This window comes from Peromyscus maniculatus, chromosome 9 (genome assembly GCF_049852395.1).
Source record: "Peromyscus maniculatus bairdii isolate BWxNUB_F1_BW_parent chromosome 9, HU_Pman_BW_mat_3.1, whole genome shotgun sequence".
Taxonomy (NCBI): Eukaryota; Metazoa; Chordata; class Mammalia; order Rodentia; family Cricetidae; genus Peromyscus; species Peromyscus maniculatus.
The window spans coordinates 33716879-33860249 of record NC_134860.1 but is presented as its reverse complement, the minus strand read 5'-3'; the positions used below and the strand labels follow the sequence as shown (position 1 = coordinate 33860249).

The 143371-nt window shown below is 46.9% G+C and overlaps 2 protein-coding genes across 4 annotated transcripts; one reads left to right on the top strand and one right to left on the bottom strand.

Annotated features, from left to right (window-relative positions):
- The first annotated feature begins 54299 nt into the window (after positions 1-54299).
- Anxa11 (annexin A11) lies at positions 54300-98516 on the top strand. 3 transcript variants are annotated; one of them, XM_042284582.2, is made up of 16 exons: positions 54325-54483; positions 55395-55476; positions 80393-80455; positions 81563-81675; positions 84007-84393; positions 85866-85953; positions 86254-86348; positions 86807-86920; positions 88647-88737; positions 89192-89271; positions 89433-89489; positions 91231-91324; positions 94398-94493; positions 95481-95539; positions 95698-95820; positions 97760-98516. In XM_042284582.2, exons 3-16 carry the CDS (start codon positions 80401-80403, stop codon positions 97817-97819), a joined length of 1512 nt encoding a protein of 503 aa, XP_042140516.1. In that variant the 5' UTR covers positions 54325-54483; positions 55395-55476; positions 80393-80400; the 3' UTR covers positions 97820-98516. The 3 variants fall into 3 exon arrangements, with proteins under 3 accessions (XP_006991691.1, XP_042140516.1, XP_076400685.1); XM_006991629.4 differs by lacking the exon at positions 55395-55476 and having other exon boundaries at positions 54300-54483; XM_076544570.1 differs by lacking the exons at positions 54325-54483; positions 55395-55476 and adding an exon at positions 65986-66136.
- On the bottom strand, positions 98175-124302 carry Plac9 (placenta associated 9). The gene is made up of 4 exons (XM_006991630.4): positions 124108-124302; positions 102785-102873; positions 100651-100774; positions 98175-100291 (listed from the first exon to the last, which is right to left on the bottom strand). The coding sequence occupies exons 1-4, from the start codon at positions 124202-124204 to the stop codon at positions 100281-100283; spliced, it is 321 nt and encodes a 106-aa protein (XP_006991692.1). The 5' UTR covers positions 124205-124302; the 3' UTR covers positions 98175-100280.
- Positions 124303-143371: the final 19069 nt, after the last annotated feature.

Genomic DNA, 143371 nt, shown 5'->3' with positions numbered 1-143371 from the left:
ACCGTGTACTACATTGTATTTTCTTTTTTGTATATGTATATGTTCAAGATGTGCAGGGGCAGGGGGGCAGGGAGGGGGGGAGCAAAGGTTGACACATTAATCTCTTCCGGAATCAATTTCCACCTTTATATGTTGGACCAGGATATCTTACTTGTCTCTTCAGAGTGAGAAAATCCTGCTAGTCTAGCTAGACAGCTTGTTCTGGAAACTCCCTGTCTCTGCTTCCTGAGCACTGGGATCTAGGGCAGGCGGCCACATCTGCTGGTACTGAAATGGGTGCTGGAGATCCAGAGTCTGGCCCTATGCTTGGACAGAAAGTACTTCACTCACTGTGTGGTCATCTCCCCCAGTCCCTACACTGTATTTTCCTTAAAAAATTATTTATTTAGGGGTGTGTGTGTGTGTGTTATGTGCACATGAGTGAAGGTGCCTGATGAAGCCAGAAGAGGGCATCAGATCCCCTAGAGATGGAGTTACAGGAGGTTGTAAGCTACCAGATATCCGGGTTAGGAACCAAATTCAGGCCCTCTGGAAGAGCAGGAGACACTCTGAACTGCTGAGCCGTCTCTCCATCCCCCGCCCCCACTACATTTCCTTAAACCAGGAAATGTCGTACATGTTCATGTTGAGGAACTTGTTTCTTGAGCAAACCTCACCATCCGTCATTTCACTTCTGCCAGATCATTTATTCTGATCATTTGTAGTTTTGCTTATTTGGGCAGTTGGTCTCCATCAATCTGAATATAACACTTGTGGATTCAATTCCTCAGGGGGTGGAGTGCAGGTCCACCTGCCTGTGTGTGAGCATGGGGAGGACAAAGGCTGACATGTGGACGTCTTCCTCAGTTGTTTCTACACCTTATTTTTTGAGGCAGGGTCTCTCACTGAACGTGGAGTTGGCCATTTCCGTCACACTGGCTGGCTCAGAAGCTTCTGAGATCCACCTGTCTCCTCATCCCGTGCTGAGGTCACAGACACATATCACCACGACTGGTTTCTGTGTTGAGGAAGATCCAAGCCCTCATGCCTGCAAGCACTTTGCCCACCAAGTTGGCTCCCCAACTAGATCCAGTCCTTGATTTGCCAGTTTCAGGAAGCGAAAGTGAGAATTTAGCTCATATAAATGCCTTTCCCTTCTCCTCTGTGTTCCATCACGTGCTCCATCACATCCTCCATCACCTATATGTCTGTCTCTTCTACACTATCAGCTGTGTTTGGACAGCTTGACAATATACTTGTATTTCTATTTACTTTTTTTAAAATTATTATCTCTTGTCTGTATCTCAAAAACCCCTAATGAGAATTAGGTTATTAATTCCTTTGCCTTTTCTTTTTTGCTTTTAAGATTTATTTATTTAGCCAGGTAGTGGGAATGTGGGGGTGGGGGCACACACACCTTTAATCCCAGTACTCCAGAGACCAAAGCAGGCAGATCTCTGTGAGTTTGAGGCCAGCCTCGTCTACAGAGTGAGTTCCAGGACAGCTAGGGTTACACAAAGAAACCCTGTCTCAAAAAACAAAACAAACAAGCAAAAAGTTTTATTTATTTTATTTTTGTGTGTGCATGTGTGCACAAGTGTGTGTGTGTGTGTGTGTGTGTGTGTGTGTGTGTGTGTGTGTGCCCATGCATGCATGTGCAGAGGCCAGAAAAGGGCATGACTGTCTTCCTTTATCACTCTCTGTCTATTAACTTGAGGCAGGGTCTCTCCTGAGCCTGGGATTTGGGTTTTGGTTAGGCAGTAGACCAGCAAGCTTCAACAATCCTCTGGTGTTCTGCCTGTCTGGAGCTGGGATTACAGGCATGCACAGGATGCCTAACTTGTGACAGAGGTGCTGGGACCCAAACTCTGGTCCTCAAGTCCTCACAGTTACACAACAAGTGCTCTTCACCACTGAACCATCTCCCCCAGTTTCTTTCTTTCTTTCTTTCTTTCTTTCTTTCTTTCTTTCTTTCTTTCTTTCTTTCTTTCTTTCTTTCTTTCTTTCTCTCTTTCTTTTTCTCTTTCTTTCTTTCTTTTCTTTTCTTTCTTTCTCTCTTTCTCTCTCTTTCTTTCTTCCTTCCTTTCTTTTCTTCCTTTCTTTTTTTTTATCTAATAAGTTATTTTATTATTGCCAGGCAGTGGTGGTACATGCCTTTAATCCCAGCACTTGGGAGGCAGAGCCAAGCAGATCTCTGTGAGTTTAAGGCCAACTTGGTTTACAGAGTGAGATCCAATACAGGCACCAAAAAACTACACAAAGAATCTCTGTTTCAAAAATATATATATATTATTATAGTCATATATAATATAGTTATATAATTATAATATGATATATATTATATAATTGTTATAGTGATATAATTATAAGTTATATAATTGTAACTATATTTTATTTTATTTTTTTGGTTTTTTTGAGACAGGGTTTCTCTGTGTAGCTTTGCGCCTTTCCTGGATCTCGCTCTGTAGACCGCCTGCCTCTGCCTCCCGAGTGCTGGTATTAAAGGCGTGCACCACCACCACCCAGCCTGTAACTATATTAACAATAAATTGTTCTATTAACAATTAATAATTGATAAAAATTCTATTATTATTAGAATAAATTATTCTGTTATGGTCATTTAGTTATATAATATATTATGGTTATATATTATTATAATTATAATATATTACATATTATATTAGAATTACTATTATAGTTAAAAATTATAACTATATTTTATGCTTGAATATCCTATTAGCTATACACTTAGCTGTTATGTTATTAAGATCATTAACATTTATATTTGATTCTTTAATCCTTACTAAGAAAACTAAGCATCTATGCTTGTCTATATGTTGCTTCAAAACATAGAAAACAGTTGGGCATGGTGGTGCACATGTGTGATCACAGTACTTGGGATGATGAAGCAGGAGGGTCTCAAGTTCAAGGTCAGCCTAGACTACATAGCAAGACTTTGTCACACACAAAAATTAATAGTAATATTACATTCTTATGTTTGTGTAAATATTATTTATAATGTAATTAATACAAATACTAAAATTAAATTTCCTTTATCATTTTTCTTGTAGTTTATAATTTCTCCCATGTTATCTTATTCCACTTTATTCCTAAACTCGTCTATTTTTTAAGGATAATATAAAAAAATCTATGAAATTTCTATATCTTAGAACTACTTCTTTAATTTATTTTTTTAGTTTTTCAAGACAGGGTTTCTCTGTGTAACAGCCCTGGCTGTCTTGGAACTCACTTTGTAGACCAGGCTGGTCTCAAACTCACAGAGATTCACCTACCTCTGCCTCCAGAGTACTGGAATTAAAGGCGAGTGCCACCACCACCACCTGGCCCAGAACTACATTTTTCTGGGGACATTTTGTCTTTTTTCTTCACAGGTGTATGTGCTTAATGTGCTGCCTTCCATTTGTAATCAGAATAATTCTTTATCTTCCAAGACTGTTTTGAAACTCAGTTATACCCAAAACAACCAATTAAATGTCAAGCACGTTACACTTAAAATTATTGTTTTCATTTTTATTTAAATATTGTAAGTCTTTCAATACTAATGACTATCCAACCTCTGTCCAGTGCTCAGATGCTCACTGCTTCCTATTTTCAAGCATCTCAGAACCCTAAAACTGTCTTCCTCTCTGTGTCCACTCCCTACTGGCCCTTCTAAAGTCTCAGAAGAGCAAGCAGTCCACTGCATCATCACAGGCTGTTCCTTCAAACCATGAAGATTTCGTGATGACCGTCAGACTCATCTGTGCAGAGGATAGTCCTCACTCTTCCTGCTGTGGCAACACCATTTGAAGGTAATGCCTACAGCTGTCCAAAGGTTCCAGGCCATCCAACCCTGAGGTTCTTAGAACTCCTCATCCTTGAACCAGCACGAGGATCCAGTAGACAGGATAACACCCACAGAACTGCCCTTTCATTTCAAACGTCAGGTCTCGGGGCGAGAGAGATGATGGCTCAGTGGTTAAGAGCACACGCTGCTCTTGCAGAGGACCCGAGTTCGGATCCCAGCCCTCAGGACCTGGTTATGACTCCAGTTCCAAGGGATTCTGATGCCTCTGAGCTCTGCAGGCACTTTTACTCAGGTACACACACACACACACACACACACACACACACACACACACACTTACTCAGAGAGAGACATACTTTCAAAAAATGCAATCAAATAAAATCTTCATATGACACAAAATGCTTAGAAAAGTCCAGAACTAGCCATCTGTCTTGCATCACATCATAACACTGTCCCCAGGTGGACCTGTACCACAGCAAGTATACACATCTCTTCATTCTCAAGCCCGGGCCCAACGATACAAGCTGGTGTGATGAGGTTTTCACTTGCTTACACAGAGTTTTTTTTACCTCAGAGGTTTTTTTTAATGATGATAATATAGCAAACTTTGCACCATTGAATTTATTAGAGAGCTTTTCTTCTTTTCTAAAATGCTGTTGCTTTTACATATTTTAATAATTAAATAAAAACATTTCTCATTACTTTTTTTTCTTAAAATTATTTGACACAATGGTAGGTGATTCTTTTTTTTTTTTTTTCTTTTTCGAGACAGGGTTTCTCTGTGTAGCTTTGCGCCTTTCCTGGAACTCGCTTTGGAGACCAGGCTGGCCTAAACTCACAGAGATCCACCTGCCTCTGCCTCCCGAGTGCTGGGATTAAAGGCGTGCGCCACCACCGCCCGGCCAGGTAGGTGATTCTTACTCAAAGACCCCAAGAGCCACACTTTGGGAGAACTGGAGTGCAGATCAAATAATATACTAAAGAGCAAATTAGCCAATAAAAAATTTAAACTGTGGGCCAGAGGTAAGAGTCACCAGCTAAAGGTGCATGCGACAGAAGCACAGATCCTGGAACAGATCCTTAGATCCCATAGTGGAATGAGAGAATCAATGCCCAAAAAATTGTTCTCTGACTTCCACGAGCATGCTCACACTCACACACACAGCATACTCGTACACACACACATCACACACTAATAATATACACATTGCACACACATCACACACTCATCCATATACATCATACATATTGCACAGTCAGATGCACACATCACACACATGCACACACATTGTGTACACACATACAATAATAATGATAGAAGTGAAATTTTTAAAATAAAAAGTTAAGGCTGAGGCGGTGGTAGTGCACACCTTTAATCCCAGCACTGGGGAGGTGGAGACAGGTGAATCTCTGTGAGTTCGAGGCCAGTGTGGGCTACAGAGTGAGATCCAGGACAGGCACCAAAGCTACACAGAGAAACTCTGTCTCGAAAAATCTAAATAAATAAATAAGTAAGTAAGTAAATAAATAAATAAACAAACACATAAATAAAAAGTTAAGAGCCTTATTGTGCACTTCATATGGGCCAGATATACCATGAGCTTGCAGGCTGATGTGGTCTGTTTTCTGTTACTATAATGGAACACCAAACAAGTTCATTTGTTAAAGTTATTTATTATTCATTTAGGTATTAAAGAGCACAGTCCTGAAACCTGGTGGGGTCTCGGTGGTGAGCGCCCCCACGGCAGAGCACCACGGTGAGGCAGCCCCCCCCTCCCCGTGCTGGCTTCGGCTCTCTTCCTCTCAGTATAAACTTGAATGCCGTCCTGAGGCCTCACCCTCGTGATCTCATCTAATCCTAATTACTTGCTGAATGTCCCACCTCCAAACACCATGATCATGTGACTGAGGGTTGAATTTCTGACACAGGAACTTTCAAAGGACACATCCCAGCCGCTGGAACTACCGGGCTGGCTGATGGTAAATGGAGATCCAGGGGACCCTGACTTCGGGGGGGCGGCAGCCTTCAGTTCCCTCTGAGCCTCTAGTGTTCATTTTGCTGCTGTGGAGATGGTCCTAAGACAGTGGCTAGCAAGCCTGTGCTCTGCCGTAGACAGGGTTGATGAACGAGATGAACCACCAGATGAACCGGGGGTGGGGTGGGGGTGGGGGCTGGGAGAGAAGGCCCACCTACTGGGGACTGAACTAGTGGGCTGGACTATCGGGAGACAGAATGAGCCATGTCCGTTTATTCCTTGGAGGGCCTCTTTGAGGGGGCGAGGTGGGGTGAGGGGGTGGGAGGGGGGTGGCGCTGGTGCTTTTGCTGCACACCAAGGGAGAGGAGAGAGTAGGCCCCTTAACTGAGATGGCTGGAAATGGAACATCAAAAGCCACCAAAAGTCACCAAAAGTGACATGTAGGGGAGCGCTGTCTGAAGCTGGAGCCCCAAGAAGACCCAGGTTAGGTGTACTGCTGAGGTCTGGGATGCCTTCTTGAGGGAGCTGAGCAGTGCCTGATGATGGGGAACTATGAGGGGAACCCTGAAGTCAGAGCTGAAGGTGGTCACTAGTGTCTCACTCTGTTGAGTGAGGTGTAAGGTGTTAACATGAGGAGATTCCTTTGCTTGTCAAATAATTTGGGGAAATACTAGGCTTACCTGTCTGATGCAGGCTTCTTGACTACAGGGCGTTTAACCCTGATGTGAGCCAGGGATTGCTAGAAATCACCCAAATGGCAGACCCTTTACTTACCATGCATATGAGAAAGAGGGTAGAGCGGTACCAAAGCTGAGATCACGGACAGCCTCGCTCTGAGGTTGTCAGGCTATCCTGTCAGGAGACACACAAACTCTGTTAAATATGCAGATTTCTTTGCAAGAGCCCTAGAGGCCACGCCCTGAGACAGTTCCAGGGAGGAGAGGTGGAGGACGCAGTTCCGACAGCCCTTTTGGACAAGAGCCTCCTAGAGTGTGGGGAGACCTGAGCTGAGAACCCAGAACCCTGCCGTCCCCTGCGGCTCAAATGGACCTAAGAGAGGGGGCTAACCCCTCCCCCCCCCGCGTCTGCCCAGCTAAGTGACCCCAGCATAGTCACTGGTCCTCCCCTACTGTCCAAAGCCGGTACTGCAGGCCAAGCTCACCGACCTGCAGTGACTGGAGAACCCTCTTGTAGGAGAGATAAGCAAGAGCTGTGCTCAGCCTGCCTCCTCCCAAAACTTCCTTAAGTCCTGCCCTTCCTCTGTGCTTCCTCGGCCCCCTTTTTTTTTTTTTTTTTGTTTTGTTTTGTTTTTTGTTTGGCCCACCACACCACAGCTCTTCATGTCTCCCAAATGGTCATCTTCAAGTCTATGGGGAGAGTCGGGGTATGGACAGAAGTGAAAAGAGTCCAGGGACACTGTCCACATTTGCAAGCAGAGAAGTCTGCCGAGTGACAAGAAGCAAACAGTAGTGACGGGGTGGCCTGGTTGGGGAGGGGAGACCTCCCATCAGAATCTGCCACAAACACAGCAGTTGGCTGCAGACAGGCTCTTGCAGAAAGGCTCCATTTAAATGGCCAAAGTGCAGGGGTGTGAATTGGATCCATAGCTGTCAGGGAAGATAAGCTAAGAAAGGTGGCCGGTTTGCAGTTGTCTGGAACGCGGGGAGAGAGGGACATGTGGGGATGAGGTGGGTGAGGGGTGAAAGGCCGCGTAGAGAAGATCCCAACCTTATCAGGCCATGGGGCAGCAGCGTAGAAAAGTTAGTGGCCTTGGCCAGCATGCACATTTCTCCTTGCCCTGCCTTGCCCTAGCTGCTGACTAATGTCTTAGGGATGTGAGAGGCTGAGGGAGGGATGCTGCCAAGGATTCTGGGAGGGGCAGGTCACAGGATCTGCGCTAGAGAGGGGAACAACAAGAAGGACAATGGGCTTGCAGAGGGCTTATCAGGTGTCAGGCACCGTTCGAGCATTTTCATATTATCTCATTTACGCTGGATTTCTCACTCCCACATTATGGGAAAGAGGGAAGAGCCAAAAGCTGGTAAATAACCTTCACATGACAACGGCTATTAGGAAAGAACTCGGCTCTCCCTCCCACTCCCTGCCTCTCTACACCTGAGGCAGGTGGGAGAACTGGCCCTGCCCCTCACCAGCTGCAGCATTCCGAAAAGTGGCCCCTATACCTTACCTAGGCAACATAGTAGAGCTGGCCCTGAAGACGTAGGTGTGGGAGAGCCGACCCTGAGGACGAGAAAGCAGCAGAACTGGCCCCATCCCTTGCTCATCGCTGCAAGGGGTGAACTAGCCCGGAAAATGCTGGAGAGCTCACCCTGGTGGTGTAGATGGGGGAGAGATGACCAGATGACCAACACTGCAACTACCCAGGCCCAGAACCAGAGTTTATGAGTTGACTCACCCCAACATCCACCCCATCTGTGATCTGTGGGACCACATGAAGGGACCGGCCCTGCAGACCCAAAGCTGCAGAATCTCCATAACACAAGACAGCAACAGGATCTCCAAGAGGAGTCCCAGTGAGGGCCCAGCATCGCAATACATAGCAGAAACCAAAGGCCTCGAACCAGACCAATGACTCTTTGCAAGGAGCACTTGCAAGTAAAGATGTATGGATAGAAAGGCTTACTGTGTGACTCACTGTGTCACACTACAGCTTCCATGAAGAGCTTTTCCTCCCCCCTCCTTTCTTTCTCTTTTTTTCCTCTTAATTTTTTTTTTATTTTGTTTTATTTTGGGAGGGAGATTCCAAGGGCAGAGGGCAGATACAAAGGGACAGGAAATGAATGGGATTAAGATGCATGATGTAAAAGACACAAAGAATAGATAAAAAGAAAGTTTAATTAAAGAAAAGAAAGAACAGGGTCTGAGCATAAGTACATCTAACTGTCAAGCCCTCAGTCTGACTGTCTCAGTGACTGTGAGAACATTCTAGTATCTGCCTGTGATGCACCCACCTGCCTACATGCTTCTGTTGATAGACACTGCTGGGAAGATGATGCTGAAATGTGCCTCCCCCCCACCCCGCCATCCTTTCCTTTGCCTCTGTGGTAGTCATTGCTGCTGTCCATCAGACGTTCCCATCTGCTCCTGGGCAGTGGCAAGGTGTGTGTGTGTGGGGGTGTGCTTATGTTTACCATCAAGTTAGATATTTCCCTGGGTGTGGCTTTGGTAAGTGATAATGACCTTTGGCACTATTGGGAGGTGGTGGAATCTTTAATAGATGAGGCCTAGTTGAAAGTCCCATTGGGGTATGTGGTGTTTTGAATGAAAATGGATCCCAACAGACTCATAGGGAGTCGTATTATTGGAGGTGTAGCCTTGTTGGAGGAAATGTGTCCCTGGGGGTGAGCTCTGAGGTTTCAGAAGCTCAAGCCAGGCCCAGTGTCACTCTCTCTTCCTGCTGCCTGCTGATTCAAATGTGAAGCTCTCAGCTCCTTCTCTAGCACCATGTCTGCCTGCATGCTGCCATGCTTCCTGTCATGATGACAACTGACTAAACCTCTGACCCATAAGCAAGCTCCAATTAAGTGCTTTGATTTATAAGAGTTGCTGTGGTCATGGTGTCTCTTCACAGCAACAGAAACCCTCCCTAATACAGGGCATGACCTTGAAGGAGGCATTTGGACCCTGGTCCTTCCTCCCAGCTGACATGAGGTGAGGACTATGCTCTTCTTCAGCATACTTCTGCCATGATGCAACCTCAACCCTGGCCCCAAAGCAATGATGCCAACCAACCATAAGCCAAAATAAAACTGTTTTTCAAGTTGGTTATATCAGATGTCTTTCCAATGAATGAAAGCTGGATAACACACTGTGTGGCTTCCTTTAACCAATGAAAGGTGAATGGAAATTTTAAAAGTCAGTGTGCAGGTTTTTTGGTTTTTTGTTTTTTTTTTTTTTATCTCTGCCAAAGTTTGGCAACTGCATCTGGATGAAACTTAACTTGGCCGGGATCCATGAGCTAGCAGGATGCACAGCCCACCCCAGCACTGACCTGTGCTGAATGAGTAGCAGGAACAGGAAACAGTTGCCTGAGCTAATGGGAATTGTTTATTATTGCAGCAAAACCTAACCTATCCTAACTAAACTGGGTCCCACAGTGCAAGTCAGTCTGCTCCAGGCCAGCAACAACCCATCTTCCTCAAAGACTTCTCTAAGCCAAATTGCCTCTGCTATTTTTTTTCAGCTGATTTGCTACCTGTTAACTTCTCAACTGATCTCTTCTCCCAGATCTGTTGCACAGCAAGAACTGGACAGGGTCATCCAGTCATCCAGTTACCTCTGCAAAGCCTCTCTTCTCAGCATGCCACCTCAGCGATGCAGCCAGGGTCACCGGAGGCTCTCAGTCAGCAAACAGGATAATTTGCTACCTTCTTCTGGTTCTTTGAATTCCAGATGGACTTGAAGATGCAGGCATAGACTGGTTTTAACTCAGATTTTTATCTTGGCACTTCCACTGGGTTACTCTGGGCAAGTTCCTTAACCTCTCTGATCCTGTCTTCTAAATGAAGGCAACAAATAATGATGGCCTTGAGAGAGTTTGAAGAATGAGGTAAAGTGCCCAAGATGCCCTTGTGTCTGGCGGGCTACACAAGTGCCACGTTCCTCCTCCTTTCTTCCCGTCCCAACTCCTTCAGGCCCATAAGCAAGGCGAAGGGGAAGGGCTCTCTGGAATGAGGCCAGACAGCTCCGATGCCATTGTTGGGCCCGTCTCTGAGGCCCAGGCTCTGAGACAGCTGTCACTGCCTCCTTCACCCCCATGGATCTGGGAGATAGGGAAGCCGACTCCAGCCTGCAGATGTCCAGGGCTCAGGGAAGGCTGCTGAGCTAACTGGGACTTCTGGGGAGGCTGGGCTCGCGCTCAGCAGTCGTCTTTCTCCTGCCTGAGGCAGGCTGTGGCTAGGCTCAGATTTCCCAGGCCCTCAGCCCAGGAACAGCTGTTGGCGTCCCCTCTCAGCTCCCCCTCCACACCTCCGACTTTCCTCTGTCCCCCTAACAGGAGTATCAGAGGCAGCAGAACAGGCCCAGGAGGGGGTCTGGGAAGAATCCAGAGGCTGTAGCCATTCAACCCGAGTTTGTTGTGAAACCTGGGGTCTCAGATACCTGGGGTTCCACAGGCCTTTCAGGCTGCAGGCCTCTCCCACTGCTTGTCACTCAGCCAAAAACCGTGGACCCAGCTTTGATTTGTGGTCCTCTGCCAACTCCATGCTCCCTTGGCGGACTGGGCCTCCCAGGACAGCTTCTGTCCAGTATGGTAACAGCAAGACCTGGCTCTGAGGTGGGAACCTATTGGTGTAAGCAGATAAGCTTTCTCTTCTCACAGATCCCAAGTGTCCCTCTGGTCTGTCTCCCAAGGGACTGGCATCTGACTGTCCTTTCCTTGTTCCGATCACACTCCCACAGCAGAGGGATGTGTGGTGTGTGTGTGTGTGTGTGTGTGTGTGTGTGTGTGTGTGTGGTATAGTGTGTGTCTGTGTGGTGTAGTGTGTGTGTGTGTGTGTGTCTGTGTGGTGTAGTGTGTATGGTGTGTATGTGTGGTCTGTGTGTCTGTGTGTGTGATGTAATGTGTCTGTGTGGTGTAGTGTGTGTCTGTGTGTGTCTGTGTGTCTGTGTGGTGTAGTGTGTGTGGTGTGTCTGTGTGGTGTAGTGTGTGTCTGTGTGTGTCTGTGTGTCTGTGTGGTGTAGTGTGTGTGGTGTGTCTGTGTGGTGTGTGTGTCTGTGTGGTGTAGTGTGTGTGGTGTGTGTATCTGTATGTCTGTGTGTGGTGTAGTGTGTGTGGTGTGTGTCTGTGTGTGTGGTGTAGTGTGTGTCTGTGTGTGTGTGTGTGTGTCTGTGTGTGTCTGTGGTGTGGTGTTACATGCTCACATTCTCTTGCACTCAGTACTGTGTCCTGAATGCCTGTGACATAAAATGTATTTTGTTCATCCTTAAGCACCTTGTTCTCCATTTACAAACAGGGACCTGACAAGCAGGCAACGACTTACACAGGGAGTCAGGACAAAGTTTAGTCAAAGCCACGACAGGCACACTACCTGGGTGACCTCCGAGTCTGTGTTCTTTCTCCACTCACCAACCACTCAGAAGCAGGTGGGCTTCTGTGCAATTCCCACCTGAACCAGTGTGCACCAGAGCCATGAGCCACATCAGGAGAGACAGAGACAGAGATGAACACAGAGGGAGGGACAGTATGAACATGACAGCTGGTACCAGGACATCTACCCACTAGTGGCTCCAGCTTTCCTCTGCTCTGTATGAACAAGTTTCTACATACAACATAAGACTGTGGTATCCAGCTTCTCCCACTGAGTGGATGTTCCCAAGTCCACTTAGTTTCATCATGTATCTGTACCTTACCCTTTTTAGGGCTGTAAAACATTCCATTGTGCATATTGACCACATCTTCGAAAGAAACTTTTTTTACATTTACTTGTTTACTGGCGGCTGGGCATGCATGCCCCAGCCTGTGTATAGAGGTGAGGAGATAACTTGTGGGAGTGTGTTCTCTCCTTCCACCATGTGGGATCCAGGGATCAAACTCGGCTGTCAGTTTACCTGACACTTTACCCTCCGAGCCAGTTCACTAGCCCTAGGTCATACCTTGTTCCTGAACTCAGGCTGATGAACATTAGGGTTGGCCCTGTTTTGAAGAGAAAGTCTGAGACTCTAGAATATATTTTTGTTCAACCCTTGAACAGAATCCCCTAACCACGAATCGCCAGGCCTCTGATGGGACCTGCTACGGCTGCCATGGTGTTTACTGGAGCCGCTGCTCGGCAGTAACCTTGAAGAGCCTCTGGGCTGTCTTCTATTCTGCCTCGAAGGCCCAGGACAGAAGAGAAGGAAAAGGGCAAGCAGAGGAAGGAGGAGAGCAAGCTCCCCACAGAAGCTCCTGGAAGTTCCTGACTGATGGTAGACGCTGATAGTGAACAAAACTTAGTCATGCTCAAGGCTCTGAGTGCCATCAGCTGGACAGGCTTGTCTAGATGGGGAAACTGAGTCCCAAAGAACAGTGGTGGTTTGCTCAATATGCAACAGAGTGGGGAATCAAACCTGGTACTCTGGTCCCAGCATGGATTCTCTTTTTTTCCTGAAATCAACATGGGCCTGGGGGCAGCTCAAAGAGGCTGTCTGACTCTTTGGTGGCCTCATCAATCCTTCTACAGGAAGTAGACTCCCATCAGGTATCTGGGGAGTGTGAGGAAAGAGCTGGTGCTGGCCCTGGGCCCCGGCTTCCACCTGGGTGCCAACAGCTGCTCCCGCAGGTCTTTCTGCCTCCCTCTCTTCTGCTATAAAACGCTCACCTGTGTTGCCCAACAGGTGATGATAGCCAACATGAGATCATCCCTGAAAGGAGCTTGCAGGCTGTGGCACTCTACACTGAAGGAAAATGAACACACCAACCCCTTTGGCTCCTTGAGTCCAATTAGATGACTCTAGCTCTTTCCCTCTCCTTAAAACAAAGTTGTTCAGTCCAGGGACATGTTTACTTCCACCCACTCCGGGCCTGGCCTAGGCCCCTTTGGCCAGCAATACACTTGAGCCAAATCCTGGCTCCCAGCTTCTCCAGAGAAAAGGGCTGCACCTGATTTGCATTAATCTGCCCTGGCCTTGCCAGACTTAGGCTAAATTAAGTGCATCCCTGGCCAGCAGCTCTGTCCCCCACAAACTGCACATTCTTCCACGCTCTGTCCCTCGTACCCACAGGGGTGTCTTCTCATCAGGCAGTGGAAAGTTGACAGGACCTCCCAGCCTCGGTCACCTATGCTTTCCCTGGCTCTGACTGGCCTTTAGGCAGTAAGGAAAGACAGGGTCCCTGGGCCTGTGGGCATCTGGTGCTAAGCCCCTCCTGTCCCTGCATACAGTTTCTAGCCCCTTCTAGGCACATGGAGAGGGGAGAGAACCGTCTGCCTTCCTGGAGTCTGAGCTCTAGAGAAACGTGACATGTGCAAAGGAGATGGAGCCTACAGAATGCTGGATGGTGAATAGTGCTATAAAGGAGAGAAAAGAGAGCCCGTGAGGTGGCTCAGTGGGCAAAGGCACTTGCAGCCAAGCCCGACTACCAGTGTTCAATCCCCAGCCTCCACAAGGTGGCAGGAGAGAACTGACTCCCAGGAGCTGTTACACCCTCCACCGACATGGTACTCTCCTACACTCACAAATAAACAGATAAAATGTTTAAAGGAGGCTGAGGCTATAGCGGGTGTGTGTGTGTGTGTGTGTGTGTGTGTGTGTGTGTGTGTGTGTGTGTGTGTGTGTGCTTGTCTAGCGCGTGTGAGACTTTGGTCTGAGTAAAACAACAAATCCCAGGAGAACAGTGTGGGGTCCCAGGAGTATGATGGGCAGAGAGGAAACAGGAAAGCGTGGGTCCAGACAGGCATCTCTAAAAGAATGGCAGCTGGGGAAACCTCCAGAGCTCCCTCACACAAGGACTGGCATTCTTAGAGCGCTGGTACTCCGTATTCCTTTCCGCTTTTTCAGAAGCTAGGGAAGACACCAAACTGTTGGCAGGGCTCCCTGGAAGCAGGCGAGGAGATGGTGCCCTTTCTCCTCCGTGGGAAGAGGCTCTTCTGTGAGTGGAAATCCTGTCAGGACTCAGGGCTTTGTGTGGCTTTGAAGGGTTTAGCAGCTAGGGACTGGGTAATGTGAAGCCAAGCCTTTGACCCTCGATAGCCAAAGATGTCTCAGCTGGTCAATGGAAACGGCCTCCACCAGAGAGAAGCTACCCAAGGCAGGGCTCATGGGTCCCTGTTTGCCTCACCTGGGGAGCATGATGTGTGCTTTGTGGAGGAGCTTGGGCCACAAGTGTGGCAAGATGTCCTGTCCTATCTCCCTCAGTCCCAGAGCTACATATGTGTACACACACACACACACACACACACACACACACACACACACACTATCCTACACAGACTCACCTGTCACTCATCCACCTGTTCACACCACAACACACCCTCATGACTCAGAAGGATTCCCAGGCACACGCAGACATGAGTCATCTTGAATCACACATACACTCACACTACATACTACACAGACTCTTTGCACACTCACATACACAGTGCACCACATCCCAGAACGTGCTCAAACACACATAAGCATGTAAAACATACAATCACACACACACACACACACACACAAAAAAAAAAAAAAAAAAAAAAAACATCACAAACACTCATCATTATCACATACAGCACACAAACTTATACATGGTAAAATGCCAGGCTGCCAAATCTGACTGAGCTCTCCAGACCTGCCTCTGTGACCCCACAGAGTTGGGTGAGTCTTCCTATGAGATCCTTTGCTGACAGCTCTGTTCCCAGAGAGGGAGAAGAAAGGACATTAGAATTTCCTAAGAATTAAGGAATCTTTGTTCCCATCCATCCTGCATAACAATTAAGGTACCTTCATGCTACATTCAACGAAGAAACTGTGGGTTTGGAGTGTTATCTGCTTCTAGAAGACGAAGATTTAAAAGTGCATTCTTGCCGGGCGGTGGTGGCACATGCCTTTAATCCCAGCACTTGGGAGGCAGAGGCAGGAGGATCTCTGTGAGTTCAAGGCCAGCCTGGTCTACAGAGCGAGATCCAGGAAAGGCGCAAAGCTGCACAGAGAAACCCTGTCTCAGGAAAAAAAAAAAAAAAGTGCATTCATTATAGGTTCACGCACACACACACCCCAAAATCCTTAATAACAACAAAAACAAATAAGGCGTAGAAGACACAGTTCCAACAGAAGCCTTAAAATAATAATGTGAACAAACAAAAGAATGGATTTGAGACGCTGATGAGTATTATGCAATCCTGCCTACAGATAGTTTTAATGTGTGCATGTATTGTCTATAGAGGCCAGAAGAGGGCGCCAGATTCCCGGAACTGGAGTTGCAGATGGCAAAAATCTCATGCTCAGGAAGAGCAGACAGTGCTCTTAATAGCTGAGCCCTTTCGGGGCTGGAGAGATGGCTCAGAGGTTAAGAGCACTGACTGCTCGTCCAGAGGTCCTGAGTTCAATTCCCAGCACCCATATGGTGGTTCACAACCATCAGTAATGAGATCTGGCACCCTCTTCTGTATACATAATAAATAAAAAAAAAAAAAAAAAAAATAGCTGAGCCCTTTCTCCAGTCCCTTTCCACCTAGCATTTTTTTTAAATCCTTCTAAATAATCCATTTCCCAGAGTAGTTTAGGGTGAAGTAGTTGTGCAGACCTCGGGGGAAAAAACAGAACCAGTACACCATTCATCAGTGTGTCCAATACCCCATTAGTGGGTACCTCTATTCATTCATCCAGTCCAGAACCATAAGCCCTGTGTGAGTCAAGGCACAGTGAAGTTGCTGTAACAAAGATGCGCCACATTATAAGTGTATTGTTGCTTTTCTTGTTGTTGTAACAAAACACCCGAGGAGAGCAACTAAGAAAGGGAGGATTCTTTTGTCTCCCAGTCTGTCATTGTGAGGGAAGGCAGGGTGACAGGAATGTGAAATGGCTGGTCACATGGTGTGCACCCTTAGGAAACAGAAAAGGATAGATGCTGTTGCTTGTCTGGATTTGACCTCCCTACCTTTTCATTCCTTCCAGGACTCCAATCCATGGAATGGTCTCACGCATGTTCAGAGTGGATTGTCCCACTTCAATGAACCCAATCTAGAAGGTTCTTTACAGACACACCCAGAGTGTTGTGTCCTAGGTAATTCCAGCTCTCGTAAGGGTGACAATCAGTGTTCATTATCATAATGTCCTTTGTATATTGTGTGATTTGCCAGCTTTTCTCATATCCGATGTGATAATTCCCATTATAGATGGTAGTCCTTGGGGTATAAAAGCATTACATTTCTATTTATTCCTATTTGTTTGTTTTTCTTTGGCTGACTTACTTTTGGTGTTCTATCATTTATGTTGCTCTATCATTACCTTTACGGTTTTACCAGATCCCAACCCCTACTCATGAAGGTTCTACCTCTGTGTTGTCTTCTGTGAATTCTAAGTTTTGTCTTTGCATTTTAAGAATGACATTGATTTCAGGTCAGGGTCTCTAGATGGTGTGAGGAAGAGTCAGTGTTCACTGTGTACGCAGCTAACTAGTTATACAAATGTCATTTGTTGAAAAGTCAGCTCTTTTCTCATTGAATTTTCTTGATCCCCTTATCAAAAATGGATTGCATCCATGAGCAGGTCCTGCTGTCCTGATTTCTGTGTCTGTCTTTACATCCACATCATATGGTCCTGCTTCCTGCGGCTTTGTACTTTGACAATGGACAGGGTGACTCCTCTGGCTTTGTTCTTTTGCAAGCCTGGTGTGGCTGTGCTGAGCACCTTGACTTGCAGGAGGGATTTTAGGATGTATTTGTGGATCCCTGGAAAGAACAATGTTCATGAGACTTTGGTAGTGACTGCATTCAATCTGCAGGTCTTGTTAGGAGGACTGACCTCCTGACCATGTTAAATCTCCCATGTCTGGCACACAGGGAGTCTTTTCAGTTACTAAATGTAACTCTAAGTATTAGCTTCTCTTTGGTGTCATTGTAAGTTAAATTGTGTGTGTGTGTTCATGTGTGTGTGTTCATGTGTTTGTTTGTGTGTTCATATGTGTTTGTGTGTGTGTTCATATGTATTGGTGAAATTATTAAGGCCACTCCATGTAGTTAAAAGGAAAGTTTATTAGTAGTACAACTTACAAATGAAGGGATAGGTAGGTCGCAGGGTCTGGGGAAGGTGTATCACAGTCCAGCAGTGTTCTCTGGAGCTCTGCTCAGTCAACATCCACTGTCCAGGGTCCAGGAACAGAGAGTGCTGTGCGTCCGGTCTTCAGTGCCCTCCCTTGGCCCCGTCTTGTAGGTGTGATAGTTACTGCCGAAGCCTCGATGGGGGTTGGAACTTCCAGACCAAAGCTGGAATGGCTACCCACTACACATGTGTGTTTGTGTGTGTTCATGTGTGTTTGTGTGTGTATTCATGTGTGTGTGTTCATGTGTTTGTGTATATGTGTTTATGTGTGTGTGTTTGTATGTGTTTATTTGTGTGTGTTCATGTGTGTGTGTGCATGTGTGTAGAACAGAAAACAACCTCAGGTGTCATCCCTTAGGCATGGTCTACCTTGTTTTTTTGTTTGGTTGAGATCATGTCTCTCCCTATCCTGGAACTTGCCAAGAATGTTAGTCTGGCTAGCCAGCAGCCCCAGGGATGCGCCTGCTTCTGTCTCTGAAGCACTGGGATTATAAGTGTGCGCCGCCATGCCTGGCATGTCACATGGGCCTGGAGAATGAACTCAGATCCTCATGTTTAAAGAGCAAACACTTTACCTACTGAGCTATTTCCCCAGCCCCTGAAGGGGTGTGTGTGTGTGTGTGTGTGTGTGTGTGTGTGTGTGTGTGTGTGTGTATGCATACACATTGTATGTACCAATGCCATTCTTGCATGGAGTCTACTGTCAGTGGGGCAGACTTGGGCTGTGAAATAAGAAGAGCCTTGCAACTGCCAAGTGGTGCTGGTCTGAAATAACTCAGCTGCACAGCCCTGTGTCATAGGGAGGGGGCTCCAGCTGTCCTGGAACACAGCTCTGCCCTCCTCCTCAGAGAACTCAGGACAAGTATCTAGAGGAAGAAGAACTTGCCTCCTTCACTGACAAGTGAAACTTCAAGCGAAGCACATCACCTGTCAATAGATACTCTAGGGGCTGGAGAGAGGACTCTGCAGCTAAGGGTTTCCTGAGGCCAGGCACGGTAGCACACGCCTTTCATCTCAGCACTTCTGGAGGCAAAGGCAGGCAGGCCTCTAGGACTTGGACGACAGTCTGGTCTACACAGCGAGTCCCAAGGCAGTCCAGAAGTAGCACCTGGGAAGGAAATCAGTCTGTTCCCTATTTAAAGGCGTAAAACCTTAGCAGAAACTGGAGAGAAAAGCCACTAATTATGGGACTGGAGAGATGATGAGTCAGCACTTAAAAGCACCGGCTGCTCTCACTGAGGACCCAGATTTGGTTCCCAGCACCCACAGGGCAGCTCACAACTGTCTGTAACTCTAATTCCAAGGGATCTCTCACCCTCTTCTGGCCTCTGTAGCCACTGCATACATGTGTTGCACAGACATACACACAGCAAAACACCCATGCACCTAAAGTAAAAATAGATGCGTTTTTAAATTGCTAAATATGTTTAAAAAAAACAGTCAATGAATTAAAAAGTATTCTTAGGAAGGTTCTCAGTTGAGCATAATAAGGAAAGTAATTATTTTAATGTTTCAGTTTAGCTGTGAGTGACATTTAGAGAGTTCACACAAAATGTAAATCTGGAAAAAGAGTGGGTATCAATATAATGGGAGAATATATGAACTGTGCTCTGGGATGTTCTGTATGGCAAATGTGTTGCTCTGATTGGTTAGTAAATAAAACACTGAATGGCCAGAAGTCAGGCAGGAGGAAGTATAGGCGGGACAAGGAGGAGAATTCTGGGAAGTGGAAGGCTGAGTCAGAGACATTGCCAGCCGCCACTATGACAAGCCTCATGTGAAGATGCCAGTAAGCCACGAGCCACGTGGCAAGGTATAGATTTAAGGAAATGGGTTAATTTAAGATATATGAACAGTTAGCAAGAAGCCTGCCATGGCCATACAGTTTGTAAGCAATATAAGTCTCTGTGTTTACTTGGTTGGGTCTGAGCAGCTGTGGGACTGGTGGGTGAGAGAGATTTGTCCTGACTGTGGGCCAGGCAGGAAAACTCTAGCTACAGGACCGTCTCGAACTTGTGGACGGGCGAAGTAGGGGGGAAGCCTTAATCCTTGTAGTTCAGAGTTGAGTAGCAGGGAGAGCATGTTGTTTAAAATCCTGAGTAGATGACAAGAAACACCTAAGGAGTTACGTCTGGGGAGATGGGGGGACAATGAGAAGACTAGGAGAGCAAAAAGCTTTTTGTGCAAGCCGGATGATCTGGGTTTGAGTCCCGGATCCCATTTTGGATTGTCATTTGATTTCTACACGTGTGGTAGCACATACCTGTGTCCGAACTTGCATACATACATCATACACACATTTACGCACAAGAATAATAAAAATGTTTAAATGTATCTTAGTGTCTTTTTGCTTTTAACTTCTCTCTGCTGTTAAAATTGATTAAAGTCATCTCTGCTGTTTATTCTAATTAAAAAAAAGTTTTCTTTCAGTAAGACGACAGATGGCCTCTTCAGAAACCTGGTAGATCTAGCAGCTTTTTAAAGATAGACTTGTGGTGGTTTGGATGACGTATTCCCCCGTAGTCTTGGGCATTTGAACACTTGGTCCCCCATGGGTGATACTTGGGTAGGTTCAGGAGGTGTGGCTTTGCTGGAAGAAGTATGTCCCCTGGAGCAGGCTCTGGGAGCTTTAAGACTCGCCAGTTTGGTTTGCTGTCCCTGCTTTACGCCTGTAGTTCCAGATGTGAACCTTCAGCTTCTTGGCGCCGTGCCTGCCATGTGTTACCATGCCTTTGCTCTGCCACGCTGGGCTCTAACCCCTCTGGAACCGTAAGCCCCAAACAAACCATCTCTTCTATAAAATGCCTTGGTCACAGTGTTTCATCACAGCAGGAGAAAAGTAACTAATACAATACTGAACTTCAATAAAAAGAAAGCAATGGCTAACTTCGAATTGATTCTGCTTCTACCATACCTGGGATAACAGCACTCAGGAGGTAGAGGCAGGAGCTTCAAAAGTTCAAGGACATCCTCAGCTATATAGTGAGATTGAGACCAGCCTGGGCTGTATGAGATCAAAACACAAAGAAGGAAAGAAGGAGGAGGAGGAGGAGGAGGAGGAGGAGGAGGAGAAGAAGAAGAAGAAGAACCTGGCACCAAGGGGTGGAGCTTAGTGGAAGAGAGGTGGCCTGACATTTGTGAACTCTTCTGAAATTCTGCCTGCACAGCTTCCTGAAGCATGGGCTACATCAGCTGTGTGTACATGGGATAGGAGGACGAAAAGCCAAAGCATGAGTGTGAAGAAGCTGAACAGAAAAGCAGACGTCCTAGCAATTGGAGCTCAGGATCTACCTGTATTCGTTATTTTCTGGCTGCTCTGACAAAATGCTGTGACCAAAAGCAAGTCACAGAAGTTCCTTGTGGCTTTCAGTTCTGAGGCCTAGATGTCCATATTGGGGGGGGGGGGGAGTGGATCGATCACATCTCAGCCACACACAGGAAGCAGAGAGATTAAGAACAGGAAATGGGGCAGGACTATCACCCCTCAAAGCCCACCCCCCAATGACCCAATGAGGGACATTCCTCCAGTGAGGCTCCATGCCCTTCCCAAACAGCGCTACCCTGGGGTCCAAGTACTCAGATGCCCGTGACTGTGAGGGGCCGTTTCTCACTCAACAGACTACCTACCACCTAAAAAGAGAGTTCCTGAAAACTACTTCAGACATTTATCTAAAAATATAAAATGGTTTCACTGTGTGAGAAGCGAAACAGCGATGGTAAAATAGAAGGCAGATTCAGGCAGATCCCTGGAAGCTCGGAGCAGCCAGCCTGGCCCACATGGTAAAGTTCAGGCCTGTGAAAAACCCTGTCTCACAGACACACATGCAGGCAAAACACCAGTGCACATGAAATAAAAATAAATCATTTTTAAGATACATAGTTAGGCTGGGCAGTGGCAGCGCATGCCTTTAATCCCAGCACTCGGGATGCAGAGCCAGGTGGATCTCTGTGAGTTCGAGGCCAGCCTGGGCTACCAAGTGAGTCCCAGGAAAGGCGCAAAGCTACACAGAGAAACCCTGTCTCGAAAAACCAAAAAAAAAAAAAAAAAAAAAAAAAAAAAGATACATAGTTAGAAAAACTGCATCTTTGACAGAATGTGAAAGGGACCTGAGGACTAACTCCCAAGGTGGTCCTCTAACTTCTGACCTCCACACGTGACGTGCAAGTGCACACCAGCGCTTGTGTCTGCACCCCAAACACATGAAGTGAGTGTGCACACACACACTTGTTAAAAAGTGTGGCACCGGGCCTATAGTGAAAGAGAAAATGGGTCTGGAGATGCAGGCGGCAGCCAAGGGGGCGTTGCGGAAAGTCACTCACACCATGCAGACACGCACCCACGTGGAAAGTTTTATTGGGGGGAATGGAGAAAGGAAAAGAGAGAGAACGGGAAGGGTCTGAGGAGAGGAGAAGAAGAGAAAGAGAAGGGAAGAAAAGGAAGGGAGGAGGTGCATGCTACATCATGGACAAGAGAGGAAAGAAGAGAGAGAAGGGAGAGGGGTTTTGTTTTAAAGAGGACTTCACGTAAAATGATGTTGTCAGGACACTGGGCGGGTCCCCAAGGGGCCGTCTGAATGCTGAATGCTAACATGAATCATGTGCCTGCAGTTCCTGGGGAGGGCAAAAGAGGACCCTGAGACTGGGGTTACAGATGGCTGTGTGCTGCCATGTGGGTGAAAAGGACCCAACCTGGTTCTTCTGCAAGAGCTTCAGGTGCTCTTAAGCAATGGACCATCTCCCTAGCCATCATAGATGCACTTTTTTGTTTATTGTTTTTTTTGTTTTGTTTTGTTTTTCAAGACAGGGTTTCTATGTGTAACGGGGTCTTGGCTGTCCTGGAACTCGCTTTGTAGACCAGGCTGGCATCGAACTCAAAAAGATCCTCCTGTGTCTGCCTCCCGAGTGCTGGGATTAAAGGCATGCACCACCACCATCCGGCTCACAGATGCATGTTTACTCGACAGCATCACACCCCAGTTAACCCATCTGATGCAGCCTCGTCATACATAGAGGAGTAGCTGTTTGGGAAATTGAAAAGGCAGGCTACAGAAGGAAAAAAATTACAATGCACAGAAATGATAAAGTGTGTGTGTCGAGCCAGGCGTGGTGATGCTCATCTTTAGTCCCAACACTCCAGAGGCAGAGGCAGAAAAATCTCTGTGAGTTCAAGGCCAGCCTGGTCTACAAAGTGAGTTCCAGGATAGCCAGGTCTGTTACGGGGGGAGGTGGGGGAGAAAGTAGAATATATTTTAACATCTCCTGCAATCATAGGAAAGACAAAACAATAGAAAACAGACCAAAAATAAACATGTTTTACAGGACAAATTAAAGATACTAACAAACGAATGAAAACATGTTGGTGAATGCGTTAAAAAAATAAAATGCTTCATGGGAACAAGGCGAAGCTGCGAAGCTGGAGCGGAGAAATTGCCTGAGTTTAAACAAGATGTGAACTATGTAAGATGCTGCTATATGGAACATGATCAGCAGAGGGCAGCATTTAGCTTCCCCGGCTCCTGGCTCCTCTCCACTGCAGGCTTTGGCAGGAGAGAAGTAGGAGTCTGCCACAGGGAAGCCTCTGCTGAAAACACTAAGCATGGGAAGGCGCCCCAGTTTTAGACGGCAGACCTTAGTATTAAAGAACTTGGTAAAACCTGCCACCTGTCCTTAATAAACCAATGAAAAGAGCCCAATTAGGGTGTGGCAAGACCACTGAGCTGTTAAAATAAAAGTGCACTTCTCTTTCAGAGGACTGGAGGTTGCTACCCAGCACCCGTATTAGGCAACTCGCAACCTCCCGTATCTCCAGTTCCAAGAGGATCCAATGCGTCAGACCTCTGTGGACCCCACAGTATTTGTGACACACACACATACACAATGTAATAAAGTTTTTAAAAAGAACCATCTTAATGGAAAACAGAAAAAGACTTGCTCAGTGTGGCACCAAGGGGCAAAGCGATCCAGCAACGTCCCTACCAGTCCATCTTCCAGGCAAGAGATAACTCGGCAGTCCCACCAAGGTGTGGTCCAGGCCACCCTTGACCAATCATCGTTCGGGATCCAGTCTCACCCGGTAAGGTAGACTGACAAATTGTAATCCCTTTCTGAGACATTCCTGGGAAACTGCCATTTGTCTGAGGTCCACTCTTTCAATGGTCTGATCCTCAGATTGAAAGTTGCGAGCGTCTCTTGGGAATATCTTCATTCCTGGCAAGACAGTTACGTGAAAAAAATGTGGTATAAATGATGGATCAGCATCAGTGTAGCCTGGGTGGGCTTCTTCCTCACCTCTCCCTCTAGCTCCAGGCCTATGACAGACATTATTAATCAACTATAGAACTCTTGGGCTTTAGCTCAGCCTTCCTGGAATTCACATCATCGCTATACCATGTACCCTTTAACAAGCAAAAGGAGACCTGGTGGGACCTTATGCATGCTTCCCACCTTGCATTATCTCTCTGGTAGTCATAACTTGGTGCCCAGGGCTATGTTGAGTGCTTTCTATGTCTTTCATTTAACTCACTAGACAATAAGTTCCCAGATGTTGGTGTTATTCTGGCTTCATACATAAGATAAACTGAGGCTGAGAGGGTGTTGGGCCCTCACAGTGGCAGAACCAAAATCTCAGCCCAAACTTGTCCACAGTCAGCCTCTGAAAGTGCTCGATGGTCGGTGTACTGGCTGGCTTTGTGTGTCAACTTGGCCCAAGCTAGAGTCACCAGGGAGGAAGGAGCCTCAGCTGAGGAAATGTCTCCATGAGACCCAGCTGCAAGGCATTTTCTCAAGTAATGATCAATGGGGGAAAGGCCTAGCCTATGGTGCCTGGGGCTACCTCTGGGCTCCTGGTTATGGGTTCTATAAGAAAGCAGGTTGAAGACGGGCCCGGTGGCGGCGTCGGCGGCAGCCGGCAGAGACATTCAGGCCCAGCGGTAGCCCACAGAGGTAGACAGGCCCAATGGAGGAGACAAGCAGATGCAGGTAGGCCTGCGGTGGTGGCACAGCGACGGCCCACAGAGGTAGACAGGCCCAGCGGTGGAGACAAGTAGACGCAGTTAGGCCTGCGGCAGCGGCGGCCCAGGGAGGTAGACGGGCCCAGTGGCGGCCTGCAGAAGTAAACGGGCCCGGCGGCAGCCGACAAGGACATTCAGGCCCAGTGGCGGCCCACACAGGTAGACAGGCCCGGCGGCGGTGGAGACAAGCAGACTCAGGGAGGCCTGCGGCGGCCCATGGAGGTGGCCCACGGAGGTAGACGGGCCCGGCAGCGGTCGACAGGGACATTCAGGTCCGGTGGCGGCCCACAGAGGTAGACAGGCCACGCGGCAGAGACAAACAGACGAAGGTAGGTCCACAGCGGCGGCCCGCAGAGGTAGACGGGCCCGGCGGCAGCAGCCAACAGGGACATACAGGCCTGGCAGTAGCCAGCAGAGAAATACAGGCCTGGTGGTGGCCCACAGAGGTAGATGGGCCCGGCAGCAGTGACAAGCAGAGGTAGGTAGGCCCGCAGCGGCAGACGGCAGAGACATACAGGCCCAGCGGTTGACCGCAGAGGTAGACAGGCCCAGGGACGGAGACAAGCAGACGCAGCTTGGAACAGGGACGCCTCTAACCCCAACACCTGGGGAAGAAGCTATCTCCATGGGTCGGAACCAGAACGAATCTGAACACTCCGTCTGAGGACAACCCAGGGCCCAGCTGCTGATCCTGTGAAACCCAACAACTTGGAGGTGTTGGTGAGACTACCCTGCTCAGCTGAAACCCATCTGGGAGAGGATTCAGATGCCTACAGTTTAAAGTCTGAAGAAACAAGACCAGCTGAGGAGTTGACAAATGAACAAAACGTGACCTGGGAACACAGAAGAAGGCGCTACCCAGCCACCAAATCAGATCACCAGGATCATAAGTATATAATTCACCGACTGAAATCAGATGCCCCTGAATAAATAGCCCAATAGCACCAATTTAACCAAGAACCCCTACTAAACCAAGACTAAAAATTAGAACAAGAGAGGCACTCTCAGACACAGACACCACCTGCACCGCACAGAGGAAGAGATGAGTAGACGCCAGTGCAAAAATACAGGCAACAACATAAAGACCTATATGGCAACATCAGAACCTAGTGATTCTACACCTGCAAGACCTAAACATACCATGACAGAAGAAACAGAAGAAATCAACCCTAAAAATGACTTTAAGAAGATGATAGAGGCCCTTAAAGAAGAAATAAAACATTCCCTCAAAGAGGAAATAAAAACTTTCCTTAAAGAGGAAATGAAAAATTACCTTAAAGAGGAAATAAAAAATTTCCTTAAAGAGGAAATGAAAAATTCCCTTAAAGAGGAAATAAAAACTTCCCTTAAAGAGGAAATGAAAAACTCCATTAAAGAGGAAATAAAAAACTCCCTTAAAGAAATGGAAGAAAAAACGAACAAAAAATGGGAAGAAATCAAATCAAGCCAAGAAAAAGCAATTAAACAGATGAAAGAAACATTCCAAGATCTGAAAAATGAATTTGAGACAATAAAGAAAACACATGCTGAGGGAATGCTGGAAATAGAAATCCTGACAAAACGAACAGGAACTACAGAAACAAGCATAACCAACTGATTGCAAGAGATGGAACAGAGAATCTCTGACACTGAAGACACGATAGAGAAAATAGATTCGTCAGTCAAAGAAAACACTAAAGACAAAAAAGTCGTAATATAAAACGTCCAGGAAATTTGGGACACCATGAAAAGACCAAACCTAAGAATAATAGGGATAGAAGAAGGAGAAGAATACCAACTCAAAGGCACAGAAAATATATTCAACAAAATCATAGAAGAAAACTTTCCTAACCTAAAGAAAGAAATACCTATGAAGATACAAGAAGCTTACAGAACACCAAATAGGCTGGATCCAAAAAAAAAAAAAAAGTTCCCTCGCCACATAATAATCAAAACACTAAACACACAGAACAAAGAAAAAATATTAAGAGCCGCAAAAGAAAAAGACCAAGTAACATATAAAGGTAAACTCATCAGAATAACATCAGACTACTCAATAGAGACTATGAAAGCTAGAAGATCATGGACAAATCTCATGCAGACACTAAGAGACCACGGATGCCAACCCAGACTATTATACCCAGCAAAACTCTCAATCACCATAGGCGGAGTAAACAAAATATTCCAGGATAAAACCAGATTTAATCAATACCTGTCCACAAACCCAGCCCTACAGAAAGCACTAGAAGGGAAAATCCAACCCAAAGAAGCTAAACACATCCATGAAAAATCAAGCAATAGATAATCTCACACCAACATACATCACAGAAGGACAACACAACAAAACCACAAAAAATAACAGGAATTAACAATCACTGGTCATTAATATCCATCAATATCAATGGTCTCAACTCACCTATAAAAAGACACAGGCTAACAGAACGGATAAGAAAACAGGACCCATCCATCTGCTGCATACAAGAAACACACCTTAACTTCAAAGACAGACACTACCTCCGAGTAAAGGCCTGGGAAAAGGCTTTTCAAGCAAATGGACCTAAGAAACAAGCTGGTGTAGCTATCCTAATATCTAATAAAATAGACTTCAAACTAAAATCAATCAAAAGAGATCAGGATGGACATTACATATTTATCACGGGAAAAATCCACCAAGATGAAGTCTCGATTCTAAACATTTATGCTCCAAATACAAAAGCACCCACATTCATAAAAGAAACACTACTAAAGTTTAAAACGCACATCAAACCCCACACATTAGTAGTGGGAGATTTTAACACACCACTCTCACCAAAAGACAGATCTACCAGACTGAAACTTAACAAAGAAATAAAGGACCTAACAGATGTTATGACTCAAATGGACCTAATAGATATCTACAGAATATTCCATCCTAACACAAAAGAAGATACCTTCTTCTCAGCACCCCATGGAACCTTCTCAAAAATTGACCACATGCTTGGACACAAAACAAATCTCAACAGATACAAAAAAATTGGAATAACCTCCTGTATCTTGTCAGACCACCATGCCTTAAAGTTAGAACTCAACAACAACAAAAATTATAGAAAACCCTATAAACTCATGGAAACTGAATAATGCCCACCTGAAACATTAATGGGTCAAGGAATAAATAAAGAAAGAAATTAAAGATTTCCTAGAATTCAATGAAAATGAAAATACAACATACCCAAACTTATGGGACACTATGAAAGCAGTGCTAAGAGGAGAATTCATAGCTCTAAATGCACACATAAAGAAGATGGAGCAATCCCATACCAATGAATTAACAGCACAACTGAAAGCTCTAGAACAAAAAGAAACAAACTCACCCAGGAGAAATAGACGCCAGGAAATAATCAAATTGAGGGCTGAAATCAACAAAATAGAAAACAAGAGAACAATACAAAAAATCAGTGAAACAAAGAGTTGGTTCTTTGAAAAAATCAACAAGATAGACAAACCCCTAGCCAAATTAACCAAAAGGCAAAGAGAGAGCACCCAAATTCACAAAATCAGAAATGAAAAGGGAGACATAACAACAGACAATGAGGAAATCCAGAGAATCATCAGATCATACTTCAAAAACCTGTACTCCACAAAAATGGAAAACCAGGAAGAAATGGACAATTTTCTGGATAAATACCACATACCAAAATTAAATCAAGACCAGATAAACCATTTAAATAGACCAATGACCCCTAAAGAAATAGAAACAGTCATCAAAAGTCTCCCAACCAAAAAAAGCCCAGGACCAGATGGTTTCAGTGCAGAATTCTACCAGACTTTCAAAGAACTAATACCAATACTCTTCAAAGTGTTCCACACAATAGAAACAGAAGGAACACTACCAAACTCTTTTTATAAGGCTACAGTTACCCTGATACCCAAACCACACAAAGATGCAACAAAGAAAGAGAACTACAGACCAATCTCCCTCATGAACTTTGATGCAAAAATACTCAACAAAATATTGGCAAACCGAATCCAAGAATACATCAAAACAATCATCCATCATGACCAAGTAGGATTCATCCCAGGGATGCAAGGATGGTTCAACATATGAAAATCAGTCAATGTAATATACCATATAAACAAACTGAAAGAAAAAAACCACATGATCATCTCCTTAGATGCTGAAAAAGCCTTTGACAAAATCCAACACCCCTTCATGATAAAGGTCTTAGAAAGATCAGGAAAACAAGGAACATTTCTAAACATAATAAAAGCAATTTATAGCAAGCCAACAGCAAATATCAAATTAAATGGAGAGATACCACTAATTCAGGAACAAGACAAGGCTGGGCACTCTCCCCATATTTATTCAATATAGTACTAGAAGTTCTAGCTAGAGCAATAAGACAACAAAAGGAGATCAAAGGGATTCAAATTGGCAAGGAAGAAGTCAAACTTTCACTATTTGCAGATGATATGATAGTATACATAAGTGACCCCAAAAACTCTACCAGGGAACTCCTATAGCTGATAAACTCCTTCAGTAAAGTGGCAGGATACAAGATCAACTCAAAAAAATCAGTAGCCCTCCTATACACAAATGATAAAAGGGCTGAGAAAGAAGTCAGAGAAACATCACCCTTTACAATAGCCACAAATAATATAAAATACCTTGGGATAACACTAACTAAGCAAGTGAAGGGCCTTTTTGATAAGAACTTTAAATCTCTAAGGAAAGAAATTGAAGAAGATATCAGAAAATGGAAGGATCTCCCATGCTCATGGATAGGTAGGATTAACATAGTAAAATTGGCAATCTTACCAAAAGCAATCTATAGATTCAATGCAATCCCCATCAAAATCCCAACACAATTCTTCACAGACTTGGAAAGAAAAATTGTAGCTGGAGGGCTTCTCTCCAGGTTCCCCAAGCCCCGCAGTCCCACAATCCAGTTACAAAATAATCACTCAGACGCTTATATCACTTATAAACTGTATGGCCGTGGCAGGCTTCTTGCTAACTGTTCTTTTATCTTAAATTAACCCATTTTTATAAATCTATACCTTGCCACGTGGCTGGTGGCTTCCCAGCATCTTCACATGCTGCTTGTCCTGGCGGTGGCTGCCGTGTCTCTCCTCCTTCTTCCTGTTTCCCCAATTCTCCTCTCTCTTTGTCCCGCCTATACTTCCTGCCTGGTCACAGGCCATCAGTGTTTTATTTATATAGAACGATATCCACAGCAAAAAATACTCAACTTTATATGGAAAAACAAAAGACCCAGGATAGCTAAAAGAATCCTATACGATAAAGCAACCCTTGGAGGCATCACCATCCCTGACTTCAAACTCTACTATAGAGCTATAGTAATAAAAACAGCTTGGTACTGGTATAAAAACCGACATACGGACCAATGGAATCAAATTGAAGACCCTGACATTAATCCATGCACATATGAACACCTGGTTTTTGACAAAGGAGCCAAAACTATACAATGGAACAAAGAAAGTATCTTCAACAAATGGTGCTGGCATAACTGGATGTCAATATGTAAAAGATTACAAATAGATCCATATCTGTCACCATCCACAAAACTCAAGTCCAAGTGGATCAAAGACCTAAACATAAATCCAGTTACACTAAACTTAATAGAAAAGAAAGTAGGAAGCACTCTTGAACGCATTGGCACCAGAGACCATTTCCTAAATAAAACACCAACAGCACAGACCCTGAGCACAACAATTAATAAATGGGACCTCTCGAAACTGAGAAGCTTTTGCAGGGCAAAAGACACAGTCAGTAAGACAAAAAGACAGCCAACAGAATGAAAAAGATCTTCACCAACCCCACATCTGACAGAGGATTGATCTCCACAATATATAAAGAACTCAAGAAACTAGACATCAAAGTACTGAATAGTCCAATTAAAAAATGGGCTAAAGAGCTAAACAGAGAATTCACAAAACAAGAACTACAAATGGCTGAAAGACATTTAAAGAAATGCTCAACATCCTTAATCATCAGAGAAATGCAAATCAAAATGACTCTGAGATACCACCTTACACCTGTCAGAATGGCTACGATCAAAAACACCAATGACAACCAATGTTGGAGAGGATGTGGAGCAAAGGGAACACTCCTCCACTGTTGGCGGGAATGTAAACTTGTACAACCACTGTGGAAATCAGTATGGTGGTTTCTCAGAAAATTAGGAATCGAACTACCTCAAGACCCAGCCATCCCACTCTTGGGCATATACCCAAGGAATGCTGATTCATACCATAAAGATACATGCTCAGCTATGTTCATAGCAGCACTATTTGTAATAGCCAGAACCTGGAAACAACCTAGATGCCCGTCAACGGAAGAATGGATGAAAAAAATGTGGTACATATACACAATGGAGTACTACTCAGCAGAGAAAAACAATGAAAGCATGAAATTTGCAGGCAAATGGATGGAACTAGAAAAAAATCATCCTGAGTGAGGTAACCCAAACCCAGAAAGACAGTTAGGGTATGTACTCACTCATAGGTGGAGTCTAGATATAAAATAAAGAACAATCAGACCACAACCCATAGAACCATAGAGACTATATATATAGCATGGAGGTCCCTAGGACGACTGTGGCTTATAATAAATTTCAGTTTTACTCAATTATTGAAAAAAAATAACCAAATGAATGGAAATACATGAACTATGAAACAAAGGCTGAGGAGCCCCCAGCTGGATCAGCCCCTCTGAATAGGTGAGACAGTTGATTGGCTTGATCAGTTTGGGAGGCAACTAGGCAGTAGGACCAAGTCCTGTGCTCATTGTATGAGTTGGCTGTTTGAAACCTGGAGCTTATGCAGGGACACTTGGCTCAGTCCAGGAGGAAGGGACTGGACCTCCCTGGACTGAGTCTACCAGGTTGATCGCAGTCCTCGGGGGAGGACTTGTCCTGGAGGAGGTGGGAATGCGGGGTGGGCTGGGGATAAGAGGAGGGTGTGGGAGGGGGGAGAATAGGGGAACCCATGGCTGATATGTAGAACTGAATGGTATTGTAAAATTATATATATATATATATATATATATATATATATATATATATATATTAATAAAAAAAAAAGAAAGCAGGTTGAACAAGCCACGGGGAGCAAGCCAGTAAGCAGCACCCCTCCATGGCCTCTGCATCAGCTCCTGCCTCCAGGATCCTGTTCTGACTTCCTTGAATGATGAACAGTGATACGGAGGTGTAAACCAAATAAACCCCTTCCTCTCCAACTTGCTATTTGGTCATGGTGTTTCACAGCAGCAATAGAAACCCTAAGACAGCTGGATACGCCATTTTGGGAGAAGGCAGTGAGACCTGGTTTACGCCTGGAGATGGTAACAAGGCCAACGTGCAGGGAAGTCTGGTACAAGAGTAGATAGAAGTCGCTAAGATCTGTTTGTTCTTTGTTTCCTTACCACGGTACCTTGTTGATAGTGGGAGTGCACTGGAAAGCAAAAGACAAACCCTTCTGTTATGGAGTCCGTACTGAAGGAAAAAAACCCACCCAAGAGGCCTGAAGAAGTCAAATTATATGGAGCCTTTATTCACTCCAGGTGGGGCTGTCCCAGGCAGAGTGGAAAGCATCCCCAACCTCCAATTTGTTCAAGTTTTAAAGGGAAAAAAAAAAAAACACAGTTAGAATATATATAGAAAAGCCACCCTGGTGGCAGTGGTGGTACACACCTTAATCCCAACACTCAGGAGGCAGAAGCAGGCGGATCTCTGTGAGTTGGAGGCCAGCCTGGTCTACAAAGAGAGTTCCAGCCAAGGTTACATGGAGAAACTCTGTTTTGGAAAAACCCAAAAAAACAAAACAAACAAACAAAAAGGAAGAAGAAAGAAAGGCAGCTGTGGGTATCTGTACCAAACAAGTGTTTGCAGAAGCAGAAAGATAGCAGTTAAGTAGTCACGCAGTTCTCGTGACCTTGAGGTCAGGGACACATTGCATAGGAATTTATGGCTAGTCTACATGACCAGTGAATTTATGGCCAGTCTACGTGACTAGAGACCAGTTTACCCAAGATAGTTTCAGCACTTAAAGTAGTGTTTGTTTGTTTGTTTGTTTGTTTGTTTTAGACAGGGTTTTTCTGTGTAGTTTTGGCGCCTGTCCTGGATCTCGCTCTGTAGACCAGGCTGGCCTCGAACTCATAGAGATCTGCCTGCCTCTGCCTCCCAAGTGCTGGGATTAAAAGTGTGCACCATCATCACCTGGCTGAAGTACAGAGCACACCTTTAATTCCAGTACTTGGGAGGCAGAGGCAGGCAGATCTCTATGAGTTTGAGGCTAGCCTAGTCTACAGAGAGAGTTCCAGGACAGGTTCCAAAACTACACAGAGACCTCCTGTCTTTTTTTTTTGGTTTTTTTTTTTTTTTTTTTTTTTGGTTTTTCAAGAAAGGGTTTCTTTGTGTAGTTTTGCACCTTTCCTGGAACTCACTTTGTGGACCAGGCTGGCCTCGAACTCACAGAGATCCTCCTGCCTCTGCCTCCCGAGTGCTGGGATTAAAGGTGTGTGCCACCACCGCCCGGCAGAGACCCCCTGTCTTGAAAACAAACAAACACAAAGAATAGCTGTACTTCAGTAGCCTACTGCACTACAGTATAAAATGACACTCCTACCCCATGCTATGGTTAAGGGGAAGAATTTGTTTGTCTATTTGTTTGTGTTTTTTGAGACAGGGTTTCTCTGTGTAGCCCTAGCTGTCCTGAAATTCGCTTTGTAAACCAGGCTGGCCTGGAAATCACAGAGATCCACCTGCTTCTGCATCCCGAGCACTGAGATTAAAGGCGTGCGCCACCACTGCTCAGCTAAGGGGAAGGTTTTTGTTGTAGATGCGAGAGAGAGAACAGCCAGAGGCATTTGGAAGAGTCCAGAGCAGGGAGAAAAAGGAGTAGTCTGAACATGGCCGGCAGAGTGAACTTGGCCAGGAGAGAAGTAGGAGCAAAACGGGGAGAGGGGGGTGGGGGTGGAGGGTGGAGATGGGGGGGGAAGCACAGGAGAGCAAGAGAATGAGAAAGGGATGAGAGAGGGAGAGAGGGAGACAGAGTGAGGGAGAAAAGGAGAAAAAAAAGGAACTCCAAAACTGGAGGGAGTGTAGGGCAGGGCAGGGGGTGAGAAGACCAGGATTCTAGCTATCTATTATGGTCTTTGAAACGTGTAACAAAGGGTACTTGTGATACTGAGGGAGCCTGGAGGCCAGCATGGGCTTTGGTTTGCTAATAGGCACCGCAGGTAACCATTTGTTCTCTCTGCCTTTTGGAATGTGGAAAAATGGAGCTTCCTTTGGACCCGGCATTCCAACCAGCCTTTTATTGATTATAAGGGGTCCAGGACATAATCCCTTCTGTAACTGCTTCTCAGCTGAAATTAGGATGTCCTTCTCAGGGCCCAGGAAGGCGGGAATGCCGGTCAAAGGCTCAGAGTCGGGGAAGGCAGTCAGGCAACAGCAGGAACCTCTGCTGCAACAGAACTACCTGAGGCTAGGGAAGTGCTGGACGCTTGGAGCAGTCTGAAATGCTAGTCCAAAGCCGGGTAGAAGCCTGAGGAGATTCCATCAGACGCATCTGGTTTACCAACTGTTGGGTAATTTTGTCAGTTCTTCCTGAAAGGACCTAAAGAGACAGGGGGTAGTCATTATTACAAAGAGTATGGAAATCAGAGGGTCAGGGAGATATAAGAGCTAAGGCCTCAAGGGAGACCCAAATAAGAATTCTGCAAAAGAGTTGGCTCCTGGAGGCTGCAGAGTTTTTGCCAGCTCATGTAAGTCTTTAACATTTTCTTCCTGATAGGAATTCCAGCCACGCCCCCCAAAATTGTGCATGACCCGACGGGATACTTAGTCATTTCCACCTAGTCATTTCCGGGTCAGACATCCTATGTAGCCCCATGCGCTGCGTGGTCACGTAAATCACGTGGACCATATGAGCTATGTGCATGCATGGAGTAGCCACATGGGCCTGTGTGCGCATGCTTGGAATGGTCCTTAAAAGACCCCATGTCATCGTGTGTCGTCGTCCCCCCCCCCCCCCCCCCCCGTCCCTGCCCCTTCCCTCACATGTCCTTTCAGCAGGCCTGATCATTCCTATCCCTTTTCCCTTCTTTAATAAAACTCTTGTTAGTGGATTCTGTCGTGTTTCGTAACTTTTCCTGGCAGGGTAAAAGCGCCACTAAAAACCGTCACTTCCACCTGGCCAGACTGATTTACATAGTAACAGCATTCTTCTGTAAGAAAGAGGTAAGTGCCTCCCCTCTCAGCATTTAGCAGGTTGAGGGCCCTTTGATTTTGTAGGACTACTGAGGCCAGAAACGTGAGCTGGTTTTGAAGTAATTGTAGAGTCATAGTTGATGACAGGAAGGAGTCACTGAAAAGCAAGTTCTTCTAAATAAAGGAATAGTAAAAAGTAAACTTTTTGGTTAGTAATAGCATCATGGCTTGAGTTTTTTATATTGAAACCTGTTTTGTGAGCTTAAACCTGTCTGTGAGTCTGCCTTTCTCAGCAGGAGACCTAGTAGCTTTAGAAAAGACAAGGCCTGATTTTTATGTATGAAATGGGCTGAGGCAGCTGCCTTGTGGGATGAGCTGGCTATGGTCAGCTTATTGCTGCTAAACTGATAAAACTATGATTAGCCACCAAGACCATCAGAGATCTGAGAATGACAAATGGGAGCAGGAAGTATAAACCTTTAAGCTGGTTTCTATTAACTGAAGAGACTTGTATAACCTTAGAAATTTATAAACCTCAATCAAATATACATTATTCATCAAATATATGTTGTCAGTAAATCCTATTTTCAAAAACAAGAGTTGAATACAAGTTACCTACAAGCATGCTATAGAAAATTAAGATTACCTATGTATAGAATTTTTTTTAAACTATCAACCTCTTTGTTACAGTTTTTTTTTTTAAGTTTTATTTATTTGTTATGTATATTGTGCTCTGTCTGCATGTATGCTGCATGCCAGAAGAGGGCACCAGATCTCATTATAGATGGCTGTGAGCCACCATGTGGTTGCTGGGAATTGAACTCAGGACCTCTGGAAGAGCAGCTAGTGCTCTTAATCACTAAGCGAACTCTCCAGCCCCTTGTTATAAGTTTTAGGCTTGGGGAAGGGTTTTTGTTTTTGTCTTTCGGGAGAATGAAGGCTAAGGAATCTGAAGAACTCTGGACAAATGAGACATCTGAAGAAAAAGGACAAATCATCCAGAAAAAATGTCCCAAGAAAAAAAGTAAATTGGCCTATTGGTATATCACATATAAAATTTCGTAAGTCTTCCTAAATGTTTGTTTCTGCTTTTCTCTACGACACTTAACACAAACGGTCTTTATGTAGTCCCAGTTCAGTTAAAAATTAAAGCTGGCTTTGGATTTGGAGAATGGCTGTCTCCTTCTCTAAACCCAAGCATGCTTGTTAAAAGAAAATATGGCCAGACAGTGGTGGCACACGCCTTTAATCCCAGCACTTGGGAGGCAGAGGCAGGCCTGGTCTACAGAGAGAGATCCAGGAAAGGCACAAAGCTACACAGAGAAACCCTGTCTGAAAAAAAAAAGAAAGAAAGAAAAGAAAAGAAAATACAAAATCTCTGTATCGTGTCAGAAAAGCCATCTGATATGGGACAGAAAAAAAAAAAACAACCAAAATTAAGGGACTATTTATTGCCATTAATCTCATAATTCTTTGGTTCTATTTTGATTCTTTAAACTTTAAACTTTTTTTTTTTTTTTGGTTTTTTTTGAGACAAGGTTTCTCTGTGTAGCTTTGTGCCTTTCCTGGAACTCACTCTGTAGCCCATAAACTTTTGTTAAGGTATGAATTTTATATCAAAATTTATAAGATTAATATATATATATTTTAAACTTTTGTTATGATATTAATGGTCATATAGAGTACTAACTAGTCCTAGAAAAAGGCTTCATTTAGCTGCCTATACATGTCTTTGTGTTGGAGTCTGTATCAGTTTTCTGCAGGGAATCATGACCAAGACTAACAGCAAATTTAAAGTCTCCAGAAAGATGATGGCGCCCCACAACGATGATTCCACATGGACAATAATAATACCCCTAAGCTGACAAACATCACCCATAGATCAGCTTTGGACTACAAACTGCTCAGGATAATTTTGAAATGGCTAGCTGAGATGACCCAGCCTCACAGACTACTGCAACAAGGACTTGAGATAAGCCCTGCACTTTTGCATTATGCAGAGACTAGATGATGATACAGCTACCTCTCCCAGGATTTGACAATTAACAAAATTTTTCTTTTCAGGATCCCCTAAAGATGTCTTTGCCCCTAAACAGCAGGAAGCAATTTTAAGAACATGATGTCCACATTCCCAAGAGGTGGGGTGGGTGGTTTTTGGTCTTTCAATAGGTTTTAGATCATTGTCATTGTTTAGGATGGTTGGTTACAAGTTGTTATCGTTAATGGTTCTGAAAGGCTAAACAAAGGAGATTAGATTTAAGGTTCTTGTTTGAAGAAAAAAAAAAAGCAGGGGAGGATACAGATAAGAGGTAGATTATTGAATCTACTATGAAAAAAATATAGAAATGATAGAATAAAGGGTAGATTATTGAATCTACTCTTAAAAGAAAAAAGAGAGGATATAGATATGATCTAGAAAAAAGGTAGATTATTGAATCTACTTTTAAAAGGCAACTACTTGTTTTTAATATTTTACATTGAATTGGATTTTTGTATATCGTGTACAAATTATGTATATTGATACCAATTTGAGATTGATATATTGTACATATATTTTTAATCTTGTTCAAAATATTGTACCTATACAGTTCATTTAACAATGTAATGCAAACTGCTAATCCTTGAAAGTTATTATTACCAACTATTAGGATATAAAGAAATGTAAGTTAGTGGTTATTACAGTCCAACTTGTAGTCATATTAGGTATGTTTTCAAGGTCAAGCAGAGATATATTTTAGATAGGCAGGTCACCTTCAAACCCTTCAGAGATCTACAGAATATGGCATTTAAGATGTTTTAATAACATAGATTTTTTTTTTTATGACTATGAGACATGTCTGCTTCTGGAAGCACCAATCTTCTTCAGAGAAGATATGGGCATTGAAGAACCTCCACATGGAGTTAACTTTCACTGTGGCAAAAGTTAGCCACTGGGCAAGAAAGTGTCCTCGCATTGACTGCTGACAGTATGCTGTCTAAAATGGGCAAGCAGGACACAAAACAAAGGACTACAAGTGTGGCTGCAGTTTGGCAACAGGCGTCCTCTGAGGCCAGGGCAATATGGCACCATCACTGAAGTGGTTTTGCAATCAGGAAAAGGTACAGTACGCCTTCCTTTGAAGGCAGCTGAGCAGACAGTGGACCGATGACTCCTTGTGTGCAGTGGAACAGCAGCTGAAACAGTTATTCTTGAAGGAGTAACTAGGCTGATGGAGTCTAATTCTCAATGGTAGACTGGCATTTAATAAAGGAGATGAAGCCACCCACAAGCCAAGAAGAATGGGAAGCTGAATTCCAAGAACACTAGCAATTTCCAGAGTTAAAATCCTGAATTGTGACAGGACACTGGTGGAATTCAAGTTTATCTGGTACATGGAATACTTGCACTGAATGTGGGCTTGAGCTGTAGGCCTTGTGTACATCCTCCTTCACAAATGAGTCTGTCAGATATGCTAAGCCTGTAGGCTGAAGATGATGTCCCAACATTGCAGAGAAACCTCGGGTGACTGGCCCAGGCAGCTGGCTGTTTCGTCATAACTCACATTTTTGAAAGTCACTTGTTTGCACTTCCTGTTTTACTAGGTAATATTATTTCCTTCTCAGGTCTCTGAGGGAGTTGAAGATTAGATAGTTATAGTTACAGTTTTCCTTGTTAAGAAATTCAGAAAAAAGCCGGGTGGTGGCGCACGCCTTTAATCCCAGCACTCGGGAGGCAGAGCCAGGTGGATCTCTGTAAGTTCGAGGCCAGCCTGGGCTACCAAGTGAGTCCCAGGAAAGGCGCAAGCTACACAGAGAAACCCTGTCTCGAAAAACCAAAAAAAAAAAAAAAAAGAAAAAGAAATTCAGAAAAAGAAACCCACTAAGAGGTGTAAAGTGTATAAATTAAAAGACATCAAAGATAGTTTTCTGTTGGTAATACAAGATAGGATAGAAAGTGAATCAGATGCATTTTAGACTCACCAAAATAGGATAGATAATGGAATATTTTCTCTGAATTTGTCAAATGCAAATGGACTAGACATTGTTGATGTATTTATTGTTTGTATATATTGTATATAGTTATTGTACTTATCATATATAGTTTTTCTTATATTAGTTATAATTTTTATTTTAGACAAAAAAGGGGGAATGTGGTGATATATTGTATCCCCCAATATACTGTGTCCCCCAGTAAAATTTATCTGAGGATCAGAGAAAAAAAGTCAGCCACTATAAGTAAATATAAAAGTCAAGCAATGGTAGCACATGACTTTAACCCTATCACTTGGGAAGCAGGGATTTGTCTGGATCTCTGTGAGTTCAAGGCCACACTGGGGAACAGAACCAAGTATGGTGACACACGCCTTTAATTCCAGTACTACCCATAGAGATCTGGAGGTCTGTACAGACAGATAGGAAGTGACAGAGCTGGGCAAGAAGAGAAAGTGATGTAGCTGGGCTGAGAGAGCCAATGAGAGAAAAGAACAGAAAGGTGTATAGGCGTGAATATATAGGAAGTAGGTCTCTCTCTTGAGACTGAGGTGTTGGTGAGGTAAGATTAGCTTGTGGCTTTTCCTAGTTCCCTGATCTCTCAGGTTTTCATTCTTGTATCTGGCTCTGGGTTTTTAATTAATAAGACTTTGTAGAAATTCGTCTACATTAAACCTTCAGCTTCTAGGCCCCTATCCTTCTGTGGCATATGTAAGATGGAGGCTGAGTCCCACTGTTCTGAAATCATCCATTTGATCAATGAACACTTGAGGGAATCACCAGCATTCCTCAGGAGTCGCTGACGACTGCCAGTATCTTTCTAGCACTGTGTGCTCCGTGGCTCTGGTCCTTACCAGAGACCTGACTCTTTCCACATGACCGTGCACCTGTCCTGTGATCACAGCTCAAGTATGCCCTGAAGGCATGTTTCCAGCTCGGCCAGTGATTGCAGACCAGCTTTAGTCCAGGCATTCCAGCACATCTCTCTGCCATTTTAGATGGTTCAGCAATCACGTCCTCCAACAGTCTGGCCCTCTGGCCTAGGAAGGAGGCCCCATCTTACGGCTCTCTTTACTAGGATGATCCTTTTCAGGTGTAGGAGGGCAGCCCTATAGGGTTCTTTTTACACAATGTGTTTAGACTTTTGTCAGAATTTAACCATTCCTGGGGCCATCGAGAGGGCTCAGCAGGTAAAGACACCTCATGCCAAGCCTGACACCCTGAGTTCAGTTCTGAGAATCCACACATTAGAAAGAAAGACTCGACTCCTGAAACTTTAGAGTCTGACCGCCACACACAAACTATGCTTGCCTACATATACACGCACACAAAATACATGACGATGTAAGTAAGATTTTCTGTGATATAGCTTCTCTTTGTTGGACCCAGACTGGAAAAACAAACAAACAAACAAAAACACCTTGTAGATCACAAATATTGAGAGCCACCTCGCCTAGTCCCAGGTAAAATGTGAACGTGAAACCACTTAGCTCATTGTCTAGCGAGGCAGTGAACGGTAAACGTGAGCAGTTCCACTGCTGCAGGCTGGAGACAGAGAACAGGGCCTTCCCTAGGCATGGCTCTGCTTCTTACCAGAGCTGGAGTGTTGGAGTTGCCTTCTCTCCTGGGATAGCTATGGTTCAGGAGTGTCAAGGTGTCTCTGAGAGACACAGGGTCTTCCTCAATTCCTGTTGTGTTAGCTTGAGAGGTGGCAAATGGTGGAGCTAGGGCTGAACAATCAACCCTCTGACTCCAGAGCCCACTTTAAATTCTTTGGCTCACAGTGGTAGTTTGAAATGAAATGGCCCCCAAAGAGAGTGGATCGATTAGGAGTGGGTGTGGCTTTGTTGGAGGAAATGCGTCACTGTGGAGGCAGGCTTTGAGGTCTTATATATGCTCAAGCCACACCAGTGTCTCAGACCACTTCCTGTTGCCTGTAAATCAAGATGTAGGACTCTCAGCTCCTTCTCTAGCACCATGTCTACTTGCATGCTGCCTCGCTTCCCACCATAATAATAATAATGGACTAAACCTCTGAACTGTAAGTGAGCCATCCCAATCAAATGTTTTCCTTCATATGAGTTGCCATGGTCATGGTGTCTCTTCACAGCACCAGAAACCCTAACTAAGACACTCACATAATATAAATGAACTTTGGGGTAAGACTGTTCCTAGATCTGGGGACCAGGAGTGAAACAGTGGAAACATACAGGATTTGCTTCACCTACAGTCCCTGCTGTTCCTAGTGATGTGGTCCAGGTGTGTTAATAAGAAAGTAAACTGGTGAGGAAGAAGGAAGAAGGGAGAAGACCATGTTTGACTCTAGGATTCTTGTGTCAATCTGGTTTTTTCCTGCTATAACAAAATGCTTGGGGCTGGGTACCTCATGAAGAAAAGAGGCTCATTTAGCTCACAGCTTTAGAGCTGAAAATTCAAACAACATGGCTTTGTCTCCAGCAAGACCCCCCTAGCTGATTCACTAGATGGTAAATGGCATTATTAAGGGAGCACAGGGTGTGAGAGATTATACAGGAAGACAAGACGACAAGACACCAAAGACGAGAGGGTCCTGTCTTGCCCCTTTATTACAGTTTACTCTCAGGAACTGACTGAGGTCCCATGAGAATGGAGTCAATTCATTCTGATGGCAGTGCCCACATCATGTTATAAACTAGGCTTCTCCGCTTAAAGGTTTTATCCTTTCCATTGCCCCAAACGGAAGATGGAGGGCTGACCTTCGGTCCCCTGCCCAAGACTCATTTGTAGGATCTGTTTTTGTTCAACTCTAACCCTCAGAGGAGATTCCCAGGTACTCAACATCTGCCCACCCATAGCAAGCTAAACCTTTAGAGCAGTGGTTCTTAACATGTGGGTTGACCCTCTTTGGGGAGGGGGTGTCGCATATCAGATTATCCAGCATATCAGAAATGCACATCACAATTCGTAACAGTAGCAAAATTATAGTTATGAAGAAGCAATGAAAATAATTTTATGGCTGGGGGTCACCACAACATGAGGAACTGTATTAAGGGGTCGCAGCATCAGGAAGGTTGAGAACCACAGCCCTAGAGCATCTTGCCAATGACACATACCCGTGTCCTGTACCCTCTAACTGTCCAGACCTGAACCATCAGTCCTGTGTCTGTGGTCCTTTCCAGGTTAGCTCTCAGCAGCTGCCGGGGAGAGAGAAATAGGGCCCGTTGCAGGGCGCTGAGTATTTGGAGGCTGCCTGCCCCATCGGCTGAGAAAGAGCACGTTCTTCTGGAGCCTTGGAGAGGGTCCCCGTCCTCAGCAGCACCCCTACAACAGAGAGGGGGCTCAAGTTCAAACACCACATTTTTAGTGTTTAGTTTTTGGGGGTTCAGTGCTCCTCCACGTGGGCTGAGGGCTGCCAGTTAAAACGCAGACATGTTAGTAAATTCCTCAAGGACTGGGATGGGAGGCAGGCAAGCACACAGCTGGGTTGTTCTGCCGAGACACCCTGTATTTGAGAACACGAGCCTGGAGGCAGGGAGCGCTCTGAAGGCACTTGTCCATAGAGAACTTTTTTTTGCCCAGCTTTTCAAAGGCACAGTGTGGTGGTGAGGTTGACTCTCCTCGGAGTGGTACTTTCCATTGCCAGTTAAAGGATGCATCATACTTTAAAAATAGGCTGAGTTGGGGCTTCACTTAGACACACTCTTATGAAAACTCAAGCATCAGGAAGAGCCTGCAGCTGTGAGAAGGTCAAGGACGCTCTCACAGGCAGAGCTGGGCTTCTCTGCAGGAGGAACTAACTTTGAGAGCCCTTCAACATATGATGAGTGGGTCGTCGTCGTCGTCGTCGTCGTTGTCGTCGTCGTTGTCGTCGAGGCCTCACAGTACCAAATCCTAACAGAAAGATTCTTCAGTTGTCGCTGGATGGTCATGTGGTTTGTCTCCTTCCCTCACTTCCTCCTTCCTTTTCTCCTGCCTTCCTATCTTCCAGTACTGGGGATCGAACCCAGAGCCTTATACAGGCTAAGCCAGTGTCTGTTCACTGAGCTACATCCCAGCTCCTTTTTTTTTTTCCCACCTTTTTGTTTTTGAGACAAGGTCTCATTATACAGTCCAGGTTAGCCTTGAATTTGCTATGTAGCACAGGTTAACCTGAAACTCTCAGTCTTCTCCAGTGATGGGATTACAGACACGTGTGTTGCCACATCCTGCAATAGTTAGCTATTTTAACTGAAAATGCACTCATTTTTTTTGCTTATGTTTTGAAAAGACTCTCTACACAGCTCATGGGGGCCTCCAACTCTTGACCCTCATGGCTCACCCCCTTAGTTGTTGCGACTATAAGCCTGGGCTACCCTTGTGTTTTTTAACATGAAAAATTTTAATGATAACTGTTAATGTTATTTCTATACAATTTCTTGCATCAACTGTAATATCATGGGACATTGACGTTTTCCTGTTCAGTGTCTTCTAGGGGTCTGATAAAATGCTGAAAGAAGACCTCAGACAAATAGTATGCAAACACAAAGAGTGTTTATTACCAGCATGTGGGGTCAAACAGCTGTACAAAATAGCAACAGCCCTGAGAGGAACGTGCAGGCTCCTTTTAAGCACAGCTGGGGGAATTTCAGCAACAGTTTGGTCAATCCAAACATAATCGGTCAAGCAAGCAGCAGTTACACTAGTTACTAGTTCTTTTTTTTTTTTTTCCAGAGCTGAGGACCGAACCCAGGGCCTTGCGCTTGCTAGGCAAGTGCTCTACCACTGAGCTAAGTCCCCCAACCCCAACTAGTTACTAGTACTTTTAAATGGCTGAGGTTCAGTTTTATCATTTTTGAACATACTTGAACAAGTTTGGGCAAGCCCGGACATGACTCAGAAGGGAAGTTGCAGGATTTGTCCTTGGGACATTGTGGGGCTGACTCGGGCCTTGTACATGCTCTTTCCCTTGTCCCTGAATAAGGGTGCTTTTGATTAATGGCCTGTTGTTTCGAGAGACACCTGTTTTGTCCCTCTCAGAGAACTGAAACCTTAATTCAGTTGTTATAGTGGGAAAGTTTAACAGCAGTGAAGCCTGCGTGGGACTGGACTAGGCCCTCTGCATAAGTGAGACAGTTGTGTAGCTTGATCTGCTTAAGGGGTCCCCTGGCAGTAGGATCAGAATCCGTTCCTGGTGCATGAGCAGGCTTTTTTGAACCCACTACCTATGGTGGGACACCTTGCAAAGCCTTGAGGCAGTGGGAGGGGCTTGGACCTGCCTCTAATAAATGTACCTCCCCATGGGAGGCCTTATCTTCTTGTAGGAGGGAATGGGGTGGGGTGGGGGGGTGGGATAGGGAGGCTGGAGGTGCAGGAGGAAGGAAGAGGGGGGATATTTGATTGTTATGTAAAATTAACAAAAATTTTTTCTTAAAAAAAGTAGGAAAGTTTATTTCAGTCTAATCTTGTATTTGTTGGATGTTCTTACTGGGGTGGTGGGTCAAGGTCTTTGTTATCCTTGTAGACATGTTTTCTACCAAGCTATCATTAAGTTTAATCTTTTGTTTGTTTGTTTGTTTTGTTTTGTTTTTTGTTTTTTTCCAGACAGGTTTTCTCTGTGTAGCTGTGTAGACAGGTTTCTCTGTCCTGGAACTCACTCTGTAGCCCAGGCTGGTCTCAAAATCACAGAGATCTGACTGCCTCTGCCTCCCGAGTGCTGGGATTAAAGGCGTGCGCACCGCCCGGCAAGTTTAATCTTTTTTTAGTGAATATAGAATTTCAGAAAAAATAGGTCAGATAAACCAAGATTCAGTGGATATGGGGATATTGTGTAGCTCTTTTTCTCTAACTGAAACATTCCCTCATAAAGGCCAAGTAAGACTCAAGAAGTAACTTTAATTTACAAGCTCAGAAAGGAAAGGAAACTCAGAAGCCTCAGGAAACTCCTGAAATTACAAGATTCACACTTGGCCCTCATTCTGAGGTTCTATACCCAGTAACAATTGCAGGGGTGGAGGAGACTCTCCAGCCTGCCCTGCTCTAGCTGTCTTGGCCATTCCTGCTCCTGAAGTAACCCCTCACCCACACTCCTGTGAGTAACCCCAAATAAACTCCCTGTCTCACTAAGCTAGACTGGGGTAGAATCATTGATTTGTCATTGGTGTCCCATCTAGGATGACCATAATTTGTTTCTATATCTCCAGGAAAAGTCACACACTAGGAAGAAGCATAAGACTCCATTTTACGCCGGGCTGTGGTGGTACTCACCTTTAATCCCAGCACTTGGGAGGCAGAGGCAGGCGGATCTCTGTGAGTTCGAGGCCAGCCTGGGCTACAGAGTGAGTTTCAGGAAAGATGCAAAGCTACACAGAGAAACACTGTCTCAAAAAAAAAAATTCCATTTTACACACAAGTATGTTTCTAGTCACAGTAGTCTAATAGTTTGTGGCTTACTGTGTAGAAATTCTAATAAGATGCATTTCTTAAAGTTGCTTTTTTAAAAGTATTTGTATTTGTTTGATATAATTTTATATGTTGCTTTTGTTGAGCTCAATCCCCACAGGAAAGAATTTCCATTTTAAATAAGTAGGGATGAGCACAGTGTCTCATGCTTACAACTTTATACCCAGGGTGCTAGGAAGAGTCCCCGTAGCTTCATTTTTTTGGCTCACTGTATGTCAAATCTTATTCCTTCTCTATGCAGACACATTCCTGAACAAGTATCGTTGAGATACCATCTTTGATCCTGCTTGCTGAGTCAGAATAGCATCCCTGGGAGGGGTATGTGGCAACTGCACCTTGAACTGACTGTAAATCAGTCATTTCAAGTGAAAACCACCATCATTTTCTATTTCTGACCAGATCTTCTATGGACACTGCAGTGTGTGGGACATGACAAAAGAGATGCAGAGGAAGCCAGCGTGGGAGGGTCAGACATCTTAAACCATGTGGACATTAGTTCATTTTTGTAAATTCTGCAATAAAGACAAGGTAAAACATGGCTGAGCCTCTCCCACCACAACCTTGTAAAGAATTCAGCAAGGGAGGGGCCCTCTAGCTTCTAGATGAATTTATCCTTATTGACAGGACATGAAAAGTGATTCTGGCTAGGGGAATCCAGATGTTGTCAAATCGCTGGCTGGAATGGCATATCAGGAAGTGGTGTGCCCCTAAGATTCAGAACCCAGCCGGAAAAGCAGGGCTGAGGGGAGAGATGGCAACTTTGTTTTCTGGCATGATAAATTAGACTCTCCTAGTGTCTTGGGGAGGCCAGGCTAGCCTCAAAGGTGCTATGTAATCAAGATGACTTTGAACTTCTGATTCTTCTGCCTTCGCTTCCCAAGTGCTGGGGTTCCAAGTGTGTGTCACCATGTGTGGTTTACAGAGAGCGACAGGGTGTTGAGCAAGGGCTTTGTACATGCTAGGCAAGCGCTCCAGCTCCTGAGCTTCATAACCAGCTCCAAGAACTTATTTAGGTATTTATTTTCATGTAGTCAAGATTCATTTCAGGGACTAAGAAGCATCTAGAATAATCAAAATAGAAGTAGTGTGATTTCTTATTGTCAGATTCAAAGGAAACTCCAATTCCCCAAACTCTAAATATCCAGAAATGAGCTCAACCTGAACTATGGGAGGATTTCTGGTGATTAGATAAAAGTCACTCCTCAGGAACCTGTGAAACTGGTTCCCCTCTGGCAAAAGGAGTCAGTTCTCTCACCTCTGGCCGAAGGGACAAATGGCTGCCTGTGGTGTCTATTGAGTATCAAAGCCCTTGCTGGCCTCCAGGCTCCCTCAGTATTGCAAGTATCTGTTACACACTTCAAAGTCCATGCTAGCACTCCAGCCCTTCTCACCCCCTCCCCTACCCATAACTCCCTCTCCCTCTTCTCTCTCTCTCTCTCTCTCTCTCTCTCTCTCTCTCTCTCTCTCTCTCTCTCTCTCTCTCTCTCTCGTGCTTCCCTTACTATGTTTTCTCTATTCTTTATCTTTATCTTCATCCCATCCTATTCTCCCCTCTCTCGCAGGTAGCCTGCCCATGTCCACCCTGCTGCCCACGTTCAGTCTACTTATTTCTCTCCCTGCTCTGGACTCTTCCAGATGCCTCTGGCTGTTCCCTATCTCCTATCTACAATAAAAACCTTCCCCTTAGCCATACCATGGCTTACAACAAATGAACACTTAACATAAACTTTTGAAAGCACAGATACCTGGGCCGGGGAGCTGGTTCAGCAGGTAAAGACACTTGCTGCCCAACCTAATGACCCGAGTTTGATGCCTGGGACTCAGATGGTGGAAGGAGAGAACCAGTAGTTCCTGACCTCCACATGAAGGCATCTACATGCTTATCACACACCATACGCAGATAAATGTAAGAATAAGTTAAACACAGATAATTACGGAAGTCTTAAATAGCACAGTGTGTTTTCCAAAAGCAATGGCTATTTATTAATGAATCTTCAGATATTGATATCCTCATTAGCAGCTATTCACACTAAATAAACACAACTCTGTTTTTACACTTCACATAATGGTTTTAGCCTTCTTCATAAAGACATTGATAATTGAGGCTTCTTTCAAATACATGAATTCTAACACGAACGATCATGCTGGGCGGTGGTGGCACACGCCTTTAATCCCAGTACTCAGGAGGCAGAGGCAGGTGGATCTCTGTGAGTTCGAAGCTAGCCTGGTCTACACAGCGAGTTCCAGAACAGCCCTGGCTACACAGAGAAACCCTGTCTCAAAAAACAAAAACAAAACAAACTTACATTTTAGGGCCAATGAGATGGCTCAGAGGGTAAAGGTGCTTACTGTTAAGCCTCATTAGTTGAGTTTGATGTCCTGAAAACCACAAGTTCTCACATAGGGTCCTGGAGGGTCTTCCCCGTGTCAGGGGAAGCCTGGTGAGGGGAATGGAGGGAGCAGAGCTTTGAAGGTCTTAGGGCAGCAGCTGTCTATCAGTGAAGATGGAAGAATTCCAGCATGCATGAATTCACAGGACTACAACAATCAGTTCTAGGCGAGCATATGGTATCTCCCACATAGAGGGCAGAAACAAATCCAAATATTTTTGTGCATCATTATCAATATGAACCGATTAAACACATTACCTAAAGGTAGAAACTCAGATGAATTTTTAAAACCTTATGAACAGTGATGTTATTTCCAAGAAGCAAACTGGGAGAAGAAAGAATATAAACTAGATGAACGCTGCTGTTGGATAGCAGTCAAAGTGGGAAATGTCAATTTACCATCTTAGACATCAATAGAGTGAACAGGAAACAAAGGAAAATGTTAGATGAGAGGCCTAAATAGCCCGCCCAGTAAGTTCACAGGAAGAGTTCCAAGGGGACCTTTGCATGCACAGTGAAGCCACACCCACAAAAACTGGGACCGCCAAAAATGAGGACACCAAGGAACATGGTCTTCTAAAAGGAGTGCGTTTTTGTATCTCCAAGCACTGAAGGTAGAAATCAATGAAAAGATTGTTTGATTTCTTAAAAAAAAAAAGCCATAAATTTGTAAATAAAAATTGAAAACGTGCTTCTAATGCATGGATTAAGGATACAATTCTACCCACACCCCCCAAGTATTTATTTATAACTGAGAGGTGACAGAGAGTGCTGAGGGTTTAAACTTGGGATGCAGCTATGGCAGGGTTAGAGGGAGATTTATAATTAGACACATTTACTAGAAAACAGCTGAAGACTTTGAAAACACTCCATCCTGAGGTTGAACTCTAGAAACCAGAACCCCAACATAAGCCGAAGGGAAGCAACCACAAAGATAAAAGCAGAAATCCGAGCAAAAAGTTACTTCAAAAAAATTAACATAATTAAAGTAACTAGAAGATGGTGTATGTGCAGCATATACGTGTGATTTGTGTGGAGGTCAGTGACAGCATCAGGAGTCTGCCTCTGCCACTTTCTATCTTATTGTTGGAGACAAGGTCTCTCTCACTGAGCCTGGAGCTCACTGATTGGTCAGACTGTCTGGCTGGAAGCCTCAGGAATCTTTCTGTCTGCCCCCAGCTGTGCTGTGGAAACAGCTGTGATTCTGTGGCCAGCTTTTTTTTTGTGGGAGCTGGTGCTGGGCTTCAGTAAACTTTCTGGATATATCTCACCTACTCCTAGGGTTTATCCTAGCCGATCATTATCACATGTGGCATTGATGATGTATTTACTTTTCCATTAAGCTTAGCTGTGCTAAGAAAGCAAGAATTCCCCTTCCCTCCACTGAAAATTACTAAGTAGTCTAGACTGCCTCCAAGTGGCATCAGCAGTTTGCTTGCTTCCAGAGGGCTGGGATAGCAGCCACGAGCCAACATACCCAGCCATAGGAACTGTTGGGTGACAGCCTCAGGTCATGAGGAGTTAAGTCAGGATGTAGTGGGCAGCAGCCGCCAGCCATAAAGAATGACAGCCTCAGCCTGACCATTTCATTCCACTTGCAGAAACAATATGCCCAGGTATCAAAAACAACCCACCCTGCTTCCAGTCAAACCCCAAAAGAATAGCTGTAATTTCCTGTTAGCTACCTTCATGTATGTGTGTGTGTATGTATGTATGTATGAATGTACACATGCTCAGCCTTCATTTTGCAGATGATGTTTCCAATTAAACAGTCTCAGCCGTTGGGGATCCATTCTGTCTGCTTCTCTGCTTTCTCTCTCTCTCTCTTCTCTCTCTCTCTCTCTGGTTTTTCTTTTTTTTTAAAATTTTTTAATTTTATGTGTATGGTTATTTTGACTGCAAGTAGTCTGTGAACCACATACATGCTATGGAGGCTAGAAAAGGGCATTAGGTCCCCCGTGATTGGTGGTACAGATGGTTATTAACCATCATGCAGAACTGGGAATTGAACCCAGGTCCTCTGCAAGAGCAACACGTGCTCTTAACCCCCAGCCAACTCTCCAGCCCTCTTTTTGTTTTTTTCGAGACAGGGTTTCTTGTGTAACAGCCCTGGCTGTCCTGGAACTCACTTTGTAGCCCAGTATGGCCTTGGACTCACAGAGATCCACCTGCCTCTGCCTCCTGAGTGTGCATCAGCTTTGCCTTATTTTTCTTAAAGAAAAGTTCAGTGATCCCTGTGCCCTGGGCCCCAAGTCCTGGGACAGTCACTTCAGCTATACTCAACCATTATGTATTGAATAGCTTGATATAAGAAAGCAAATGGGGGCTGGAGAGATGGCTCAGAGGTTATGAGCACCAACTGTTCTTCCAGAGGTCCTGAGTTCAATTCCCAGCAACCATATGGTGGCTCACAACCATCTGTAATGAGATCTGGCGCCCTCTTCTGTATACATAATAAATCAATCTTTAAAAAAAAAAAAAGAAAGAAAATGGATAATACCATGCTATTCCTGAGCTCTATGCAGGGACCTTTCTTTATAAGGCACTTCAGGTTCTTTTGTGTCTACGTCATTCTTGAGCACAGCAAAGTTGGGCCATCCTATGGAAGACTTTATAGGCAAGAGTGCCAAAGCTGGCAGCATGCATCTGTGGTGGCTTGAACAAGAACAGCTCTCATAGACTCATATTTGAATGCTTAGGGAGTGGCATTAGGAGGTGTGGTCTTATTGGAGGAAGTATGTCCCTGGGAGTGGCATTTAGGGTTTCAAGTGCTCAAGCCAGGCCCAGAGGTGTTTTCTCTCTTCCTGCTGCCTGTGGATCCAGATGTAGAACTCTCAAGCTCCTTCTCCAGCACCAGGTCTGCCTGCACACTGCCATGCTTCCTGCCATGATGATATTGGACTAAACCTCTGAAACAGTAAGCCAGCCCCCATTGAATGTTTTCCTTTATAAGAGTTGCCATGGTCATGGAGTCTTTTTATAATAGGACACTAATTAAGACAGCATCACAAGTAAATGTCAGATTGAGGTTAAAACACCAAGTTTCACACCTTTTCACCCATCCAGTGTTCTCTGGGTGACTCCTGCCACTGCCCTTCACGTTGGTATTCTGTAAGCCCTTGGTAGTGCCTCCTTAACACCTTACTGACTGTGAGCTAGGGCTCCAACAGGTTTGTTGAAAATAGAAGGGTGAGGCTGGGAATATAGCTCAGTTGGTAGAGTGCTCATTTAGCATGCAGGAAGACCCAGGCGTAATGCTCACACCTGTAACATCTGTGCTTGGGAGTTGGAGACAGGAGGATCAGGAGTCGGATGCCATCCTCACTTGCATTGATGGAAAAACCACAGCTCTCATTTTAAGGAATAAGAGATAGCTTGTCCTGGAGCCATTTTGGGTGACCATGGCTCATGAACAAAGATTTAGGTTTCCCCAAGTTCCATGTTCCAATGGGGGAAACAGTTTCAGGAAGTCGCTATAACTTTACAGAACCAGGGAAGTAATAAACCAAGGCAAGTTTAAAATACATTGATGGGGGCTGGAGAGATGGCTCAGAGGTTAAGAGTGCTGAATGCTCTTCCAGAGGTCCTGAGTTCAATTCCCAGCACCCACATGGTGGCTCACAACCATCTGCAATGAGATCTGGTACCCTCTTCTGTATACATATAAATAAATAAATAAATAAATAAATAAATAAATAAATAAATAAATAAATAAATAAATAAATAAATCTTTAAAAAATACATTGGTGGGTACACCAGAGGCAGTGATGAGCCCCCCTGCCTGATTTTAGGCTTGAAAGCCATCTTACAGTAAAGATGAGATAGACTCATCCTGTTTATAATTAAATCTCTGTTTCTCAAAGATTGCGCTATGCCCCACCTACAATCTTAACTACAGATGGTTCTGTACTGCCTGTTCCAGGAAAGGGCAACCATGTCTTGGTTTCAAAAAGTTATTGTGACTGGGCAGTGGTGATGCATGCCTTTAATACCAGTTCTGGTGGCAGAGGCAGGTGGATCTCTGTGAGTTCCAGGACAGCTATGGTGGTGTTCCACAGAGAAACCCTGCCCCAACAAACAAACAAACAAACAAACAAACAAACAAAAAGTTATTATGACCACCTTGTTATGACCACGTTGTTCTAACTATTGTATGACCGCCTTGCAATCATGTCTTTGTTTCAGGAGGTTGTTATGACCAACTTGTTATACTTTGTTCTGCTCCTGTAACCCCGCCTATTTGCCTGCCAAATCCCCCATTTGGAAACCTTCTATCCCTAAGCTATAAAAGTCCTTATCTTCCCCTTGTCCAAGGCTGACCTCTTGAACCCCACCTTAGGGGGATGAAGCCCACGTACACAAATAAAAAAAAAAGCTTGCTTTAATTAATTGCTTGTTTTAATTAATTTGGCCATGATGATTTGGTTTGGGGGGTCTTTCTCCTCACATCTTTGGGATTAACAGGAGGACAATGAGATAGGGAGGTAGTCACAGGCCCATGATGTTACCTGATGGCGTTTTTTAGCTCTGGGGTCTGTGGAAACTAACTTAATAGTTCTAAGGTTTTTATTTATTGTCACAAGATGTTAATTCTAAGTTAGCAGCTTCTAAGAGGTTTTTTATTTATTATCATGAGGTGTTAGTTCCCATACTGAGTGAAAGTTCTGGAAGGCTAAAACTAGCCTAAGATAAGATAATTAGCCTCTGACCCTGCAGAATTCTAATCTTTCCACAGTGCTGAACTTTCGGTCGGCCATCAGTCTCTGCAGACACAGAAGAAACTCCTTCCAGTTTTTTGTTCTCAGCCAGACAGCTTCTTTTCAGGAATTTTTGTTCACATCTGCACAACTAGTTCCATGCCAGCCTGAGACTGTCTGAAAAAAAATTAAATTATAGAAGGTAGCTTATTTGACATTCAGGGTTTGAAGAGCTCTGAAGCAGAAAGTTGTGTGTCACAGAAAGCAGTTTCACCCTAAACCAGTGGCTCTCAGCCTTCCTAATGCTGTGACCCCTTGATGTTCCTCATGTTGTGGTGACCACACACACACACCATAAAATTATTTTCATTGCTACGTCATAACGGTAATTTTGCTGCTGTTATGAATCTGATGTAAATGTAATAAGATGTGAATGTAAGTAAGACCAGATGGTTGTAGGTAACCCCTGTAAAAGGGTCATTGGACTCCCCTAAGGGGTCGCAACCCCTAGGTTGAGAACCTCTGCCCCAAACGATTTATTTTTACATGTCATATTCCAAGAAGCATTGGCTCCACCTGAGAGAAAATGGGCCATCAGAAACCCACCCTTGTGGGCAGACCAGCGTTGAGCAGGAAAGGGACAGAGGAGCTGGGTCGCAGCCAGGTGACATTCCCTCAAGAATCTCCCTGCCCCAGAGACTGTGACAATAGCTCCCTGGATTCCAGAAAGGCTTGGAGTTGTTTGGTGGCGGACTTTACATGAGTCCAATGTCCCCACAAGGGTAATAGTCAGTTCCTGTTCTTTCTGTCCCTGCGCTCCTCTTTTGTTCAGGAGGTGCTTTTCTGATGGCCCACTGATTCCTGTCCGAAGCACACTATCCGATTTGAAAGGAGTGGTGCCTGCAGGTGTATGTGTTAGAGCCACCATACACGGTGATGGCAGCTCCAGAGAGCTGGCTCTCTGTGTGGCAGTAGCCGGGAAGTCCCGCTAGGCTCCTGCCTGCACCTGGACCCCTCTCAGCTCAGGGCAGACAACAGCAAAGCACCTGCCTACCAGGTGCCTTCAGGCTCTTACTGTTCACTGGGCTCCTGAAATGCAAATGACTAATGACTTATTTGCAAGTCAAAAGTGGGCAGTGAAGGAAGTGTACACCGGGTGGGAGTTAGAAAGTTAAGAATTGCGACTCCGTAAGGGGTTGGAAGAATACTGTGTAATCCTTAGGAAGAATCTGGTTGATTCAGAAGCGCTAATTGAAAAGACTCCAACATACAGTGAGGAAAATATACTGCAATCTGGTTTTATAAACAACAGGTTTACTTAAGCAAAGTAAGCAATGCACACATAGTGCTAGACAGACACATGGAAGGAGGTGTCTAAAAGTGAGCTGGGGGATAAATCAAAAAGACGACTCTCAATTTTTACTTTTTGAATATGTTACACAATCATATTTACTGCATGACCCTTTTCTAAAAACAAACAAACAAACAAGCAAACAAAATAACCCCAAACACAATTTCTAGAGTAGTTTTAGATTTACAGAAAGGATTAGGAAGGTAAGACATGTTTACCATAAATATGGGTTTTCTCCTGTAATTAACATACTAGTGTTTTTGCTATAATGAACCAATATTGATATTGTGTTCAAATGTCATTTTTTTAAACCTAAATGCCCTTTTCCCAGGATCCCATTCAAGATGTCACATAATTTAGTTTTCATATCTTGATGTGACAGCTTCTCAGGCTTCCCTTGCTTTGATGACCTTGACAGTTTTGGACAGTCGTGAGTTCCTCAATTGGGGCTTGTCTGATGGTTTTGCACGATTACACTGGATCATGTGTCACTGAGAGGAAGACACCATACAACAGAAGAGCAATATAATTCGTCACTGCTAATGTTGGCCCTGATCACCCGGCTGAGGCAGTTGGTTTTCCATTATGAAGTTTCTTCCTGTCGTACATGTGGTTTGACCTTTTAAAAGTTTTCTTCACGGTCAGATCTCTAAAAACATATAGCCGAGTAAATCCCACTCCCTAGGGATCTAGAGCGGCTCTGAGCTGCGAGCAGGACCCACGCAGGAGCGCGGACCTCACCTGTGGGCGTGGTCCACGCACCCCGCCACTCTAGAGAGGCCCCACCCCTCCACGTGGCTCCGCCCCGGGGCGCTTAAGGCGACCGCACCCGGAGAGTTTTCCGCCCCGCGGGCTCCTCCGGCCGTACGTAGACGGGTCGCTCGCTGGTCGGGAGCCGGGAAAGCGACAGTGGGAAGGAACTGCAAGTCGAGCTCATCGCCGGGTCCCCGGTGCCAGGTGAGTGAGGGTCCTGGCGGGCGACCTGCGCGGGCTGGTTGTTCGCGTTCGGCCTGGGGTGCGAGGGTCCCCCGAGGCCAGGGCCCTGAGTGGAGCAGGGTCCCGGCAAGTGTGCTTGGGACCCCAGCGGGTGCGAGCTTAGGGGTGGTTGAGGTCTCCCCAGCTCGGTGCGCTTCCGGGAGAAGCTGGAGCCGGCCCAGAAGGCTGTCTTTGGGAACTTTGCTCCGGAACTGCAGGGCGCGGGTTCCTGAACCTGCCACCTAGGGTTTATATAAGGCAGGCTCCCACGTCGTCCAGAGAATGCGGGATCGTGCCAGGTGTTGTGTGGCCTGCTTTCCTTAACGCTTATCCAGCTAGGATCCCTCCGCCCCCGCCTGCACCCCGGTTCCGGAGTCCGAGGAACTCTTGGGCTTGGCTCCCCCACTTCCCTTGGACTCAGGCCCGGTTCCTAACGACGTAACTAGGTAGCAAACAGCTAAGCTCAAGCTGGGCTCATTCTCTTTGGGGATTTCTCTTCCCCACCCGATAATTAGTGGGTGTGTATGGAGATGGTGTTTCTCGGACCCGACCATCCACCGTCACCCCAAGTCTGTTCCCTTCATAGGCCTCCACTAGTTCCCTGCTGCCTTGCCCTGCCCGATAATAGCGATTTACGAGCAAGCGTGCCCTGGGGCTACATAATGAGGAAAAAAGCTACGAATACAGTCCTACACAAAATCAGTAAATTTAACATGAGCTTTTTTTTTTTTTGATAACTGAATTGAACTGCTCTCAAGTGTAAACTTTGTAGATGACAGTGTGTGTTATAGTCAAAAGGTTGGCGGTGCCTGGAGCCTTGTAGGGCAGGGCCAGCTGCCTTGCTCACCCTCAGCTTGCTCTCATTATGCTCCTTCATCATTTCCTTGCTTCAGTCGAGAATTCCAGGAGGATTAACAGCAGGGCAGTTCCCTCAACGCTTGTCTGTGCTTCGTGTCCTCTAACCAGGCCAGCCAGGTGAGTGAGGGCAGTCTGTGGCTCTAACACAGGATGCCCACTTTGGGCACTTTCCTCCATCCCTCTCCGATCCATCATTAATCTCTGCACCTTGATTTCCTCATCCATCAAATAAGGAAAATTATATTTCCTGTTTCATAGACTTATTGTGAGGATTAGCCAGTTAATATTTTGTTGTTGATTTTTTTGGTTTATGAAACATAGGTCTCCCTATGGTTTCAAACTCCTAGAGATCTTGCCTCTGCCTCCTGAGTGCTGGGATTAAAGGCATGTGCTACCTTGCCCAGCAAGTTAATGTTTTAAAAAATTTATATTATTGATTTTGGTTTTTTATTATTTACTTTTGGTTTTTTGAGACAAAGTTTTTCTGTGTAGCCCTGGCTGTCCTAAGAACTCACTTTGTAGAACAGGCTGGCCTTGAACTCAGAGATCCACCTGCCTCTACCTCCCAAGTGCAGGGGTTAAAAATGTGCACCACCACTACCCAGTTGACTATATTATTTTTAATTAAGTGTCTGTGTTCAGATCCCCTGAAGGTGGAGTTACAGGCAGTTGTGAGCTCCCTGACTCTGAACTCTGATCCTCTGCAAGAGCAGTATGCACTTTTCCATTGAGATGTCTCTCTAGCCCTATGAGTTACTCTATTTTTACAGTTTTTGTTGCTGTTGTTGTGTAGCCCTGGGTATCCTGGAACTCTCTCTCTAGACCAGGCTGGCCCCAGACTCAAAGATCTGCCTGCCTCTGCCTCCTGAGTGCTGGAGTCAAAGGTGTGCACCACCACACCCAGCTATTTTTTTTTTTTTTACAATTTTTAAAACAAATATTTTGTTTATGTGTATAGGTGTTTTTGCCTGCATGTATGTCTGTGTACCATGTGGGTGCCTGGTGCCCTTGATACCCTTGGAGGTCAGAAGAGGGTATGGGATATCCTTGAGGTTTGTTGGGTTTTTTGTTTGTTATTTTCTTACTTTTTTTTCTTTTTGAGATGAGTCTCTGTATGTAGTTCTTACTGTCCCGGAACTTACTGTGTAGACCAGGCTGGCCTGGAAGTAAGCGATCCACCTGCCTCTGCCTCTTAAGTGCTGGTGTTAAAGGCATGTATCACCATGCCCAGCAAGCTAATGTTTTTAACAGCTCTACAGTGCTCAGGTATTGACCAGTTAGAACAGGTAGCGGCTGGTCTATCACAGTTGGATAATGCTCAGGTTAGGCATAAAGCACACATGGCAAGGCCTGGTGTATCAGAATCAGATGGAGCGGCTAGTGGATAACACAGTGATAGCAAGAGCAGAGGGTGCAGCCAGCTTGAACTGCCCTGTCTCGGCCCATACCACCCTGCCCTCTTTCCGACATTCTGACCATTTCTTATTCACAAGCCATTTCACCGGCTGCTGCTCCCCAGTAGGAGGGACAGGACAGCCCTCTTCCTCCACTTTGGGTTTGTATGACCAGGTGTCTTGACCTTGCGCTATTCTCAGTCTTTGGAGCGTGGAGGCTGTTTCTGAATCATCCCTTAAGACTTCTTTCAGAGTGCCCACGATGAGCCTTTCCTTTTAAGTGAACAAGGAAATGTCGGTTGGATGAGAGGCGGGCCAGAGAAGTAATGTCTTTGTGGCTTGAGTATTGGAGCCACAGGATAGGCTGGGAAGAGTGGGGAAGTAGAGGAGAAATGCATCCAGACTCTGTGTGTGTGTGTGTGTGTGTGTGTGTGTGTGTGTGTGTGTGTGTGTGTGTGTGTATGAAAGAGATGGGTGTGGAGTTTCACACCTTTAATCCCAGAACTCAGGAGATCGCAGGAAGATCAGGAGTTCAAAGCCAGTTTCAGATACAGAAGGAATTTGGGGCCAGAGAGATGACCCCGTAGATGGAAAGTTGATGTTCACAGATTCTCCTCTGGCTTCCACACAAGTCCAGTGGTATACACTCCACCCCCCACCCCCCATCCCAGTGCACACAAATACACACAAAGTGAGTAAATGTAATTAACACTGAGCATCCTCGGGGCAGGGGGAAGATGCATAGTGAATTCGAGTGCAGTCTGGGCTACATGAGACCTTTTCTGAGGCACCTGCACCTTCCAGTCTGAGTTTGATCTTATGTTTTCACATAGTGTTAAGAGGGAACTGACTCCTGTAAGTTGTGGCTTGCCCATGCACTCACAGGCACACACACAGTTACAATTTAAATGTTTATTTCAAACAAAAACAAGCAAGTTCAGCTGTTTGAGTTCTTTTTGTAGCCATGACAAGGAGAAGAGAAAGGGCAGTCTCAGTTCAGTTTATCTAGAAGGCTTTGATCGGTGATGCCTGGGTGTTGTGACCCAGGGGTTAATGGGTAGTTCGGGATGGCAGGAGAGGGAACTCTGGGAGACAGAAGAAACCCAGGGTGGATGGGATTGCATGCTTTGTTCCCAGAAGGCCTGGCGCTTTCTCTTCTTCCCTTCCTAGCTGCTTTTCTGGCAGTTCCTGGCACTTGGTCCCATGGGAGTGGGAGAGTCTGGGTGTGGCTGTGCTTCAAAGGCACAGCCAAGGAACATAGTCCAGTTTCTGTGACTCTTCTTCACGAACCCACTGTCTTTCCAGAATGTCAGGAATTTGAGTGGTGTCTAGATAGGACAGCTCTGAGGATACACGAGCTCCAGGTTCCCTTGGTGGGAGTTGGCATTTGTAAGAACATTTGTTGGGCCTTGTTTGGAATGAAACCTTTCAATAACCTCTAAAACCGGTTAGCCCACATCAGGATTGTTGACCATAACTCATGAAATAAAGGTCCTGGGGTCACTTGGTTGTCATGGTGGGGAAGACTGGCCATCCGGTGGAATGGTCAGCTTCTGGTGATCCTGCCCACTGATGTGAGAAAGAGTAGGGTGAGGGTAACTGAACAGTTAGGGGACAGGGGCTGGGGAGTCGGTTCAGTGGTTAAGAGCAGGTGTTGGGGGCTGGAGAGATGGCTCAGCTGCTAAGGGCACTGGCTGGGGCCGAACCACCACCTTTAATCCCAGCACTCAGGAGGCAGAGGCAGGCGGATCTCAGTACGTTTGAGGCTAGCCTGGTCTATAAATTGAGTTCCAGGACAGCCAGGGCTACACAGATAAACCCTGTCAGAAAACAACAACAACAACAAAAGCACTGGCTGCTCTTCTAGAGGACCCAGGTTCAATTCCCAGCACCCACATGGCAGCTCATAGCTGTCTGTAATCCAGCTCATAGGGATCTGACACCCTCATACAGACATAAATACAGGCAAAACACCAATGCACACCAGATAAAAATAAGTAAATCATTAAAAAAAAAAGCAGGTATTATTTACTTTTCTATTGCTGTGACAAAATACCACGGCTAAGGCGATTTATAAAAGAAAGTGTTTAATAGGGCTTATGCTCTCAGAGGGTCAGAGTCCATGATGGTAGAGCAAAGTCCCATAGCAGCAGAAACAGCTGAATGCTTACATCTCAACCCATAAGCAGGAGGCAGAGAGAACTAACTCAGAATACTGTGAGTCTTTAGAACCCTTACAGCTGCCCCCTGTGACGTACTTCCTCCAGCAAGGTCCCGCCTCATCCTTCCAAACAGCCACCAACTGGAAGCCACCTAGTCAAACATAGGAGCCTATGGGGACTAGTGTGGGTTCGAAGCACCGCAGAGCACTTGTGGCTCTTGCCGAGGACCCAGGTTTGATTTCCAGCATCCACATAGCCACTCACATGTCTGTAACATCCAGGGGATCTGACCTCCTCTTCTGACCTTGGTGGGCACCAGTCATGTAAGTGTGTACATACACAGATGCAGGCCTGGCGCCCATACATGGAAGGTGATAGAGAATTACAGGGTTGGAGGACAGTTTTCATCGGCTGGCTAACCCGGGTAAACCATGTAACCACATAGTCCCAGTCCTATGGCTGACAAATGGTTGCCTCCAGCAGAGAGAGAGTCAGATGACAGGATGTTTCTGGAAGGGTTTTCAGATTAGTGAGAACGGTGATGATCTTGTTGATATTGGGGAGTGTCACCAAGGAACCAGGAAGCTGAAGGTGGAGTGTGCTGTAGTCAAGGCTGGCTCTGTGATCACTCGCGTTAGGGTGTTTTTGTTTTGTTTTTGAGATTGTGCTCTTGAAGATCCCACTGTCTTAGCAGCCAAGAAGACAGTTAGGGACTCAGGGACCTGAGCCTACCAGTGGAGGTTGGCTTGCAAGACGGAGGGATGAGAATTCAGGGTGGGGGTAGAGAAGAGACTGGAAGCTGTTCACGGTGAGATCAGGCAAGCAGACACATGAAGTCTGGTGTGTGAAGCACCTTTGGGGGAGAGGGATGTGTGAGAGGGGCAGGGCCAGGGATGAGAGCTTGCCGCGTCCACCACAAAGGGCACAGTTATTTTTAGGACCTAGGTGACAAGGCATGTTTCTGTTGGAGTCTTTAGTGAGTGCCCACTGCTTGTCCAGGGAGTTCTGTAGGCACAAAAGGAGACTAGTGTTACTGGGGATACCGGGGTCCCTCTTTGGGTTCTCGGTTTTGTTAATAAGAGAATTTAGGAAAGGACTCGGAAGGATGTTCAAGGACAGTTTTATTCGAGTTGGAAAGAAAAACAGCAGAGCAGGCCAACTATGACTCTCAGTAGTTGCCAGGAGGAAGGGATGGAGAAGAGGGAGAGAAGTCATGCCTTTGGGAAAGCAGGCAGGTTCTGTGACAGAGGTCAGCAAATAGCCCAGAAGGGGAGGGAGGCTTTAGAGACAAAGGGTGAGAAGCCCAGAGAATCTGCAAGAGCATGCCCAGGCTTTGGCCAGTACCTGAAAGAACAGGACAGGGGAAGGGGGGGGGGGAAGTTGTGCTTTTCTAAGTAATGCAGAAAGGTGAGAGGTCACAGTGCTTCATGATGGCAGCTCTGAGGGTAAGATAAGTACATTGTTCCACTAAGGGAATTCCTCCATCTTCTGATCGGGACTTTGGGTGAAATAGCATTCCTGAGGCAGGATCTCTGGCCAGGTGATTGACAAGCCCAGCCGTTTTAACTCGTAGAGAGGAGGCTATAGCGTGCAGTGATCTAATCTTGGGAGCAGATCAAAATGCCATGTGTCCGCCCAGGGCCAGAGGTAGATTCCATCTTTTTGACTTGGAAGAAAGCTTCCACGGAGCTCTGATAGCCATCCTCAGTGGCCTCCAAGCCTAAGTAACACAGGGTTTGCCCCCTGGATAGATATCCCAGAGAGGCTGGATGAGGACCCAGTTTGGAAGGTGCAGAAAGAAGGTCATGAACTTCAGTTTTTTTCTGGTTGCATTTCAGGTGTCTTTTGAGATTCTAGGGGGCGGGGGCAGGACTGAGGAAGCGCCTGGGCTAGAGAAGCAATTTTGTCTGGGTTATATTTATACTTGAAGTCAAGGCATGGTGATGTGAAGGAACTCCCTGGGATGGCCGAGTAAAGGGAAATGAGCAGTAGAGGAGATAGATAGGAGCTAGTCACAGGAACGGGGGTGGGGGGTGGTGGGGGGGGCGGCTTGCTTCAGTAGACTTGAGGGCTTCTCTGGTGGCCAGGGACAGGAAAGAACAGCTGGAGCAGATGTGTGCAGACTCTCCGGAGAGAGGGATGGTGTGGAAGGAGGTCAGGGTGAGCGAGTGCTGGGTCCTGTTTCTGCAGCTTGCCCTCTCTGCTGCTTTTTCACCTGAGGAGAACGGGTGGTGGACGTGGTGGACGGCCACAGGCCCCCCCCCCCCCCCCCACATCCTGCCGCTTCTGTGTATGACTTGTTTGACTACGGTCTCTGGGTTACTGTCGCTCCAGGTCAGCAGCTGTGGAATGTTCTCGGTACAGAATTACCATAATTTATTCAGTCTTTTCCTCACTCGTGGGTAATGAATTCTTTTCCTGTTTTTATTGACTTGAAGCAGAGTTGGGGCAGAGAAACTGTCCACTTGGAATGATCCGGAACGTATTTATTTAGGAAGTGTTTACATTTTTAATGTGTTTAAATTCTCTAGGTCAAGAATAATGGGATTCTAGCTACTTTCAATAGAATTTTAGTTCATGTTTATTGGTTTTCTTTTGTTTTTTTCCTGTTCACGAGCTATTAATTTCAACTTTTATCTGTTCCTTCTTTCGGTTCATTTTGTTGCTCGCTTGTCACTGAAAAACCTGTCATGCTCAACCCTGTCCTTTGGGTATAATGCTAGCAGAAGGGTTTCCATACTGCCTTAATTAGGGTTTCTATTGCTGGGAAGAGACACATGACAACACCTCTTTTGATGTTGTTTGTTTGTTTGTTTTTTCACAACAACAATTCTTTTTTTTTGTTTGTTTTTTTGAGACAGGGTTTCTCTGTGTAGCTTTGCACCTTTCCTGGAACTCTCTTTGTAGACCAGGCTGGCCTTGAACTCACAGAGATCCGCCTGCCTCTGCCTCCCCAGTGCTGGGATTAAAGGTGTGCGCCACCACCGCCCAGCCACAACAATTCTTATAGAGGAAAACATTTCATTGGGGCTGGCTTACAGTTCTTTGGTTTAGTTCGTTATCATTATGGCAGCAGGGGGCAGGTAGACATGGTCCTGGAGGGGTAGCTGAGCTGAGCGTTCTACATCTGGACACTCTGGCAGCAGGAAGAGAGAGACCCTGGGCCTGGCTTGAGCATCTGCAACCTCACAGCCCACCCCAGTGCCACACTTCCTCCATCAAGGCCACATCATTAATAGTGCCACTCCCTATGAGCCTATGGGTGCCATTGTCATTCAGACCACCACGCGTACAAAGTGCCCACCTTTCCATTGTTCTCTGTCATTGTAAATCAGCCATGACCAGAGCATTATTTAGAAAACCATCCTGAATTTCCAAGTTGGTCATGTAGTGTTAATGAGAGTTTGTCATGGAAAGGCTGACTGACTGCTTCATATTTGTGTCCTGGTTTTAGAGGGCTGTGATTGGGTCCTGGGTTTAGTGGGTTCTGGTTTTAGTGGGCTGTGATTGGGTCCTGGGTTTAGAGGATTGTGATTGGGTCCTGGGTTTAGAGGATTGTGATTGGGTCCTGGGTTTAGTGGGCTGTGATTGGGTCCTGGGTTTAGAGGGCAGTGATTGGGTCCTGGGTTTAGTGGGCTGTGATTGGGTCCTGGGTTTAGTGGGCTGTGATTGGGTCCTGGGTTTAGTGGGCTGTGATTGGGTCCTGGGTTTAGAGGGTTGTGATTGGGTCCTGGGTTTAGTGGGTTCTGGTTTTAGTGGGCTGTGATTGGGTCCTGGGTTTAGTGGGCTGTGATTGGGTCCTAGGTTTAGTGGGCTGTGATTGGGTCCTGGGTTTAGTGGGCTGTGATTAGTGAAGAGCAAACCTCTCAGACTGCATTAAATCCTCTGTCCTTATGTTAAATGGTTCCTTCAAATTCAACTTGACTTTTTCTTATCACTTAGAGATGTATCAGAAATTCTCACTGTAAAACTGATTGTGGTGGCACGGGTCAGTAATCCCAGTATTTGGGAAACTGAGGCAGGAGGTACAAGAGTTCAAGACCAACCCAGACCATATATGAAGGTCACATACTTATGAAGGACCCATATGTTTAGGGTCATCCTAGTTTACATAGCAAGTCCTTATCTAAAAACAAACAAACAAACAAATAAATAGAAGCAACAGACCGAAATAATTCTCACTGTAATTTTATCTAAGTCACGCTCCATTTGCCCTTGGCAAGGGTTCCAGCTTTTATGAATTTGTCTTTCATGTTTGGAGTTAACAAGTGTTTCAGGTCTGCTTCGTGGATCGTACGGTGTGGTCTGTGATGTTCGGGTCCGTGTTATTTATGTTTTAGGAGAAGAAATAACTAAGAGGTGGGATAATCTCTTTCCTTACAGTCCTGAAATGAATAAAAAGACACTTCACAAAACAGCGGGGCTCAGGCGTTTAGAGACAGTGTCCCTGGCAGACTTCAAGCTGTGCTTGTGTCCAGGCCCACAGTGGAACCGTTGGTAGGAGGGTCTTGTTTCTCAGCCGGCCGATAACCAGGAGTGCCCCTCCCCTAGGGTCCCAGGGGTCCTTATCCTTAGGACAGCCAGGCTTTTAGGAAGAGTGGATCAGACCGAGAAGCCCCGGTAGACTTTAGGGAAGGGACCTGGAAGGCCCAGGCTGTCTTCTGATGCTACAGTAAAACATCTGGAGCTGGATAACAAAGAAAGAGGAGCCGAGGAACCAATGAAGCTTTTGTTTGCTCCGTCACAGGATGGCAGACGAAGGAGAGGTAGAAAGCGTGAGGCCGCTGGTGTTATAACAGCCGGTTTCCACCTCCCACTCAGCTCACTGGTAAAGGTTCTGTCACTCCTCGGCGCCATTGCACAAAGGCTCGGGGGTTTCCGGTGCCGGGTTATAGCATGCCAGTGCAGATGATTGACAGATGACAGACAGAAGGTTCGGGAACGCCACCCACTTCTCTCCTTAATCTGAAGCTAATGTGTTTGTCCTCTTGCCGTTGGGTGAGCTGGCACTGAGGAGGTTAGGGAGTGGGGACCGAACCAGATGTTCATCCCGCCAGAAGCCAGCAGGGCATACAGCAGCGTGGTTCTGTCCCTTGGGTGGGGGAACGTGCTGGGTAGGCCTTTGCTTCCCTGTGGATGCTCGAGAACCTTCAGCCTCCTCCCAGAGGCCCGGGCTGTTAGCACCCAGTGATCTGCTCTGGAACCACGCTCACTCAGGTCTTCCAGCCCCCATGGGACCAGGTGGCCCTTCGAAGACCCAGCTTGGGGATGGAGATTTCTTGCTCCGCCGCCTCTGCCCTCTCTCCCAGGTTGCTTTCTTCAACCTCAGATAGGACACGGAGGGCACTCTTCTGGCAACAACAGCCCTGTACGCCCTGGCTGAACCAAGGCCGATGGTTGCTGGGGCTCCTCGCATTCCCGAGAGGTGAGATTTGTGGCTGCCCACCCCAGTTTCTCTGCTGTCACTCATAGTTCCCTTGAACAGATGGTACTTTGTGTATGACGCAGTTGTGTGGGAGTTGTTGGGAGATCACCAGCGCTGCCCCACTTCGGTTTTCTCAGGTTCTTTCATATCTCCCAACTTGACCTCCAGCCTGGGAGAGTGGGATGGAGCCCAGAGTAGACAGTAGCAGTGTAGGCCGAAATGCACTGGACACGACATCAAGAGATACGTACAGTTTTAGATCTTGTACTGTCCGTCCCCAGCCAGCCCTGAGAACTCAGGCCGGTCTCTCCTGCTCCCTGGGCCTTGATTCCTACCAAATAAAGTACGCCGTGGACTCAAATGATCCCCACGGTTCAGAATTCTGGAGCAATCCAAATGCCACTGAGGATTGGCCTTTTATTTCTAAGCAGGCTCTTTCAGATTTGCTCCCTCAGGCTCAACCCCATGGTGAGGCCCTAGTGATTGCTGTGGCCGCTGTCCTGCCAGCTTTGCCCAGAATTTCTCTAGCTTGGGCAGCCCAGGAGACAGTCTTGGATGAGAGCGTTTGCTGCACAGCCTGGAGAATGATTGATGTCAGCTGTGCTATTTTTAATTCCTTCTGTGTGGGTGGGGAGCTGAATGCCTGCCTCCACCTTCTGTGGGCTTTTTGTGTAGTGCCTGAGAAAAGGCAGCCAGGGTTGGTGAATGCTGCCCCAGGGTTCTCCGGCTTGTGTCAGTCACTTAATGGCACCCATGACCCACATAGGAGAGGTTAGTGCCCTGTGAGCACAGGGTGTGGGACTCTATAGACCTGGAAGAGCTAGGATGTTCCTGTATCTTCTAGCATCCTGTTTGGGATGGGAGGAGAAGGGAATCTTCTAGATGGGTGCTGCTTGCCCTTCAGATTCCTAGTGTCTGCCTACTTACTGACAGGCTGTCAGGGCAGGTACCAGCCGGGCCAAGGAGAGATGAGTCAGGGACTCGTGGTCCTGGTGGGATGCAACTATGTTGAAGATCCCAGTGCTGACTGCTGGGCAGTGGTGGAGAGCAACAGGGAGGTGAGGCTCTCCAACAGCCTGCAGGAGCCATCATCTCCCTGGAAGGCCAGGAGACGGGATCCGGCACTGGCCCTCAACCTCTGAGCCTTGTTCCCTGGTGTGTAAAATGGGGGTGGTGGTGTGATAATACATGCATGAGATTGCTGGGAAAGTTAGTGAGGTGTTTACTGAGGAAACGCACATGCCCATCCTAGGAACTAGATGACTAGAACACTAGTGGACGTAGAGAACATGCCAGGCTGTGTTAGTTCCAGAAAGAGCCATCATTGTGAGCGGGAAGGTCAGGGTAGCTTCCTGAAAGAGTTGGGGACCCCATGTGACCTCAGGGAAGGCTAGGAGACAGCAGGGTGGCCAGCCATAGGAACATCTGACTAGTTGTCTGAAATGGGAATTGCTTGGCTGAGTGAGGGACATACATTTCCTGGCTGCTGCTGTCGCACGCATACCTTGGGGGTCTTTTGGACCTCCTGTCTTTTTGCTGGTCCTCAGTGGCCCAGTGTAACTCCTAGTCTGGAATGCCTGCCCCAGAGGGCCAGGACCTGACAGAGAATCTTATACCTGATTGATCTGTGTGTTCTCCAGGGACTTCCTTTCAGTTTCTGGCAGCGTGGCTCTCCTTTGCACCACGGAAGAGTCGAACTGCTAAGGGTGGTTAAACCCTGAGGCCTCTCAGCAAGGCTGAATACTGGCATCTTCCAGGTGTGAAGGCACTAAGGCTCCAGTGTGGACAAATGGGCAGTGAGTATCCAGCAGTGGTACTGGCTCAGGGCCCCTGCAGCCTGTAGGCCGTGATTTCAGCCTCGCCCTCTGTCCCTTGCTGCTGCCAGAGGGTGTAGAGGTGCCTTTCAGAGGAGAGGAGAGAGCCTTTGAGAGGCTTAACATGGCTTAACTGAGGGCCCAGCCTCTTGTTCCATTTCTAAAGTGGTTTAAGTCACAGATTCTCTTTGCGTCCCTTCTGTTTCCCCAAGGAAGCGACTTTGAGCCACAGAACCTTCCTGATGGTGTCTATAAAACCTTCGTGAAGCCCCAGCTGCTGGATAGGTGGGGTCGAGGAACCCCAGAGAGTCTGGATCCACCTGTGTCCACTAGAGAGTCTTAGGGCTTCACCCTAAGACTTCATTCCATTCTCTCAGGCTTTACCCTCCTCCGCCCCCACGGGAGAAGGAAGGATGGCTCTGAAGTATGTGTGTGATTTCTGGACGTGCCTGTGTGTTCAGCCCCCCCCCCCCCTTGTAGGGAGTGTAATGGGCCCTCATCCAGTGAGGGAGGGGGGGAGCAGAATCAGATGTCATTAACCCCCTCCCGCCTACCCCACCCTCTGGTGAAAGCTTTAGGCTAAAGCTTTTACCTCCATGGCCCTAATGGGCTCTGGGAGAGCTCCAGAAGCCATAACGCCTGATAACATTGGCATAAAGGAAGGTGTTTTGTATCCTTTCCTCGAGGGCCCTTAAAATCCTGTAAGCTTTGCATGCTACCAGACTTCTACCTAAGCCTGTAGATGCTGATAAACAAAGAAACGAAACAAAACAAAGAGGCAAATACTCCAGGACTGGTGCAAGAAAGCAACACTGAGAACAAATGGTGTGTCAGCCGGGCAGTGGTGGCGCACGCCTTTAATCCCAGCACTCGGGAGGCAGAGGCAGGCGGATCTCCGTGAGTTCGAGGCCAGCCTGGGCTACCAAGTGAGTTCCAGGAAAGGCGCAAAGCTACAAAGAGAAACCCTGTCTCGAAAAACCAAAAAAAAAAAAAAAAAAAAAAAGTGTTTTTATCTTTCGGAGAATGGTTGAATACAGGAGAATGGTTGAATACAGTCACTGCTCAGTTGTGCTGGAATAGTCCAATTTTTTAAGTTAAGTGTCAGGGTCTCCTTCATATGTGGCACTTATGGCTGTATTATAAAGCGTGCATGGTTTACAGAATGAGAAAAGTCAGCTCTGTTCATCGGAAGGGCTTACGAGGAAACAGCTCTCTCCCGACACACCCACCCCTCTGTCTGCTCTGTGCAGGTAACTGTTTCTCCTAACAGTACCACGATAGGCTCACAGTTCTGTTTGTTAATTTATCAGTGTAGACATTACTTGCTGACATGCTGCTTGGATAGACGAGGAATCGATGCACATATCAGTGTTAATTGCGTTATAATGACTGGAGACTGTATTGCTCACTGCTGTCCCAGGTGACCTGTGCAGTTAGAGTGTAGGGCCACCAAGCTTCCTGTTCCTTCAGTCCGTAAGCCCTCCCCCTGGATGGGCTTGAGTTTCCTTCCTCTCACCCATTGCTCTGAGCTGGCCAGGTTGTTTCCCAAGTCTGTCACTCAGCTATCGCCTCGGGACTTCCTTTATAAGTTTTCTGTGTTAGTGTCCCCTCGCATTGGGGTTCTTTTACCTCTTTATTTACATTCTCACTTTGTCGGAAGTCCTAGTAGAAGTAGGTGGGGGTGGGGTGGGGTGTTCTTTGCTCTTGAGTCTTTCGGGGAAAGGTGCGTGCATCCTGTTGATAGGCGGGTGATGTAGCTGGCCGTAGGAGTGAAGGACAGACTGAAAACGTTTCTCTGTCAGGAAGGTTGAAGGAAGGGGTTTGTTGTCTTGCAGTTCCCAGCAGTGGTTGAGGAGCCTGGTGTCATTCCATTTCCCCTGAAGAACCTTGGCTCCTTGTTGAACTAATTCTAAATGGTCTTATAAGAAAAACCTGGAGCCAGATATCGGGGTAAATGCTGCAAGATCAGAGGAAACCAGCCGCAGCCACTTCTCACCTCACCAACTCCTCAACCAAAAGGGGAAGATCCTGTCTCCACGAATCCTCAAACTGAACGCCTCTGAGTCCTCAGGCGAAAGGCTGTCTAGTTCCTGTCCCCTCCTGCCTTATATGCCTTTCTCTGCCCAGCCATTTCACTTCCTATCTCAGCCTTCCCAGTGCTGGGATTAATGGCGTGGGTGCTTCCTAAGTACTGGCATTAAAGGTGTGTGCCACCACTGCCTGGCTCTGTTTCTCTCCTAGACTGGATCAATCTCATGTAGCCCAGTGTGGCCTTGAACTCAGAGATCCAGATGGAGCTCTGCCTTCCGAGTGCTAGGGTTAAAGGTGTGTGCCACCACTGCCTGACCTCTATGTCTAATCTAGTGGCTGGCTCTGTCCTCTGACCTTCAGGCAAATCTTATTAGAGTAGAACAAAATAACACCACAGCTCCTTGTTTTTTCCTGGAAGCTTGTAGTATTGTTTCTCTGCCTGTGAGTTCCCATGTCAGGTTGGTGAGCTTTGCTGATGGTCACTTTACAGACATTGGATCACCACTAGGTGGTCCTTGCCACTTCCACGATCTCTTCAGGTGTTAGTCAGTGTTCTTATATCATCATAATCATAGGTGTTGTTATTATTTGTGTGTGTGCCTGTGGATATGTGTGGTGTATAAACCCGTGTGTTTGTGTGTGTGCACAGAAGCCAGAAGAGGACTCTTGAGTGCCCTGCTCCATCACTGACTGTATTTGGTGCTAGGTTGGCAGCCAGCGGGGTTCCAGGGATCCTCTTGTTTCCAACCTACTTCCTGGCACTGGGCTTTACAGGCACATATGTGGCCATGGCCAGCTTTCTGCCTAGGGGCTGGGGATTTGAACTTGGATGTCCATGCTTGTGCAGCAAGCCTCCTTACCCACTGAGCCATCCCCGACCCTCACAGTGTTCTTGTGCTATAACTGATCATTTTCTTGCCTCAGCTTTTCCTGTCCTCTCCCTTGGGACGAATTTTAGATCAGTGGTTCTCAGCGTTCCCAATGTTGCGGCTCTTTAATACAGTTCCTTGTGTTGTGGTGACCCCCCCTCAACCATAAAATTATTTTCATTGCTACTCCATGACTGTAATTTTGCTACTGTTATGAATCGTAGTGTAAATATCTGACACGCAGGATATCTGATACGTGACTCCATCCTGACACGCAGGTTGAGAAACACTGTTTTAGATCGTAATATTCCTACATCTTTCTATGCCTGTTTATGGTTGTTGGTGCTTTTGATTTGTGTGAGTACATATGTGCACATGTATGTAGAAGCCAGAAGCCAGCCTCAGGTGTTCCTCAGTGGTCTCTCTGGTGTTCTCCATCTAGGCTCTGCTGACTGGCTGGCTAGCAACCCCGGGGATCCTCTGCCTCCCCAGCCCTAGAATTAGGCATATGCCACTGTGTCTGGCTTTTAATGTGAGTCCTGGGGATAAAACTCTGGTCTTAGTGCTTATGCAGAAAGCACTTTATTCACTAAACCTCTCCCGAGTCCTGTTATTTGTTTGCTTGCTTATTTTCGGGATAAGATCTCATGTAGCAGAGGCTGGCCTCAGACTCGCTCTGTACTTAGGCCCTGGACCTCCAGAACCCCCTGCCTCTGCCACTGAGTGTTGGGATGACAGGCATGACTCACTACAACCAGCTTGTTGTTGCTCTTTTAGCTCTGGGTTCTTCCTGACTTGCTTTTCTAACCTTTCTGTTGAATGTTAGGGTTTATTTGTTTCTCATTTCCTTTATACACACATTTATTTGCTACTGATCTGTTGAAGTTTGAGTTTTTAATCTCTTCTATTTTCAGTTTCTGAAGACACCTTACTGCTTTCTTATTCTTCTGTGTGTACAGAATTTTCTTTTTGTTTTGTTTTATGAAGAGATTTTTTTCTATGTTTCTGAGCATACTAATTGTAACCTCCCTCCTTTACTTCTCATCGATGGCTCACTCCCCCTCTGAGCCTTCTCTTGTTTTGGTCTCTCCTGCTCTTATTGGAGATCTTGTTCAGACGTCCTGTGGTCCTTTGTTGTCTATTTACATAAACTGTGCTGAGTCCTTGGGCATTATTATACCACCTCTTTGCCCTTGTGCGAAATCATCCTTGGTAGCTCTGGTCTTCTGCACCTCATCTGCCCTTGCCTCAGGCATTGAACCCGGCTCCAGCTCTTATTCCTTCAGAGCCTTTGAAAGAAGGAAGCATCCAGGTGAAGTGGGTCCCTCGTGAGCCATGAGCCTGGGCTGGTGCCACGCCCTGCGCATCATAGTACTTGACATGGACGCAAGAGGTTCTGGGCTGGGCCCCTTGCTGTGGCATGGTTGCATTCCACTTCCCCTCCCTGGTTGTCAGTCTCTCCACATGTAAGTGGAAGGAGGAGGTGCAGTGGGGTAAACTGAGTCATCTCTTAGGGCCACTTTGGCTTACCAGCTGGGCGGCATGCTCTGTTACCAGCATGCATAAATCAAGTCCTTAGCTTTCCCCTCCCCCAGAGTTTGCGTTGCTGGCTGGGTGTGTTGCCTCGCCACAGAGAACCTACCCCAGCTCTTATTATGGTGACTCACGGTGACCATGGTGACTTGTGTTGTCCTATAATACAAGTGAACAAGCCTTATCTGGGCTCCTTCTCCCAGGCAGGAGGGAGCAGTGAGCACCCAGTGGTTTCGTTGTTGAAATGACTTGCTGTGGTCTTAGGAGTCTGATGCTTCTCTTGTCAGAGATGCTGGCCAGGCTGTATGGGCAGGTTGCAGACCGCAGCCAAGAAGGAATCTGGAGGAAGGGAGAGGTGGCTGTGTGTAGATTAGTTTGTAGTTCCTGCTCTTGCACATCATGGCAAACTTACGATGTGTTTTTGTGGTAGTATACACGATATGAAATTGACGATTTTTACTAATTTCAGGTGTATAGTTCAGTGGTAGTGAATAGTCACTTTGTGTGCAACCATCACCCTGACCCATTTCCAGAACTTTCTCATCGTCCCAGCTAACCATCCCCATTTATCAGAGTATCTCAGAAGGTGGAGCAGGAGTTACAGGTAGTTGTGAGCTGTGATGCTGGGATCCGAATTCTGACCCTGTGCTCTTTACTACTTGAATCATCCTTCCAGCCCTGTGTGTATGTTTCTTTAAGTTTTGCCTGGGTGGGGCTGCTCGGGCTGCTGTGATGGAATACTATGAACGAGAGTCTTCAGCCTCAGAAGTGTGTTGCTCACAGTTCTAGAAGCTGGAAAGCTGAGATCAAGTGTCAGTGTCTGCTAAAGGACCATTTCTGGATTTATGGCTGGCCACTTCTCACGGTGTCCTTACATAGTCTCTTTGGCCGTCATCCAGTTCATGAGAGCTCTACTGTGGAGACCCAGCCACCGCAGTACCCTGCTTCCTAACCCCGTGGGTTTCATCTGGGAGACAGGTACATTCTTTCTGCCACTGTCTGAGGACAGTGGCTAAAAAGACTGAAGGGTGGCTTCAGAGGTTCCTGCCTGCTCTGTTGCTCTGTGCCTGTGGTGAGGTTGCACGTCACAGTCAGCGTGCTCACCTTATGGCGGCTGAGACGAGGAAAGCTCAGATCCCGGTGACTCAAGGACATGTTCCTGGTGACCTAAGTCCTACCAGCAGTAACACCCCACCAAGGTTCCATGGTAGTGCCACGGGGGCTCGGGACTCAGCTTTCAACACATGGGCCTTTGAGGGCCTTTCTTGGTCCAGGTGATAGCTGCCCTTACCATTCTCTCTTTCAGACTGTCTCAACGTTACGCCCACCCCTGTGCCCTGCCAGGTCCCTCCTCAACTCCCTTCCCTCCCCTCCAGTCTCCACAATTCTCTTTCTTTACCAAACGCCTCTGGGTCCTCTGGGACCATCCCCCCCCATCCCCAGACCCAGTTTGATGTTTTATATTGGGACAACTCCATGAATGAAAGTTAAAATGATTTAATAATGAGAACAAACTTAGTATGAGACTGTTACTATCCCACGTAATAGAGGTGAGAAACTGAGGCACAGAAAGTTAAATGACCTGCCCAAGATCACCCGCCTTGTAGGAACCCAGCTTGAATTTGAACTTGAGCAGTCTGCCTTCAGAGTTCATGCTCTTCCTACTGTCCTACATTGCCTTTAAGAACATGGGGCTTAGCCGGGCATGGTAGTGCATGTCTTTAATCCCAGAACTCGGAGGCAGAGACAGGTGAATCTCTGTCTCTCCGAGGCCAGCCTGGTCTATGAAGTGAGTTACGGGACAGCCCGGGCTACACAGAGAAACCCTATCTCAAAAAGCAAAAAACAAACAAGCAACCCGGGGAATGCTTGTTGATCATCAGAGTTAGAAACCAGCGGCATGTACTGATTCCTAATTCCATGCTCTTCTGTCACACCAGTGTTTGTGAGGCTCAGCCTTTGAGATTCTGTTCCTAGGACCAGTAGGCTCTGTGCACATGTATGGTGTAGTGGTACAAGTCCTAGGATTCAAAGCCAGACGGCCTGGGTTTGATTCCCGCCTCCACTATTCACTGGCTGTACCTTCCCCATGTCTCTTGCTGTTCGAAGGCTGTTGGGTTTAGGCTGGTGTTCGGGTTGTTTTAAAGATAAAGTCTAGGTAAATCCTTTAAGGCTGTGCCTGGCACGTTGTTAGTGTTTGATGAATGGTGACGATTGGCATGGCCTGGTAAGTCAATTTGAGGATAGAGAGTTAAGCAGGGGCCTCTTTGTGACTGGACTTTTCCGAGCTTTCATGATGCTGGCACAAATTGGGAGGTATTAGTTAGAACGTGTAACCGTGTGTACCATTTTATAAGCTTTTTAGACATTTGTCTGATCTAACTTGGCAGTGTGTAGGGTGCTCTCGGAGGCTCGCTGAACTGTCTATACATCACACTGTTTGCTTCTATCTGGCGACCCCAGCTGTGTTGGGGTCCAGGTTAGGCCTGACTGGGACTGTTGGGGACAGTGGATGGTAGACACCCAAGAGTAAAGAGACAACAGGGAAATTGGACAGACTGGGGCCTGCAGAGAAGGTTTGGATCCTGTGTGTGCTGGTTCCCTGTGGCTGCCACCACTTGATAGTCACACATGTGCCCTGGGTGTCCTGTTCTACAGAATGGTATGCAAAAGACATGCTTGGGGCCTTCCTGTTCTGCCAGGAGCCTGACTTCAATGCTGATTGTGCTGACCCTTGCCCACGGTGTGAGGCCAAACTTCTATTTGAACCTATAAACCAGCGGGTCTCAACCTGTGGGTCTCAGCCATCGAAAACACATTTCTGATGATCTCGGGTACTGAGACACCACTCAGTAGCAAAATTACAGTTATGAAATAGCAATGAAAATAAATTTATGGTTGAGGGTTCCTGAGACCATGGGAAACAAAGTGTTTTTGCGATGGTCGCAACCCATAGGGTTGAGAACTGCTGCTATAAATGATTGCCAGAGCAAGTGAGGTGTGAGGTTTAAAAGAGGAAAGGATGAAAAGTGGCATGGGCAGCCTCACTCAGCTACTAGCCAGCAAGGCAGAGGCCAGGCCTCAAGCCTTTCCTGCTCAACTGGAATGGGATCATGGGGACAAGGCTGCTGGTCTTTGTGTCAGACTGGAGCCCTGGAGGACAATCATCACAAATGGCTGCAGGCAGTGAGGCTTGCTCTGGTCCCCTTGCCTGGACAGGTGTCTTCAAGTGTCAGGTGTTCCCACTTCCCCTAAGATGATCCAGCCCCCGAGTCCTGTGTGTTGGCATAGGAACCCATGATTAACGTAGAGTTTTACAGTGAGTGTGTGTGTGTGTGTGTGTGTGTGTGTGTGTACATTTAAAGTTGATAGTACTTAAAAAATTACACAGGAGATGATGCCTGGGGTTTTCTTATACAAACAAGCAGGAAGTGGATAGTGTCTAGATCAGTGATTCTCAATGCTCCTAATGATTTTGACCTTTTAATACAGTTCCTCATGTGCGCCGACCCCCAGCCATAATATTATTTCTTTGCTCCTTCATAACTGTAATTTTGCTGCTGTTATGAATTGTAATGTAAATGTGTGATATGCAGGATGTATTTTCATTGTTACAGAATGACCCAAAGGTGTGGTGACCCGCAGGTTGAGAACCGCTGGTCTAGATGAATCAAGATTGATCTTGAAGCAATGCTTTGCTGACACCCGTTAGTGGTTGAAGATTTATGGCCCTATTTGGCTTATATAAATTCTCCATGTCAATCATTGGTCATCAGCACCTCCATCATATGAGTCATTCCTTGGAATTGCCAAGTTCCCATTGCTTATGTGGTGTGCTAGGCCAGCTCAGCTGACTTTGAGTGCGTGTATGGTAGAGATTGGGCATGTGTGGCTTCCCGCTTCCCTCACAGCCAAGAGCCGTGATCTAAATAAGCTGGATTCAGTAGGGGGAAGGAAGTTCTGTGGGCTGAGGCATTAAAAGTTTCAGGGGCCTCTGTCTGACTCCACTTCAAAACCTGCTCCCAGTACGGTCTCTCCTGTCTATTGGAAGGAAGCTCCTAAGCAGGTCAGCAATGGCAGAGCCACCTGGGGCCATCAAGGGAGACCAGTGGTTCCTGGTCTGGGGAAGGAGGGCAGGCTTCACTGTCTGCTACCCCAGATCATGTTCTACCACATCCTGGCTCCCTAAAGTCGGATGTGCCCTGGCGACAAAACCAAGGGCAGTGAGAGCCACGTAAGCGTCCAGACTGTCGCCTCCACCTCTGCCCAGGAACCTGGGACAGATAAGCGCCAGGGCACGTGCACGACGGGGGGAGAGAATAATAATACACATTAAATATATAAATAAAAGGGGAAAAAGTTTGAGGCCAGCCTGGACTACATAGCAAGATCGTGTGTGTGTGTGTGTGTGTGTGTGTGTGTGTGTGTGTGTGTGTGTGTGTGTGTGAGAGAGAGAGAGAGAGAGAGAGAGAGAGAGAGAGAGAGAGAGAGAGAGAGAATGAATATGAAAGAAAGAGAAACTTTACCTGTTTTCTTTTTGTGTATGTGTTTTTTGTTTTTTTTTGTTTTTTTTCTTCAAGACAGGGTTTCTTTCTCTGTGTAACCCTGGCTGTCCTGGAACGTGCTCTGTCGGCATGTTAAAACGACCTTTCTTCTAAGTTGTTTGTCTCTGGCATTTTGTTACAGTGACAAAAGGCTGACACAAGCAGCCTGTACATTTTCATCTCACCTGGGCCAGTACCAAGATCGTGGTGGTTTCCTTGTTTAGTTTTGTAAGAAGCTGCTAAGCTCTCTTCCAAAGTTGTACTGTTTAGCATTGCCCCCCACCATGCGGAAGCTGTCATTCATCCCCCAGTGTTTGCTGGGTCCCTGTTCTGGGCTCGGCCGTTCTAATAGCTGTGCAGTTTATTGGTCCATGTATAACGGCGTATCAAGGACCTTCCCATGTCCTGTCATCTCTGCATGCCCTCCGGTGAGCTGCCTTCTCGGGTCTTTTTCTATACTTTTGTAAGTTCCTTTGTCAGATGTATCTTTTAGGAATCCATTCAGCCATTCTGTAGTTTGGTTTTTTTCCCCCCTTTTTTATTGGAAACAGGCGTTTGTTATTTTGCCTAGGCTGGTGTCAAATCCTTGGCCATAAAGGATTCATCCTCCTGCCTCAACCTCCCTAGTAGTTGAGATTACAGGGTGCATCACTATGTCTGGCTTTCCTTTTACTTGGGGAAAAAAAGTCAACAAAGATTGTCAGAGCTGTGAGGTTTAAGCTGTATATTTATGTTGTGTGATGGAAAGTGACTTTTTGGCCAACACACAGCCTGGGGAAATGTAGTGATGGAGACATCAGGCCTGATTTGTCTGCTTCTTAGTGCCAAGGGGCTTCAGGCCCTGGAGTACTTCTTCAGACCTCTGCCTGGAACCATAGCCAGGTGTGGTTTCTGCTATACATGAGAGGCCGTCTCAGAGAGAGAGGCTGTGAGAGGCCGTCTCTGAGAGGCTACTTCTGGACCTGTACTTCAGGCCTGGTACCACTACTGCTCACTCCTTATTCCCTGCAGTGTCCCTAGAAATCAGGCTGGACACTGGAGGGTGTGACTAGGCTAGCTTTGCTGTGGGCTGGAGGCTTGTCTCCACCCCTTCCTCTTAGGGTGGAAAGCACAAGGCTCTCCATTGTGGTGAGGGAATGGCCAGGGAGAGGAATTCCACTCTGGAAGCTTTTCCCTCCTGTCCCGTCTCTAGATTTCTGCCTAAGTGGTGAGGACCTTTGAAATTTATGGGTACACTGGTGTGGATGTTCATGGTTTAGGGAATAAGCCTTTTCACAGTCCCAAGGAAGCCTCCACACCCCACCCCACCCCCAAGGTGGCTTCTTAATTTACTGATTACCCTGAGGCTTGGTTCCAAGTTCTCCATGCAGTTCTCATGTGTGGAGGAGTCTTACACTCAGCGGGGCCCAGCAGTCTAGGTTTTAATATGCTCCACAAAGGTCTGTTTTGGAAACACCTTGTCCTAGCTGGTTTTATGTCAACTTGATACAAGCTAGAGTCACCAGAGAGGAGGGAGCCTCAATTGAGAAAATGCACCAATAAGATTAGGCTGTAGGCAAGTCTGTGGGGGCATTTTCTTAGTGATTGATGTGGGAAGGCCCAGCCCATTGTGGATGGGATCATCCCTGGGCTGGTGGTCCTGGGTTCTCTAAGAAAGCAAGTTGAGTGAGCCATGGGTAGCAAGCCAGTAAGAGGCACCCCTCCATGGCCTCTGCATCAGCTCCTGCCTCCAGGTTCCTGCCCTGCTTGAGTTCCTGTCCTGACTTCCTTCGATGATGAACAGTGATAGGGAAGTGTAAGCTGAAATAAACCCTTTCCTCCTAAGTCTCTTTTGGTCATGGCATTTCATCCCAACAAGAAAAACCCTAACTAAGAAACATGTGGTTAAGCTGGAGAGGGCCGCAGCTGGATGAATCTACACAGCTGCATTTATGTAGTCCCAGTGAGGAAGGAAGGATGATGATTTTGTTGTAGTGTCCCTAAGAGAGTCAGAACTGGAGGCTAGAAGTTCTCTAGAGGCAGGGTTATTAGAATTGGAGCCAGGTGTCTGTCTGTCCTATGCAAAAAGACTCTCCCGTGAGGTCCCATGTTTGAGTGCCATGGTCAGAAGTGGGCATATGGAACAGGACATGCCTGGGTGTCCAAGTCACATTAGCCTTGGGAAGTGTCTCTCACCCATGCACCCTCCTTCTGTGCTGAAGGATAAAGTAGAAGAAAGGCTTGGCCAGCTGGAAGGTAGCAAGCAGTCTCCTGGGTAGTAAGCTCACCATGTTCCCGTTCGTCATGGAGAGCTAGAACTGAGAAGGGGCAGTACAGTCCCTAGATTGCTGACTAGAGCCAAAGGTCCTGCCTCTGAGCTGGTGACTCCTGCCCTGGAGTTAGTAGGCAGGTGAGCTGCAGGGTGTTACCCATGTGGGTTAATTACTTTTGGGTCCCAGTGAGCACAATATCCGAGAGAAAATCTAAGAGGGGGGATGTTTAGGCTGTCATGGCACAGAAGGGTATTGACGTGGGGTGCAGGGGCTCCTCCCATCACTGTGGACTAGGAAGTCACGAAAGCAGGACAGGAGATTGCCTGGCCCTAACCTAAGGACTGCCCCTAATGGTCTACTTCCTCGGGCTAACTCCACCTCCTGAGTCTCTGTAGCCTTCCAAAATACCACACAATCTTGAGAACAGGGGTTCAGATTAGGAGCCTGGAGGGGACACTTCAGATTCAAGCCATAACAGAGCCCAAGGGCCCGCATTGGGACGTGGAAGGGATGGGGGCCCAGTAGTGGCAGATGAAAGCCTGTGTCAACAGGGCTATATCAGCAGGAAATTCGGGGTGACCGCTCAAGACTGTCTGCCATGGGCCCATTTATAACACTTAGAGGAACATAATGCCATGTGCACCAGATCAGTGGTTATGAAATAGCTGAGGGAGAGCTAAGATGGTCACTGTGAGTCACCGTAGCCAGAGATTGAGGAGGGATGGAAAAATGGGCAGCCCCACAAGAGAAATTTCACAGTAATGGCTCCATCACCCAGAAAACCCACATGTTCCCATCCAGTGAAGCAGGAAGCTCTACCTGCAGGGAGGAGGGAAGTGACCATCCTGCCCTGTGATCTCTGGGCTAGCCCGTGGCTTTGGGTCCTGACAAGTCTCAGAGGAGAAGAGGAGGAGGAGAATGTACAAACAATTCCAGGTAGAAAATGAATCCTTAGAGAGAGAGAGACTGGAAGCGGAGTCTCGTGGGAGGAAAGGAACCAGGTCACCACAGGACTGAGTTCTGCCATGGAATTAGCTATAGAACGGGCCTTGGGGGCAGGGCTCTTTCCAGGAGGCCGATGCTGCTCTTGCCAGGAAACTCTCCCACAGCTCTCCCAGGAGGGAGGGCTATCCTCCTGTGTCCTGGATGCCTGAGCTGAATGAGCCCTGTGTGCATTATTTTTATTTTGGAAGAGCCACCAAGGCCATGTGGAATGGAAGGGGTAGCTTCCCGTGTGGTTAGAAATGCTGTCTGAACTGGACCTTTTCTTAAAGTTGCTTTTATTAGGCAATCACGGATGTGTAGGGGCTGGACCTGGAAATTGAGCTTCGCCTCCAGCCTGTTTTTCTTCCAGGGGTAACTAGCATTACCCAGGGACTGTGTTTAGTGCCAAGGGCGGTCTGTGCATATGTGCGTTCACACCTCTTGGTTTGTATGTTTCTGCCTTCTTTCTTTAAAAATGAAGAAGATTTGTGCGTGTGTGTGTGTGTGTGTGTGTGTGTGTGTGTGTGTGTGCGCGTGCGCACGTGCGTGCGTGCGTGCGCTCACGCGTGCATGTGAATATTCCTGTGCAGGTGTCCATGGAGGCCAAAAGGTGTCAGGATCCCCCTGGAGCTGGAGGCAGTTGTGAGTGGCCCTACATACATCTTAGGAACCACACATGCATAGGAGTTTAGAAAGACAAAGCTGTGTAAAGGGCAGGGGTCTGCAGGCTGCCGGTTCTAGCCCCATCCATGACCGCAAAGGAATCACCTCATTTCCTGTTGTATTACCTACTGTCCCCTCTGGACCCAGTGACTAAAGTAAGTGGGCTGAAAGCCAGCTCCACTTTGTGGGGGCCAGTGGTACCCTAAAGAAATTTTTCAGTTTCCTTGGGACAGCATACTCAGTTCTTCGAGGTAGAGATGATGGACAACAAGACTATTTTAAGTAGATAGTCTCTAGACAGTTACTAAAGTGGGGACCCCAGATCCAATACCATCACCTGGGAACTTACTCGGAATAGAATCCGATGGTGGAGCCCATGATGTTTTACAATCCCTTGGCATAATGCAGATGCCCACGTATGAAACAGAGTGGCTCTCCGAGGAAACCTGTGGCCATGACCGTTGAGGCCATGAATTTCCTCCTTGGCCTGGACCTTTGCATTTATTGCAGCAGCAGCAGCTGTTATGTGGCAGGTGCAGGCAGGTTGCAGGGTAGTGGCTGATCTCTGTTCCTCCTGGGCATCTTAATTGGCATGGGGCGTTGCTGACGACCTGTGTACAGAGAGCTGTGAGAGCAGGTGTCCCATCTGCCTCCCTGACTGCCACATCTCCATGTCACTCTCTTCCTCTCTTTGGACTTTGATACCTGCCCCGATTCAGGGCTCTGAAGCTGAAGGCCCTTCTGAGGGCGTCTCTTGGTTCTAAGAATGATGACTCCCACATAACCATGTTATTTTGTGTTAAGAGAATGGAATGCCAAGGAAAGACATACATCAGCCGTTTAAAGACTGGGCGGCAGCTGGTCTATACTTTCGGCTTGAGTCTGACCCGGTGTGGGGGTGGGGTCGGGGGAGGTTTGCTGTGGCGAACTTGAGGGTTGTAGATGGGGTGCAGGGAAACAGGGTTTCTCTGCTGTGGGAAGGAGAGTGATAAGGTCAGGAAGATGAGACAAGTGGACATGGAGTCCGAGGCAATGCTCTATCTAGAATATGATGTCAGAGCAGACCAGACGCCAAACGCTGTGTACCCTTGTCGATGGAGACAGAAACCAGGCCTGGGGGAGCAGCTGTCAAGGAAACAGTAGCTGGCTCGTGGAGTCGCACCCTCCTGTGTCCTTGGGGGTGGGCCTGACCTACCTGGAGGTCCAGCAGGGAGGCGTGGATTGGATTGCACTGGAGCATGGGGAGCTAATGCCTTGGGTGGGGGGCCTGGCAATGGGTCGTGCTCCTAAGAAGCAGATGCCAGCAGGCCTCAGGGGAAGCATCCTCAGCGTAATCTGAATGCACTTTCTCTTCTCTTCCAGCCTTAACCATGAGCTACCCAGGCTACCCTCCACCTGCTGGTGGTTACCCTCCAGCGGCTCCAGGTAAGAGGACCTGGGTGCGTCCTTTGTGCAAAAAGGTAAAGTCTGGTTCTCTTACTCCCCAGAAGGCTCACCCACTAGAACAGGGGCTAGAGAGGCCTGAATTGGCTGGTTCTGGGAGAGCCTTATTAGCTGACAAGTGGACAGAGGCCTGCTGCACTCTGACTCTTGCTCCTTTGTGAAGTAGCTTCAAGGTTCTTTCCCTCCCTCGACTGTCCCCACTACTAACGACAGGCAGTGACAGCCGGTAGGAGTGTCCTCCAAAGTACTGCTTCTGGCCACCTACCCTGTTTCAAGGAGTATGATTTTGGAATCTCTCTCGCTGAGGCCAGTACGGAGGGTCACTTTCCTGTCCTTTCCTGTCTGCCCCTCCCTGTGGCTCCCAAGAGCCCTTGGTGATAGGCTGAGGCCACCCACGTGGGGCAGCAGCAATGCACCTGTCTTCCTTCTGAAGCAGTCCCTTCTCCAGCAGACACTGCTGTGGTGGCAGCAGCAGCATGCTCCGGGTCTTACAAAGCCCAGGAGCTGCAGAGCAGACATGGGCTGCCCTGGGAAAGAATGCATCTGGCAAGCACCGGCCGGCCGAATTGCTGCCTTAGCCCCATGCGGGTGTCTACTCCTCATTCCTCACCTCAGCAGCCTGAGGTGACACGTGTCCTCGGCTCCAGTTGTCTGCAGACATGAATGAGAGTGGTTGAGAGCCCTGGCCCCAGGACGCACAGCCAGCCAGCTCCTTGCTGCTGTCCTTTACGGTGTTCATGTCCTCTGACATGGCCCCCGTTTCCCTGCATCTGAGAATCCGTGGCGTCCGTAGAGCTCACTGCGGTCACATGCTCAGCACAGAGCCCAAGCGTGTTCTCTTACCCCGTGATGCTGGGTTTGAGAGGACAAAGAATGCCTGGATCCCACCGAGGGCTGAACCTGCCCTCTTCCCTGGAATAAGGGAAAGCTCCTCTTCCTCCCCTGATGCTCTTGCTCCAGTCTTTCCGGAGCAACATTGGCTTGAGCCCTGCTTGGCTCCGGTAGCACGTTCCCCTCCCACAGCCCTCCTTTCTGCCCTGTCTTTGGGCCTGGCATAAGAGCTGAGGAGCTTGGTGTTGCATGTTTCAGGTGGCGGTCCCTGGGGAGGTGCCGCCTACCCTCCTCCCAGCATGCCCCCCATCGGGCTGGATAACGTGGCCAACTACGCAGGGCAGTTCAACCAAGACTACCTCTCAGGCATGGTAAGTCAGGCCCCTGCCAAGGTGCCCTGGGCTAGTGGTTACCTGGGATCGAGGCTGCTGACCCCAAGGCTCCAGAGATACCTCATGCCTGTGTGTGTGAGCATAGGGTACTGAGCAGCAACTTAGGATATGAGGGTCATCTACTTATCACCCCTGTCTCTCCCGGCATCACTTTTCCCCATTGCTACGAGGGGGAAGAGATTCTTGGAGCTGATGGTCTTCTCAGGTCCTTACAGCCCTGGGAGGTTGGGTAAGGCTGGTACCTGCAGGGAAATTTGCTGAGAATGGCTCACGAGCTGAGCACAAATCCTGGAGGGAAGAGGGGGTGTGTGTGGAGAGGTATGGAGGTGTATACACACAGATGCTGTTCTGGTTAGTATTTGGAGGCCGTGTAGCAGGCAGGTTAGGCTGTATTTGTTTTTATTTGTGGTTTTGCTTTTAGAAGAATGTGTCTTATAATCAGAAAACAAATGTGCCCTTAGTGGGAACAGTGCAGCTAGTAGACACCCAAATTTATGTTGGGCCCAGTCCTAGGCACTGGGAACATGTGAGTACAGCAAACACAATCTCTGGGCTGGGGAGATAGCCCAGATGGTAAAGTGCTTATTATATCAGCCTTAGGCCCAGAGTTCAATTCCCAGGACCCATGTGAAAAAAGCCAGGTATGGTCCTTGTAATTCCAGTGCTAGGGAGGCAGATCCATTGGGCTTACTGAATAGCCAGTCTAGCCTACATGATGGTCTCAGGGCCAGTGATAGATTCTGTCTCAAACAAGGTAGACAGCATGTGACCTTTGCCTCCATGTGCACCTGTACACATATAAATCTCAGTCCAAATACACTTAGCATCTATGGAGAAGAAACAGAAAATAACAAGTTACCAGATGGCGATATTGAAAAGTGACGGGTGTGTCTGGGCATTGTGGCATACACTGAGCATTCGGTAAATGAATTCATGAGGACTAAAACTTCCAGCCCAGCCTGGGCAACATAGAGAGACCCTGCCTCAAAACAGAAGGCTCGGGCTGGAGAGATGGCTCAGTGGTCCAGTGTTCTTGAGGACCTGGATTCAATTCCCAGCATCCACATGGCTCACAACTATCTGTAACTCCAGTTCTAGGGGATCCGACACCTTCACACAAGATACTCGTGCAGGAAAAGCATCAATGCACATAAAGTAAAAATAAAATAAATTAAAAACAACAACAACAACAGAAGAATCAAAGACAGGGCAGAGGGTGGGTGAGAGAGGGAGAGAAGAGAGTAAGAAAGGTAGGGAAGTAGATACATGGCCCTGGCGGCATAGGCCTATGATCTTAGCTTCTTGAAAGGTTGAAGCAGGAGAATCCCAAGTTCAAGGCCAGCCTGGGCAACTTAGTAAGTCATTGCCTCAAAATAAGAAGTAAAAAGAGAGATGGGGATATAATGGTCAATGTTAGAGTGCTTGCAGATAAGGTCTGAGGCCATAGGTTCAATCCCTAGCACAGGGCCGAGGGGGAGGGGAGATAATAATAATATGATTAAAGAGGTGCTGGGGGCACAGTGTAGACTAAAGACCTTAAGATGGGACAGGAAAAAGGACCTTGAACAAAGATCTGACATGGTAGAGAAATGTGCTATGAGAATGTCTAGGGACCACCAGTTCTTGGGGTACCCATGGGCCTGATGAGCTTGAGGACAGAGAATAGCAGGGGTTGGTGGTTGAAGAGGAGAAGTGAGGGATGGGATGGTGGGACCCGTTTCGCACTGAGCATCAGAGGCTGAGCTGTGAGGATCCAGTCTTCTGTTTTGGGCACGTGCAAACCCACTCCAGCCCCACCTACCTCCATTGACTGTTAGCAGACTAGTGTGATGGGGCCACCCCCTGCCTGCAGAAGGGGCCCTGGTACCTTTTGGATCCTTGAGTGGTTAGCTGTGCCCAATTAGTCTTGGTTGGAAGAAGCAGCCTCGTCTTCCATGTTTCTAACTGCAGAAGGGGTGGAGATTCTGATTAGCGTACAGAGCGATCCATGTCAGAGTCCAGTTGCCCCGCTCACTGAGCAAGTGTACCCATCATCCATGGTGGGATTGCCCTTCTTGTCCCCTTTGGGGTGGGGGCAGGACTGATAGTGGTGCTTGCGTCCATTAGTAGGTATACATAGTACTGTGTGGTGTGTGTGTGTGTGTGTGTGTGTGTGTGTGTGTGTGTGTGTGTGTGTGTGTGTCGGGGGTTCTGGTAGTGAGCTCCTTACTTAAGAGCCATTGCAGAACTCCATAAGGGGAGGAGGGTAGATAGACGGTGCCGACCTTTCTGGGCCTATGAGTCTCAGGCTCTGCTTTGTGTCCTTGGCAGGCAGCCAACATGTCTGGGACGTTTGGAGGAGCCAACGTGCCAAACTTGTATCCCGGAGCTCCTGGGGGTGGCTATCCTCCCGTCCCCCCTGGTGGCTTTGGGCAGCCCCCTCCGGCCCAGCAGCCTGTCCCTCCCTATGGAATGTATCCACCCCCAGGGGGAAACCCACCCCCTGGGATGCCCTCATATCCAGCACACCCAGGGGCCCCTGTGCCTGGCCAGCCCATGCCACCCCCTGGACAGCAGCCCCCAGGGGCCTATCCTGGACAGCCTCCAATGACCTATCCTGGACAGTCACCAATGCCACCCCCTGGGCAACAGCCAGTGCCAAGTTACCCGGGATACTCAGGATCCAGTACTGTCACCCCTGCTGTGCCTCCAGCCCAGGTGAGCACTACCCAAACTAAGTTCAAAGGCTGGACTCTGGTCCACCGGCAAGGCCTTGGGGGATTGAAGGAACAAAGGGAAGCCTCAGGCCTCCAGCTACAACACGCTGTTTTAGCAAACGGTGCTGATTTCTCTCGCGCTCCCCACCCCGGGGCACGTTCCTTCAGGTCTGGAAGCACTGCCCTGATGCTTGCTCCTCACGTGACCTCGGTCCCGAGGCTGCCAGTCTCATGCCCAGTAGGCCCCTCCTGTGGCTCCTAGACAACTGTGAAGGATTCTCAGAGTCTTCCCTGAGGACAGAAGATAGGCAGTTCTTCCAGGGTTTACCTTGGCTCCTTCTGGAGATCAGTTCATGTTTGCAGGGCCTAGAATTCATTGTCATGGTTACATGGCGAAACCAGCCAAACGCAGGGCTGGCGGTATGTGCTGCCTGACTGCTTTCAAACGGGGCCCATTGCCTCCTCTTGCTCCCATTCCTACCCTCACACCCCTGCCCGCTCTGCACCCCAGCCCGCTCTTCCCACTCTGCACCCCTGCCCACTCTGCACCCCTGCCCGCTCTTCCCACTCTGCACCCCTGCCCGCTCTGCACCGCTGCCCGCTCTTCCCACTCTGCACCCCTGCCCGCTCTTCCCACTCTGCACCCCTGCCCACTCTGCACCCCTGCCCGCTCTTCCCACTCTGCACCCCTGCCCACTCTGCCCACTCTGCACCCCTGCCCGCTCTTCCTACTCTGCACCCCTGCCCGCTCTTCCCACTCTGCACCCCTGCCCACTCTGCCCACTCTGCACCCCTGCCCGCTCTTCCCACTCTGCACCCCTGCCCACTCTGCCCACTCTGCACCCCTGCCCGCTCTTCCCACTCTGCACTCCTGCCTGCTCTTCCCACTCTGCACCCCTGCCCACTCTGCACCCCTGCCCGCTCTTCCCACTCGCCCCGCTGCCCACTCTTCCCGCTGCCCACCCTTGCTCCCTCCTCTCTGCTCTGCCTCCTTATGGCCTTGATAAGCACACGTACTGGCCACTAGAAAGATCACTCACCAGGCCACAGCAAGCCCGTGTAGAAATACCTGAGGGAAACACACCCTAACAGGAGAAAGGTGGACTTCGGCTGCTAGGCCTTGTCACTGTGGGCCTGTGGTGGGGCAGAACATTGTGGCAGGGAGCACTTGGTGAACCAAAGCCGACTGACTACCTCACAGCAGACAGGAAGCAAGGAACGGAAGGGGCATGGGCCCAATATCCCCTTCAAGGGCCTCTTCCACTCCTAGTGACCTAATACCCTTCCAGAAGCCACTTCCTAAACAGCACCATCGATGCATGCCTTGGGGCTGCTTATGACTTCAGGTTTCGCTCAGGTGCCTCAGCTCTCAGAGAAGGGGTATTTGGGGCGTAGGAGGAGGTGGAAGAGTCGTGCACCTTTGGGTGGCATGCATGGGCGGGTCATCTTACCTGTGGCTGTTTGTCTGAGTAGTTTGGAAACCGAGGGACCATCACAGATGCTTCTGGATTTGACCCCTTGCGAGATGCTGAGGTCCTTCGGAAGGCCATGAAGGGCTTTGGTAAGACACCCGAGTAAGGCAGAGGCAGGTGGATCCCTGTGAGTTCCGGGCCAGCCTGGTCTACAGAGTGAGATCCAGGACAGCCCGGGCTCACAGACAGAGACCAAACTGACTCCAACCCTACCTGTGCCCCTAGTTCCCTGGGCAGTCCACTGTGTGGGAGGGCAGACAAGCCTGGCCAGGGAGATGGAAGATGCCCAGGAGAATGAGTGGGAGGCACTAGGCTGGGAGAGTCCATGGCCACAGAGCAACAGAGCATCCTCATAACCTATAGATTGCCTGCTCCCTTCTCTTTCCTAGGCACGGATGAACAGGCCATCATCGACTGCCTAGGGAGCCGTTCTAACAAGCAGCGGCAGCAGATCCTCCTGTCCTTCAAGACAGCCTATGGCAAGGTGAGGAGCAGAGGGGAATGCAGGAAGACCACCGAGGCCTGGTTCTCCCGAGCCCAGCTCCAGGGCCTACAACCAGCATAGCTCCAGGCCCACTCACTCGGCTCTCCCAGGAACTGGGGCCTCCTAGGACTAGATCTCCAGGATGGACAGCAAGCTTGCTTAGAGTTGCCAAGACAAGTCTGTAGATAGGTCATTTCTCCCCTACCCAGCCTCTCTTTCTCCTCCTCTGCTTTCAGGGGATCCTGGGAGGTTTAGCTGATGTAAGAGCTTTGGTGGAAAAGGCTTACGGGGGTTGTATTTTAGGCTTCTGGGGTTTTGAGTTTTAGGTAAAATACATAACTACTGAATATGTTAGTGCTCTACCCAGGCCTCTCCCCATGGCTGGTCCTGATGCTGCCAGGCCCATCTTCTGTAGTACTCTTCACCTGTGGATTTTGTTTGTTTGACTGTCCAACCAGGATTTGATCAAAGACCTGAAATCAGAACTGTCAGGAAACTTTGAGAAGACTATCCTGGCCTTGATGAAGACCCCGGTCCTGTTTGATGTCTATGAGATAAAGGAAGCCATCAAGGTGTGTCCTGGTGCCTGTGGGTGCCTGCCTTCACGTGGAGGCATAGCCGCAGCCCAGGCAGAAGAGGACTGGGTGATGTGTTACCCACTTACCAGTTGCTGCCTAGCCTGACTTCCGGGCATTCCTGGCTGCAGCCCATGAGCTATAGAAGGAGCGCATGGTAGTTTTTCGAAGAGGCGGGTAGCATGCTCTTCCTCACAGGGAGTATCTGTGCCTCCATCTCCAGAAGTGCCCAGACTGGGGGTGTGGAGGACACTGATGACAGAGGGCCCAAGGCTGTTGTAGATCATTCTCATTCAGTAGAACTGTTGCAGGCAAATAGCAGCAACATGTCTGAGGAGCCAGAGCCGCAGAGGAAGAGACGCGGGTGGGGGTGGGGAGAGGTAGGGCTAGTACTAGGACGCAGCAAGACAGATTTCTCTTAGGTCTGTCTCCACCACTTCCTGAGCACCAGCTTGCTCTCCTGACTGCTGTGTCTGTCCTATGCTGTATCCAGAGATGTCTGTCCCCACACCTGTCAACCTCCCAGACATCCAGCTCTGGAAGAACCAAATTCCACACGGGGCCTTTTCCTGCAGCTTAGCTTGGGCTCTCTGGCTCCCTGGGTCTAGTAGATTTTGACCATGGGGCAGCTCTACAGCCACGTGGCTGCATGTATCCTGTGAGTAGAGGGTCCCTCTTCAGGCACCCTGATGGAGCTGCTCAGAGGCATGCTCAGAGGCATGCTGGGCACAGATTCCACCGCCACTAGAGTCTGAGAGATCTGTGTGTGGTCTGGAAGAGAGAGAAGACTGCCTGAAACCCAGTGCCCGCTATAGTCTAGAAGGTGCTCAGGGCAGACAGGATGGCAGTGGCCTGGGCCTGGGCGTGGTCAGAACCCACCTCCTGCAGCTTTAGGAGAAGTTGGTGGAATGCTAGAGCATCACAGGAAGCCAGCTGTGCTGAATAGCTGTTGTGTACCTGAGCACCCATGAGTGGAGACAGTGGATGTTCTTTCAGAACATGCAGGGAGCTTTGGGTAAGGTGCGAACACGCACATCCTTTGAAAGTTGGTAGCATGCTGGCAGTGGTAATCATAACAATACCGTGCCAGCTAGATGTTCTTCACAAACTAGCCCATTTAGCCCCATTAAGGACTCCTTGGGAGGTAGGTACCCGTTCACTCCCTTCATAGACAAGAAACTTGGCACAAAAAGTTATGCACCTTGCCTGAGGTCACACAGTAGGCTGTAGAGCCAAGATTCAGACTGATATAAGAGCCAGGCTCTGACCCTGTCTTCCACCTTCCTGCTGCCCTGACCACAGACATTCCTTTTGTCCTGTCTGGCTTCTTTTCCTAGATGTCTCCAGACAGTTCACCCAGGACTCTAGCTTTTTTCACATCCGTTATGATCTTTCTTTCGGACTTTCCCCACGTCTGTTTGTTATCTCAGAGCCCGAACCTGGAAGAAACAGACATTGTTCTGTACCTCAGCCTGACCCAGCAGGGTGTGGCGTGGGCTAGTCACTGCACACTCCCTCTTCTCTCCTTCAGTTTCCTGGTGCATGGGGTGACCCTACATTGTCCTTAGCTCATTGTCTAGGGCTGGGAGGGGAGCTGGCTCCTCAGGCGTGAGTGGGGTGTGTGTGTGTCTGTGTTGGGGGCCTCTGTGGCTGATGTCCTTCCTGGATGCCAGTGAGGGCCCGGTCACCAACAAGAGATCTGTTATGTTCTCTGCTACCATAGGGGGCCGGTACTGATGAGGCCTGCCTGATTGAAATCCTCGCTTCCCGAAGTAACGAACACATCAGGGAGATAAACAGAGCCTACAAAACAGGTTGGAAGCTCCCTGGCCTCTCTGCTCTTCACAGACGGTTTTGCTTCCTAGGCACTGGCCACACCTCCTTCTTCCATGGCCTCTTAGTCCTTTGCCTCCTTGTCCCTTGTTTCCTGTCACTGGCTCCCTTATCCCCTGTTTCCTCTCACGCCCAGCTCTCTGGGCTTTGACCCAGAGCCCTGCCCTGTATGCTGTTTATATACGGGGCAGGTGCCTGTGGTTGGGAAGCAGGGTAGGGGGGTGGGGAGGGTGATCTTGAGTGGGGTTTGGGCCAAGCCTGACTAGAGGCCAAGTCAGCCTTGGAGTCATAAACTTACATGAGCCTGGAAGGTTGGATGGACCACCCTGTCACTTCCAGCCCGAGATCCATGGACCCTTGTCTTGCCAGTGTTCCCTGTTAACTGTCTTTAGAGGAAGCAGGCCTATAGGGTAGACCCTGGTGTGTGTCTTTCAGAATTCAAAAAGACTCTGGAGGAGGCCATTCGAAGTGACACATCAGGACACTTCCAACGGCTTCTCATCTCTCTCTCTCAGGTACCTTCCTCACAACAGGACATTAGAGAGGGGATTGGAAGGCAAGAGTTGGGGGGAAGCGGGGCAGGGGGGGGGGACATCAAAGCACTGGCAGATGAGTCAGGAGCGGGGGAGGTGGTCTTCAAAAAAGTGGCTTGACCTTACAGCCTCCTTCCTTCCAGGGAAACCGTGATGAGAGCACGAACGTGGACATGTCCCTTGTCCAGAGAGATGTCCAGGTGAGTGTGGTGGCTGGCAGGGTGCCACCATGGGCTTGCTGAACCAGAGCTGGGTCACACCTGCTGCTTTGTGGCGTAGGTGCCCAGGGATGGGAAGAGCAGTAGGCACTGGTGGGTTCCACGTGCCGTGGGTTTCTGAGGCGCTCGGATACTTGACATTGGACAGGGCATCCAGCCCTCTGAGTCTCCCACCTGGGAGGGGGACAGCAGGGTAATAAAGCCGCAGCAGTTGCCGATCACAGGGGTCTGGCGCTTCACATGATTGGGTCCTTTCCCATGTGGGTACTACTAGGTGTGTGAAGGTACCGGTCTGCCCAGCTTCTGAGTTTGTGGGCCTAGAAATGTGCTGTCACCCATTGTCACCTTGAGTTGGAGACAAAAGGGGCAAAGTTCAGGCATCCGAATTCCTTTCTGAGTGAGTTTGTCCTGTCTGCTGGGCAGTTCCGACTGTCCTGTCTTCTTAGCGGGGTGACCGGACCTCCCCCAACCTTCCCGGAAAGGATGGCTCCTGCCCTCCCTTCTCCCTTCCCGACCTGCTCAGACTCACCTTGACCTGAGGGGTCTCAACCCGAGGGTGTCCTGGGGCATCAGTGCCCTTAATTTCCATGACTGTCTGAGGCCTGGAAGGCATCTTAGAGAGGTCTGGGGCAAGGTTGCAGATCGGCAAGTATTCGGGGCTCAACCCTTCAGAGGTTTTAAAAGTGGCTAAGTTGGTGCCCATTTCAGTGAACATGATATATGTAATGAAGCATGGAGAAAGGACCGGACGAAGCCCCACATCTGGAATTTTTTTTTAAAGATTTATTTTTATGTTGATGAATGTTTTGCCCACATGCATGTTCGTGAACCATGTGTATACCCCGTGCCCAGTGGGGAGTCGGAAGAGGGTATTGGATTTGCTGCTAAGCTGTCTCTCCGTTCCGGTTCCGGTGACTGGTTTTTGGTTTTTGTTTAGTTTTTTTTTTTTTTGGTTTTTCCGAGGCAAGGTTTCTCTGTGTACCTCTTACTGTCCTGGAACTTGCTCTGTAGACCAGGCTGGCCTTGAACTCACAGAGATCCACCTGCCTCTGCCTCCCGAGTGAGTGCTGGGATTAAAGGCGTGTGCTGCCACTGCCCAGCTTGTAATTTTGTAATTGGTTTTTAAGTGTGATAGTCATCATCATCCATGTGATCTTATTGGTGGGGGAGCTGCTCTCCATGTTTGGGAAATGTCACATAGGAGTCTGGCAGCTGGCTTCTCCTGAGATGTAGGTCTGTCAGCCACGGCCTGCATTCCTTCCTACTGCTGAGAAGTGCTGCTCCTAAGGAGTTGGCTAGGGTCCCTTCTAGCTTTCCCACTCACCGTTTTTCCCGTGTGGCCTCTTGGGCTTCAAGGTCATGACCTCAAGTCAGATCTAATCCTTACATTGTCATAATGAGGAGATCGAGACTCGGGAGCCAGAGCCCTGCCCAGCATCCCTCTGCAAGCTGCTTCTGAGCTAGGACCCAAGTCCAGGCTTCTCTTCCCTCCTCTGGGTGCTGGGCTCTGGACTCAGAATCCTCTGTGCCACACACAGACAGGAGAGGATATGGATTGCCGGGGCGAGCAGAGCCTACAGGGTTCAGCCAACCTGTACTCCCACTGCCAGGGCCCTGTCCTTCCCCGCTGGGCTTGCTTCACAGAGCTAGATGCTGCCTACGTGATCTGAGCCCAGGACCTAGGTGGTGCTTGCTACACACATGCATCTTCCTCCCCATCCAGGAGCTGTATGCAGCCGGGGAGAACCGCCTAGGAACAGATGAGTCCAAGTTCAATGCGATTCTATGCTCCCGGAGCCGGGCCCATCTGGTGGCAGGTAAGACAGTCCTGGGTCACTTAGATGAGGGTACACAGGACGTGATGTGGAGAAGAAGCCTGCAGAATGTTTGGCTGATGTCCTCTGCACTAAAAGGCACTATGGGAAGTTTCCTGCAGACCTTGCTTGTAGGGCAAAGGTGAGGACTTGGACTGCCATGCACCGAAATAAGGAATGTCAGAGTGGGGAAAGCAGGGGTCTGGCAGGGAAAGCACAATGTCCTCTGACCTTCAGACACATGGCATGTGCCTTTCCCCCCAGTAACAAGAAAAAGCAAAACGCAACGAGAACACATTCATCACAGCAGTGCTGGGTAACGTTTACTTAGCTTGTTGAACACATGGATGTGGGTTTCTGTCTTATCAAGTGGCGGAGAGGTGTAGACTGTTTTCATGGGTTCAGCTTCATGTCAGGAGACCAATAGTACAGTCTGGAGCTGGTAGCCAATATGTAGAGAAGAAGAATGGACTGGAAACGGGTAGAAGGTGGAGGGGTAGAGCTGAGGGAGGGGCTGGGGCAGTCCTCTCTGGTATAAGGCTGTGAGATTAAAAGCCCTAAGGGAGATAGTTGCAAAGACCCTGCTGGGCTTCCAGCATGGCCCAGGCAGAGCCAAGGGGATACGGTAGCAGGAGGTGGGTGGGGTCAGAGGTGGCGGACAGCTCTGCTGATGGTCTAGGGAGTTAGGTGTCACAGGATCGGAAGTCACAGGAGGGTCCTCAGGGAAACACATCTCCTTCCTTCAGCTTGCAGACATCATGCTCCCAGATTCCCCTAGGTAACCGTGGGCCTCAGTGTGAAGAAAGGAAGGTGAAGGATCCACAGTTGAGCTGGGGATCTGGGAGAAAGCCATACAGTGACTTAGGAGTTGGTGGTAGCCTGGATAGGGAGTTGGAGTCGACGGGACCAGGGTCCAACCTGCTTGTTGGTAAGCTGGACGTGGTGTGTCGGAGTGAGACGGCCTAGGAGGACAGAGGGATTCTATCAGCTGAGTGAGTGGAAAAACAGTGGCCCTCAGCTGAGATTAGGAGCTGTGCATGGAGGAGACATTGGGGACAATGGCATCAGGAAGATAGTTGTGCCGATGAGCCCGGAAGTCAGGAGAGGTCTTGGGCCTGTGAGGGGTCAAGTGTCTGAGGCCTTGGGAGAGCAGTGGTTTGAAGATGGGAGGGCCTGGATAAAAGGAAGCCATGGTCTGCTGTGTCCAAAGGCTCCTGTGGGCAGAAGGTGAGGAATCAGAGCCGAGGACAGCTGGGAAAGACTGTAGGAGCTGCAGGGTAGGAGGGAGGTGAGGATCCCAGTTCACACCCCAGGCCTCTAATCTAACCCAGGCACACAGGAGGGGAGAGGTATTCCCTCAGTCAATCTCAGGATTGGCATGAGGCCAGTGCAGAGTTTGGGCTTGAGCCCTGTCCCCAGGGCATGCTTTTTAACTTCCTGCCACTGTGATAAGAGCGTGGGTGAACATGGGCTCATCAACATGTATTCATTGTCTTTTTTATTGTTCGAGAATTTCGTATATCCATGTAAATATGTTTCGAGCAAGTTGACCTCCGTCCCCTCTCCTATCCAGGCTCCACTTTTTCTTCTCAACTTTATGTGCTCTATTTTGTTTGTTTGTTTTTGTTTTTTGAGACAGAGTCTCTCTGAGTAACCCTGGCTGGCCTGAAACTGGCTATGTAGACCAGGATGGCCTCGAACTCCTAGAGATCTGTCTGCCTCTGCTTTCTGAGAACTGGGATTAAAGGCAGGTGCCCCCCCCCCCCCCCCCGCCCCCAACACCTGGCTATGCTGTTTCTCTGTCTCTCATTATATCACCGAGTCCGCCAGCACATTGTTATATACACTGATGCAGTGCCAGCTACTGAAGCACGGGAGCCTCTCAGGGGCCACGTTCTTGAAACCGACTCTCTAGCGTCCATCAGTGGGGTCTAGCACGGCTCCTTCTCGAGGGAGCCAACAGCTTGTTCCGTGGCACTCAGCAGCTCCTGAGTTGATAATTAAAGGTTTTCGGCATGACAGAACCATGCGGGTTGTGTCTGAGTGGGTCCTGAGGGGCACGGGCTAGGAATGTGGAGATTTAGATTTGAGAGCAGTGTGTGGGTCAGGATGGGTAAGCAGACCAACTGCCCTGATAAAGGAATCATCTGACTGAAGGGCATCAGGCCTCGTACCAGACTTAAGGCTGAGGGTGTGGCTTCTTGTGAGCTTTGCTAGGGCAGCCAGGCTGTCCATGGCAGAATGAAAGAGAGGCAGTTCGTTCGTGTGTGTGTGTGTGTGTGTGTGTGTGTGTGTGTGTGTGTGTGTGTGTGTGTGTGTGTACACGCATGTGTCCGTGTGTCCTCTCTGCTTTGGGCTTACTGTAGGCTGGGCTTAAGCAACAGGAATGTGTTTTCTTAGAGTTTTGGACACTGGTAAGCCTGTCAGGATTGGTTTCTTCTGAGGCCTCTCTCTAGATGAGTCTCCTCATTCTGTGTCCCCACGTGGTCTCTTTCTACATAGACGTTCCTCAGTTTGTGATGACGTGCTATCCAACAAACCCATGTGAAAATGTCACAAGTCAAAAAATACACTTATAGCTAGATATAGTGACATGTATCTGTAGTCCTAGCTGCTTGAGAGGCTGAGACAGGGGAATCCCTTGAAGCTCAAGGGTTTATATGATGTGACTTTATCACACACAAAAAACAGAAATGCATTTATTATGCCTGATGTAGTGAAAATTGTACTTCAGCCCAGTGTGATTTAACTAAACTCAAACACATTGGCATACGGCAGGGTGGAGTCCTCTACTGCAGATTTGTGTTGGTTATAAAGTGCTGAGTGCTTAATGGGACTTGGAGAGAGCTGTGGTTGTGTGTGGAAAGGAAAAGGCAAAAGACCTTAAGTCAAGCCATCTCAAGCCAAGCTTTGTCAGTCCACACACATACCTGACCTCCGGTTAGCTTAACTCAAGGCCTGCCATCATGGCATTGTTTTAATACGTATTCTGAGGTGCTGAGGGTCAGGACTGCCACATGGAAATTTAAGAGAATGTGATTCGGACTATGACACATCCCTTCTATTTTCCTGCTAGTTTTCAATGAGTATCAGAGGATGACGGGGCGAGACATTGAGAAGAGCATCTGCCGGGAGATGTCCGGGGACCTGGAGCAGGGCATGCTGGCTGTGGGTAGGTGTCTGGAGCTTGGGTTGCCTGCCTGCCTGCCTGCCCGCCCACTGGGCAGTGTGGGCCCTAATCTGGGTGCTCAGTGTCCTGCGGTTGAAGGTGGTGTAGTGAGGGAACCACAGAGTCTGAGCTTGCTAATCTGGACCATCTGGCTGGTGGGAGTCCGTGAGTTCCCGGCCTCTAGGACGGAGGGGTCTTGTGTTTGCAGTGCAGCTCTGCAGAACGGAGCTCCGGTGTGGGCCTCAGTGGGGGCCTGTCCAGCTGCTCTCCTGGAGGAAGGTGACTCACATCCTGCCAAGTTTCCTCTAAAAATACATCCCTGAAGGCAATTATCAGCACTCTGATGGAAGCACATGGAAAGATTTTTTTTTTTTTTTTTTTTTTTTTTTACTTGCAACAGCTAAACAGGGCCCATTCTAGGGAATGCTGGCCGAGCTTCCAGCATGGGGAGTGCCTCTTACAGCACTGTGCCCTCTGCAGCAGGTCTTGGAGGCTCCGGGAACCTCCCCGTAATGAGGAGTTGGGTTCTTGCCCTATATCCTGCCACCTTTCTTTATCCTCACCTGGGGGTGGGGGACATCAATTTGCCCATTTCCTTTAGTATGTTTTTCTTGGCTCTTTCTGACTAGTGTAGAACAGGCAGTGGATCCTCATTTCCCCGCATGGCCTGAGAAAAACACCGCATTCTCTTGGCCTCCCTTTTTCCACGAGGGTCTTTCTGTTGGACCCCTCATGCCTAGGCACCCGTGAGGTTGGTACCTCTTCTCATTAAGCCCCTACCCCACTCTGCATAGTCCCAGTGGTTTTTGCTCAGTGATGCCAAGCAGTTGATGGTCCTACTTGTGTGGAGCCACATTCTCGGGATCACTGCCAGCAGGAGGAGAAGTGGATGGGTGGTGTCAGATTGGATGTCCAGGCTTCCTAGGGGGACACTGAGGTAGTGTGTGCCCGGCTGTATCCTACAGCCCTTATGCTGTGTTTCTCCTGTAGTGAAATGCCTGAAGAACACCCCCGCCTTCTTTGCTGAAAGGCTCAACAAGGCTATGCGGGTATGTAGCTCTTGGGTGCAGGGGGCCCTAATCCAAGACACCTTAAAACCCCCGGGTCTAAGGGGTCCACAGCGGGCTGAATGTAGAAGGTATGGAGGGATTGGGGCCTCCGGGAAGGTGGGAGGGTGAGAAGCCTCATGTGCATACTGTGTCTTCAGGGAGCAGGAACAAAAGACCGGACCCTGATTCGCATCATGGTGTCTCGCAGCGAGTTTGACCTCCTGGATATCCGAGCAGAGTATAAGAGGATGTACGGCAAGTCGCTGTACCACGACATCACGGTACGGGCTCAGGGGCCCACAAGGCCCTCCCTGTCTCCTTCCCCTCTCCTCCAGAACAGCCAGTGTTTGGCCTAGCGGGCTTCTTCATTCCAGTCACCTCCAAACAGATCACAAGACCCTGAGGACAGGGCAGGTCACAATCCTGTGATGCGGGGCAGCTACCCATCCCCCCCACAGTTCCCCAGAGTTTTCTTGAGTGAGAGCAGGAGGAAATAATAGATAGAAGGATTTAGAGTGTGGAGATAAACAGACAATATAGGATAGCCTTGAAAGGGCCTGGAACCTTTTCCACAGGGCCCTGACTGTCTCTGCCCTACGGTATTTATAGAGATGCCAAGGGGTGGAGCAGAAGACCTCCCCCCAGCACAGCCAAGTTCAGACCATCTCAGACATCTACACTCAGGCTGTGGTCCTAATCATCCTCTCTATGTGGACCTGCTGGTTAAAGCCACTAAGGAAACCTGAAAATGGGCTCCCACACTGTGACCCTACGTTCCCACCCTCTAGGACCTCAGTACTTGATAACTGAACAGGGGTGTCTGCCAATGGTATAGAGAAATCTGTCCTTCCATTATCATGTCCTTGACCTTCAGAGTCCCCACCACTCTGGGAAGATGTGATCCCCCAAGAACAGCTCATGTCCCAAGGGTCTGTGGAGCTCAGCTCTTGCTTACTGGATTCTGGCTTCCCCCCATTCACTTTATAGTGGAGACCACATAGGTAGCTCAGCCCTTGGGTCAGCCTGGGCGTCTGATCCTGGCTTTTCTGCTTGGTTAACCTCATGATGCTTGAGCATGGTCTGCAAACCTCCTCCCAAGCAGCGGCCTCGCATCTCTAAGAATACTAGTTCCTCCACAGGTGTGGTGGCGGCAGTCTCCACAAACACTGGAAGAAACATGGTGTGTCTGGGCTGGGTGGCAGAAGTTGACACTAAGTCCCAGCACTTGAGTGCCTGATTTCAAAGCCAGCATTTGATACTGTCAGGCTCCTCTTTGAAGACTAGCTAATCTCCATTCCCGCGCTATGGAAATTTTATCATTCCTGTCTGATTGGGGCTGAGTACTAGTAGGCTGTGACAGCTGAAGAAGCCACAGGCTAAACTCGTAGAGAGCCCTGTGGTGTTGGACAGAGATTGATCTGTGAGAAGTGGGAGGCTGTAACAGTAATGGTGTCTTCCAAGGGTGGTCGTAAGGATGATGCTTCCAAGGACAGTGTTGCTTTATAGTAGAAGCCCGCATAAATGCTCTAGGCAAAGAGCAATGCTGATGAGCCCTGGGTGGTGAGCCTTGGGCCGATGAAGATATTGTTCTAGATACTCATTGGACTTTGGTAGTAGGTGAGTGATACTGTGTATGTATGTATGCACACATATATATATACATATAACTCTGGTAAAGACCAGAGTTAACATGGAGTATCATTCCTCAAGAGCTATCCCTGTTGATTTTTGAGAAAGTCTCCCTGGGACCTGAGGCTTGATGACTAGGCTAGAATGGCCTCCCAGTCAGTCCTAGGAATCTGTCTCCACCTACCCAGTGCTGGATTACAAACACATGCCCTCGCGCCTGGCTTTTGGCTTTTGTTTTTACACAGACTCTGGGGCCCACTGAACAGCACTTGTTCAAGCAAGCGAGGTCTGCACCACATGCTCTGAATGGGACCTCTCCCTCAGACAGGCCTTCCTCTCCACAGGCCAGAGCGGAGGTGGCTTTGCCTTTCTTTTTTTTTTTTTTTTTTTTTTTTTTTTGGTTTTTTCGAGACAGGGTTTCTCTTGTGTAGCTTTGCGCCTTTCCTGGAGCTCACTTGGTAGCCCAGGCTGGCCTCGAACTCACAGAGATCCGCCTGCCTCTACCTCCCAAGTGCTGGGATTAAAGGCGTGCGCCACCACGCCCGGCTTGGCTTTGCCTTTCTTAACCTTAACTCTTGTTTCTGCCACCAGGGAGACACTTCTGGGGACTATCGGAAGATTCTACTGAAGATCTGTGGTGGCAACGACTGAGCTCAGGGTCCTCACTTCTGCCCCCTGCTGGCACTGGCAAGGAAAGGCCCAACGAGCGTCCTTCAGTTTTTCCTAATCTCTCCAGTATCCCTAGTTGCACCATTTCTCCCCAGAACCATGGCCTCTTCCGTCTGGTCTCTCCTCATCCACATACCGTGCCGAAAGGGCCCAGCTGGGCCAGAGTTCTCAGGCAGCCATCTCCCCGGCCCTCACAGCCTTTTGCTGTTCAGAATAGATGTTTTTCTCTCCCGGCTCCTGCAATCATTCCTCATTGCTTGTGGCGAAGACTCCTAGCTTTGTTATAAACATGTGATTTTGTATTTTTATTTGAAAACTTTTTTTTTAACCATCATTGCCAGACAGATGCATATAAGTCTGTTTACTCTATGCATGTTTCTGAGGAGAGTGGGAAGTGGATGGGACACCCCATCCTTGCCAGATAAAAGGGAGGTCTTGTGAGGGTACGGTTGTGTCTGGTGAGAATGTGTCATGAGTTTTGTTTTTGCCAAACTCACTCCTTTTTTAGAAAAAGGCCAAAAAAATCACTGGTTCCCTCTTCCATGCAAGAAGAAAGCCAGTTCCCTGCCAGGGACTGGGATCCTTGTAGTTGTCGGAATGTGCCTTAAACCTGAATGTCTTTAGCCAAAAGCTGTTTCCAAATTAAAGTCAGCCAGCTCTGGAACATTCTGGAAATGTCTTTCTGGTGCCAGCTTGTTTTCTTCCGCTTTATGACTCAGAGATTCCGGCCCTGTTAGCCAGTAAAAATGGATGTGTTGAACTAGAAACATACGCTGTGGAAATCCCAGGCATAAGCTACACAATCCCAGGCAGGGGTTGTGTCTGAAGGACTTGCAAAAGATGCTCTCCAGATCCACACAGGGCCCAGGTAGTAACGAGGCACAGGTCCCCAAGCCAGATGGAGGTGGGAGGGTTCCCTGACTGAGGTGGGAAGAATGGCCGGTCACCCTGGTCCTGGGAAAGGACAGAAAGGTGTTCTATGGTTTGTGGGGTGATCTCAGGGAGACTAGTGATGAGGACAGGATCCACCTAGGGAGGAGCCCCAGCCTCGTGGTACCTTGGAAGCTGCAGTCAGAAAGACCCTTGGCTCTGGCCCAGACCCTTCAGGCGCTCTGCTCCTTGGTGTCTGGAAAAGGGAACCAGCAGGGACAGTTTCAAGGGTTCATCGTCATGTCCAGGAGCACAGAGCTTCGCTTGCTGGCTGGAGACTCCCCCCACTTCCCCTATGTTAGAAAGCTCAGGATAATGGTACTCCAGAGAGACAAGTGTCTGTCCAGCCTCTTGGGCCCTGGCCACAACCCCAGAGAGGCCTCAGCTGAGTAGCCAGCTGCTGGGGTACGGATCCTCATTTCTCCCAACAGTGGGAGGAGAATGATACAAGGTGTGAAGTGTCTGTGAGCTCAACACCAGTGCTGGGAACCACATTAATCACCCAAATGTGCACACACCCCAAAGCCCCATGATGGGTGAACAAGCTGTGGCCTGTTGATACAATAGAACGTTATTCAGCCATATGAAGAAACGGAACGACACAGTGTAACATGGATGGCCTTTCAGAACTTGTCCAGTGAGAACCTGATGCCATTCACAGAAGCTGCCCACAGTAAGTAGGCAAGTCTGGGAAGACGGTTTCTTGAGGGCTGGCAGTGGGGAGAGGGAAGGGGAAGCGACTGCTGTGTAGGCTCAGAGTTCTTTTGGGGTGTTGAAAATGTCCTGGAATTAATGGTGAACACAGAAGAAACCGCAGAATTTGTGCAGGTTAAAATGGTAAGTTTTGCTGGGTGTACACCGTTAACTCCAGCTTGGTCTGTATGGTGAATCACACACACACCCCAAGGTGAATTTTATGCAATGTGAACTTTGTTTACTGAAATAGAATTTTTTTTTTTTTTTTTAAAAAAGAGGCTGGAAGTATGCCTCTGGATTCTCAGCCATGGAACAGGATTCTTAATGGGCACACAACCTCTCACAGGAGGGCAGGATAGGGAATCACATGAAGGCAGAGATTCTGATGCGAGGGTTGGCTGGATGGGACCCAGATGACCATGTGTTTCTGGGTGGCACCGGCTGCTGTTTTTGTGGCCACAGTTTGAGTAGTAGCAAGGCTGTATAAAGGGCCTTCTGTGTCCCGTTACCATTCTGGGCTTCCTTCGGGTGCCTCACTTTGAATCAGTCTGTCCTATAAAGTTGGAAGTGCAGGGGCAGAGGGTACCCAGGTCTGTGGGCTAGTACAGCGTGTGGGGTTCAGGGTATATGACAGAAGGAGCTGGGGCCGAGGTTACAGAGGTCACCATTAACGAACACGGCGGCGGGGGGCGGGGGGGGGGGCGGGGGGGGGAGTCGTAGCTTTTATTTCACACAAAGGTGGGGCAGGACGGCAAGAACGCCAGGCTTGGTTCTCAGATGGATGAGTTCGGCTGCCAGGCTCTGCTACCCCTGGTGTTCAGAAGTGATCTGCAAGAAAGGGTGAGCAGCTGAAGGAGCTCCTTGTCGGGGCTATGCCCAGCGACTCCCTCCAGCTTCCCAGTCCCTTGGGACAGCAGTACCAAAACCAGGACTCAAGACAGGAGCTGGGGTTGATCTGAGCATCACTAGGACTCCAGGGCCCAGAGTGCCAATGGGTGGTGAGACTCGATGGAGGAGCACAGACTGGAATACTTGAAGACTGATGTGCTACCAACTCTACCCTGGGACTGCACAGCACCTCACCCGCCCCCCCCCCATGTTCTCTGGCTCCACCAGTGTGATGGAGCTGCCAGGGACCCTTGGTGACAGGCCCAGCAGGTGTTCCTCTTGCCCTCGGAGCCACTCACCAGTTCCTAGCAGGTCCGGGTCGGGGCTGAAGGGCCCTGGGGGTAGATTGGAAGCCAATTCCTCCAGCAGGCCCAGCAGACCTGTCACTTCTGTCTCTAGGTGCTCTACCGTCTTCTCCACCGTCTGGAGCGGGAGGGCAGGGGCAAGTCAAGCACAGGAGTAGGGCCAACTTCAGCCTAGCTTAGTGATACCCTGAAGAAATTTCACTGAGCCCCAGCATAATGCAGTGGAGAGAGGACTGAGTGCTGTGGAGTCCTGGCCCTCACTCAGTCTCTGCTCAGTTTCCCCAGCAACACCATCACAGGCAGCTTTAAGGATTCTCCTGTCTGGTTCTCAAAGGTGCCAGGCCTGGCACGGGAACCCCTAAGCACCTTTTTCTTTGTTGGGGATTTGGCAGTAATAGTGCACATTGCTTTTGTTGCACCGCCCCCTGGTGGCACCTTCCTTAAATGACAGGTTTGGGATTTTAATGTTTTGTTTCTAGGGATGGCTTAAAGGGCTGGGGTTTTGTTTTGTTTTTTTTTTTTTGTTTTTTTTTTTTTTGTTTTTTTTTTTTTTTTTTTTTTTGGTTTTTCAAGACAGAGTTTCTCTGTGTAGTTTTGGTGCCTGTCCTGGATTTCGCTCCATAGACCAGGCTGGCCTGGAACTCACAGAGATCCACCTGCCTCTGCCTCCCGAGTACTGGAATTAAAGGCATGCGCCACCACTGCTCGGCTTCACAATAAATAGTTCTTTAATGCTTTTTATTGGGGGGTGGGTGGGATATCAACTACATTACAATAGCATTCAAATGTTTAAAACTATATATTATTTTGGTTGTTGATGTCTGTAAGCTCAAAAGCCAATAGACTGAGACAGGAAGGTCACCAGGCCAGTTTAGGATACAGAGTATGATTTTTCTCCCCAATAATTATTTTGTCATTGTGGGAGTGAGGCGGGAGAAAGGCCAAATGTCAGTCTTAGGAGCTGTCTCCTGTGTGTGTGGGAGTACACTCACACCATGGTAACATGTGGAGGTCAGTTCTCTCCTTCCACTTGGAAAATTCTGGGGATTAGGCCAGGTGGTGGTAGCAGGCGGATCTCTGAGTTCAAGGCCAGCTTGAACTCTACAGAGCCAGTTCTAGGACAGCCAGGGCTACACAGGGAAACTGTCTCAAAAAACCAACAAAGGAAAGGAAGAGAAAGACCTGGGGATCAGTCTCAGGTCATCAGGCTCGATGGCCAGTACCTGGTGATCTATCTCACAGGCCTCACCTTGCCTTTGAGGCAGGAGCTCCTCCTGGCAATGAACAGGTTAGGCTGACCGGCTATCGAGCCTCAGGGATCCTCCCATCTCCTCCTCTCTGGTGCTGGAATGCCACTGTCCCTAGCTTTTTTTGTGGGTCCTGAGGATGGAACTTGGCTCCTCGTAGTTACATGGCAAGCGCTTTACAGACTGAATTAAATTCTGATGTACTAGTATATGTACATATTAACTCACTAAATGACAGAATCTAACACCAGGCCATTGCCGCCATCCTCACAGAATGAGGGAGTACAGAGGATATGCTGAAGCTGGGTGTGTGGTCCATGCCTGTAGTCCTAGAGGCAGAACCAGGAGGATTGCCATGAGTTTCAGGCCTGACTGGTTTAATAGTGAGTTCTAAACCAGCCATGGCTACATAGTGAGACTGTGTCTCACAAAAAAATAAAAATGGAAAAAAAAGAAGAGGCTGGCGAGGTGATGGAGGAGGTCAAGGCGCCTGCCACGAACTTTAACAACGTGAGTTAAATCCCTGGAACATGCATGGTGGAAGGATTTAAAAGTTTCCAGCAATGAAGATAAAACTTTCCCCCCACACAAATATATGAACCCAAAGTTATGGTTCATGGCTGTTTTACAAAATTTGATGGTTCAATTTCCACCTTCCCCATCCTGGGAAAAATTTCAGGCTTGGTGTAAGTAACGCCTCCTGGGAGCTAGGGTATATAACACATTGCTCAGCTGAATATCCCAGTTAGAGCAGAGAGTATTTTACTTGGTGCCTGGGGAACAGACTGGCCTGGGTTTCCTGACCATTGTACTCCACAAAGCCACCAGCCTGGCAGATGGCCATGAAGCTTCATGGTGCCTTCCTCTCATACCCTCATTACCTCTTCCATGATGTCCAATCGGCTTTGGACAGCCACATGTCTGTCACAGCCTGGGCTCCAAGCTAGATCTTCTCTGGAGGACTCAGCAGCTGTAGGGAAAACAGGTCTTGTCACTGTGAGGCCATTGGTTCCCTTGTGGCACTAGAGAGGCCTGTACAACACCAGGCTGGAGTGCCGTGGGTGATGAAATCAGACAGAAGGACAGACACACAGAGGATGAAGATGAGCCACCACCCTACACAGTCCTGTCTCCGGACCCAGGAGGGCTTCATCAAGGAGGCAGTGTCTAGGCTGGGCAAAGTGGAGACAGGGAAGGTTTGGCTGCTTACAAAGACATGGAGAGATGTACATCTTCCTTGGACAAACCATCCAGGGAGCTGGAATGCCTGTGAAGAACCAGGTGGGTGGCAGATTCAACCAGAGAGGGGTCTTGGGATCAAAGCCAGGGGTAACACTTTGACCCAAGGCCTCCATGAACCTCCATGAATATTTGGAGGGGGTGTTTTGAATTTCCGGTTAGAGAATGTGGAGGGATTGTGACTTTGGAGGGAGGCAGTGGCGGCAGGAATCCATGTGAGAATGAGCCAGACAGTAGTAGACAGAATCCAGGGAGGAAACGGAGCGGCCTCGGCACCGGGAACCAGTGAGTCTGAGTAGCTGTGCCCTGTGTGTCGTGCTGAGGATGATCTGTAGTGGCCTCATTTTGTACTCCAGGAAACTAATGCACAGAGGGGTGAGAGGTCATGTCCAAAGCCACTGCTAGTGAGAGCATCGGAGGTTTAACCAACTGCTATGGCTGTTCTTGGTTGTCTGTTCATCCCACCTGGCTAGAATAAGACCACAACCACAATTTTTGAGCCAAATTTGAAGCAAGCTTTATTAAATACTGGCCAGGACGATGGCATTGGCCAGGTCCATACCTGGGATTCCCAGAGTGTGGCACCGAATTATGTTAGGTGCTTATAAAGGCAGAACCTACAAAGCTACGTACTTCCTGCCTCTGTCCAACTGGGGGCAAGCATACATTCTGACGTACTTCCTGTCCCACCTCGTGTGGTCAAGCACATCCTGTGCAATTGGGCCAACCAACCTTGTTTACAAAAGTGAAAAGATGTGGCTTGCTATCTTACATGAACGAGAGCCCCTAGCAGTCCAGGAAGTTATCTGTCCTTGGGCAGTGGGGCTACAAGTTAGAGGCGTTCTTCTTCTATAGATCCCTCTTTTAGGTAGGCAGGGAACAGATTTTTCAAAACAAGGTTTCTCTGTATAACAGCTCTGGCTATCCTGGAACTCACTTTGTAGAGCAGGCTGGCCTTAAACTCACAGAGATTTATCTGCCTCTGCCTCCCGAGTTGGGATTAAAGGCATGCACCCCTATGCCTGGCTTTTATAGATCTCTTAAGCACAGTAATTTAAACTTAAAACATAACTTTAGCCCTTACATTCGACTTGACTACATCTGGAATTATGTAAAACCCAAGCAGCTGGGCACACCTGTGAGGAATTTTTCTTAATTATTTGAATTGATTAATTTAGGGGGAGGGGTTTTGAGACAGTGTTTCTCTGTGTAGTCCTGGCTGTCCTGGCACTCGCTCTGTTGACCAGGCTGGCCTCAAACTCTGGGACCCGCCTGCCTCTGCCTTCTGAATGCTGGGATTAAAGGCCTTCGATACCAACCACCACCACCTGGCTTAATTAATTATTAATCAGCATCTTTTGAGGGGGGAAGGATTCACCTTTAATCTGAACCCCATCTTCTGCTGGCAGCCTATATAAATGAAAGGACATGGAAGAAGGAAGCTTACTCTATTTCCCTGCTTTCTCTCTCCAGCTAGTCCATCCCTTCACTGGCCTTAGAGACTATTTCTTTGGGATTCCAGAGTATACTGAAGACCAGCTGAGACACCCATTGCTAGCCAGCCATTGTCGGACTAGCTGGACCACAGCCTATAAGCCAGTCTAATAATCAACTTCCTAAATATCTATGGATTCATTTTTAGCCAGGGTTCTCTAGAGGGACAGTCTTTCAATCAGTTCTGTCCTGACAGAACTCTGGAGATCATAGGATTAGTACTCAGAGAAGGATGTGGGAGGGCAGGGAGGGGATCTGTGGCTATAAGATGATGTGGACTGTTGGGAGGTGGGGCCTAGGGGGAGGTTGTTAAGTCACTGGGGTGTGCCCTCTGAGGGCATTGTGGAACCTCGTTCTCTTGCTCTTTTTTTTTTTTTTTTTTTTTTTGCTTCCTGCCTGATAAGGTGAGTGGTTTTGCACCCACCATGATGTACTGTCTCAAGAGCAGCAGCCCAAAGCACTGCGACCAGATGACCCTGGACTAAAACTTTCAGTCCATGAGACCAAATAAACTTTCTCTCTCTTTTAAGCAGATTGCTTCAGGTATTTTCTTAGAGCGATGGCAAGGTAACTAATAGAGAACCTTCTGTGAAGACCACGTGATTTCCCTTTACTGAACTTAGAACCCCCTGTTCAAAAGACAATGGTGCCTGCTGCGGATTTAAAGAGGGAAAAGAATGTTATAGTGATGTTGTGATTGGAAAGTGAAATGTCGGGGGGCTGGAGAGAGGGCTCCGTGGCTAAGAGCACTGCTGTTCTTCCAGGGGACCTGGGTTCAATTCCCAGCACCCACATGGTGGCTCACACCAGTCTGTAGCTCCAGTTCTAGGGGATCTGGCATCCTCATACATGCAGGCAAAATACCAATGCACATAAAATAAAAATAAATTATTTAAAAAAAGAAAAAGAGGGGGCTGGAGAGATGGCTCAGTGGTCAAGAACACTAGCTGCTCTTCCAGAGGTCCTGAGTTCAATTCCCAGCAACCACATGGTGGCTCACCACCATCTATAATGAGATCTGGTGCCCTTCTGGCCTGCAGGTAGACATACGTGCAGAACACTATGTATAATAAAGAAATAAATCTTTAAAAAAAAGAAAAGAAAGAGAGAGAGAAATGCCCACCGTACGTTTATGAATTTGTGTATTTGGTTCCGTGCCAGTGGTGCTATTTTGGAAGGTTATGGAACCTTTAGGAGGTGGAACCTTGCTGGAGGGGTATGTCACTAGTGGTCTTTAAGATTAATACACACACACACACACACACACACACACACACACACACACACACACACACATTTCCTGTTCTCCCTCTCTGCTTCTGGACTGCCTGTGGGATAGGATGGGATGGCCTCATGCTCCTACACCATGCCTTTCCCAGCACGGTGGACTGTAACTCTCTGGAACTGTGATCCGGAACACACCTTTCCCTAAGGATGTTTTGTCAAGAGTGTTTTATCACAGCGACAGGAAAGCAACCAGGATGAGCAGTGTGCTGGCGACGTGTGCTGGTGATGACGTTTGTAGAAACGGGTCCTCGGGAGACCCGTTTTAGAATATTCCCTGATAAAATGTTCGTCTTAGATTTACTTCCGGATCACCCAGGCCTGGTGGAGGGGCGGCATGAAGCGTGAATGGGCGTTCCCAGCAAAGACCCTGGGGGTGCATTCAACTATCCCCTCTACTTTTGTGTGCATAGCTTTATTTATTTTTCTTTTATGTGAGTGTTTCTGCCTGCATGCATGTAAGTACACTATGTGCGTGCAGTGTCTGGGGAGGTCAGAACAGGGCATCTAATCCTCTGGAACTGGAATTACAGACAAGACAGTTGTGGACCTCCTTGTGGGAGCTAGGAAATGACCCAGGTCATCTGGAAGAGCAGCAAGTGCTTTTAAAACTGCTGAACCAGTTTTGACCCAGACCCTTGCTTTAAATTATGTGTATGTGTCCGTGTCTGTGTGCTGGGCATGTGCATGTGAGTGCAAGTGCCCACAGAAGCCAGAAGAGGGCGTCAGATCCTTTGGAGCTGGAGTTACAGGTTACAGGCAGTTATCAGCCACCCAATGTGGGTGCTGGGGACTGAACTAAGGTCCTTCCTAAGAGCAACACACACTCTTAACTGCTGAGCCAAGTACCCTGCTCCTTGAGGTGTTTATAATATAACTCAGTTGCCTGGTGGGATTGTTAGCTAAAAGCAGAGGCCATGATGGACTGAATGGGCAGATATAACACGGTGAGGATGAGGAAGAGATCTTCAGTCCAGACCTCCCTACTGGAAGGCCATGCCCCATGATCTGAGATGGCCTTTGAGAGACGGGAGAAGAGGTCCAGGCTAGCCTTAGTGAAGGAGCTCCACATTTTGCTTCAGCTGAAGCTGGGGGCACAGCAGCCTGGAGAGAGTTAAAAAAGGCAGGAAGAGTTCTTACTCCAGGTTGGGCTGTCCTGGTGGGAGTCTGCGCACACACACCCTCTCTGTATGTTCTGCCTAGGGGCCTTCAGACACGTTACTCTAGGGGCATCATTTGCACTTGCCAGGATCCTTTACCCAGTGGAAGCTGGCAGCTGTGGGCATCTTGAGCAGCATGCATCTCCTTCTCTCCTCTGGCCCCAGACACTGTTCTCCAGAATCTGTGATGAGGTCTAACTTGGCTTCAGAATCTCTCTGGGGGGGTGGGGGAGAGGCTGGGATGAGGTTGCTCCCCTCAGCGCTAATCCCTCACATCTGGATGGAGCTGTGCTCTGAGCTCATCCAGGCCTCCTGGGAACTCATCTGACAGAAAGCTTGGAGCACAGCCCTAACGACTGTCCTGCGTGACTAGCTCCCTCCCTGCAGAGAACCTCAGCACAACTCTGCTTGGACACACCCTGAAGACCCTTCTCAGCCTACACCCCCAGCCATTAACTTTCTGGCCTCCTCTCTCACGCTGGGTGGGGTTGGCCTGAGGCTCCTCGTCCCAGACATAGCTGGAGTGGGAGTCTGTCAGCCCTTCAGAATTTGTCTGAGGCCTCAGAGGACAGAGCTAGGCTGAGTGTGTGTGTGTGTGTGTGTGTGTGTGTGTGTGTGTGTGTGTGTGTGTGTGTGACAGAAACTGGGCTCTCTTTCCTTTCTCTCTCTCTCTGGCTGTCAGGAAGTTCAGTCAGTAAGGGTGGAAAGGCCAGAGGACTGTTGTGTTATCTCACTGAACCTTGAGCCAAAGCTGTGGATGTTCCCTCCCGCCCTCCCTCCCTTCCTCCCTCCCTCCCTCCTTCCCTCCCTCCCTCCCTCCCTCCCTCTGCTCTCCCTCCTCTGCCAATGGATTTCCTAGGGTATGGAGTTGTTTTCTTTGGCCTGGCTCCTGCTCAAAGCCTTGTTTGTGCCCTGGATGGTGGCCATGGGTGAAGCAGGATCCTGTGGTGAGGGGAGCCCAGGGACCAGGAGAGGTGCTGGGCTGGCTGACCTAACTAAAGAGGCTTGGCCAACCAGTCTTGTCCTCTATACGGCCCCGCCCAGTCACAGCCCTTCCAAGGCAAACTGACAGACCCAGGACTCACACAGTGAGAGAGTACCCACACTCATCACAGCCATAGTCTATTTTTACCAGCAACACTGGCCACTTGGGGTTAATGATATGTGACCACATTCAGTATAATAGAATAATAAACTTCACCACATCCAGTACTTGTATAAATATTTGTGATGCGTTCAAAACCACCAGCGATTTTGATTCTTCAAGAGAAGCAGAACCGTGTATTTCAAAAAGATTGTATGAGGAACTCTGCATGAGCTGCTCTGACTGAAACAGGCCAAGGATCCCGGCGCCCTTTAAGAGAAAGCTAGATTCCAAGAAACTAAATAGAGTGTGCCTCTCCTTAAGCAAAAACAAACAAAACAAAAGTTTCTATCTCTCTCTCTTAGTCTGAGACTTTTTCCAGAGGTGGATTGGGAGACTCCTGGAGCACTGGGAAACGTATCCCTGTCCTTCCCACACTTTCCCTTAGGGGCTGAGTTAGTGTTTTACTTAGGATCTAAGGGAAGCTGCTGTAATGAGAAGTCCCTGTCAGTCACCACCTCCTGTCTATTTCTCCCTCCTGTGTCCGTTCAAAGCTAGACTGGCTGACAGTCAGGCTCGGAGGCAGCTCTGCTCCTGAGGCTAGCCATGATCCCAGATTCTGTTTTGCTACCCTGTATTTTTTAAACCACTAATTAGAATAAACTAACCCTTCCCAAACCCTAGGATGCTGAGGCCTCAAACCCACCCAGGATAAAACTCGAGGCCCAGTCCATGGGATGGTCTTTGTCTCTCAGCTTCCTCGGGTTGAGAAGAGATCAATCTGTCCCTATCTCCTTGGCAGGGTTGCCCTGATGTCATACCTGAAGATGCCTGTGAACCATAGGGCAGATGCCACACAGGGGCCAGGGTGGCTAATCTTTGTCAACTTGATACAAATTACAGTCACCTGGGGGAGAAGGGACCTCAACTGAGGAACTGACCCTTTTGCTGCACGCAGCAAAAATATATACGAAGTAGGAATTCGGCTGGTTATGACAAAGCTAGACCTGGAGGAGTTAGGAACTCTTCCAGAGGATGAGGCCAAGGCTCAAGGAGTCTTGGTGATACTGGCTTTTGATTATTAGCCGTTTCCTGCTATGACTTTCTCATGTGCTATTGTAGCTTTTCCATCATTCACTGGGCACAATTTCCCCTATGCAATGAAAGTATTTGTATAACTTTCTCCAACTGTGCTACAACAGACACAGTCAGAATCCCTAACTTCAGGCCTTTCTGTAATTATTGTCATTAGCAACATCTGGCCAGGACCATCCCGGGATGGACGGAAGTATCTTATCAGAGATACCCCACAGATTCTCTAAGAACAGACTTAAGCGTCCAGACTATCTGTTTGAGAAGGCATGGCGGATGTGCTAATTAAGCTTAACTTTCTCCTTTCCAAAGTCTTATCTCTAGAACAATGAACTCAGAACTAAAGGGTTTCTACTTACAGGGACATCTAGCTGTGATGGAAGCTGCCTAGCCAAGTTGCCTAGCGACCGAGCACACTTCCCCCGCCTTGCCAGAAAACAGTGGGAGCAGAGACAGCTTGGAGAGATAAGGGCCAAAGGGATAAAAGGCAGTTTTATCTTCAGAGACAGGATGGAGAAGAAAAAGAGAATGGAAGAACTAGATGGGTAAGAACTGGAGAGGAACAAACTGAGATGGGGAAAACTAATGGGGAAGAACTAGATTAGAGGAGAACTAGATTGAAGGGCTAGAAGAGAGAACTAGAAAGATGAGATGGAAGATGAGGAAGAGCCAGGCGAGGAAGAACAAATGAGAGAGAAGGAGATGGGAGAGGAGCTAAGATGGGAAAGAACTAGATGAAGGACTTAAGATAGCACTTAGAGGAAGGGAAGGGCTCCGTTGCCTTTAGCCTACTGGCTATGGGTGGGATAGGACCTCTGTCGGTCTTTTCTGTGTCAAACACACAGATTGCAAGCCCAGTGCCACTTTGAGATCTTTGGCAGCAGTTAACTCTGCAGCTCACACAAATGAGCCTGTGTGATAATGAGTATTCAGAGACGGGTAATGCCTGGGGGGCACTCACCAACCTAAGACAGAGCACCTGTGTGGCCTGGGCAGGCATCTCCATGATGGGTAAGGTGACTTGCTGACGTCCCACGCAACCTAAGTGAGAAGCTCATTTTTTAGTAAAGGAGGGGGGAAACCTGTAGGGCCCTGGCTCCTGTTTTGGGTAATTGTTGCCTTGCTTGCTGACCTTGACCTTGACATCCTCCCTATGATAATTCCCTCCCGGGTTCCACCCTCCTGAATGCTTAAGGGAAGTTCCTTGTCTGTGTATCCTGCATAATGGGCGTTAACAGCTTAGATGCAAGATTGTAAAACATCGGGTAGGGAACTTCTGCCCTCCGGGTTTCTCCCATTGTGCTGTAAGCCTGTATTTAAGACCTCTTCCCTCCTTCAATAAATAGCATTTGGCATTAAAAAAAAAAGATTATACTGACTGAATGGGGTGTGGGGGGGAAATAGCACTTAGAGGGGACAGCAGACAAATGTAGATAGAAATCAGGCAAGAGAGGAGCTAGGCATGAGAGCAGAACAGAAGCTGTGTAGAGAGAGAACTGACTCAGAAGAATAAAGCCATTGGACTAAAGAGTTTCATGTACGTAGATTCAGTTCTTACCATCTAAAATGAGATTATCAGCTGGCTGTAGATTCTTTCACAGACCCTTAGGAGAGGGCTATTGAGGGGCTGGATCCCAATAGTTCCTGTTACCCTTTTGGATTAACCTGTGGCAAGTCTGATTGGCATTTCTTGATTAATGATGATATGGGAGGGCTTGGTCTTCCATGGGCAGTGCCACCCCTGGGCTGGTGGTCCTGGGTTCTATAAGAAGGCAGGCTGAGCAAGCCATGAAAAACAACAAGCCAGTAAGCAATGTCCCTCCATGGCCTCTGCTTCGGTTCCTGCCTCCAGGTTTCTGCCTTGAATTCCTGTCCTGACTGCCCTTAATGGACTGTAAGATGAAACAAGCATTTCCTCCACAAATTGTTTTTGGTCACAGTGTTTATCACAGCAACAGAAAGCAAATTAGACTGGGACACTGAGCAGACAAGCAAATAGAGGCTCAGAATAATGGAGCAGGTATGTCCTGGAGTCCCTTCCCTTGCTCCGCCTCTCTCATGCGGAGTCTAGAGCTCAACCTAGGTCACTGGATCAGGTCTCAGGAACAAATCTATGCAGGAAGTCAGAGGGTACCATGCTGCAGAAGGGCTTCTCCAACAGGATGCAGGGGCAGCCCTGACCTGACTGGATTATCTTCTGCAAGCTAATTCCATTTGTTGGATCCTGGCTTTTGCTGCTATTAGAATGGACACAGCCATACTCTGTCTTCTAAGTTACTATTGCTTTGTGGTCCTTTATCATGCCAAGATTTTTGCTGGATGTATAATGTGGATAGGCATCAGTCATTTAATTCTAGCTTTTTTCCTTTTTTATCTTTGCGATTATAATATAATTACAACAGTTCTCCCTCTTCTTTCCTCCCTCCAAACCCTCTTACATACCCCTCTTTGCTTTCTTTCAAATTCATGGCCTTTTTTTCCATTAATTTTTATTATATGCATGTACTTACATATTCCTAAATATAACCTGTTCAATCTGTATAACGTTACTTTGATGTATGTTTTCAGGGCTGACCATTTGGTACTAAATAAAGTCACTCCTTTTACTGTGTTTCTTAATCCTCTGGCACCTCAGCCTTCCAAGTGCTGGATTATATACTCCTCCACCTTAAAAAAGAAATGGTTTTTGCTTTGTTTTATTTTATTTTTTACTATGGGGCATTCCTGTAATCCCAGCACCTAAGAGACTGAGGCAGGAGAATTGCCAAGTGCGAGGCTGGCTGGGCTACACAGCAAGAATTTGTCTTAAAAACAAAACAAACCCCCAATTATTATTATTATTATTATTATTATTATTATTATTATTATTATTATTGTTGTTATTATTATTTTACAAACTCAAAAGTTTAAGTGACATATAAAAGATCACACAACAGAAAGAAAGTGCCGGCAACAAGATTGGAATCCAGCACCCCCCCCCCCCCACACACACACACTGTCTGTCCCCGTTGGTGGTGGAGCTGTGTAAAGTAAGTTCTTCTACCCTGGGGCTTCCTGCTGTCTCCCCTTGTAAGAAATAAATAATTATGTCTCATTTTCAGAGCATTTAAAATTCAATGATGGTGCACACCTTCAATCCGAGCACTCGAGAGGCGGAGGCATGCGGACATCTGAGTTTAAGGCTAGTCTAGTCTACACAGTGGGTTCCAGACCAGCAAGGGCTACATCATAAGTCTCCCCCTGTCTCTCTGTCTCTCTTACAATGGAATTAGGCAGGCCCCGTTTTCCCTATCTAGCAGCTGGCGCCTGCTCCCTGGAAGCTTTTTAGTTTATCTTAGACTTGAAAAATTATGGAGAGTAGGCTACGTGACTGAGTCCCCTTATGAGAAAAGGAGGGCATCTTGAACTTCAGGTCTATCTTTGGACACCACATAAGGCTTTGCATCCTGAACAAATAGACCAGGGAATCTGGAGAGATAGTGATAGTAGACACCAAGAAGATTGTACTTCCCTAAAGAACTTAGCTGATGAAGAATTTAATGGGGCAGGGAAATGTGATTAGGGATATAAGAAACCCAATTTTGTGCCAAATTGGAGTGCAAGCCGTTTTTGTCTTTTCTGTAGGCTGATGCCTGACTTTGCAAGGTCAAATCTACCTCCATGTTGTTGCTCTGAGTCCCCAGGGCTCTTTTATTTATTTGTTTCTTTGTTTTAAGTGTGAATGGGTATTTTGCACATGCATGCCTGGTGCCCTTAAGGCAAGAAGAAGGCATCAGGTCCTCTGGAACTGGAGTTACAGGTGGTTGTCACCCACTATGTGGATGCTGGAGACTGAACCTGGGCCTTCATGAATGTTAGGTAAACACTCTGCCAACTGAGCCACACCCACCTCTCCGGTACTCTTACCATGAAGTGAGGGTCACTTTTTCTTACACTATCTGTAAAATGGGGGGAACTACAAAGGTATGAGGCACAGGATATCTTTCTGTCTCTAACCTTCCATGTTGGTTTGGTCCAAAGATGTGGGTGAGGATGGTTATACTTGCTTACAAGAGGAGATACAGGGAGCTGGAGGGATGGCTCAGCAGTTAAGAGCACTGACTGCTCTTCCAGAGGACCTGGGTTCAGTTCCCAGCATCCACATGGTGACTCACAACCATCTGTGACTCCAGTTCTAGAGTATCTTCTTCTGGCCTCTGTAGGCCCTGAGCATGTTTGCTCACAGACATACGTTCGGGCAAAACACCCATATACATCAAGTAAAATTAAAAAATAAAAAACGGAAGGCTCAGCAGCTTATTGCTCTTCTGGAGGACCCAGCAATGGCCTGAAACTCCAGTTCTAGGAGATACGATGCCCTCTGGCATCTGAGGGCACCTGCCTGAATATGGTGCACATAAACTCACATAGGCACACATACATCCATCCATATTTTATATTGGTTTTTTGAGACAGGGTTTCTCTGTGTAGCTTTGTGCCTTTCCTGGAACTTGCTTTGTAGACCAGGCTGGCCTCGAACTCACAGAGATCCACCTGCCTCTACCTCCCAAGTGCTGGGATTAAAGGCATGTGCCACCACCACCAGGCACATATAATATTTTTAATTATAAATGATTAAAGAGCTGGGCGGTGGAGGTGTGCACCTTTGACTGCAGCACTTGGGAGGCAGAGGCAGACAGATTTCTGTGAGTTCGAGGCCAGCCTGGTCTAAAGTGTGAGATCCAAGACAGCCAAGGCTACACATAGAAACCCTGTCTCAAAAAACCAAAATAAATAAATAAATGAGAAGACACTGAGGATTCTTCTGACATTGCGAGCAGGAACCCAGCTGAAGTTGGCCTCTGAAAAGGTCTCTAAGGGAGCTGGTAAGATGTCACTGGATACCAATTACACAACAGCACAAGCCTGCAGACCTGAATTCTATCCCAGCACCCACATAAAGGAGGAAAGAGACAACCAACTCCACAAAGTTGTCCTCTGACCTCCTCACTTGCCCTGTGGCGTGCAACCCCACATGTACAATAACAAACTAATTAATTAATTAAAGGTCTCTATAAAAACACAAACCAGTTTTCCTCCCTCGATATGTAAAGAGATTTTATAGAATAATATGAGAAAATCCCAACACAGCAATTGAGGAAGTCTTAAATAGTTTGCAAGAATTATAAATGACCACTATGCCTTTGAAGAAAAAAAGTCTATCCTTGGCAGGAATCAAAGACACTCAATTAAAATAATAAAAATGGGCTGGGGATGTAGCTCAGCTGGTAGAATGCTTGCCTTGCATGTTTGAGGCCCTAGGTTTGATCATCAGCACAGCACAAAAACAGAAATGGTGATATATATATATATATATATATATATATATATATATATATATATATATATATATTCCCAGCAAGGTGGAGGCAGGAGGATCAGAAGTTCAAAGTCATCCTTGTCTACACAGTAAGTTCAACACTAGCTGGAGCTACAAGAGATCTTGGCTTTAAAAAAAATATATATGAGAGGTAGACAGGCACGGCAGCGGCGACAAGCAGAGGCAGGTAGGCCCGTGGCAGCGGCCGACAGGGACATACAGGCCCAGTGGCAGCCGGCAGAGACATACAGGCCCGGTAGCGGCCTGCAGAGGTAGACGGGCCACGTGGCGGAGACAAGCAGATGCAGGTAGGCCCGCAGCAGCAGCCGGCAGAGATAGATTGGCCTGGCAGAGGCAGGCAGGCACAGCAGGCGGCGGCCAAAACACAGTGGCAATAAGGACCAGAAACAGAGCTATTACCCTCTGAAGAGCTAGTGAAAACAAACTTTTAATCAAAAGCTTGGAACAGGGACACCTCTAACCCCAACACCTGGGGAAGAAGCTATCTCCATGGGACAGAACGAATCTGAACACTCCGTCTGAGGACAACCCAGGGCCCAGCTGCTGATCCTGTGAAACCCAACAACTTGGAGGTGTTGGTGAGACTACCATGCTGAGCTGAAACCCATCCGGGAGAGGATTCAGATCCCTACAGTTTGAAGTCTGAAGAAACAAGACCAGCTGAGGAATTGACAAATGAACAAAACGTGACCTGGGAACACAGAAGAAGGCGCTGCCCAGCCACCAAACCAGATCACCAGAATCATAAGTATATACTTCACCGACTGAAATCAGCTGCCCCTGAAGAAATAGCCCAATAGCACCAATTTAACCAAGAACTCCTACTGAACCAAGACTAAAAATCAGAACAAGAGAGGCACTCTCAGACACAGACACCATCTGCACCGAGCAGAGGAAGAGATGAGTAGACGCCAGTGCAAAAATACAGGCAACAACATAAAGACCTATATGGCAACATCAGAACCTAGTGATTCTACACCTGCAAGACCTGAACATACCAAGACAGAAGAAAAAGAAGAAATCAACCCTAAAAATGACTTTAAGAAGATGATAGAGGCCCTTAAAGAAGAAATAAAACATTCCCTTAAAGAGGAAATAAAAATTCCCTTAAAGAGAAAATGAAAAACTCTATTAAAGAGGAAATAAAAACTTCCCTTAAAGAGGAAATGAAAAACTCCATTAAAGAGGATATAAAAAACTCCCTTAAAGAAATGGAAGAAAAAACGAACAAAAAATGGGAAGAAATCAAATCAAGCCAAGAAAAAGCAATTAAACAGATGAAAGAAACATTCAAAGATCTGAAAAATGAATTTGAGACAATAAAGAAAATACATGCTGAGGGAATGCTGGAAATAGAAATCCTGACTAAGCGAATAGGAACTACAGACACAAGCATAACCAACCGATTGCAAGAGATGGAACAGAGAATCTCTGACACTGAAGACACAATAGAGAAAATAGATTCGTCAGTCAAAGAAAACATTAAAGACAAAAAAGTTGTAACACAAAACGTCCAGGAAATTTGGGACACCATGAAAAGACCAGACCTAAGAATAATAGGGATAAAAGAAGGAGAAGAATACCAACTCAAAGGCACAGAAAAAATATTCAACAAAATCATAGAAGAAAACTTTCCTAACCTAAAGGAAGAAATATCTATGTAGATACAAGAAGCTTACAGAACACCAAATAGGCTGGATCCAAAAAAAAAAAAAAAAAAAAGTCCCCTCGCCACATAATAATCAAAACACTAAACACACAGAACAAAGAAAAAATATTAAGAGCCTCAAAGGAAAAAGACCAAGTAACATATAAAGACAAACCCATCAGAGTAACACCAGATTTCTCAATAGAGACTATGAAAGCTAGAAGTTCATGGACAAATCTTATGCAGACACTAAGAGACCACGGATGCCAACCCAGACTATTATACCCAGCAAAACTCTCAATCACCATAGGCTGAGTAAACAAAATATTCCAGGATAAAACCAGATTTAATCAATACCTGTCCACAAACCCAGCCCTACAGAAGGCACTAGAAGGGAAAATCCAACCTAAAGAAGCTAAACACATCCATGAAAAATCAAGCAATAGATAATCCCACACCAACATACACCAAAGAAAGACAACACAACACAACCACAAAAAATAACAGGAATTAACAATCACTGGTGTAGCTAGAGTTTTCCGCCTTGCCCACAGTCAGGACAAATCTTTGTCACCTGCCAGTCCCACAGCCGCTCAGACCCAACCAAGTAAACACAGAGACTTATATTGCTTACAAACTGTATGGCCGTGGCAGGCTTCTTGCTAACTGTTCTTTTATCTTAAATTAACCATTTCCATAAATCTATACCTTGCCACGTGGCTGGTGGCTTACCGGCATCTTCACATGCTGCTGGTCATGGCGGTGGCTGCAGTGTCTCTCCACCTCAGCTTTCCGCTTCCCAGAATTCTCCTCTCTCCTTGTCCCACCTACTTCCTGCCTGGCCACTGGCCAACCAGTGTTTTATTTATTGACCAATCAGAGCAATTTGACATACAGACCGTCCCACAGCACACTGGTCATTAATATCCATCAATATCAATGGTCTCAACTCACCTATAAAAAGACACAGGCTAACAGAATGGATAAGAAAACAGGACCCATCCATCTGCTGCATACAAGAAACACACCTTAACTTCAAAGACAGACACTACCTCCGAGTAAAGGCCTGGGAAAAGGCTTTTCAAGCAAATGGACCTAAAAAACAAGCTGGTGTAGCTATCCTAATATCTAATAAAATAGACTTCAAACTAAAATCAATCAAAAGTGATCAGGATGGACATTAAATATTTATCACGGGAAAAATCCACCAAGATGAAGTCTCGATTCTAAACATTTATGCTCCAAATACAAAGCACCCACATTCATAAAAGAAACACTACTAAAGTTTAAAATGCACATCAAACCCCACACATTAGTAGTGGGAGATTGTAACACACCACTCTCACCAAAAGACAGATCTACCAGACTGAAACTTAACAAAGAAATAAAGGACCTAACAGATGTTATGACTCAAATGGACTTAATAGATATCTACAGAACATCCCATCCTAACACAAAAGAATATACCTTCTTCTCAGCACCCCATGGAACCTTCTCAAAAATTGACCACATGCTTGGCCACAAAACAAATCTCAACAGATACAAAAAATTGGAATAACCTCCTGTATTTTATCAGACTACCATGCCTTAAAGTTAGAACTCAACAACAACAAAAATTATAGAAAACCCACAAAAAATTATAGAAAAACCACAGTTTCCATTATTCATGGAAACTGAATAATGCCCACCTGAAACATCAATGGGTTGAGGAAGAAATAAAGAAAGAAATTAAAGATTTCCTAGAATTCAATGAAAATGAAAGTACAACATACCCAAACTTATGGGACACTATGAAAGCAGTGCTAAGAGGAAAATTCATAGCTCTAAATGCACACATAAAGAAGATGGAGCAATCCCATACCAATGAATTAACGGCACAACTGAAAGCTCTAGAACAAAAAGAAACAAACTCACCCAGGAGAAATAGACACCAAGAAATAATCAAATTGAGGGCTGAAATCAACGAAATAGAAAACAAGAGAACAATACAAAAAAATCAATGAAACAAAGAGTTGGTTCTTTGAAAAAAATCAACAAGATAGACAAACCCCTAGCCAAATTAACCAAAAGGCAAAGAGAGAGCACCCAAATTAACAAAATCAGAAATGAAAAGGGAGACATAACAACAGACAATGAGGAAATCCAGAGAATCATCAGATCATACTTCAAAAAACTGTACTCCACAAAAATGGAAAACCAGGAAGAAATGGACAATTTTCTGGATAAATACCACATACCAAAATTAAATCAAGACCAGATAAATCATTTAAATACACCAATGACCCCTAAAGAAATAGAAACAGTCATCAAAAGTCTCCCAACCAAAAAAAGCCCAGGACCAGATGGTTTCAGTGCAGAATTCTACCAGACTTTCAAAGAAGAACTAATACCAATACTCTTCAAAGTGTTCCACACAATAGAAACAGAAGGAACACTACCAAACTCTTTTAATGAGGCTACAATTACCCTGATACCCAAACCACACAAAGATACAACAAAGAAAGAGAACTACAGACCAATCTCCCTCATGAACATTGATGCAAAAAATACTCAACAAAATATTGGCAAACCGAATCCAAGAATACATCAAAACAATTATCCATCACAACCAAGTAGGATTCATCCCAGGGATGCAAGGATGGTTCAACATACGAAAATTAGTCATATAAACAAACTGAAAAAAAAAAAAACCACATGATCATGTCATTAGATGCTGAAAAAGCCTTTGACAAAATCCAACACCCTTTCATGATAAAGGTCTTAGAAAGATCAGGAATACAAGGAACATTTCTAAACATAATAAAAGCAATTTATAGCAAGCCAACAGCAAACATCAAATTAAATGGAGAGAAACTCAAAGTGATACCACTAAATTCAGGAACAAGACAAGGCTGTCCACTCTCCCCATATTTATTCAATATAGTACTAGAAGTTCTAGCTAGAGCAATAAGACAACAAAAGGAGACCAAAAGGATACAAATTGGCAAGGAAGAAGTCAAACTTTCACTATTTGCAGATGATATGATAGTATACATAAGTGACCCCAAAAACTCTACCAGGGAACTCCTACAGCTGATAAACTCTTTCAGTAAAGTGGCAGGATACAAGATCAACTGAAAAAAATCAGTAGCCCTCCTATACACAAATGATAAAAGGGCTGAGAAAGAAGTCAGAGAAACATCACCCTTTACAATAGCCACAAATAATATAAAATACCTTGGGATAACACTAACTAAACAAGTGAAGGACCTTTTTGACAAGAACTTTAAATCTCTAAAGAAAGATATTGAAGAAGATATCAGAAAATGGAAGGATCTCCCATGCTTGTGGATAGGTAGGATTAACATAGTAAAAATGGTAAATCTTACCAAAAGCAATCTACAGATTCAATGTAATCCCCATCAAAATCCCAACACAATTCTTCACAGACTTGGAAAGAAAAATACTCAACTTCATATGGAAAAACAAAAGACCCAGGATAGCTAAAAGAATCCTATACGATAAAGCAACCTTTGGAGGCATCACCATCCCTGACCTCAAACTCTACTATAGAGCTATAGTAATAAAAACAGCATGGTACTGGTATAAAAACCGACATACGGACCAATGGAATCGAATTGAAGACCCTGACATTAATCCATGCACATATGAACACCTGGTTTTTGACAAAGGAGCCAAAACTATACAATGGAACAAAGAAAGTATCTTCAACAAATGGTGCTGGCATAACTGGATGTCAATATGTAAAAGATTACAAATAGATCCATATCTGTCACCATGCACAAAACTCAAGTCCAAGTGGATCAAAGACCTGAACATAAATCCAGTTACACTAAACTTAATAGAAAAGAAAGTAGGAAGCACTCTTGAACGCATTGGCACCGGAGACCATTTCCTAAATAAAACACCAGCAGCACAGACCCTGAGCACAACAATTAATAAATGGGACTTCTTGAAACTGAGAAGCTTTTGCAGGGCAAAAGACACAGTCAATAAGACAAAAAGACAGCCAGCAGAATGGGAAAAGATCTTCACCAACCCCACATCTGACAGAGGACTGATCTCCAAAGTATATAAAGAACTCAAGAAACTAGACATCAAAATACTGAACAATCCAATTAAAAAATGAGCTAAAGAGCTAAAAAGAGAATTCTCAAAGGAAGAATCACAAATGGCTGAAAGACATTTAAGGAAATGCTCAACATCCTTGGTCATCAGAGAAATGCAAATCAAAACGACTCTAAGATATCACCTTACACCTGTCAGAATGGCTACGATCAAAAACATTAATGACAGTCAATGTTGGAGAGGATGTGGAGCAAAGGGAACACTCCTCCACTGTTGGTGGAAATACAAACTTGTACAACCACGGTGGAAATCAGTATGGTGGTTTCTCAAAATTGGGAATCGAACTATCTCAAGACCCAGCCATCCCACTCTTGGGCATATACCCAAGGAATGTTCAATCATACCACAAAGATACATGCTCAACTATGTTTATAGCAGCACTATTTGTAATAGCCAGAACCTGGAAACAACCTAGATGCACATCAACTGAAGAATGGATTAAGAAAATGTGGTACATATACACAATGGAGTACTATACAGCAAAGAAAAACAATGACATTATGAAATTTGCAGGCAAATGGTTGAAACTAGAAAATATCATCCTGAGTGAGGTAACCCAAACTCATAAGGACAAACATGGTATGTACTCACTCATAAGTGGATACTAGATATAAATCAAAGGACAGTCTGTGGGACTGTAATCCACAGATCCAGGGAGGCTACCTAGCAGGGGGGACCCTAGGATGACTGTGGCTTATAATAAGTTTTGGTTTTGCCCAATCACTGGGCAAGCTTTAGTGAAACATTTCACTACTAGGATAAGATTTGTACTGTATCAAACTGATGAAAGAAAATTCTGGCTGTGGGGTTGGGGATTTAGCTCAATGGTAGAGCACTTGCCTAGCAAGTGCAAGGCCCTGGGTTCGGTCCTCAGCTCCAGAAAAAAGAAAAGAAAAAAGAAAATGCTGACCATACTTTCATGAAGGGACGCTAAAATCTCTTTAGAATATAGATTAGCCTGTAGAAAAATGTCTGCCATAAATCAAACAGTGAAGGGGAAGATGAATAGGAATCTCACTTACACAACTTAAGTAAAACATAGCTCTCTGAACGATGAAGATAGGTTTCTTCTTTATCCCAGAATCTAATCAATATTTATATGTATAGTTCAGCTATCATTTGGCTTAAAAGGGCTTATTGGGAAACATCATTTATACTAATTTCTACAGAGAAAATATTTTACTGTTTGGACTTTTAAATTATAATCTGTTTTTATGTTCAAGCTATCTGTATATTATTTCTCCTGGAGTTGTACATAAAATGTTTTTACATTAAAAAAAGGACAAATACTATAGAATTATATCACATGAAATATATAGAATATACAAATTCATAGAGACAGAAAGATTAGATGTTATCTCAAGATAGAGAAGAAAGGAATATAGAGCAATGATTTCCTAAGTATAGAATCTCTGTTTTGTGTAATGGAAAAACCCCACAAATGGACAGGAATATCAGGACATAATGTCATGAATGTAATAAATCAATACAATTAATGTAATTAATGGATATCATAAATATAATTATGGAATGAATAATACAAGTGTAATCAATAAATAACACAAATGTAATTAATATCATGAGTGTAATTAATGAATATCATGAATGTAATTAAAAATAAATAAGTTAAAAAAAGAAAAACAAAAAAAGGAATTATTATTATTATTAAGTGTGGCGTTGCAGTTCTGTTTACAGATAAAATATAAGATGCTGGGCCCCATACTTTAATTGCAGGACTGAGAGATGCTTCAGCAGTTAAGAGGGCTTACTGCTCTTGCAGAGAACCTGAGTTCATTTCCCAGCACCCACGTGGTGGTTCACAACTACCTATAACTCTAGTTCCAGGGGATCCAACACCCTCTTCGTACTTCCACTGGCTGACACACAAATGTGGTGCACATACATAATCTTAGACATGCACACATAAAATAAAGTTTTAAAAGGGGGAACTAACTAATTCAGTGGGCCACATACAAAAAGAAAACATGGGCCGGGCTGTGGTGGCACACACCTTTAATTCCACCACTTGGGAGGCAGAGCCAGGCGGATCTCTGTGAGTTCGAGGCCAGCCTGGTCTAGAGAGTGAGATCCAAGACAGGTACCAAAACTACACAGAGAAACCCTGTCTCGAAAAACAAAAACAAACAAACAAACAAACAAAAAGAAAACATGAAAATAGGAGAGGGCTTGCTCAGAAGAAAGTTTCAGTGACGGAAGGGAATGAGGGAGGGGTGTAACAACGACAAAATTCGTCATATGTGTGAAATTGTCAAACAATAAAAACTTAACAAATAAACACAGTGCTTGGACTTTCTTTTAAAATAACCCAAGGATGACAGCAGAGGAAAGATTGCTTAATTAATAATTATAGTATAATTACATTATAGTAATCTATGTATGCGGTCATCTTAAATTCTATTTTTAATCCAAACATTTTCATAGTCAAAAGTCTAAGAAAAACTGTACTCCATAGTATGCACAATGAAGGTGTTGAAAATCTAAAGTTAAGTCATGGGATAGTGTCTGAAGTCTCAAAGGTTAGAAGTGAAAACTTGAGAAACTAAATGGGTACATCTATACTTTCCTCTTAACCTGTCTGTTGCAATGAACATGTGTATCAGAAAGGAAAGCAATGTTTAGAATGGGTTGTGGCTCAAAGGGGCAGGAAAAGTGATCCGTAGCAGGGAAAGCTCCTTCCTCTGGGATGCACCAGCGGAGCCCTGGTCCCCATCTCTGCCACCCATGTAGAGCTGACAGGAGCATCTAAGAGGCTGTGCCTTGTGAGCTGAATCTGGGCTACACAGAATGCCAGTCACTCCTTAACAGATGGGGAAACTGAGGCTAGAGGGGTTAATGGTCTGAGAGAACTAGTGTTGTATGTTCACTGGTGGGCATGTCCCCGAAGTCAGTCTGTGAAACGTAAAGCGATTCACCCCCTAGAAACTCCCTTTAACGATCTGAGTTTACTCTCCCTTCTCTTCGTGGGCCTCGAAAAAACAGCCAGAGCCTGGGTCTTAGTGCCAGACTTTTCTGCATGGCTGGAGCAAGAACCCAAAGAGAGCCAGAGGCCTGGGTTTTGGTGCCGGTCTGCCTTGGCACTATAAGGCCGGAGCTCATCCTTGCCTAGACAGCTAGGATGAGCCATAGCTCTTGGACGGTTCTGGGAACCTGGAAGATGGCCTCCTCACCTCACTAGAGAGCCCCCGGGCCTCCAGGCAGGTGAGACGGTACCTTTTTTCCATGTGTCTTCTCAACGGTGGTGCTGGCCCCGCCTGGGTCATTGACCCTTTCAGGCCCCCCTTCCATCACAATGCCCTTTGCAGCCCTTCCCTGGATGCCCTGGCCCCAGGGCGGCCACACCCTGCAACCGGACCTCCCCCCTGGCCGCCGCGCTCTCCTAGGCATCCGGTTGCCACATTCCTTTCCCCAGATCTTTCTTTCCCCGTTTCTTCCTGCATTCCCATTTCTTTCCTTCTTGTTTGCGCTTTTCTCAAACTCCCGTCTCTAGCTCTCCTCGTCCACACGCGTTTATCTTCAAAGCCTCTTCCGATCTCAGCCTCCCCTCTCATCTGATGTATCTCATTCCTTCATCTCTTCCCTTTTCTGTCCCGGTGTTTCTGTTTTCTGTCACCGTCACCTTTTCCTCCCTCCACCTCTCCCGGTAGCTCTGTCTCCGGCTCCTCTCTTACTCCTACCTCGCTGTCCGGGGGTGTCCCTGGGTCCCCGACCCCACTCGCCCGCCCCGACGCGGAGCAGGGCGAGCCCGGCCATCGCGCAGAGCAGCGGCTGCATGGTACCGAGCCACCGAACGCAGCTGTCGGTCCGTAGCCACCTCCCCGGGATCGCGCCCGCCCGGCCCGAGGAAATGCAGTCCGAGCCAAAATTCCTGGGCGGCTCCGGGTTTCTGGCTCCAGAGAACCCGCCCCCTCCAGAAGCCCCACCGTGAAAAGGCGCAGCCCGGAATCCCATCCCCAAGGCCACCACTCCGCGAGAGCATCCTGTCCAGCCATCGACCCCACCTCCGGCCTTGGGACCCCTGGGAGAGAAGTGGGGGAGGAGGCTACAGGCGCTACTTCTGGGGTCACTACTCTTTATGAGCCCATTTCACAGCCTGTCAGACTGAGCCCAGAAATGAGGACCTTCTTCTGTATCCCTCCCAGGATGGCGCAGGCTTTGAAGCCCAGCTTCCTAGGATCTGGAAGTGTTCTCTCCCTGCCTCTGAACCAGAAATGAAGGCTAATGGTATCGGACAGAGGGAACTGAAGGCCTAGGGTTGTTGTCCACAGAAACCCACTGATAAAGACCACTTAACTCCTTACTAAAGAATGAAGTCGGGCATGGAGAGATGGTTCAGCGGTTAAGAGCACTGGCTGGTCTTCCAGAGGTCCTGGGTTCAAATCCCAGCACCCACATAGCAGTTCACAACTGTCTGTAACTCCAGTTTCAGGGGACCTGACACCTTCACACCAATGCATATAAAATAAATTTAAATAAATAATTAAAAAGAGTGAGATGCTACAAGTTGTCCAACTCCTCAGGCCTGGGTTATATCGACCTGTCTGGCAGATGAGGGACAAGGGTGCTTGACCTCTCACACGGTGAGCAATGAATCCAGCAGTAAGTGAATTAATCCATCGCAGGCAGAATTCACAAATCTAGAAAGGAGTTATTTTGCACCTTTATCAGTTACTTACAAGTTACTTTGGAAATTACAACTTGCAAAGCAGTTTAAAAGCAAGGGATGTCCCAGAGACTCAATAGAATTGAAATCACAGCAGTTAGCAAATGTGTTAGCCCTAAACTAGGTAGTGTTTGGTGAATGGAAAAGAAAAGAAATAAAAGAAAGGAACATGACTGCTCCTAGGTATGGTGGAAGAGAAAGTTTATTGTAGATAAAAGGGAGAGTGTAGCTAGAGTCAGAGACATCTCGGGGAGTCCAGAGTGGACATGACCCTGAGCCATGTGAGGAGGTAGGGGTGTGGGGACCGGGTGGGGGGCACCAGGTGCAGGAGCCAGGAGGTCAAAAGTTAAAAGAAGGGAGGGTAACTAAAATGGTTGGATTATACAGGAAAGGGCAGCTGGGTAAGGGCAGCCCAGCCCCTGGACTGGAGACCTCAGGGTAGAGGGTGGAGTATGCCAGTCATATCCTGAAACAGGTAGGGACTAAGGGATGCTGGGAGAACCTGGAGGCCAGGTCCACTTTGATATTGTAAATAGGCACCTCCGCCATTTGTCCCCGGGCTTGAGACTTAATATTTGGTAGTCTCTAGGAGAGGAGGAGAGGTGAAAATGGAAAATAAGCCAGGTATTCACATAGTGTCTGTCCCTTAAGGCGTTCCCAGTCCCAGCAGTCCTTATGGTATAAACCAGAGCTAAGCCATGGTGATTCTCTTCTGCTGTACTATCTCTGCTCCCCAGGGTAACCCCACAAAGAGCTTATCATCATATCCATTCTGAAGATCAAGAAATTGAGATTCAGAGAGGTTAAGAAACTTGCTAATGGTCACACAGTTGGACAATGTGGAGTCAGGCTTCAAATCTAGCTCTGCTGCCTCTGCAACCAACCAACTTTTTAGATAACTATACACAATACTAGCTCTGTTTTTATGCTAACCAAGCTGCTGGGGGAAGGGTAGGATGGGTATGTGTCTTCAACCTAAGAGCCGGGTGTTTGTTTGTTTCAGTGAGCTTCAAACCATCTCAAACCTCCTGCAGTTTAGAAAACTGTTGATGCGGAACACACCCATCCAACAAGTGCAAAAACGACCACAGAACCATCAAGCAAGAAGAGTGAGTCTAAGAAATCTGCAGAGCTCAAGCACAGAGCTCCTAGCTGCAGACTGGGCACCTTTGTGGGAGAATGGCTTCACCCGTCCAGAGTCAAGAGAGTGTCTGGGGGGCATGGCTGTCAAATTATGTGCTCGTGTGTCCATGTAGGTGTGTACGGATGAGGACGGAAGCTGAAAGAGGGTGTTAGGTACCCTCAAGCTGGAGTTACAGGCAGCTGTGAGCCCCCCTGATGTGGATGCTAGGAACCAAACCTGGGTGCTCAGCAAGCAGAGTAAGTGCTCTTAACTACTGAGCCATCTCTCCAGCCACTGCATCATCACACACTGTATCTGTATCTGTATCTGTATCATCTGTATCTGTATCTGTATCATCTGTATTTGTATCTATGTCTGTGTCTGTATCTGTGTATCTGTATCCGTATCTGTATCTGTGTATCCCTGTCTGTGTATCTGTATCTGTATCATCTGTATCTGTATCGTCTGTTTCTGTATCTGTATATGTATCTGTGTCTATGTCTGTGTCTGTATATGTATCTGTGTCTGTATCTGTATCATCTGTATCTGTATCTGTGTATCCATATCTGTGTATCCGTGTCTGTGTATCCCTGTCTGTGTGTCTGTGTATCTGTATCTGTATCTATATCTGTATCATCTGTATCTGTATCTGTGTCTATATCTGTATCATCTGTGTCTGTGTCTGTGTCTGTATCTGTATCATCTGTATCTGTATCTATATCTGTATCTGTGTCTGTATCTGTATCTGTGTCTATGTCTGTATCTGTGTAGCTGTTACACATCACAGTCCCTGCATCCCAGTAGCTCTCTCCTCATCTCCCCCCTCCCCAGGAGGCAGAAATCCCTCATGGAAATTCAGACTAGGAGTTATCAGTTCTGTCACCAAGACTTGGATCTAATTCTTACCCACCCACCCCACCCCCGCCCCCATTATGATGCCCAGATGACCAGCTTAGAGGGAAGGATTTATCTCAATAATGCCAAGAATTGTCTATACTTGCATAGGACATTCCGCTTTAGCTTAGCCAGGCATGAAATTGTAAAACAAAAAACCTAAACCCATAAAGATTTTTGCAGCTTAGAACCAGTGGGCTACCTAATTATTTGAATTTAAGATACGAAGACACAAAGCCTGGCATGGTGGCACATATCTGTAATCCAGAACTTAGAAGGCTTGGCAGGAGGGGAACAGGTCAAGGCCAGACAGAATTACATAATGAGATCTTGATTGTAAATAAATAAATAAATAAATAAATAAATAAGTAAGTAATGTATGAAATGGGTGCTTCATCACTTAAATCACAAAGTACGGGCCCATGTAACCACTGAGTGGGTGAAGATGCCTGCTGACCTGGGTTTGCGTCCACACTGGGGAAGACCTTGGCTGTCACAAGCACAATGTAGTATGTACACATGCATACTCATACACACACAGACATACACAAACACACAGAGGAATAAAAGTAATGAAATGTAAAAATAAATTAATTTGGTGAATGTAATGGCATGCACCCTTCATGGGTGCAGAAGGCAGAGACAGGTGGATTTCTGTGAGTTTGATGTGAGCCTAGTCTACATAACAAGTTCCAAGCCAGCAAGGGCTACATAATGAAACCTAGTCCAAAACAAATTAATTTAAAGAGCAAAGTAATGAAGTATATAATGTAAAACATGAAAACACTGTCACTAGCTGCCCCTACCCAGCGACCTTAGTCCAGTCCACTCAGCACAGTCCCCTCAGCTTGGTGGTCTCTTCATCTTTGTCTACAAATTCTATAGCTTTTCAATATATATTCAGACATGGGATGAAAATATTTGTTTTTACATTTATAGTTTCCTCAGTTATTTCATTAGCCCTCAGGAGGCCATTGGAGACTTGAAAAAAATCCCTAGAAATGAATATACTGGCACCCATCTAATGCCTTCAAAGATTAGTAAAGGGAGAGATGGGTTAGTGGTTAAGCACGAGTGTTGCTCTTCCAGAGGATCTGGATTTCCGGCTCACATGACAGCTCACAACAGTCTGTAACTCCAGTTCTAGGGGATGCCCTCTCCTGGCTTCCAGGGGTACTGTGCACATGGTACACATATACGCAGGCAAAACACCCATACACAGAAAACAAAATTAAAATAATTACAAATAAATAAAATGAAAAACAAAGTGAGACAGGGTGATCCGAGGAATGGGTGTGTCGCTGTCCACCTAGTCTCCTTTACTCATAGACATGAAGTCATTGTTTTCCACACTGTGAAATGCTATTTTTAAAAATACAGCCGGGTGGTGATGGCACACGCCTTTAATCCTAGCACTTGGGAGGCAAAGGCAAGAGGGTCTCTGTGAGTTCAGAGCCAGCCTGGACAGTCAGGACAACACAAAGAAACTCTGTCCCTTAAAATAAAACAAAACAAAAAAAGGGAAAAGTTTATATAATATTTATATGTATTAACTATATATGTAATTCATATGTATGAGTGTATGTGGTTTTTGTTATTGTTGTTGTTTTTTCGAGACAGGGTTTCTCTGTGTAGCTTTGAGCCTTTCATGGACCTCGCTCTGTAGCCCAGGCTGGCTTTGAATACACAGAGATCCACCTGGCTCTGCCTCCCGAGTGCTGGGATTAAAGAGTGTATGTGTTGTGAGTATACGCTGTGTGTGTGAGGTTGATAGCAGAAGTCAGAAGAGGGAGTTGGATTCTGCCCCTCACCAAGCTTGTGAGCCACCTCACACATGTGCTGGAAATGGAGTCTTCTGGAAGAGCAGCAGCTGCTCTTATCCACCGAGCCACCTCTCCAGCCTATGACACATGTTTAATTAATATCCAGTTTCTAGTACCAGATGTTGAAGGGTCATTTGCCAAACAATGTGTTTATTTACCACCGTTCTAGGCCAGCAACGCAGAGGGTTTTTTCCACCCTCCACTAGCGGGCACTTTTTCCAGTTGTTTTGTTTCCCTTTTTTTTTTTTTTTTGGTTTTTCGAGACAGGGTTTCTCTGTGTAGCTTTGAGCCTTTCGTGGACCTCACTCTGTAGCCCAGGCTGGCTTCGAATTCACAGAGATTCGCCTGGCTCTGCCTCCCGAGTGCCGGGATTAAAGGCGTGCGCCACCACCGCCCGACTCCAGTTGTTTTCTATGCCTCTGCTTCGGGGTACTTTTCTGTAGTTTGGCATGTGGGCTTTGTTTGAGGCCTGACATCCACAGTTTCCTTCTTGCTCCCCTCTCCTGTTGGAACCTCATAAGATTGAGGTGGCAATGGTGCCAGAGAGCCGGGGAAGCCTTGAACCCCCAGCCCATCCCCAGTGTGCGTGCGTGTGTGTGTGTGTGTGTGTGTGTGTGTGTGTGTGTGTGTGTGTGTGTGTGTGTGTGTGTTCTGCACACATTCCATAGGCATGTTATGTCCGAGAGGAGAAGGGGTTTTTGTTGTTGTTGTTGTTTTGTTTTGCTTTTTGTTTTTTTGAGACAGGATCTTTCTACATCGCCCAGGCTGGCCTCAAACTCACAGAGACCCACCTGGCTCTGCCTTCCGAGTCTGGGATTAAAGGTGTGCACCACCACAGCCCGCAGCAGAGGTTCTTTTAAGAGGCAGGCCTTTATCATTTTGTCTCTCTGTGGGGATGGTGCTACAGGGCAGCCATTCTTAGAAACCTTCTGTTTGGGCCGTTCTCCAACACTGGCTGTTTAAGTTTTGACAGTGGGATGATGGACAGTTACACCCTGTTGTGGGTTTTATTTATATACTGTTTATATAAATAGAAGTTGAGCTGCAACAAGGGAATCTGTGACTGATATGTAGAACTAAATTATATTGTAAAATAAAAAAAAAAAAAAGAAGTTGAGCTTCATTGGCCTGTTCAAGGAACTTTTTCTATTTCTTTTGTTTTTCTTTACGTATCTTGATAATATGCTAATGTCTTCTCCAGGTGCTGGCCACCTGGTCTCCCAGTCTTGGATGATCTTTAACTTCTATTTCTTTAATTAAAATTGTTTAAATTAATTAATTAATTTTTTGTTTTTGTTTTTCCAGACAGGGTTTCTCTGTATAGCCCTGGCTGTCCTGGAACTCACTCTGTAGACCAGGCTGGCCTCGAACTCAGAGATCTGTCTGTCTCTGCCTCCCACGCAGTGGCATTAAAGGTCTGTGCCACCACTGAGCAGCAAAAATTTTTAATTTTTAAAATTATGTTTTAATTATGTGCCTGTGTGTGGGTACATGAGTGCAGGTTCCTTCAGAGGCAGACCTGTCAGGCCACCTGGAGCTGGGGTTACGGGTGTTGTGAGTCTCCTGATGTGGTGCAGGGGACACAGCCTGGCTCCTCTGGAAGAGCAGTGTGTGTTCTTAACTGCTGAGCCATCTCTCCAGCTCCGATTTAATTAAATTGGAAAGAAAGAAAGAAAAAAGAATTGTGTCTGCTTTTACATGCAGTGCCCATGGAGGCCAGAAGAGGGTATAAGATCCCCTGGAACTAGATAAGGATGCTAGGAACTGAACCTAGGTCCTCTGCAAGACCACCAAGTGCTCTGAACTACTGAGCCATCTCCCCAGCTTCCCAAGAAGGGGTGAAAGAGACAGAATATTGCTAGTGGTAGAAGATTTGCTTGTTTTCTTACAAAGTCCAGCAGAACTAGAATGGCATGCATCACACCAGGCACTGGCAGAATTTCAGTATATGGAAAGAAATTTATTTCCTCACCCAGAGAAGCCAGCCCAAACACACAAAGGAACACTAACAGAGCCCAGCAGTGGTGGCACATGCCTTTAATCCCAGCACTCGGGAGGCAGAGGCAGGAGGATCTCAGTGAGTTCAAGGCCAGCCTGGTCTATAGAATGAGTCCCAGGACAGTCCGCACCCATTTACTAAGGGTTCAGCATTCTCCAGAAGTGAGCGTTGACACTGAAAACGGAGGTGGGCATCAATGGATGGAACTAATGGGATATGCCAGGCAGCTGCCAGGGCCGAGTGCGTGGGCAAGGTGGCTGGGGGGGGAGGGTAGTAAGTGCCATCGCTGGTTGTCATTCTGTCATTTTCACACTGTCTTCTCTGAACACAGTGCTCAGCTAAGGCTGCACAAGTCTTAGACTAGCGAGGCAGTCCGCAATTACGTTTTTTTATATAAAATGGATTAAGTGATCCCGTGTTGGAGGCAGGGTATATCTGTGCAGCTTGTTCTGGGGCCCTAGGAAAATCACCAGCCAGTGAGGGGATGTGTAGGAGGGGACATGCAAGTGGGGTTATTTGGTGGCTGGCAGTAGTGGGCCTTGGGCAGTCTGGGTCCTCATGGCCACCCACAGAGGGAAGTGCTCTTTCTAGAAGAGCTACCCCATCCTGGAATGTTCCCATCTCCCCTGCCAGGTAGTCCAGAAACCCACACAGAGTGGAGTGTGAGGATCAGAGGAGCTAGGTGGTGGCGGCCAAGGTATGCCGTTCTAGGGACCCAAGCAGTTTGCTCCAAAGCTGCCTCAGGCCATGCAGGCATGCTACAGCCTGTTGTTGGAACTCCTCAGCCTGGGCTGTTGGGGGACACATGTCAGGGAATCTGGCAGGGGCTTGTTCTCCTTGCTCATGGCCAAAGGCAAGGAGCCAAGGGAAGCAGGAAATAGAGGCTGGCTGGACTTCTGGGCATGGTGGTTGGGCGAGAGGGACGGTCCAGCTAGAAGCGCCTCAGCGGCTGGGGGGTCTGGAACGCACAAAGCCTTCTTGTCCTTTGCTTTTGGCACCAAACAAGGATTTCCAAAGCCACAGGGAGGCCTGGGCTAGGAAAGCCCTCCTTGATGCAGTGAACAAGGCCAGCTTCTCTATGCACAAACGGAGGACAGTTGCAGGTCCAAGGCTCACAGAATTAACAGAAAAGGTGTCGCTAGGTTGGCATGGGCATCTCGAGTGGGTTCAGAAAAGGAGGCAGAAGACTTGGAATGTTGAGACTCAGTGCTTTTAAAAATATTTATTTATTATATTATTTTGTGACTGGGTCTCATGTAGCTCAGGCTAGTCTTGAACTCATTATGTAGCCAATAATGACCTTAAACTTCTGATCCTCCTGCCTTCAGTTCTGGGATTACAGATGTGCTCTAGCATGCCAGGTTTACGAGGTGCTGGGGACTGAATCCAGGACTTCGTAAATGCTAAGCAAGCACTGTACTTACTGAGCTACAGTCCCAAGTGTTCCTGTGTCCCAAACAGTCCCAGGAGGGGGGGGGAGGGATAGGAAGATGAGGCAACCTCCTTAGTGTAGGGAGACAAGAAATGTAGGGGGTAAGGGGTGGGGTGAATGCTAGCAGTGGCCAGCTCAGCTCTGGGGTGCTCACAAGGGATGCTCACACAAGGGATGCTCACACAAGGGATGCTCACACAAGGGATGCTCACACAGGGCATCCACAATGCTGAGTTGAGCTAATCATCACAAACATGGCAGTTTCCCACATGTTCTAGGATCCCCTGTCGAGATCGGAGGCAGCTGGCGCCCCCCACCCCCAGCCCTTAGAGAATGTTCTCTGCAGCACTCTATGGAGAGATGATCTCATTTATGTCACCATAAAAATGTTAGCTGTCTGCAGACCATGTGTGGATGACCGTTTGAAGAATGTGAGGTTGTTTCTGTTAGCAATGGAGGCGAGGAGTTGGTTCAAATCCTGATTGTCTTACTGGCTTTGTAGCCTTAGGTGGCACCCCTAGCCCCCATCTTCAGTGTCCACACTAGAAGAATGGAGTAATAAAAACATCTCAAGTAAAGCAGGGTGTGGGGTACTTGCCTGTGTTCTCAGCCCTCTAGAGGAAGGGGCAGGAGGATTGACAGACAGTTCAAGGCCAGCCTGAGCTACATAGTAAGACGCTGTCAAAACCAAAATACAGCAGAATTCCTCTGCCTGCCTCTGAGTTGCTTTCCTAGGCTTTTCTGAGCCTAAAGCTGCTGAGTCAGGCAGGGCCTTGCTGATTCCAAGTTTCCTCAGGATACAAAGGTGTGAGCAATGTCAGCTCTCCAGGATGTTCAAGGTTCCCAGGGAAAGTGATAACAGCGGAGGCGTGTCAGGGTTTAACTGCACCAAGGGTCAGGGCAAACCCTCTCATTCTTTTTCTTCTGGAATCATAGCTTTGTGTACTCTGCACCCAAAGTCGACACATAATTGCACATGTTTACAGGTTATCAGTTAACAGACTTTGTGTAATGTTCAAATCAAGGTACGCTAAGCAAACTTATCATTTCTTTTCCAGGAGAACTTTAAAAATTCTTTGGTTTTTGTTTGATTTTGTTTTCAGATAGGGTCTCTTCCAGCCCAGGCTAGCCTTGAACTTGCTCTGAAACCAGTATGACCCAAACTCATGATCCTCCTGCCTCCACTGCCCCAGTCCTTAGACCACAGGTGTTTGCCATTTATGTCCAGTGCAAGCTCCTTTGTCTAAATTTTCATTTTGTTTAAGATGAAGACTCACCATGCCATCCAAGCTGGCCTCAAAATACTGGACTCACTGGGTATAGTGGTATATGCCTCTAATTTCTGTGCTTTGGAAGAGTTCAAAGTTATCCTTGTCTACATATGGCATTTAAGACCACACACACACACACACACACACACACACACACACACACACACACACACACACTATGGTCTCCAGAGAACACTTTGCCTCAACCTTCCTCATAGTTAGGGCTATAGATGTCACCACAGCACACCAGGCTCTCCCAGGTTGCTACATTTTTTTTAAAGCTTTTATTTAATTTTAAGTTGATACTTTCTACTGATTTCCAACTATGAAGTAGGATGATTACACACACACACAGACACACACAGACACACACACACATACACACACACACACACACACACACACACACACACACACACACACACACCTTTTTAGAGACAGGCTCTTGCTATGTAGTGGAGAATCATCTTGAATGGTGTCCAAGAGTATTAAACTGTCTCCTGTGCTTGCCTGCCTGCCTCACCAGCTCCCAGGAGAAGCAGAAGCCAGAGGACCACAAATTTGTGGCCAGCCTGGGCTGTATAGCAAAACTCTCAAATTAAAAAGAAAAAAAAAAGTCTTTTACCAATGCATGAAATGAGAGCTAATACATTACAAACAAGGAACGTTCAGTCAGGAACGTTTAATTCTCTGTCTTATGTGGTTGACCATCCCTGTAAGGAAGTAACTGAAGGTTACTTCAGGTGATGTTAATTTCCCATAGCTCTGTTATACCTTCCCTCCTGGACAGTGGAGCCCTGGGCAGGTCAGCTTCTCTTCTACATCCTCCCAGTTGTGAGAGACTGAAAGAATTCATCCGGCCTAGGGTTGGGTGAAGAGTCCTGAACCCAGAAGGGTAACATCAAATGTATGTAACTATAACTCTGGAGGAGGGAGGATTCGGTTAGTTAGATGTTAGCTTTTCTCTGATCTGCTGAAGGGGTGATTGCAACAACTGAGTTAAAATGACAAGAAGTTTGGAGTCAGGACATGAGTCGTTTCTTTTTCCTTTTAAATTTGGAACTACAGTGTGCACACATTTTAGGAACTGAATGCACCCATGTAAACAGTACCCAGACCAAATGACAGACGGACAGCAGCATCTACCACCCACCATTAATCCTAATAGTATGTATTAATTTTGCTTGGTTTTGTATTCCATAGAAATTGAACAACACATCATTCCTTCAAAAGTTTCTTTGTCTTTCCATGCACAATGTTGCATATCAATAGATGATCTGTTATCTGGTTTGATGTCCATGGGAACTTGGGCAGTGTATGTACATCATATATTATATATTGTAAATAAATTGCATAAAACTTCTTCTGATGAAAAGAATAGCACTATGCAAAAAACAAAATTGTAATATTTAAAATATTCCAATCTCAAATGTTGTAAACCAAAGCAAATAAAATTTTCTTTATTTTGGCTTTTCGAGACAGGTTTTCTCTATGCATCCCTGGCTATCCTGGAACTCACTCTGTAGACCAGGCTGGCCTCGAACTCACAGAGATCCACCTGCTTCTGCCTCCCAAGTGCTGGGATTAAAGGCATAAGCCACCGCCTGACACAAACTGACCTTTTTTTTTTTAAAAAAAATACTGATTTCAAGGGCCTTTGAGGTCAGAATGAATCTCATTATCCTGTGGAGATGCTTTTGTTTCAGTTCACTGGCTGTTGCTACCTTCAAGTACATCATTAACTAGTCACTTCAAATGGTCATTTTGCTTTATCATCCACAAAAAACATTTCTTCCTGTCCCCAGTGTTTAGAGTGAGTACTAGTTAGGGTTACTATGTGAGGGCTAAAGTTATGTTTGAAGTTTAAATTATTGTATCTATAAAATGCTGGAAGGTGGTGGCACACACATTTAGTCTCAGCGTTTGGGAGGCAAAGGCAGGTGGATTTCTGTGAGCTTGAGGCCAGTCTGGTCTACAAAGCAAGTTCCAGGACAGCCAGGACTGTTACACAGAGAAACCATGTCTCCAAAACCAAAACTAAAACCAAACAAATCTATAAAACAGAAGTGCCTCTAACCTGTAAGCCCTACTTGCCAAGGACAGATAACTTCTTGGGATGCTGGGGGCTGTTGTTCATGTACGATAACAAGCTACTCCAGATGGTGGTGGCACGTGCCTTTAATTCCAGCCCTTGGAAGGCAGCGGCAGGTGGATCTCTTAGTTCAAGGCCAGCCTGGTCTACACAGCAAGTTCCAGGACAGCCAGAGCTGTTGCACAGAGGAAACCACCTTTTTTTTTTTTTTTTTTGAATGCTGAATGCAGTTTATTGAAGGAGGGAGGAGGTCTTAAATATAGGCTTATAGCACAATGGGAGAAACCCGGAGGGCAGAAGTTCCTATTGATGTTTTACAATCTTGTATTTAAGCTGTTAACGCCCAATATGCAGGATACACAGACAAGGAATTTCCCTTAAGCATTCAGGAGGGTGGGACCCGGCAGGGAATTAGCATAGGGAGGATATCAAGGTCAAGGTCAACGAGCAAGGCAACAGTTACCCAAAACAGGGGCCAGGGCCCTACAGGTTCCCCCTTTTACTAAAAAATGAGCTTCTCACTTAGGTTGCATGGGATGTCAGCAGGTCACCTTACCCGTCATGGAGACACCTGCCCAGGCCACACAGGTGCTCTTTCTTAGGTTGGTGAGTGCCCCCCAGGCATTACCCGTCTTTGAATACTCATTATCATACAGGCTCAATCATGTGTGAGTTGCAGAGTTAACTGCTGCCAAAGATCTCAAAGTGGCACTGGGCTTGCAATCTGTGTGTTCAACACAGAAGAGACCAACAGAGGTCCTAACCCACCCATAGCCAGTAGGCTAAAGGCAACTGAGCCATTCTCTTCCTTAACAAGCTTTACTGCAAATTGGAGTCCTTGTAAGATGGTTTCCCAAAAGCAAATGGAATTTGAGTTTATAAATTTATAACTTTCAAAGCCAATCGAAATGTATATAACTATTGAATTAAATTTATCATACCCAATAGAATGAAAGATTAACTAACTGTGGTAGCTACTTTTGCTGCCAGGGTCTCCACTGTGCTAGCTGTAGTAACCAATTATGAAATGGTAATCCCGGAAACAGCAGCAGCTGTGGCCGCCACTGCAGGGAACCATCTTGCAAAAACAAAAACAATAGCAAGCCACGTGTTTTTACTTCTGTAAACCAGCATGGTTACACCAATTACACAGAATGTATGCTTGATTATGGGAGGTGTGTAGGCAGGTCAGGATGTATGCTTGCCCCTGATTAGATGAAGGTGGGAAGTACATAGCCTTGTGGGTCTTGACTTTATAAGCTCCTGTCTAATGTGATTCAGTTCCATACTCTGGGAATCCCAGGTATGGACCTGACCAATATCCATGGACCTGGCCAGTATTAACAAAACTTGCTTCAAATTTTGTTCAAAAATTGTGGTAGTGGTCTTATTTTCGCCAAGTAGGATTAACAACTATTGCTTCAATGAAACATCATGACCAAAGCAACTTGGGGAGGAAAGGGATTATTTGGCTTACACTTCCACATCACTGTTCATCACCAAAGGAAGTCAGAATAGGAATTCAAATAAGGCAAGATCCTGGAGGCAGGAGCTGAGGCAGAGGCCAAGGAGGAATGCTGCTTATCAGCTTGTTCATTTTGGCTTGTTCAGCCTGCTTACAGAACCCAGGACTACCAGGCTGGGGTGGTCCCACTCACGATGGGCTGGGGCTGGGCCCTCCCCCATCAATCATTAATCTCTAATTAAGAAAATGCCGGCCGGGCGGTGGTGGAGCACGCCTTTAATCTCAGCACTTGGGAGGCAGAGGCAGGCAGATCTCTGTGAGTTCGAGGCCATCCTGGACTACCAAGTGAGTCCCAGGAAAGGCGCAAAGCTACACAGAGAAACCCTGTCTTGAAAAACCAAAATAAATAAATAAATAAATAAATAAATAAATAAATAAATAAATAAATAAATACTTTTGGGGAAAAAAAAGAAAATGCCCTACAGGTGTTCCTTCCTACAGCCAGATTCTCCACCCCGCCCCCCCCCAGTTTTTCTAGACAGGGTTTCTCTGAGTAGCCTTGGCTGTCCTGGAACTCATTCTGTAGACCAGGCTGGCCTCAACTCAGAGATCTGCCTGCCTCTGCCTCCTGAGTGTTGAGATGACAGCCAGATTTTATAGATATTTTAATTGAGGTTCCTTCCTCTCAGATTAGTGGTTCTCAATCTCTGGGTCATGGTCCTTTTGTGGGTCTAACTACCCTTCCACAGGGGTTGCATATCAGATATTTACATTACGATTCATAACAGTAGCCAATTACAGTTATGAAGTAGCAATGGAAATAATTTTGTGATTGGGGGATCACCACAACATGAAGAACTGTATTAAAGGATCAGAGCATTAGGGAAGTTGAGGACCACTGTTTCAGATGACTTTAAGTTTATGTCAATGTTGGAGCCTGCCGACAGTCATCTGTGGATTGAAGAGACAATGAAGAAGACAGAAAAGGGTCGAGAGGTCTGTCGGTCAATGCCGGACAGCCCCGAGTTTATTTCACAGCCAGCTTATATACAGTTTTGAAGGACAGATGCAGAACACTGCACAGCACAGGCATTCAACCACTATCTACCCTGCCTTGCGTCAAGGAGCAGGCAGTTTCATTTTCTATCTCAATGTACCTCTGGCTGGCATCAGCAGCCTGCATCTAGCTAGATAATGTGTTCCTTCTTGTGGGCTAATCAGGACTTTCTCACAGCCCTTCAAGGAGACTCTGTGGGCTAATCAGGACTTTCTCACAGCCCTTCAAGGAGGCTCTGTGGGCTAATCAGGACTTTCTCACAGCCCTTCAAGGAGGTTCTGTGGGCTAATCAGGACTTTCTCACAGCCCTTCAAGGAGGCTCTGTGGGCTAATCAGAACTTTCTCACAGCCCTTCAAGGAGGCTCTGTGGGCTAATCAGGACTTTCTCAAAGCCTTGGAGCAAACAAGCTTGAACTCTGTTGACTCAGAATAGACTTCAGATTCAAACTGGGAAACTGAGTCAGTTGTGTGCTCCCACATGTCAAGTTGACATAAAAGTAGCCAGCACAGAGTGGAAATAGATCAGAACAAATTAATTCCAAACCAGTATTAAAAGTTCTCAAGGCCAGGTCTGTCATCTCGGGAAGAGGAGAGAGGAGGCTCCGGGGATAGGCTACACAGTGAAGCCAGGCAGGACCGGGTGGGGAGTGAGACCGTGTCTGAAAAACAAGAACAAGCTTGCTGACCCACCGTGGAGCCAGGACTGGAAGCTTTTTTAGAATTGCTAAACACTAAAGGCCAGGGTTGCCCGGCTGCCCTGAACCAGACAGTTCCACCCCACCACTCCCGTGCACCGGGGCGATTTTGCTCTGATACGGTTCTGAGTTTTGGGCATGTGCCTACATTTTCCAGCCTCCTCCAATCCCAGAGCCATTTAACAAAAGGGCTGAGGTGGGGTAGCAAGATGAGTCCATGGGTAAAAGGCGAGCCTGGGGGCCTGATTTTGACTCCCAGAGTTCACGTGGTGGAAGTCAACGGAAGTTAGAACTCTTAGCTCCTTTAGGGTTCTCTTGACCTCTGTGTACACGCTGTGAGCAGTACAGACAGGGGAGATGATGTGCAGTGGCTAGAGGTGCTTGCTGCCAAGCCTGCTGACCAGAGTTCAATTCCCGGAATCCACAGGGCAGAAGGAAAGAATGGACTCCTTCAAAAGGTTTTTGACCTCCACAGGCAGGCACCGACACACACACAAACAAATAAAGAAATAAGTGCAGTAAAATTTAAAAGTAACAATCTTCTAAGTCTTCTAGGCCTGGGTTTTCAGCAAAGACCGAGTGTGCGTATGATTGCTCTTTAGTCTATTCAAAGAACATCTTCCCAACAGAACCCCTACAGGGATCCAGTTGTCCTTTGAAATCCCAAGTCTTTATGCCTTCTGCCTGGCTTTGTCTAGGAGGATACTGCTCAATGGGTCCTGCCCTGTCTTCTCTCCAGTTTGTTTTCCAGGTCTCTTCTCTTTCAAATGTCCTCCCCCACCCCGCCCTGCCTTTTTTCTTTAGTTCCCATCTCTATGTGCCATGGGACAGGCAGGCTTCTGGCTCTCCCAAGAAAACCCAGTGGGGCTGGAGGGATGGCTCAGCAGTGAAGAGTGCTTACTGTTCTTGCAGGGGACCCAAGTCTGGTTCCCACCATCCATATCCTGCTGTATCCGGAGGCTCACGACTGCCTGGAGCTCCAATTTCAAGGGATATGATGCTTTCTGGTCTCTGGGGGTATCTGCATGCATGTGGTGAACATAAATTCACACAACTACACACATAAATAATAAAAGTAATAAATCAATTTTTAAAAGAAAGAAAGAAAACTCAGGACATCAGAGACTCTTTTCTTTTCTTTTTGTTTTTTCCAGACAGGGTTTCTCTGTGTAACAGTCTTGGCTGTCCTGGAACTCTCTTTGTAGACCATGCTGGCCTTGAACTCACTGAGATCCGCCTGCCTCTGCCTCTCAAGTGCCGTGATTAAAGGCATGTACCACCACTGCCCAGCCAGAGTCTCTTTTAGTGGTGTGCACCATAGCAATTTCTCCTGCTTTGAGTCTACAGAGCCCCTCTAATTTTGGGTATTTCTGAAGTCTCTCAGGAAGGCTGTGCAGTCTGCAACTTCTGGCTAATACACTTGTCTCCTGGTGGAACCCATCCCCTGCAGTAGTTTTTCAGCCTTGTTCGGAGCTCTGGCTGAGGCCCCACTGATTCCGGAAGTGGACTCAGAGTCACATCATGCCTTGGAACTTGCGTTGGGGGTGCGGTTGGGAGCGGGGTTGGCGGATCCCTGCAAGTCTTATGGTCTGTGGCCTGGCAGTGAAATGATCCAGGAAGAGGTGAGGATGAACACTTGGTTCAGCCAGGCTGGATTAAACTTCGGGGGTCTGATGCCAGGTGGGTTTTCGCCAGCATATTTAGACACAGTACAATTTCGAAAAAAGTTTCCTGGTGTAATACAATCCCTGGTGCACAGGGAGGTATAATTACATCAAAGTACATTCAAATTCTTCCAAGAAGGTGGCTTCTAGAGCTAGGCTATCTGTATGAGCTTAAGGGCCCAGACAAAGATCTGGTGTGGTCTCTGGCATACAGGCAGAGTAGAAGTCATTTGGGCTATTAGCCACCTCCAGTCCTGGTTGTGGGAGCTTGGAGGAGCCCCTGGCTGTACAGATAATGTAAGGGTCATTTAGACTACTAGCCACCTCCGTCTGTTAATCACCTCCAATTCCCAGCCTATTGAATTGAAAAACAGGTTATCCACCCATTCCTTTGAGAGGAATCCTGTGTGCTTTGAGAAACATTCCTGGTTTCCCTGGTGATCTGTGCATCCAAGGACCTTTGTGCTACCAACAGGAACCATTCCAGATTCTGCCTGAATCCAGCCAAACACTGTTTCAGGCCATTCACACTGTTTTCAGCCTCGTGCATCCTAGAACTCTGAGACAAGAGGACAAACAATTTTTTTGTTTGTTTGTTTCGAGACAGGGTTTCTCTGCGTAGCTTGTACCTTTCCTGGAACTCACTCTGTAGCACAGGCTGACCTTGAACTCACAGAGATCCGCCTGCCTCTGCCTCCCTGAGTGCTGGGATTAAAGGCGTGCGCCACCACTGACCGGCTGACAAACAAAATTTAAATCTCACCTTTGAGGTGTCCATGTCACAGCTGCTGTGCCCCATGGCTGCTGCAGAGGAAGCCAGACAGCTAAGGCCCTGTGTGCCCACATTCCAACCAACAACTGTTTCACCCGGGGCCCAGTGGGTTTCCTAAAAAAGGTCTTCATTACTTTTAATTATGTGTACTTGTTCTCTCTCTCTCTCTCTCTCTCTCTCTCTCTCTCTCTCTCTCTCTCTCTCTCTCTCTCACACACACACACACACACACACACACACACAGAGTGGGGAGGCACATGTGAGAGCAAGTGTGTATAGTAAGTGCCCACAGAAGCCAGAGGCAATGGATCTCCCTGGAGCTGGAGTTAAGGCTGCTGTAAGCCACCTGATGCGGGTGCTGGTAACCAAACTTGGGTCCTTATACATGATCTTCACTGCTGAGCCATTCCCTCCAGCCAGCCAGCTCTCCCCCAGCCTGCCAAGTGGACTCTTGATGTGCCCCGTGACCCTGACTGAGTATGGTTAGTTTTTGGTTGACCGTCCCTGGAGGCCAACACGAAGTGACTGGTCTGTTCCTTCTAGCATGGATATTTTCATAGCACAAGGCACCTGGTGGCTAGTTACAGCTGAGTTGCTTGGGGCCATTCCTCTCACAGTGAGGTTGGAGGTTCAGAACACTGTGTGGATATGGCCACCCTTACTTCCATCCCAGGAGTCCTTGGATCTACTAACATGAACTTGGACTGATGCCTGGGAGTCACATCAGCCTCCCCACATGCCCAACCTAGCTTTTCATCCTCTTTCCTAAGGTGAAAAATCAGGGGCATCATTGGGATCATTCATCTACAAGGTCCCAGGCACACTGCACAGTGGCCACTCAGTACTCAGTGGCATCTCAAGTGGCTCCGCGTTCAAAGAAACAAAATAATTTTGATAAAGAGTTCAGTCTATTTCAGATATGAATTTCCCAGGAAAACGCATTTCACTGGATACTGGGGAATGACTGGGTTGCGGTTAGCTGTGTACCTGGCAATCCTCCCTGAACACATTACAGACACAGGCTTTGGAACCACGGGGGTCTAGGTTTGACTCTTGATTCCCTCCCTTGCTAGTCCTGATTGTAAACAAGCTACTCGTTCACTCAGCTCCCATTGCTTTTGTTTTGATTTCTTGAGAAAGAGTGTCAAAGTATGTAGCCCAGGTGCATCAGAACTCGCTGTGCAGCACAGACTGGCATGATTTCAGGAGCCTCTTGTTTCTACTTCCTGAAGGCTGGAGTTTTCTAAGTCGGAAAAACTGGGTGAGCAGCGATGTTTCTTGGTTAATATTTGCAAAATATTCGACATTCCTCCCAGGCAGCTTGGTGAAATGTAACGATATCAGGGATCTGGGTGTGCCTAGGGGTTAAAATAATATTGCATGAAGGCAAACACAGATGTTAGCATAATCTATGGTGCACAGTGAGTGTTCACTTATTTTGCTCTTATTAATGTGGAAGCCATTCCTCGGGATCCCGACGATTCCTAGGACATGATGGGATTGCATATGGACCCTCCTCTAGCGGAGGGCTGTCTCACTACAGAACTGACAAGATGCAAGGGTAACAGCAGTGACACATCAGTCACTGAACCTTCACGATGTATTTATTTCAGTTTCCTAGGAAATAGGCTAATACTCTGAGCATAAGCCTGTGAGCCCTGGCCGCGCGCATGTTAAAGCTTCCTAAATGCTGTAAACACCCTGGGTTGGTATGAAACCCCAGGTCTGCAGAGGGCTTATATTATTTGTGCATTGCTATGGATACAGCACAAAGGCAGGCATCAGGAACATGGACAGGATGCAGGGATTTAAGGCAGCTTATGACAGGGACCATTCTCTCTGAACGTATTATTCTTGGAAAACTTTTGCAAAATATTTGGGACATGAGGTATGCTGCTGAGAACATGACTTTCAGTGGTTCACTCCCCACACTCCTAACAGGCAGCTTGGGGAATTGTTGAGAGGTGCATGCACCATGGCGCGCTGTGTGT

Excerpts from the sequence above, each read along its gene's own strand:
- Anxa11 (XM_076544570.1), top strand. Across the intron at positions 85,954-86,253 it reads GAAGGCCATGAAGGGCTTTG|GCACGGATGAACAGGCCATC; the intron begins GTAAGACACCCG and ends TCTCTTTCCTAG. Across the intron at positions 94,494-95,480 it reads GCAGGGCATGCTGGCTGTGG|TGAAATGCCTGAAGAACACC; the intron begins GTAGGTGTCTGG and ends TTTCTCCTGTAG.
- Plac9 (XM_006991630.4), bottom strand. The coding sequence starts at position 124,204 with ATGCAGCCGCTGCTCTGCGCGATGGCCGGGCTCGCCCTGCTCCGCGTC. Across the intron at positions 102,874-124,107 it reads GGACACCCCCGGACAGCGAG|CTGCTGAGTCCTCCAGAGAA; the intron begins GTAGGAGTAAGA and ends TTTTCCCTACAG. Across the intron at positions 100,775-102,784 it reads GATTGGACATCATGGAAGAG|ACGGTGGAGAAGACGGTAGA; the intron begins GTAATGAGGGTA and ends CTCCCGCTCCAG.